Genomic DNA, 144,179 nt, shown 5'->3' on the forward strand with positions numbered 1-144,179 from the left:
ATTAAAAAGAAGTAAACTACCTAAAATCATTTAAAACAAAAGAAAACAAACAATGCCATACATTACCTCGGGCGAACCGAAACGATCAGTCTCCTTCCCTGACTGTTCACCCAATTAAACACCAATAACACAAAAGAAAGGATAAAAGCATTTAAAAACAGGGGGGACCAGCACACAAATAAACAAAGCTGGTGAAAAAGAGAGATCTTTATCTTACCATTCACAGCAGCAGCAGGGAGACCAAAAAGAGTAAATCATGTGATGCATCTGCCTGAGTTAACCTATTTCACACACACACACATATATATATATATATATATATATATATATATATATATATATATATATATATATATATATATGTATATATATATATAATATAGATATATATATATATATATATAAAATGATGTTTGCAGTCCTTCTGAGTCATTCATTTTTCTATTTGTTTGTCAATTTATATTGCCAATAATAATGGCAAATGTCAGATGAAAAATAACACTAAAAATAAACGACAAACTATACAATAAAATAAAGCAGTACTACCGTGCTTATTACTATAAACGTCAACATATTATTTATTTTTTCACCTGTAATTTTAAATCAGCAAATCTGTGTTTTTGTTTTCATGCTACATAAAGATGGGAACCCAGTGAATACATACATTCACAATACATTACTTATTTTCATAACAACTGTTATGTTACAATGGTACCAAAAGTACAGAGCCATTGCATTGTCATTGTGTCAATGGATCAGAATTTCAACCTAGTTACATGCTATCTCTTGCTGTCCCTCCGATCCAAAACAGTTTCTGTACAGTATGTTGGTGCAACTTAATAAATATTTTTTTTTATGATTAAAAAAAAGTTAAATATTAAAATCAATACATTGTTCAAAAATAAGGACAGCTTTGGGTGGATTTTTATGTGGGGGAAAAAGATTCTGTCTCATTGTTCCTTTTGCACAAAACATTATGGCATATTAAACAAGTCAGTCCATTATAAATCTCCTTGTGCTTCGCTCATATGTAACAGTCATGGTTCAACCTTACACATTATAAAGTTTCTATGGGTTCTTTATGTGGAGTTGGTAAAAACCAGGCTACATTCCGGATCCCAAACAGAGCTTAAATAAATCACCAGCAGTTGTGTTTTAAACTTGGTGACTGTTGATAGGCTGTCCTTGAGTTTCATTATTAACTTCAATAATTCATTCACTCCACCTATAGTTGACACAGTTCAGTTCTGCACAGAACTGAAGTTTATTTTCTCAAGCCTACTGCCTCTTTTTCTTTAGCTATTAAAAGAAACTCAAAATCTGAAGCGATACATTTTAGAGATGAAGGATAAATAGTACAACTGTTGTATTACACAATTTGTCCAGTTAGCAGCATTTTAAGTCAGCCATTAAATGGACATACTGAAATAAACAAAAAATAATGGCATGCATATTATAATTCACTAGTGGCCGTACATGTATATTGCCAAGATAAGTATGCTACTACATTGTGAGAATCAAGGCAGGGATGAATTCAGGACGAGGGCCGCAAGGTCAAAGCTGAATTACAGGCTGAGAGCCTCTAATTCAAGCTAAAAGTCAAGAACAAAATGTAAGTTTAGGTTTGGAACTTAGTGCCTTTTACAAGAAATCAGTGACACAGAGGCTATATGCACATATTTGTTCCGTCTTTTTTCATTACCCAATTTAACTGAAGAAAACTGAAACATTTTTAGTTCCTGGGCAGGTGGTGCCAGAACAGGGACACAGACCTACAGCTTCAAGACACTCCTGTCCAAAGCTTAAAAGCACACCTACCAAAACAAAATACCTGCAATAACACACAAATGTTGTTTATCACACAGTCTGGCAACACAAGACTGGCATAAATATAGGGGGTTAAATAAAAATAGTTGGACAGTTCTTTGGACAGGCAGGATAGTTTAGTTGGTCATCATTGAGATATAAAATATAAATAAAAAACAGAAGGAATAACCACTTCTAACATGAACACTTGGGATCAGCAAGCAGTAGACTAGTCTGTGTGTCACTCCGGAATTATTTTTTTTTTTCAGTATTATAGCGGTTAAAAAAAAAAAAAAAAGTAAAATAAAACACTACAAGTTATTTTCAATACCATCAAAATTTAACGCCCCCGGTGCTGATTTACAATATTTGACAGTAGCCCTGGCGCCTATTGGAGACCGGTGACTATTTGAGACTGCATTTATTATGTAAGATTACTAACATCTGCAAATACTTCAGATGCAATCATGAAAAAGCTGCCTGCACACAACCTTCTAGAAACAACATAAGTAAATTACAACATTCCAGCAACATCATTAAAGGTTGTGTCAGTGGGTAATAACAGTTTGTATAATAATAATAATAATAATAATAATAACAGTAAAATCCACTAAAGGCAGCCCTGTAAATATCAGAACACAAGCGTATATTAAGGTAGGCTTGCAGCACAATACAAAAAAACAAACATGGTTTTAAAATTAATAAAAGCAATACGTAACTGTGACAGGGTCTTCCTCGAGTCACGGGTGTGGGTCGCCGCTGTTCAAGCATACAGAGAGACAGAGGCGGTGTTGAAACGCCGGCACAGGCGCGCAGGATTTATTAACAAAAACAGAAAACGAAAGTAAAATAAAGGCGGTCATGTGACGTTACCAGCGATGGTAACGCACAGAGGACAAATACAGCAAACTGTACAAAAAGTGCAAAATAAAACATAATACACCAAACTATAACTCAAAAGGTGCCGTGAAAACGGCAGGCCTTGCAGCAGCTCCGCCAGTGCGTCGCGGTCCACCCCGGATCTGACACCACGTGTGGCAAAGTGGTTGGTAAGGGGAACAGATGTCGCGGTGATGCGGTGAAGGAGTGATGAACAGACAACAGTGATTCAGTGAAAGAAAAGTGCTTTTATTTGTAATCCAGGTCTGGTGACCGTTAAATAATAAATCCCCGGCTATACACAACGATGTGTAAAGCGCGGGGATAACAAAGCAGGGCACAGTCCCGAACAAAAACGAACGCACGGTCACCAGTCCTGGGTGAGTGCAGACGTGCTTGTGGTGCGTGACTGTTCTGTTTCAGTGGTGATCCGGATTGTGCTGACCCTGGTCGACAGCTCCGGATAGGTGAGTTAACTGTCTGGTGGTGCAAAACGCAGACAATCACAAAACAGACAAAACCCAAAACACAATACGCTCCTCTCTCGGTCCTTCTCTCTGCTGAGCTTTTACCCAAACGAAGGGAAAGATCACCGTTACCCTGGCCCCTATATGTAATCCCGCATGATAGCTAGGTAAACGGTTGCAGCTGCCTTATTACTTGCAGCTGCCTCTCGTTTACCTTTCAAATCAATAGGGTCTTACAACAGAGTCGCGCTTCTTTCCAGGCTGACCCACTTCCCTGACCCGGAAACGAACTGTCAGGCCAGCCCTTCCAGATACTTCTCCTCTCGTTTTTTAGCGCCCTCACGATCTGGAGGAAGATTCATCACCAGAACTCATCTTTCCATCACAGTAACACATTATATTTATTGTTCACCCTCAAACAATGTACATTGGTAAGCTTGGACAATTGATGAAAAATTAACCAGCAACGAATCTTCATTACAAAACAACCACATGAAATACTGTGTTAATACAAAAAATAAGTTCATACTGTTGGCCCACAACACACTCAAAAATGCTTCAAACTGTTTAAAGATTTAAAATCAAATCAATACAAGCACCAGTTTTATCACAAAAAAATAACCAAAAAATGGTTATCACAAAACTAAAACTAATTTGTTTTTATAACGTGTGCATTGATAAATAAGAACACTGGAAAAGGAGCAAAATATGAATATTCATTGCAAGACTCAAATGCAAGAAATACTGTTAATACAAGAAAAAAAACAACAAAAAATACACTAAAAGGCAACCCTGTTCAGAAAACAAGTTTGTATTTGACTTACTCTCAGCACGCTCAAAAAAGCTTCACAACTGGTTTTAAAATGAATAACGTCACAAAAAACTGTTTGCATTACGTGTACTTTTTAAAATAAATCAAATTCAGTTTTCTTATCCTTCATCCTGAGCCTCAAATTGGTAAGCTCGCTGTACAGCCATGTGTGTGTATTGGCTGGAACATTCAGTATGACGCGTATTATATTATTATTCATAACCCAGAGTTTAAAAGAGACCCAGCATCTATTGATCATATTTCCTAGCAGCCCCGGCGCTTATTAGAGACCCGGCGAGTATTGGAGACTGGCGATTATTTGCAGTTATACGGTAATTTGCGGCCCACATTTGCACTGACAATTTATGTTATGGAGTCTGCATTTTTTTTAATTCTGGCCTGCATGCAGACCAGTGAACCACTTATTTTAATCCTTTTCTATATACACATCAACTGCAGTGGAACACATGCAACAACAACTATCTCAAAGCCATGGCTAAACTAAGAAGATTTGCAGACTTGTCAAATGTGAGCCTCAAAGTTTACCTCTTGGTCCAAAGTGCCTCCAAGATTTCAAATTGTAATGTGATTGACTGTCCCTCAGTAGTTAGATCAAAAGGCAAGATTCTGACAAAAGCTGCCAAGAGCCAATAAACAAATATGTTTTGTGGGAATATAGATGGTAAACATAAATGGACCACTGGGGAACGCTACAGGTGATGAAAACTCACAGATGGCAACATGGCACACCCTTTCTGTGAGAAAAGATTTAAACAAAGTAAACGTTGTTTGCTGCAAAATAATTAAATGGCTGCCAGAATGAAATGAAGCACTGCTATCACTATAGAGGACAGTTTGTTCTCATTGGTTTCATCTTGTCAAGTAAAGAGTTTGAAGTGAAATGATAGGTGGGGGTGATCAGAAGTGAACACTATGGGGCTAGGTTTGTAGGGAGATCTGCCACCTTAAAATACGACAATGTCCTTTCAACTTGAATCAAATACCTGTATCTGTGTACTGTATACCGGAAAAACATGGTTCTTTTAAGCTAAATGCAAGGATTCTGCATCTTCTGAAATCTCTCTTGATAAGCTGATTAGTTTGGCTAACACCCAAGTTATTACTGATTTTGTTGTTACAAAATTTGGTTTTTCATCAGGCTTGGTACCAAAGCTATGTGATTAAAATTGGTTCTGGCACACCTATTCAGACAGATTTGGAGCAATTATTCCATATGGAGTCCACCTGCGGCTCAATCCCAGTGTTGGGTAGGCAATTGAAACTGATTGATCTTTTGTTACCATAGAAACAGTGGAAGTTGGAAGAAACTAGCAGTAACTAGCAGTCTAGGGCTTTTCATCTGCAGAGGGTGCTGCAATGTTACTTGTTAATGAATCACCAAAACTCAATGTCTAATAATTCAAAACTAGAGTAACAGAAGTTTCCTCATGTGTTGTAGGTAAAATTGGAAAAATAAATAAATAAAAACAATTGAACCTACTGATGTCAGTTAAGTACTCTTGTCTTAAACTTTTTCTTCTGCAAAGAAATATCCAAGTGCTAAGTTAATAACTTCCCCATGTGGCCTCTACTCACATCTATTCACTTCCCATTAATCTCCTGAAGATCATACTATATGGTTTGGAACAACTGTGTCTTGACAACTGACCCTCTGAAAAATCTGATTAAAAGACTTGCCTAAAATGATTTCACCGTTTTGCTGCTTTATTTTTTTTAGATGCAGCCCCATATGAAAAATTACATTGGTGCTGCCAAATATTTTATTTGAACGTTAAATGATGGATGATTTTTACTCAGTTTATCCAGTGTATTTGGCAGTAATGTACAGTAGAGAATTTTTTTAATTTGTTCATATGAGAGATTACATTTCAAGGTTTCACTGCTCATACTTCAGAATATTAATTTAAGTCATTTTTTTTAAACTACAAAAAAAAAAAAAAAAAATGGCATTGCATATTGAAGATAAAGTTATCTAAATAGCTTTGACAATTTCTATTGATTTCCAAATATTTGCAAAAAGTTAGCTACAAAATACTTTAATTCCCCACCCAAAACAATAAATATCTCTACTAATGAACGTATTACAAAATACCTTGAATACCCCAGAATATAAACCTGAACATGAAAAATGACAACCTAATGTCCCTACAGAAAAATAACACATTTTAATGTGGTAATGAATATTTGTTTTGCAAATTGCATATTTGGCTTCAACAATCTGGATTCAAACATGAAACAAATACTAATACACTCAGGACATGTTCTAAAAAATCTAGATAAATGTCATGTCAGTGACAGCTGAACAAACAACAGGATTGCTTTATATTTAAAGTAGCTTCAAAATGTATTTGTTGTCCCCTTACCTTTTTATGATGTGTTTAATCATATAGAGTGGTTTTTATTGCAAATACTGAAATTTATATTCTGTGTTAGGTGCTTTTCACCTGAGTTCAGGAGCTGTTCATCAGTAACGTAGCCAATGCCAGTGCCATCCAGTGATCTGCAACTTTGGTTCAAGTCTTTTGTTATGCTGGGAATACACAGCTTTTCACTAGATGGGTCTGGCACTTATTTCTATAAAAACCCATTAGCTGATCTAGTTTATGAAACATGTCTATGGCAGGCAACTAGAATTGAAGAGTGAAACTTTAAACACCTTAACATAGGCATAAAATAAATTACATTTACAGAAGGTCTTCTCATAATGATCATACAAACAGGAGAGCATAAAAATGTAATTAGAGTCTGCTTTCACTTTAAATATGCACAGTTCCACTTTTGATTTAATAACTTACATTTCATTGTGCCGTGCCTGACAGGACACAAAATCATCTTTAACATTTTTTTTTTTTTTATAATTATTAAAGTATATTTACACATTTTCTTACAAAGTTTTGAACATCAGCTCCAGGGATGTTCCACAAAACACCGGCCCCTTGCATCCACCAATCGATGGAATCAAACAGAGATCTCCAGGTATTAATTGTTACCCTTGACTCTTCAGGTTTGTCAAACTGAAAATAGGGAAGGCTTTGGTATTTGTTTTAATCCTGATCTCAACATCCTTGTATGAATGCTGGTAATTGGTTACAGAGCAGCTTGTTCTGCACAGTACAGGAGACCCTAAGCTATATACACTGGAAGCTCTTGAATTGCCCAAAATGTCTGGTTCTCTTAACAACTACCTCCAACCTAAGGCTTTTTAAAATTCCGCCTGAATTTGTATAACTCCCCTGAGGTGGTAAATAGAGAAATACTGTGATTTTCCAATAAGCATGCCTTGTAGGTTTCATAATGTAGTGGCCATCATCCAACGGCTGAGCACCAACAGCTGAGCTGCTATTTGCTTTTTGCTCTGCTCTGCAGCACCTGGAAGACCCGGGGCGAATGAATTATTGGACAGAAACTCAGACTCTCTCACCTGCATAAAAGATTAAAACATCATTATAACGCTTCAAGGCTTTAATTACTGGGACAAGATACCAGGCATCATTGTTTTAACAAATCTTTCATCTCATGCAAATCTTTTATCAGGGTCGTTTTAATGCTTATTTTATAAATGCTTGTATTTATCTGTCTGTAATTTACAGTTTTTGTGTTCTTAATAAAACAGCAAGTGTGCTGTAAATGTTTGCTCACATATTGTCAATTTATCATTTTGTTGTTTGTAGCATTCGTTTTATGTTCTGTTCCAAAATTAAATTAATTAACTACCAAATATCTATGCTACCTTAGAAGATAAACTGCCTTGAAGGTACATTACTTGAATCAGGATGAAACAAAAAAGCTAGTATGAATAGTAATTTAATTGCTAAAGCCCAGTAGCTGTTTTACTCAAGTGAACCGTACTGCCTGGGTGATGTGCTATCGGTAGGAAATTATACTTGACCCTCCCCACCCTCGATCAGCCTCATTCCAAAATGTTAGTCTTATTTAAAAACTCATCACTGTTTTTCTGGCTTAAGGCAGGTTTTCACAACTGCCAGACATAACACTATATATATATATTATATATATATATATATATATATATATATATATATATATATATAGTTATATATATATATATATTATGTATACATTGTACTGTTCTGACAACAACTAAATGAATAACTTCTTAGTCACTTTACAACACAGAAACTAAAATATATTTTATCAGCTCTATCATGTGTTCTAGTATTTTATCAGAAAAACAAACAAACAAACATTTAATGGCATATCATCTATTCAATCAACAATTAAGGCAATGACTGGTGAGCTGGTGACCAAATATTTATTGGCCTCTAACTAGGCACCTATCAGTAGTGCCCGGATAATTTCACGGGAGATTTCATAACAAGTAACTTTCCTCCAAATAAGGGATCCACTTAAACTGATCTAAAGAAAAATTATGTTATTAACACTTTAACAATTAGATAATGAGTAATTATTGCTATAGAAATCAAGGTTATTAAATAAAGTGTGCATTCAAGGCTTTCAGTTTTAGGAAAAATAGTGTGTGACAAATTGCTTACCATACATTAGTACCCACCAGGTTAGAGAATGTACACTGATGTTATAACGCACCCAGGAGTCTGTGAGATATGTTGTACTGCACGCCTAACGTGGGGTTATTGCTTACTTGTAACATACAAGTTAATTAAACCACTCTTTCACAAACATTGCAACATTTGAAGTGCAAATTGGTTTATATTATATGGGGTTTTATTCGATAGTATTGCAAACTTATACCATGTTCATAAATGTATATTCTGGAAAGTGCCAGTAACCTTCTTTAACAATAATATTTCCCAAAAAAATAATAGTTAACATGTTTGGGGCAATAACAAAACACATGACTTTCGCCATTATGTTTATAAATACATATAAATAAATCATAATAATAATAACAACCAAAAACATATATACAAGCAGGGCTTTGCCCTGCCCCTTTTAAATAATGTTCAGGGATCTCTCCTGCTGCCCTGCTCCACCTGGGAATAAACTATCGTACCATTTAGTCCAGGGTACCCTTTACACCAAGAATCAAAAAATGTGGTCTGTTCTCATACAGCATTGGAATGGCCTCTTTATGTTCTATGAGGATTTCATTTCAGCACCACTTTATCTAGCTTTAATTACGGACGCTTCTTTTATGGGATTTGGAGGTCTTTTAAACAATCAACGATTTTCTAGTGCATGGCCAGTAGAAATCGAAAACCAATCACTGCATCTATAATCCACAGCTCTTCTTGAAATGTATCCAATTGTCACAGCAGCACATGCATGGGGTCATCTTTGGTGAAAGGTATCAATATTTTTATTTTGCGATAACAAATCTACAGTTCATATTATCAATAAAGTCCGTTCCAATTCGCCTTTTATTATCTGATTACTGCGGCAGTTAATATGGATTTCAGTATCAAATATTTTTCTAATCCTAGTATGCCATCTACTGGGCATTTATAATAATGCAGCTGCCACTCTTTCTTTTTTATAGATTTCCATATTTCAGTCTGGTCCCTACAGCTCTGCTAACTCCAGCAGTGACACCCCAGTTCAAACAGCTAATTTTTTAACTGAACCCAATTATCAGCGGACTCCTCAATACAGCACAGACATACATGGATGCAGCACTCACTCTTTCCACCGGATCCTCTTATTCCACCGGCTGGACCACCTATTTGACTTTCTGCTCCCAAAACAGCATTAATCCGACCCCACTCAACCAGGACTGGATTATGGCTTTTATAGTACAAGCAAAGGACCCTTTACATCTTGCACCAGTAACAATCAAATCCTATCTGTCAGGAATACAATACCAATTTCTCTTGTTGTCCATTACCTCCCCAACTCTCCTATCAATACCAGCTGCCCGTCTCCTCCTGCGCGAAACCTCTAAGAGCTCTCCAACTGCTTCTCCTTCCTGCCTGCCTATCTCTACAGATATTCTGAGCAATTTGATTTAAATTCTCTATCAAGGCTGCTTCTCTACATTTGATGACCTAACAATGGAAACTATATGCCTAACTGCATTTATTTGTTTTTTAAAGATGCTCAGAATATGCAGTTCCTTTTATTGCCAGCTTTCCTATGCTGGGTATTCACTGCAGTGATCTCATGCTTATCTTAAGATTCCCACTTTATCCTCTTCCTGAGCATTTCCAAAATGAATCAGCTTTGGCAAGGTCAATTTATTCAGCTATAAAAAAATTGACTCTCCTCTATGCCCATATGCTTCCATGCAGGAATAGATCGCACAACGCAAACCTATTTCAAATTCTGACCCCCTTTTCATCGATTCAAACCAGACTGCTATATCCAGAAATTGGTTCACATCTCATTTGTCTACGTTGGTTTCCAGAGCAGAACTTCCCTCCTCATTCATTCAAAATCGGGGTAGCCACACAGCAGCAAGAGCAAAGATTAACCAGCATCTAATAAAAAAAAATATATGGGGCACTGGCCCTCATCAGCAGGGATCACACATACATTCTTCTCAATCTGAGATATGTTATTCACATCAGCCTATTGCTTGTATATCCGGACTGGGGAACATCCTTCTGCTGGGGCCACCAAAGGTTTCCCCCCAAAAAGAAAGGAGTTTTTCCTTTCCACTGAGAAGAGGGTCTTCACACAGTCAGTAGGGAACCAGTTACTAACCTTCTTTGTTGTGTTAAATGTTTTCTTGCTGTCTTTGTTTGTGTATGCATTGGCAGTTCTCGTTTGTCTGTACATAGAAGAGTCTTTAGTGGGGAGCTGTGGCTCCATTCTTTGGGGGGTTAGTGATCTCACTTTCTCCAACCCTTGGTTAAGCTCTGCTTCCTTTACCTCAGCGGGAGGTTTTTCCATGAGTCAGAGGGGACCCCTGGCCAAACCTAACCTTTTAGCATCTCATAATCTATCACTACCCTTGCAATCTGAGAGGCTAAGCTTATTCTTGCTAAACATCGCTGTAGGAGCTCTCCCTTTGTAACCGAAGACTCGCTTCCCATTTCAGGTTCTTTGGGGGTGCTTCTCCAGCCCAGCTTTGGAAGTCTATAATTTGCTTCATTGAGGGCAGCCCTCCAAGGCAGAATTTACGTTTTCTTCCTTCCTTTCAGGTTCTTGAGCCTCTATTTATGTAAGTGGCCCCCCTAGAGATGGGGACCCCTCTTTCATATGTCGAATCCCCCAAGAGATGGGGACCCCTCTTTCATATGTCGAATCCCCCAAGAGATGGGGATCCCTTGTGCATGTCGGGTCCCCTAAGAGACGGGGAACCCTTTTCTGCGTGTATTCAATCTTTACTAACTCTATGTCCCTGAGGCTGCCATGTGCCCAGCCTTGGAGGTTGCCTCATCATGACGCGGTCTCACTTAACTGTGGCGGTGACTATAAGTAACCTGACTCCCGCCCTGTGAATTGCAAAATTGTAACTACATATATACGCTGGTGTCTATTTCCTTAGAGTTACTTTTCATTGAAATATTCTGCCAATATAAATAAAACCATTAATTCCTTGTCCCATAATATAAAATGTATAGATGACATAGACTGCGGTGCCAAAGAACGAGCACACCCCTGTGGTCATCACTAGAATCTTGTTAGGACACCTCCTGCAGCTACAACAGCTTGCACACGCTTCGGTTTTGAGTTTAAAAGATGTTGGAAGGTCTCTTGGGTACTGAGAACCATTCATCTTACAAAGCCTTAAAAAGAATCTGCAGTGTTCTATGTTGGGGTTGTCCTGCCTGTAGATGACGGTCAAGTTTATCCCATAGGGCCTCATTTGGACTAAGATCAGATGATTTGGCAAGCCAAGATATGTATCATTGCTTTCCTGAGGGGATGGGTATTATCAAGATGACAATGACCCTACCCATTGATCTAGAGAGGACTGGAATTGATTTTTGAAAAGCACAGTTGAAAGTTGTATTTCACCTTTCACCTGCCCAATTCCCTGAACTAGAATTTTATCCAAGGCGACTTATAGGTGTTACAGTATAATTTACAATAAGTGCAAACACTACTGGAATACAATATGAGATAAGAAGCAACAAGTTAAGATTATCACAATTTGTATCTACAATGACATAACAGTAGTGTAACATTGCATGAATATTTAATGAAAACAAATATTGTAGCCTACTTCACTAAAGTGAAAACTGGCTTCTGTTCATTTTACAGGAACAACAGGAAAAACATTTTATTTAGGGTTAGTGTTGAACTGAAACGCGTTCATGCCTGCCTGTACCCCTACCCCCACGCAGGAACATTGCCTGCTAACTTCCCCTATTAAAAAAAAAAAAAAAACTACTAATAATGGTCTGGTTCTCTTTCCTTTTTTCTATGAATAGAATTTAATTAATAGAGAATAAAAACAAACCAAGCTAACAACTACCTAGCCTAAACAGACATTTATTTATTTATTTATGTATGTATGTATTTATTATTTACATTCAATCTCCACAGACTACGGGGTCTTGTTGCATTCATATGTGGACTATGGGTCAAACCAATGTTTGTGTAGGATGCGTGTAGCAGGGTTTTTTTTTTAAAAAAAATCTTTATCAGTGCCGGTCTTCTGGAGTCATCTGAATGCCTTTCCACTTTTTATTTCATTTTAAACCATTTAAATGCCAAATCATAAATATATTTGTCCTGCATTTGCCTTTTTATTCTTCTGCACATACTACTGCTTTGCATATATGATTAGAATACGTGATTATAAAATCTAACACTAGTAAATACTCTTTCAAATAAACTTGTTATAATTTTGAATGTGAGCTTCTTAAGAACGGTATTATTGTCATTCCGTGTGCCCCAGCACCTCTTTCTTTACAAATTAAGCACTGGTAATTAGTACCGTTTAAAATAAGCCACAAATAAATGAAATGTTTGAGTTGGAAATAAACCAAAATGTTATTATGTTTAATCAAAGTATAAATCTACTAAGGATTTCTTCAGTAGACAAGCCAAAGAGTGTTATATGTTGTCGGTATATTCTGCCCGCACAATATTGTCTCTTTTTCTGTTGCTCTGCTAGCATTTGCATATATAGCTGTCTGAAAGCCATGTTCACTCTTTAACTAGAAACAGATACTTCCTGTGAAACAATTAAGAGGCGTGTAACCAGTCTTAAGTGATTTCCATGCAACATAGTGATTTGCAAGCAAATTAACTTTTGAATTTAGCTTGTGGTGGTGAACTTGCGGGATTATTCATGTTACCTCCCCCAAATTTGAAGGAAAAGCACTTGCGAGAGAACAACTCGCAAACCCTTTTTTTTTTCCAACGCAGCATCTATTTTGAATCTCACTCAAAAGCATAACTTTTTTTCATCAAAAAGGACTTGCGGAAAGAAATCTCTACAACTCGGCTTGAGACACACACAAGGCGTTTGAATATTTGGCCCACGGTACTTAGGTCTGGAAAGTCCAGTGTATAATAGGAGGGGTAGATCAAGACATCTACAAGTGCAGTCTAAACAGGTGGGTCTTGAGGAGGCGGTGAAAGGCAGTGAGAGACAGAGCAGTTGTGAAGTTCTCTGGATGCTGTTTCCACCATAGCGGGGCTAGGGAAGAGAAGAAGCAGGTACGGGAGAATGGAAAGAAGGCATGACCCGTCAGCCTGTAGAGGATGAGAGATGGAAAGAAGGGGTGTAGAGAGACATGAGGGATTTGAGGTATGAGGGGGCAGAGTGGTGAAGAGAATCTGAGGTGATATAGGTAGCCAGTGGAGAATGCAAAGCAAAAGGGTAGCATGAGTATTGAGGTTTGGAGAAAAAAAGATGAGCAGCAGAATTTTGAATGAGTTGAAGGGGGTGGATAGCTGAATCAAGGAGACCACCAATGAGAGAGTTACAGCAGTCCAATCTCGACAGTACATGAGCTTGTACAAGAGCTTGGACCAAGAGTTGACTAGAATAAGCAATGAGAAAGGGACCGAATCTGTAGAAGTTGCTAAAAAAAAAAAAAAAAAAAAAGCAGCAAGTGTGTGACAGGGAGGAGATGTGTTGAGAGGAAGGGGTCAAAAGTAACACCTAGGTTTTTAGCAGAAGGAGATGGAGAAAGAGTGATGGAGGGGTATTAAATTTGGCCTTGCGTTACTGATGTCGTGCAGCTTTCTTAAACTCGGTTTACAAGAAGTTTAAAAAAAAAAAGCCAAGAAAACAAAACCCAGACATATCGTTACACAGGTACCAAAAAAATAAAATAATAAAATACCAACACTCCGTAAAAGAGCGTGGAGGGTAGCTTCAGTAATTGTGGTCCTTATGATAGTTTACGAACAGAGCTAACATCCAGCACGTTAGGTTAATCATACAGAAAATATTCAGTCAAAATGTTTAGTACAGTATATTTTCTAAATACTTGTAGTAAATTTACAAAAGGCTGCTCACTTGCCCACATTACACACTACATAATAATAATAATAATAATAATAATAATAATAATAATAATAATAATAATAATAATAATAATAAAATACCTGAATCCAAATTCCGTTGGGGCAGTGCAAGGCTTTTTTATATGTTATTAAGGATCAAGTACACTGGTAGTCCATCTACTGTAGGTAGTAGATGCAAATCCATTCAGGTATTTAATTCTCCATTACTCATGTTTTTGTTCTGAAACAAATCTTGCTCTATAAATCAGGTTTCAGAGATTTTACTTCAACTCTGTACATGGTCACTAAAGCCTGGTGCTAAGGTTGGTAGCCTGCAGCAGTAATATAGGAGCCAACTAGCACAAATGATCAGCTACGCTAATTTAATATTTTGGTGTCACATACAAAAAATCAAGAGGTCTCCAAAACCCCTCATACTGTATGGTTATTTTTTTCTATTTGGCCAAAGAAGCTTGCCTTGGTCACTTTTAGCAGATCTCTCAATTGTTAAATAAGAATTGCTTGGTACTGCCTTTAGTTATAGTAGAAAGTTGTGTTTCCATGCAAAAAAATAAGCTTAGTTTTTGGTCAATTTGCACAGCTTTTTAGCGTGAGAAGGTGATTTACCTATTCTCATGATACTGGAAAGAGAATTCAGAGTTTCTAAACTCCATGTAAACCATGTCAGTGTTTGCTCAATAACTGTTTATTTTATTTATTCATGACTGGTCTGAGTTTTATGTTTGGAATGTTTTCAGTGTCTTAAAATATTTCTTCAATGGCATGTCTGAGTAGAAAACTTACTGGCTAGCTTCTGAACAGTTTATTAAGCAGAACAAGGGTCCTGGAGTATTTGGCAACAATAATAAAAAAAAAAAAATTAAAAAAAATTAGATGAAAAAGAAAATCCTGAATAAAACTACAGGTACATATCATTGCTTACTTAGTGTATGTCTATAAAAGCTCTTGAGCCATATATCTTTCTCAATGAACCTTCTAGCCTGCTTCCTGGATGCTGTTCTGGAATCTGTAAATAAACACCAGCCTCAGGCTATGGTTAATTTCTAATAACCAAGACACTGTTCAGTAGTTACACTTACTTTACCATTTAGCAGGTTTCACATAGGAACAGAATTAATCTTGGATATCACCTAGTACAAATAATTACTACATGAATGAATGAGTAATAGCCATTATAACTAGATATTGTAAATGTAATATTACTTTCATAGTTAATTTCAATTGTCTTTAAAGGAAATGTGAAATCTGGATGCATGCACAGCCCTAACAGCACACACAACCTTCTTAAAATAAAGATACAAATGAGGGTTGTCCAGAAAAACTTGATGATCCACAATTGAATTTTCTTTAGAATATCTTCTGCTTCTTATTAAAAACCAAATACATCTTTCTGAAAACTGAATAGTTGTGGGCTATCAAGTTTTTCCACCACATCCTTTTGTGAAATTGTGGGTTTTGCTTAACCATTCTATGATTGTAGGATATCCCAAAATTATATATATATGTCTTGGATGTATTGGTATTGGATGGAATAATGCTGTTTTTGTTATATATTATATTACTTTTAAAGACAACCTGACATTTTCTTTTGAGCTGTGCTGCCCATTGCAAGGAAGTTGGTTTACCAAATGCCTTATCTAAAATGAAAACATAATATATATATATATATATATATATATATATATATATATATATATATTATATATATATATATATCGATATATATATATTGTCTATATAATAACGATTGTGTAATATTGATGCTAACACATCAATGCTAACAGTCAACACTGTATTCATGTTAAAAAGTTATACCTCCCTGAAGGGCTCGTCCACTGTTAGATGAGACAGGCAAATGTTTTCCTCCCACAATAAAGTCCAATAGCCCCCTCTAGTGTAGGTATATTATTTTGTCAGTTTATATTTTTTCCAAAATACTGTATGAGATACTTCATGCTTCTTTACTTATTTGTACATATACTCTGTCTCCAAAAGTTATACATTGAGAAATATAAAAGCACTCTGGATCCAGGTTTTGGTCTGCAGTATTGTTTTTGGTATTCAGTAGTGTATGTGAAGTGATAAGGAATGCAAATGAAGGTCATAGTCTGTCAATAGGTCAGTATCAAAAAAGCATTTATACAACAAGATTTGTTTAGTTATGGTTTTGCATTTAAATGGTTTAAAAAAAAAAAAAAATTAAAAGGCATTCAGAGGACATACAGAAGGACGACATTGATTAAATGGATAAAGCCTGTGATAACTGTTTACATTAACATTTGATAGAAAATCTTATAAGCTCCCATACTTAAAAGAAAACTGACTGGTCATTGATTGATTAGAAACAGAGGGTATAATATAGTAAGCTTTTAATCCATCATATAATTTGGATTTTTTTTTTCTGAAAATAATTTTAAAACTACTAAGCAACAGTTTAACAGAACCTCAATTACCAATTTTTGTATGGAGATAGTGTAAACTGAGTTGTTGACTGCCTATTACTACCATATGTATCATATGTAACAATTGCACTACATATATATATATATATATATATATATATATATATATATATATATATATATATATATATATATATATATATATAAAGAGAGAGAGCGAGAGAGATAGAGCAAGAGAGGGAGTCTGAACTTGAAAAATGGTTGTGATTGTGTATCAGAAGACAAAAAGTCTTCAAGTGTTAAGTATTCAAATCTATAGTATTTAGGTTTGGTCCATCAACATTTTTAGATTCAAATAGTATGTCAGAAACATTGCTCAAAATGGCAGAAATTAAGGCTGCTACACACCAGACGCAATGCGATTTTTCATCGGGCAACGAGATAATTTCGCAGCGACTTGACCATACACACCTGAAGCGACACAAACACGATGCAACAGATTTGAAAACTGCCAGATCTGTAAAGCTATTCAAATTGATCTTGACAAATCTATGACCAAGTATATCCAGTTCCTTCTAAATGGACTACCAGATATTACCTTTCATTTCTATCCTTATATTTGTGACGATCTGTCATAAAGCTCTGGGTATATTTTTCTACAGCAAGTATTATTTTTTCCTCTGCCATTCTGGATACTGTTTCAACCTTGTGGACAACACACACTGAAGCTGTTCTCTGATTGCTTAATTCCCTAGTTGTGGCACGACACAGTGCCAAAAATAGTATTCTATCCTATTTAGTTCACTTTGCTCTCGCGCTGCCTGTTGTTTAAAATATACTTATCAAAAGTATTGTTTCCATTAATTTTGTCACATCGTGTCTGGTGTGTAGCGGGCTTTACTGTTATTATACTGACAATAATAGCCTTTTCACACTTGCACACCCGAGCCGAGCCAAGCCAAGCCGGAACCAAGCCGAGCCCACCCAGTGTGACTCGGGTGTGTTCGCACTACTGTTCAAAGTAGAAGCTGCACTGTGGAACGTCAAATTCAGTGCACACAGGCTCACAGAGGAGTGGTGTGGATTTATTTTGAGAATGGATCACAAGGTCGTACTGTCTGAAACGATAAAGTCTACCAAAAGATTTCACAGAAATTGAGAAATATGGGACTAAACCGCAGAGCCAGTGTTTAATTTGTAAAGCAAGTTGTGCCGAGGCTCAAGCAATGACAATAATAACACTCTAAGAACCACACATTTAAAATCATAACACGTTTATTTGAAAGAGTATTGTAGGTACTAGTGTTAGATGTTTACATTCACGTATTCTACATCATATACAAAGTAGTAGTACGTACAGAAAAATGCATTAAAGGCAACCGCAGGAAAAATAATAAATACATTAAAAATAAAATGTTTTGTTAAGTTTTGCATTTAAATGGTTTTTAAAAAAAAAAAAATAATAATAATTAAAAGGCATTCAGAGGTCATACAGAAGGATGACATTGATTTAAAAAAAAAAAAAAAAAAAAAAAGCACCCCAACACAAACACTAGTTTCCACAGTCTGCACTATCATCAGCGATGTGTATGCAAGAGAACACACTGGTAGATTACAAAAACGATTCAGTAAACTTAGGCTAGGTAGTTGTTATCTTAGTATGTTTTTATTCTATGTTAATTAAATTATATTCACTGAAAAAGGCAAGACAGAATCAGATAGTATTTTTTTTTTTTTTTTATTGTTTTGGTGTAATATAATATAGCAGGCTAATGTTCCTTTTTTTCATCAAAAAGTTGTCGTTGTTCTTTATTGAAAGATTTTTTAACTAGAGGTACCGGTAATATGACTCTGCATGTCCAGGGGCAGTGCTCTCAATCACATTTAGAAACACTGCTATGCAGTTATCAAACATAAAAATTTAATAACAGAAATAATTCCCTACCTTATCTAATGTTTAGATCCCCAAGTCCACCCTCCTGTTTTTCATTGCAAACTTGTCAAGTACTTATAGGTCTCGGTTTTGCAACAGCTGTTTAAAGCATGATTTGCAGGGGACTAAAAAACAGGCGTCCTCAGAGTTGGTCAAAAGCAGAGGCCAACTAGTAACCTCCCAGATATGGATTCATTTTTATCAAGAAAAGTCTGTAATTTCAAAATGAAATGCAATGTTGTGGCCAGAGAAGGCACTTTTGTACATGATTTGTAAACAGTGACCCAGGTTTATATAAAGGCTACAATAACCATTTTGCCCTTTGAGTGATATGTTTCCATAAATATTTTTAGATGCACGTTAAAAGCATTCATTTTTTGAGTCGGCAATTATGTTTTGTATTTTCTCCCTGTCCCCAATTTCCTTATGCCCAATCGTTGTGTTTTGTAGAACATCAGGACAGATCGTACCCATTTTAATATTATAGTATGGTTTACTGCAAAGGGCTGTATTGCTTTAAGGTGAATACCTCGGAAATTGGAACATAACACTGATATGGACGGTTAGCACAGGACTAAATTTCACCAATGCTGGTAAAAATTCTGTTTATGTGGTGATTTTTATTTTGGGCTTTAGATTGCACATAGCAGTTACTGGTACACCTGGTGGTCCCTGCTAGAAACACTAATCCTTGAGATGAAAAGGTTGAAAAAAAAACACTGGTTTAACCCTTTGCGCTCCATTTATTCAGCGCCTGTCAGGCGCATCAGTTCCAATTTACTTTCACACGAGCTGTTTATTTTACATGTGCTGTTTAAAAGTAATTTTATTCAAAGTAAAACAGGTTTAAAAGGCACTGCATATCAACAGAACACTCAGTACTGCATTTCTAGCCCTGCCCCACTCCTTGTTCACTGTATTTATCACATATCTCTTCATAGTAGTGCATACTGATAAACCATCTCCTGGTCACTCGTTTTATCACCAAACTCCTCAATAATGCGATCCAAGTCATTATTTTATTACTATAACATCTCAAAAAGCTTGGCAAATGTCCACGACTTTCTGTGAGCGCTGGATGCCTGTTTGTTTATGTCCATGGTGAAGGGACTATGCGTATTGTTCAGATCCACCTCCTTTTTTTGGCTTCTCTCAGTTTCTATCGGCCTCAATCGGCCTTTGAAAACTTCTGGAGAAAAAAACAACTAGAAACCTGTGCTTGACGTCTTTTTGCGACACAGGACCGCAAAGGGTTGAAGGTAGTAGGCCAAATGAAAAAACTGCAGATTTCTTTTTTCTTTTTTCCTTTTCCTGTAATGCTAGTTTTAGCTGAGGCCATAATTTTTACATTAATCTTTAACTTCGATGTCTCATCGCACATGGGTTTGAACAGTACATGCCCACTTGTTCTCCAATCAAAGGAGTCAAAGGTTGAATCTGGTGTCAAAATGAAAGGACTGCCCAATCATTAGATAGGTATTTTTTTTTAGGTTTGCTTAGGCGGCAGCGAAACAAACAGCACATGGGTTAGAGCTTACATTGATTGAAACAGGGCTTTACAGTGTCGCAGGTGGCTGACATTTTTTTCTCTCCCATGTCGTTGAATAATGAATTCAACCCTTAAAACCATGCATCTAGCTATGCCACTGGCCAGGGTACATGTTACATAACATATGTTGTTTTTTTCTGACTTTATGTGAACGAAAAGACACACATTTGCACGTTTTCCCATTGGAAATAGTGATATTTTGAAATATCACTGTCCTGGTCACAAAAGCAAAGTTTGTGGGGAATAATAGCCATTTTCTATACTTTTGAGGCATAAGCAATTAGGAAATAACACTTACTACCCAGAAACAAAAAAAATAATAATAATTGTTACACGGTGTAATCACACACTGCCAACATCCCGGTCTGTGCACACAGGATGCCACCTCCACAGTGAAGTCAACTCTTTTGTCTTAATAAAAGAAATGCACGCTGTCTATCTATACCTTTGAAACAAAAATAATTTTATATTGCAACAAAGCTGGAAATTATATAGATCTTTTGATAAAAAAAACACTTTTTTGGCTTGTTAAGCAACCATGTGGCAAAGCAATACTGATTTAAAAAAATAATAATAATAATAATGCATGACATAGCACGCACTACAGCACGTATACTCGTAATTACGTTTTTAAAGAAATATTTGCTTGATATTTTAAAATGATGGTCTTATAAAGGATATTTTATCTACACACAAAAAAAACAAGTCTTAATTTAACCTGGTATCTATTATAGCTTACATTCTTCTGTGAATGTCCTAAATATATTGTTTTGTATTGTGCATCGTAGCACTCATTCTATTAAAACAGGGTTTTGGACTATAACCTGAGAAGAGGATTTAAAAAAAAGGCACATTCACTTAAAGTTGTAGACCATGTTAACTGAGTCCGTGATAGCATATCTAGCTGTAAGATTGATCAATTCTTGCTGTGGATGCTTCCAGAAGTGTACATGGAGCAGTTTTGTACATGCAGTCATTTGTATTGCCATACCATATTTCCATAGTGCTTTCTGATATGTTTTGGCACATGGACATTACAAATAAAGTACTTATAACAGGCACCTGAAGGAGTTGAGAATGACTATGAATACTGCTGTACCGAATACAATTTATGAGGCTTGTTGCAAAATGGTGGATCATTGAGTGATGTGAAATGCCAAAATCAAGGCACATTTATATCAGGAGCGATGAAATCTGACAGGGAGAACTTCAGAGTTCAAGATGAAATGCACACATTATGATGAAAAGTACCTTGTGTTTTTCAGAAACAAAGCCATAACGTTCATTCTGATCTGGCCCCTCCCATGTTTGAGCTACTTTTTACAGAGGGCTGCACGTGAAAGCCTTATTTGTTTTAAAACATTTTATCCTTAAACAAGATACAAGCTTATCTCAGATTCATTAGTGAAACTGTAAAATCTATGTATTTTACAGTACCTTTAGTATATAATCATAATGATTTGTTCACCACGCAGGGAATTTTACAAGTGGGTTTGCAGACAGACACTACTTTCTTTGTTATCGGTATTGTAACAGGGGTCTTGCTACCCGTGATGTAAGGAGTACTTGCAAATGAATGACTGAGTGAATTTTCTGGATGACGTGCATGCATGTTCGCTGCTGGAGTGATAGGAGATGGAGACAGAAGGTTCATATTGACATACCCCATACCAGCAATGGTAGCTCATGTGGGACATATGGCCCAGCATACAAAAACCAAAAAAAATGGTGCGCTACTCCGCTAACAAAATGGAGGTCCCGCTTCCACACCTGTCTGCTATACAGGGTGGGATCCGCTATCCCGAAACTAACTCCCTCTTGCTTGGGCAATTCACCCATCTCCAACCTTGTATATATGCTTGACCTCCGTTAGAGCGGGTTGCTTCGTTTCCGGAACCCAGTCATTTCAGCTGCACAGACGGAGCGATGTTTCGGTAGGAGCAGCGCTCTGATCCCTATGGCTTACAGCAGCCCCGATCTGTATAATTGGGATCTTTTTAGTCCTGGCGCACTGCTGCACCACGCCGACCTGCTGATTAGGAGCTTGCAGCTGGTAATCACACACACGCTGCTCGTTCCTGCAACTAAACACAGCAGGCAGGGTGTTAACACACAGTGCCAGGTTCCCCATTAAAAAACAATCCCACTATTATTTCTACCATCACAACACTCAATAAACAATCCCAGAAGCCCCCTCTTTATGTGCACGGCACCAGCTCTGCTACAGTATAGATACATAATTATTGCTAATTACACTACAGTATAATATAGTAAACTGAATATATATATATATATATATATATATATTATATATATATATATATATATATATATATATTACCTACACTGTACATCAAGGTTTTTTCTGGTCCTCTTACCTAAAAATACATACCGACAGAAACCATTTCTACAATAATGTACAAGTTACAGGGAAAGTTATTTTTAACCTGTGTCGCAGTAATACTATTGCATGCTGAACTCAATGCCCTCATTGCTAACTGCACAACTATGAAACACAGAATTATCTACAGTTACCAATAAAGTCAAAGTGGCCACAAATTATGGACTGGAATTCCAGTGATAATTAGATGGACTAAGAAGAATTTTAAACTAAATCATGTGCCGTTTTGCAGTAGTATAAGTCTAGTATATGCAGTTCATTTATTGAAGGAATTACGGTTATTTAGAGACCAGAAAAGAAACGGAAGGAATTGTACTGTGCAATAGTGTATTTCCCACAATCTCAACACTACCTTGGCATTCATGAATAGTGAGCTTATTTAAAGGTTACAAAATTGAAATGTACGTGTTGCTTCACTCTGGGTTTGAAATTTCTTAGTTATATTTTAAATAAAAAGCAATGAAATAGGTGTTAATTTAGTACAACAACCCTTCATTATGCTTTAGAAAAGTGCCTTATGTTTCTGAAAGTAGTATAATATCCTGTTAATGGATATTCTGAAGTTTTCATCCAGAAGTGAGGTATTATGCAATCCCAAACCACCCATCTGATTGCTTACAGTCTCAGCTGCAAAATATCGCTCACCTATCGATTTCTTGTCATTCTAAAATTCTGCCGCTGGGATAATTTTCCGCTACGGTAATTTTTCGTCAATGTGAGTTAATTCTCATAAAAAATAAATGGTGAGCGATATGTGCTACAAAAGGGATGTTTTTTTTTTTCCACACAATACTGCGCAGCTCATGAGTATCCCAGGATTAACCCTTTCAGATGATTCCATCTTGTTTATAAAGGTGTCCTGGCGAAATACATTTTACAATCAATGTAATTTTAAACAGTTCTCTGCCTGGCCTACACATTATAATAATCTCATAGTGCTTGAACATACTGTAAAAACATTATACATTTATCATATATAATATAGTATATATTATATTTTGTCTTGAATAATAATATATAATAATAATAATAATAATAATAATAAAAATAATAATAATAATAATAATAATAATAATAATAATATAATAATAATGTATGACATAGCACGCACTACAGCACCTATACTCGTAATTACGTTTTTAAAGAAATATTTGCCTGATATTTTAAAATGATGGTCTTATAAAGGATATTTTATCTACACACAAAAAAAAAAACAAGTCTTAATTTAACCTGGTATCTATTATAGCTTACATTCTTCTGTGAATGTCCTAAATATATTGTTTTGTATTGTGCATGGTAGCACTCATTCTATTAAAACAGGGTTTTGGACTATAACCTGAGAAGAGGATTTAAAAAAAAGGCACATTCACTTAAAGTTGTAGACCATGTTAACTGAGTCCGTGATAGCATATCTAGCTGTAAGATTGACCAATTCTTGCTGTGGATGCTTCCGGAAGTGTAGATGGAACAGTTTTGTACATGCAGTCATTTGTATTGCCATACCATATTTCCTTTAGTGGGCAATGTACTGACACGAAAGCTGGGGACACGGTAAGAGTTTTGATTGCATTTTTACACAAAGATATAATCAGCTCTCTGAGTCTCTTCAGACCTGCTGTCGCGTGACTAACTGAAAACAAAATCCTTCTAAGAGCATATATTTTCAGTTAAAGATTAAACTCTTCGAAACTGCTAATATATTTTTTTAATGCACACCCAAAATCCACCATGGTATTATTAAGTTTTGTTTTCATCAGTAGCCTACTTAAAACAATTGTCATTCCAAGTCTGAACATTGTGCAGAATCATACTTTACACAAGTAAATACAAACCAATATGTCGTGCACCACAATACATCTGAATAAAAATAAAATAAAAAGCAACACGTGTGATGAAAAGAAAACGAAACGTCTCTTAGCAGCGGTTCAATGGCTTCAATCTCTGAAACCCCACGCAGGTCCTCCGCCCAGTCCTCGTTGTCATGGTTTCTTGCATGCCTCTTCCCTGACCTTCTTTTCAAGCTTGTTTGAGATACAGTGACCAGCACAGGCTGTTATTGCTCTTGATGCCGCTATTGCTGGTGATGTCTGTTGAGGGTCGAATTTCACAGCGCCGTATCATTCAACCATTCCGTGTGCCGTTAGCTGGGATATAAAAACAACGGAACTAGAGACAAGCAGGGCTGCAACACTTGAGGTAAGGATTTAGACTGATTCTGTTCCTTTTAAATCCGCTGTTGAATACTAAAACAAATGGCTATTGTGAACCAGAGCTCAGTTTTAAAGCTGTACGTTTTTTTTGTTTGTTTTAGCTGGTTTGTTGGAAACAATAGCAGCGTAAGTAGTGCATTTCATCCACTGTAAACGGATGTTTTTTTTTTCTTTTTTTTTTAATGTATATGGGAGTAGGTTACATACAGGTGTTTCGTTACTTTTTTTAAACACATAATTTATTTCTAATTTTATTAGCGAGTTGCCGGTAGACTTATGCCTGCTTCTAAATAATGCAGGCAGCGTGTAGAGTCAGTCATCTGTGAGGGGGTGAGGAAAAGCAGATTGCATTCCAACCCTGCCTTGAGGGCCATGGGCGGGTGAAATAGGCGTATTTTAGTTCGAACGAATGTGCGTTTTTCTTAGGTTGCATGGTGACAAACTGTTGATCATATCTTTAGTGGGAGGTGGGAAGACACTATCGCTACATCTTTACAATCAGCCCCCCTCCAGAGATGCAGATGACAGGAAACGTTTTCAAAACAGTTGAGTCTGATGAGATAGATACGGCAGTCAAGTATTTTAAACGTAATTTTACAAATCTTTTAAACTTTAAATACAGAAAAAAAAAAAAAAAAAAAAAAAAAAAAAAAAAAAAAAAACAAGACCAGGTGTTATTTAGGATTATGTGAAATATTAATAGTGTTATTTGTAATTACAGTGTATCAGTTGCAAGATACTGCGAGAAATACTTTTTATGTTTTAACAGTGGGGTGTCATCTAGGTTCTTGGCCCATAACCCAGACTCTCTCCAGTTGTGTAAAATTCAATCGATTGTTTCTGGAATAGGTTGGCGTTGCTGAATAGAAGACATTTGAATTTGTATTAGATCGAAACCCAGCAACAAGTAGGTCAACAAGAACACATTTCTTTGTGATACTAACAAAGATATATGGTTGTATACTGAAACAACTGTTATGTGCTGTTATTGCCTTCCAGTGTATTATACTTTCAAGAGAGAACTACACTGAAAGTGACGATGATGCAAATCACACTATCAGTCCTGCTTTTAACAACTTTGTAAAATTGCCTGATATTTTAAAATTATGGTCTTATAAAGGATAATTTATCTATTAAAAAAAAAAAGTCTTAATTTAACCTGGTATCAATTATAGCCAAAATTCTTCTGTGAATGTCCTAAATATATTGTGTTTTGTATTGTGTATCGTAGCATTCATTCTATTAGAACAGGGTTTTGCACTATAACCTGAGAAGAGGATTTTAAAAAAGGCACATTCATTTAAAGTTGTTGAATATGTTAACTGGGTCCCTGATATCATATGTAGCTACTATAAGATTTATCAGTTCTTGCTGTGGATGCTTCCAGAAGTGTCGAAGCCGAGGTTCTTATGTATTTTTATTTATTTATTTATTTATTTTAGCTGTTAATCCACCCAGTCATAGTTAGGAAGAGAATTAAGGCAGTAGTAAACATGAATCCTCACCCGAATTCTGAAGCCCTGGGACACAGGTTCCAATAAGGCTTTGTATATACGTTATAATTGTTGACATACCGTAAACATTCCAGATATTTGTAAACAAATGATAGATATACTTTAGAACATGACACTGCAGTGTATTTATAACAAGTTGCATTGCAGTAGCAGGGTTCTGAACAATACACAGCAATAATTAGGGGTGAAATGATTCGTACGAGCCTGTCGTGTCGTGATAAAGACATCTATTGTTATGCATTCCAAAAGCGCTAGACTACATAGTAACTTTAGTGTCTTGTTACATCCCTTATGTAACTGTAATCCGCAATTGGCTGTTTCATTAAAAAAAAAAAAAAAAAAAAAAAAAAAAAAAAAAAAGTAGACTTATTAACAGTCTTGTTAAAAGCTAGGGAAAGCAAGTTTTCCCAACTGATTGTTGTGTTTGTTGAAAAAACACACGGATTAAAACCTGTTAAGTTCATTAGGCACATTTTGGAACGTACCTCTTTGTTTCCAAACTTCTCAAGCAAACCAGGTTTCCACAATGGCACTTTTGCTGATTACTTGATTACATTATTTATAAATGAAAAACATACAACACATTTTATTGTAAGGTACAGTGTCATCAGGTTTATCAGGTACTTTTTGATTTTAGTTTTGTAAACATGAAAATAACTATGCTTGTTATATAATATAATATATAATATATATAATGTAAGTGCTGGCACATTTTTTTAAATTTTGCTAACCTACTAGTTGCTTGCAAAGCCAATTAATGAGGCTTCTATATATGGCCATTTTCAAATGGTAATCCAAAGTTAAGAGCATTAACAGGCTCTAGCCTTGTTCTGAGTCTTCATTTACAACTGATTTGTGTTGCTGCCGCTGCCATCTTGTTATTTTTCTGCATGCACATTGTCTGAGGCAATAGCTCTAGAAACATGCACTCTTCTAGTAGCATCTACACATAAAGGTGATAGTTTTCAGCTGAATGTTTAATGATATCAAATACACAAAAACACTCAACATATAGTTGAAGGGCGTCTAAGGATTGCAGACTGGTGATTTTACTTTGATAAATCTACTGTATTATGAAATGGTGATGGGTTTGTTAGTATTTATGTTAGTTTAATACAGGAAAAAGTTCTGACTTAAATCATAGTGTTTTCCATTCCCATTTTCAAGAAATACAAATGAGTTGCCATTTTCTTATATAAAACCAGGGTTATATTCAATTGGCCCTGTTCACAAAGCTTGAATTAAAAATACTGATTTTTGACCTTTCATTGCTTGTGTGTTGTTGGTATCTTAACAGCAGAGCTAAGTTTCATGAATAACTAATCGCAATTCTACAAACTGACTTTTAAAAAAGACTTTAAATTCCTTAATTCGTAAGTTAAAGCTTTGAGAAAAGAGCTAGCTACTGTACGTGCAATTTTCTGAATTTGTTGTATAAAAGTCACTTTTCTGTATCCACTTAAAATAACTGTATTCAGGATGCTTTGACATGCTTGACATGTCTTTCCTTTTTGCAGGATCTAGAAAGAAAGAAAAACATTGTAACTGATTCCCTGAGCACTATTTGTTTCAATTTCCTCAAGCAAAAATGATCGAAACAGTAGGTAAGCTATAAACTAATTGAATATAAAGTATAAAGGGGGTAAACTTTTTTTTTTTTTTGCTGAACATTTATTGTCTGTCTTCTGACTCAGAATTCAATTAAATGATTTCAACATAAAAAAATAAATAAAAATAAAATGAGGCACTGGTCTACACCCAGTCTTCTGCATCTATTTTGAGTTCATGTAAGTTTATGGAGTGCTTATATAATTAGTTGGCCTTTATTTTCAGGTTATCATGCTTTGTGATTAACAGTGGGTTTTTTTTGTTTTTGTTTTGTTGTGAAAGTTTATTTATTTATTTATTTTTGTTTATCCACAGCAACATTGCAAGGTTCATATTTGCAGATTATATAAACACTGCACGTTAAACGAGTTATTGACCATGACATTGAATTCTGACCTAATATTGTTGCTGAGCAGGTGCGGCTTTTAATTTAAATTTAAATCTAGTGGTGGTGCTCCCTCATTACAAGGCGGGCCTTTATTCCTCAGAACAGGTTATAGGGCAAAATGATCATGGCTCCCATTTGCCCTATAATGCCTACACAAGCAGTTATATTCTCTTTATATGATTTTCTCACTTAAATTCCATTACCAGTTTTACCAAGAAAAACAAGATAGTGTTTCACTGCCACATTTAAAAAAAAAAAAAAAGATTCTGACCACACTTGGGGCAATAGCTTTAGTTTGCACACAGCTGTGTTCCATAATTAATTTAGTCAAGTTCCACTGAAACTATTGTTCAGTAAACATTAAATGTTACACTGCCACATTGTTTTAACCACTGGTCATATCAGTGCTACAGATATTTTTTCACATATCCTTTTTACACTGTGTTTTCAAAGTATTCCATCAGAGATGCCATTCCCCATAAGTTATTTCTCCATGAATGTTTTTTTTTTTTTTTTTTTTTGGTCAGAAAATCTAATTACATTTACATTTTTTCTCACTGTACATTATGTATGGATATCTCCCATTTCAAGTGACACAGCTCCTGATCATATTACCCTTCCTTAAGTTGCTGTTCTGTTACCAACAATGCATTAAATCAATCACATTTGCAGATACCCAGCGTGCATTGCAGGCAGTGGAGCGTCTTCAGACCAAGTTAAAGGAACGTGGCGATGCATTCAACGAGGAGAAGCTGAGTTTGTTGAAGACAGTGCTGCAGAGCTCACTGTTTCACCAGATTATCAACCTGCAGAGCTCTGTCCAGCAACTTAAAGACCAGGTAGGATTAAAAAGGGTATTTATCACATAAGATTTAAGACAATGGCATGGCTTGGTCTACAGAAGGAATGTAATACATTCCAGATAATCTGTTTCTAATTCAGTTTCTTCCTTTTAAATACCAATCACTATACAGCCACGAGTCCTTTTCTTCTGTATAATGTTTTTTTGCTTGTATTGTATTTGGAAAATGCTTACAGTAAGTGTTGCTTCCTATCTACTTGCAATCAGACCATGACCAAAAGACCAAGGATGCAGCACTGTTTTCTAGTGTATATGCATTCCCTAAAGATTCTTAGCAGTAATACTTATAAAGCTTAGTATTTATTTTAACATAGCTGAACTACAAAATTCGACCTCCAGGTAGCACAAAGCTCAAAGGTACAATGCCATTGGACTCAAAAGTAAACAATAACAGCTTCAAGATGGTAACTTTAACCACACAACTATTTTAGTGACCCCCTCATTTTTTATTTATTTTTGTACAGCAGTGTTTCAAAATACCCTTAAATAACTTAAATGTGGCAATTCTTAATTTAATCATATTTAAATTACAGTACAATACCAACTAGTAAACATATAGTAAATAAGCTTTCCCCCACCATTTTAAATTCTTTGCTGCACAGATTACAAGCAGCCTCAGGAATGTGTGACCAAGATTGCTGAGAGAGCACAACAGGCTGTGCAATTAGCTATGGAACATTCTCAAAGTAGGCCAGCAGTGATCTCTGTGGTCTCCTCTTCTTAAGTTGTGCTTTTCAACCCTGTTTATTTGGGACTTGATCCTAGTAAAACCTATATTAAAAAAAAAAAAAAAAGTTATAATTTAAACTTCAATTAAAATGGAATTTAGCTATCAGATGTTATGTGTTCTACAAAAATATTGTTAAAGTAATACTGACTTCATCCCTAACTATCCCAAATGACTGCATTTGCCTAATTCAGAGCCATGTTGAAATTTGAGCTAGGTTTTATGGGCATTTGACATGGTTTCAGGTTCATTTTTATTGTAATCTAAGATGGATTTAAATTGAGGTAACCATTGGCACTTATTATTTCTCCAAAAGAACACAGATTTGTTACCATTATTTTAACTTCAGGGTGAGTGTCAATATAATTGCACCAAGCAAGCTTAAAATTAGCTTAATAGCACCTTGTCTTGAATGAGCCGACGTCATGATGTCCAAGGCTGACCATTGCATCTGTCCTGGATAATCATCAGGAACAAAATATCTAGAAACATACAATCAAATAACTAAATTATAACATTAAATAGAATGCTTAAGACAACAGCAACGTCATTCTATTATTTCTACGCACCTAATATAACAAATACATTTAGTTCCTGAAGTGAAAATATGTCACAATGTTGTAGAAGTAGGATGTACTGTTAACAGTGTCCAGGGACAGGAGGAATTTAGTGTGCTGTCCAAATATGCTTGTTATTAAATAACAAGGGAACTAGTCTACTCGGAGAAAAGATCCTCGAGCAGGTTCGGAAGCATTTAAACTAGAAAGGAAGGGGGGAGAAATCAACAAAAAAACAGAAGGGAGACCGCATCAAAACAAGAACAACAACTCAGGTAAGACAACAATTAAATGTATTTATCTAAATGCTAGAAGTATCAGAAACAAAATTCTAGAACTTGAAGCTACTGCACTAACAGGTAACTATGATGTGATAGGTGTTACAGAAACGTGGTTATCTGAGAGTGATGGGGACGAATATAATATTTGTGGGTATACACTGTATAGGAAAGACAGGCAGGACAGAAGAAGAGGAGGGGTAGCGCTATACATAAGAAACAGTCTTGAAGCCCAGGTGTTAAACCTGGACAAAGAAAATAAAACCGAATCAATATGGGTCAGAATAACAGACAAAAATTCAAAAGGCATAATAATAGGAGCATGCTATAGACCGCCAGATTCAGGCGGTGAGCACAATAATCTGTTATACAATGACATTAGAAATGTGTGTAGCAAAGGAGAAGCCATACTAATGGGGGATTTCAACTTCCCCCAAATAAAATGGGAAAACCCGGTGGGTAGCGCGAAGGATGAAATAGAAATGGTGGAAATGACAAATGACTGCTTCCTAACACAATTTGTGAAGGCACCCACTAGAGGGGAGGCATGCCTTGATTTAGTCTTTTCAAATAACGAAGATAGAATAACTAAAACAGAGGTCAGAGAACCACTGGCAAACTCAGACCACAACATGGTCTCATTTGAAGTGTTTTTTAAATCCCCAAAAGTAAAGACTAAAGCTAAGGTTTACAATTTTAGAAAAGCAAACTATGAAGGTATGAAACAGAGACTAACAGAAGTAGATTGGAGTAAAATAGAGAAAACACCCACAGAAGAAGGATGGTTGTTCTTCAAAAATGTAGTACTAGAGGCGCAAAACAATTATATCCCTAAAGTAGACAAATCTAAATGTAAAACTAAATTGCCAAAATGGTTTAATAGATCAATTAAAAAAAATATTCAGCGAAAAAAGGCACTTTACAGAGCATTAAAAAAGGACCAAAAAGAAAGTACGCAGAAAGAGTACACAGAACTGCAAACGCAAGTCAAAAAGGAAGTTAGAAAGGCCAAGAGAGAAATAGAAATAAACATTGCTAAGGGAGCTAAAACCAATTCCAAAATGTTTTTCCAATATTACAACAGCAAGAGAACATTCAAAGAGGAGATTAAATGTTTAAGAGATACAAATGGCAAAATCGTAGAGGAAGAAAAAAAAATAGCAAATATGTTAAATGATTACTTTTCACAAGTTTTTACAAAGGAAGATACTGACAACATGCCCCACATGTCATCCAGTTCCTATCCAGTTTTAAATAACTTTAGCATAACTGAGGCAGAAGTGTTAAAGGGACTAGGAGCTCTTAAAATAAACAAATCCCCTGGGCCGGATGAGATCCTCCCAGTAGTACTCAAAGAAATGAAAGAAGTAATTTACAAACCGCTAACCAAGATCATGCAGCAGTCTCTTGACACAGGGGTGGTACCGACAGACTGGAAAATTGCAAACGTAATACCGATCCACAAAAAGGGAAACAAAACTGAACCAGGTAACTACAGACCAGTAAGCCTGACTTCTATTATATGCAAACTTATGGAAACTATAATAAGATCCAAAATGGAAAATTACCTATATGGTAACAGGGTACTGGGAGACAGTCAACATGGTTTTAGGAAAGGGAGATCGTGCCTAACTAACTTGCTTGATTTTTTTGAGGATGCAACATCGATAATGGATAATTGCAAAGCATATGACATGGTTTATTTAGATTTCCAGAAAGCTTTTGACAAAGTCCCGCACAAAAGATTAATTCTCAAACTGAACGCAGTTGGGATTCAAGGAAACACATGTACATGGATTAGGGAGTGGTTAACATGTAGAAAACAGAAAGTACTGATTAGAGGAAAAACCTCAGAATGGAGTGTGGTAACCAGCGGTGTACCACAGGGATCAGTATTAGGTCCTCTGCTATTCCTAATCTACATTAATGATTTAGATTCTGGTATAGTAAGCAAACTTGTTAAATTTGCAGACGACACAAAAGTAGGAGGAGTGGCAAACACTGTTGCAGCTGCAAATGTCATTCAAAATGATCTAGACAAGATTCAGAACTGGGCAGACACATGGCAAATGACATTTAATAGAGAAAAGTGTAAGGTACTGCACGCAGGAAATAAAAATGTACATTATAAATATCATATGGGAGATATTGAAATTGGAGAAGGAATCTATGAAAAAGACCTAGGAGTTTTTGTTGACTCAGAAATGTCTTCATCTAGACAATGTGGGGAAGCTATAAAAAAGGCTAACAAAATGCTTGGATACATTGTGAAAAGTGTTGAATTTAAATCAAGAGAAGTAATGTTAAAACTGTACAATGAATTAGTAAGACCTCATGTTGAATATTGTGTGCAGTTCTGGTCACCTCGCTATAAAAAAGATATTGCTGCTCTAGAAAGAGTGCAAAGAAGAGCGACCAGAATTATTCCGGGCTTAAAAGGCATGTCATATGCAGACAGGCTAAAAGAATTGAATCTGTTCAGTCTTGAACAAAGAAGACTACGTGGCGACCTAATTCAAGCATTCAAAATTCTAAAAGGTATTGACAGTGTCGACCCAAGGGACTTTTTCAGCCTGAAAAAAGAAACAAGGACCAGGGGTCACAAATGGAGTTTAGAAAAAGGGGCATTCAGAACAGAAAATAGGAGACCCTTTTTTACACAGAGAATTGTGAGGGTCTGGAATCAACTCCCCAGTAATGTTGTTGAAGCTGACACCCTGGGATCCTTCAAGAAGCTGCTTGATGAGATTTTGGGATCAATAAGCTACTAACAACCAAACGAGCAAGATGGGCCGAATGGCCTCCTCTCGTTTGTAAACTTTCTTATGTTCTTATGTTCTAATATAATTCTTTAAGCTCCATGTAGATAACATGAACTTCTGTTGAAAGGTTAACAGATTAGCCCCTTTACTGATAATAGTTTGAAAAGAAAAGTAGGACCAGTAGTTACAGCTGAAATTTCTTAAACCCCTGTAAAAGATGCAAATAGTCAGTTTTAATTGAAAATGAACCTGCTTTTAATTGCTGTGAATAAAATTACAAAGAAGGTGCTTGCCATTTTAATAAAATTTTACTACTATTAATATCTATTTGGATATTCGGAATTTAAAAAGAGACTTGCATTATATAAGGAAACAAAACAAAAATGAAAAAACAAACAAACAGATTTTCTGTTTTACTTCCGGTGGTCTACTTAGGAGGCATGCTGTTTACAGTAAATGGGCCAGTTCAACAAATCCACTCCACACATTGTCATGGCAACAAGCTTCAGAAGGTTGGGAAAGAAGAGGCAGCACTGTGTGCAGTGGAGCAGAGATAATTCACTAATGTGCAATGCAGAAACACTATCTATAATCCACTTAAACCCAAGCTGACCAATACAGCTTTTGTATATGACAAACCTCAAGTACTATATTTCACACTTGACATTGCTGCTTGACATTGCTGTCTTCTCTGGTTACCACAGTTGTAGTGTGAAGCCTTTTAAAAAGTAAATACATTGATTTTCCATGCAGGCTAAGTTCTGGAACCACATGCGGTTTGTAAGATAACTGCCATAAAAGTGTCATTAAGTTTTAGCTGGTACTTTTTCGAATGTTGGTGGCCTGGGATTGATTTTAAAAGAATGTTTGTTTATTTAAAGGATCCCATCTCAGGCTGTTTATAGTAGGTTGAGTGATTACCCAGACGTAAGTGCCAAAATAACACAATCAAGATACTGAGCTAATGAGTTGCCTTTAGGAATTTGAAAAATGTAGCACTTAAGGTTTTTTTTTTTCTTTTTTATGAGCAGTGTTTACAGTTACATTTTTTTTTCTATAAAAGGATATGACTTCTATAGTTCATAGGAACACAGTTACAAAACATATTATATTCAAACTTATTCATCAAAATTTAGATTTTTGAATGAAGTCTATAAACTGAGGTTCGGGATACGGGACAACCCTCAAAACACATTGCTAACCTGATAATCAGGAAGGTTAGCAAGTTTAACAACAAATATTTATTTTTCAGTTCTTCAATAATAAAAAAAAACAAACAAAAAAAAAAACTGTTCTACTAATTTAAGTTTAGGATGTTGTCCTGACTTGCTGAGGTTTTCAGAAATACAACATATTCCTTAAATTAGGTTCAAAAAAGTTTTTTGAGGTACCGTCACTACCATCTGCAATCTGTACTGTAATATACTGTACTGTATAAATTTTGCACTCACTCTGAAAGTCAATAAACCTACTATTTGGATTTATTATCCTACACCAGGAGTGGTCCTCATTTGAACAAACACTAATCCATACACGTACACATCCTTGTGTAAAAACTCATTTTTTCCAAAACCTCTTGGAGCCCTGTAATTTATCATAAACAGAATTTGTCTTCTCCTTCTTCACCTTCATCATGCATTTCTGCTCAAATATTTCTTGGGTCAAGTGGAAATCCAGCGTCGCTGTGCAATTATAGTGCGCTGATGGAGGATGGCAGTGTGCTGATCGAGCGATAATCTTGTGGCAACCGGCTGTCACCAGGTCTTTAGTCGAGTCTTTACACAGTCCACTAGCGTTCCATTGGAAAGCAGCCTCGTCACAACAACTGTATTTATTCAGATATTCTCAAAATGAACCAACGAATGACCTATTGACCTGATTAAGATCGTGATAAGTTATTTGGCAGCTTTGGTGCCAGTCATTTTTAAACCAATCGGACTGTTTCATTTTGGCATGCACCACAAATCTCTGCCCATTTTGCTTTGTGTCAGCGCTCATTGGTTGATCAACAATAAAAGCAATGTGAAAACAGTGGTGTTGATTAATATTTTCTTTAGTGTGGAGAAACAAGCTGAATAAGCCAAAAATCCATGTATGTGTCCCCACCATAACTAGTTGATAGATATTAGAAATACGTATTACAACATTTGTGTGACGCATAAACACAGGATTTGGCACGCAAGTCAGAATCGGGATATAGATACAGGTGATTCTCAGAAAGTGTGAGCTAAGAAAATCACGATATGATTAAAAATACATTTAAGAAGGTGTACAGTATATCTAAAACATAATTCCACCACATTTCCTCTTATTCAGCTTTGAGAAGCCTGTTCATAAATTTTTATTTCTCAAATAGTTTATGGTAATTAGAAAAGCAGACAGACTAAATTATTGTAGATAAGTAATACGTAAAAAAATAAAAATAAATAAATAACAGGGATATATTCTAAATCAAGGCTATCAATGTGGTCTGTTGTAGGTCTACCCAGGGTCTGGAAAGTATCATTTCAGAGAATACTATGGAAATTAAAATGGTCAAGTCAAGTACATAATTTTTTTTAAGAGTAGTGTCTGTTCATTAAAACAATAGAAGGGTATTTCAGCCCCTATTGTCCATTGTTTAACTTGGACCTTTTTGTAGAATATGTTCATAGCACAGTTATTTTTTAATACAATTCTTTTATAACATCACCCCTTTTTCTAGGATATCTTGAAAATGAATTCTCTGTCTACAGCCGTTACTGCATAGTGTAATGTTTCTTAATGCTTGTCATTTAAGAATTAACTTAATAGAATAGGCAAAATGGTAAGATTATGTGACAAGGGTTTGATGGTTGTTTCCATAAGTTTGAAGGGTGGTGAAAATAGTGGGCTGGGGTGACCCTCCCAAAAGTTTGGGGGAATTTTGCTAGGCAGCCAAAACAAAGAAGAAGAGAAGTCACAGGAAGGTTTTTTTGGTGTCTAATGAGGAATCTATTTACTTCATAAAAAACCTTAGATAAGTGTTAGAACTTTAAGTTTGTTTATTTAGAATTTTCAATGGTTGGTTTTACATATTTTCCAACTGAATTGTTATTGTTTTTAGTATTTTTTTCTTTTTACAGTTTCTCTAACGTTCAAAAATATTCTCATCATCATTTAGGTCTTAAGACTCTGTGCCTTCATCTGAGTCTCCATTCTCAGTAGATGGGAGTTTTTCCTGCAGGACAATGTTGCTTAGGCTGTTTGGGAGAGCTGGTTTGCTGTAATGGAGCGGCCGACATTTTCCTTCTGTGAGAATCCAGCCATGGCCCACTGGCGTTGGTGGAGCATCAGACTTATGATAGTTCAGCAGTATCTACGCCTGGTAGTTTACTCTTGTCATGTCCAAGTCATGTGAATCGTGCTTAGGAGGGAGCCTAAGGGTTGACTTAGTCTTCATTTTGTTCCACTTAGAAGCTCAAGCTTGGGATAGTGTCTTGCTTATTTTATCTTGATAAATGTGACAAATTGTGAACAGTTCTGTACTTTCCAATGCCCTTTTTGTTACTGGCATGTCCCAAGCATTGTTAATAAGCTACGTGCCTCATCTGATGTTGTTGCATTTTCAAACACAGCCTTCTTTCCATGCCTAAAAAAGCCTGATATTGCATCAGCTCCAGTGTGTATGTGAAGAGGTATTATAACTTATACAGGTATACAGTATGGGTCTTGAATGTCTACCACGTATCCAGCTGTTGAAGAAGTCACCACTTGTTACGACCAGGCTTCATGCACCACATTGAGAAATTCTGGCATGGTCAACAGCAGGTATTAGCTTTTCTTTTTTAACTTGTTTTCCTTTTCTGTGTATAGCTTGCTGCAGCATCATTGCACTTGCTAATTCAGCCTTGCACAATTTGTGAAAAAATACATCAGTGGGACCCCCATCCCAATTCACTTTCTTGTACACAGTTCCATATCTATCCAATCCCCTGCATTGCACTGCTAGACTATTAATTTGATTCCATAACTCCGTGGGGTAGGCACTTCTGTTTTCGTCACACTGTTCGCCACATAATATACACAGGTCAGGAACCAAGTCTTCCCCTTTCCTCTTTCTTCCTGTCTCCTCAGGAACTTCTCTCAGCACTGGTGTCGACATTGTTTGATGAAAGCCTTTGATTAATGGTGTTGAAAATGGTCTATTGTCAGCATGTAGGCATTCCTACGATTCTGGCGAAGTGAATTCTTGTCTTCTTTAGTTACGTGGAAAAAAGAAACAAGGACCAGGGGTCACAAATGGAGTTTAGACAAAGGGGCATTCAGAACAGAAAATAGGAGGCACTTTTTTACACACAGAATTGTGAGGGTCTGGAATCAACTCCTCAGTAATGTTGTTGAAGCTGACACCCTGGGGTCCTTCAAGAAGCTTCTTGATGAGATTTGGGGATCAATAAGCTACTAACAACCAAACGAGCAAGATGGGCCGAATGGCCTCCTCTCGTTTGTAAACTTTCTTATGTTCTTATGTTCTTATGTTCTAACTGTAAAAAGAAAAAAAAAAATACACCAAAAAAAAAGATTTGGGCTGCCTAGCAAAGGTCCCTCCTGCCTTTTGGGAGGGTCACCCCAGCCCAATGTTTTCACCACCCTTCAAACTTGTAGAAACAATTATCAAACCTTTATCCTCGTGAAGTGGTCAAGGAATCCTACTATTTTGCCTATACTATAAGTGTTATATTACAGTACATGACTGTGATACCTGCAGGGGGTACAAGACTTTCAGTATTTGCAGCTTCCTTGTTTATGGTGAATTGGTTGTAATTTATCAGTTATTTTTTAAGGCTGATTTTGTATTAAAAAATGTATCGTTTACTGATATCTATACATTTTAGAAGTATTTATTAATTGTCACTCAAATTGTCTTTAATGTTTATGTCTAGAAAAAAAAAAACACAGGTCTACTTCTCTGGGGTTGGAGGCACTCAACTTCGTGCCGCACAACCTCCGAGGTGCCCGTATATTCAACATATATATATATATATATATATATATATATATATATATATATATATATATATATATATATATATATATATATATATATATACGGACACCCTGTCAGGCCTTATTGCATATATAACCGCCTGTCCAGTAAAACTTGATAAAACTTGCTTAGCGGTAGGATATTGTAAGTATCAAAATCTGGGGGTGTATAACTTATATTTTAACATGTGACATATAAGGATTGCTGAGAATTGTTTGACTTTTGTCCTTTATATCATGTGTGATTCTGCATTAAACAGATTTGATATTATTTTGGCAGAATGGTTACAACACTTGTTCATATATTTTAACTACTGTTTTTTATTTTTATTTTATTTTAGGTGAATGCAGTTCCAACATCACTATCTTTAAACAATGAGATCTCTCAAGCAGCCAACTCTGGCTTGTCTTGTTCATTTCCTCTGAGTGAGTCATATGTGATAGCGCAGCAAAATGGCAATCATGATAACCAGCTGGAGTCACCAGTTATTGCATTCTCACCACAGATGAATGGCAAGCCAACCACTGATGAGTTTGAACAGATAATCAGATCTATGGCACAGGTAAGAGATATGCCATACCGGCATGATTATAATTAAGACTTGAACATTTTTAGCAACTTATTTAATTAAAACATCCTGAACCCTATTTACTGAAATGTCATGAATAATAATTTCAGTATAACAGGCATGTCATAAATAAAATACTTAAAATTTGTATTTTTTGTTAAAAAACTAACAAAACAAAACTATAAAACTTGTTCCTGAGGTTTTATTTTTTCAGTCATTTTAAACATATAGCTTATGATCTTGGACTACCTTACCTAATTAGGGTCTGTGAAACCACCCGGAAACGTAAAATAACTTAATGTGCTACATTCTACAAGACAGCACTCATAGACGTGGCTGCCAACTGTCTAATCCCTTATAAAAGTGTACCATAGTAAAAGCATAGGAAAGTGTAATAAAGCATAGTGAAAGCATAGTAAAGCATAGGTAAGCATTGTAAAGCCCAGAGAGGTATGGTAAAGCAAATTAAAAAAATAAATAAAAGCAAAGTATAACCGTGCACATTTACCATGGTAAACTTTTATATAAGCAGAACTTCTAATTTAGTCTTGATCTAAACATCATTGTTCACTGATAGAGTAGAAGTGTGTAATGTAAAGACGGTTTTCTCATCATCTTGTTCTCTCTACAGGGCCGGCATGTGGAGTACATTGAGCTGGTAAAGCCGTGCAGTGGGCTGGGGTTCAGTGTGGTTGGTCTGAAGAGTGAAAACAGAGGAGAACTGGGGATCTTTGTGCAGGAAATTCAGGAGGGCAGTGTGGCACATGGGTAAAAAGTTAAAAACTAGAAATGTAGAGACACTGGGTTTTGAGTTTTTTGTAAGTTAAAACAGAGTGATTATTTTAGCTGATTTACTTTTGTCTGTGGCATTATTTTTACAGAGACGGAAAGCTGCAAGAGGCAGATCAAATCTTAGCCATCAATAGACAAGCGCTTGATAAGACCATCACACATCAGCAAGCTATCAGCATCCTCCAGAAAGCCTCAGAGAAGGTCCAGCTAGTTATAGCGAGAGGCCCCATCCCTCAGCTCGTCGGTCCTATGGTCTCCCAAACACCGTCTGCAGCAAGCACAGTCTCTACTCACTCCAGCACAGTAAGCACTCAACAATGATCTGTTTAAACACAATTTCGGAGTAACGATCAGTTTGACCTGTAGCGGGTAGGCATGTTGTGGTAGGGTAAATCAATTTATTATTATTATTATTATTATTATTATTATTATTATGTTTTAGGCACAGATTTCCGCATTGTGTGTTTCATAGATAGTGAAGGTTAGATGGTACAGTATTAACAAGATGCAATGCGTGATGCTGCAGCTGTCACTGAATAAAAAAAGATGTTTTTCATAAACTCGTGTCTAGAGTTGACCAGACACCCTGCAGAACTAAGTACGAACCCCTCAGCACTCAGGTAAGAAAAAAAAGGGGTAGCCCTTCCTCAAGGCTCTAAGATGATTATCCCCTGCTTTGGCCTCACTGCGACTGACTGAGAAGCCATAACAAACGAAGCAACATGAATGAAAGTCACATGGCGTTTCTATGGCGCTTGGTGACGACTTGTTGGTTAGGGGTGGATTTTCCTTTCCAGAAACGCCACCAAGTTTTCGAGGATTGCATTATTTCAACCGTATTTTTCTGTAACCCGGTTTTTCCCACCTATTCAATATTTTCTAAAACTGCGGAAAACACAGTCTATCCGCTAGTTTGGTTCATTAGTTATTCCGACAGTTTCTTTTTGTGGAATACTAATAATCTAAGAATCTGTGTCCATTTTCTAAAGACGAAAGTGGTGGATAATGTAAACTTCCACCAGTTAGCTCGGTCAATATGACTAACCACCGGCAAAAAACAGAGTGGCAGCAAGTCAGACTGAGTCTCGCAAGGAATTCAACGTGGATCCTATGTTAGAAGCAGCTGTGTGTGTGTGTGTGTGTGTGTGTGTGTGTGTGTGTGTGTGTGTGTGATCACAAGTTGAAATACAATCCCAATGCAATGCATGCAGTTCACTTTACCTCAAGCGAGAGTCCTGCATCGGGTTGGGTTCGGGTCAGAATGTGAACGTTTTTGCGGTTTGCGGTTCGGTTGCGGGTCAAAAAAATTACATTTTGGGGTCTGAGTTTGAATCACCAAAATTGTTTTCTGTCCTTTCAGAGTACTCGTCTGTAATCCTTTCTCAAATAACTTATTAGATGATAAATGTACCAGTATCTCCGGCACTGAAGCAGGAGGCGATTAGGAAGGAATCATCCTTATCACATCTGCTTGGTGATATTAAAAATGTCTGTGGATGAGGTGAAACAAAAGCAGTGTATAATAGTTTTAGAGGTAAATCAAAAGTGTGGAATTCTTTTGGAATCATAGCGAAGGAAAATAATAAACATGTGACTGGATTTGTTGCTTGTAAAACCTGACATTATGCTTTTGTGAATGACAGCCACAAAACTGGTACATCTCTGCGAAAGCACAAGCTTAGCTCTCTTTTAACTGGTGGCACGACAGGTATTTTATAGTAAAGTAAGTAGAGATTTGGATTGCGAGATGAAAAGCCTGAACTGTCCCAAACTGTCCCGCTGAACATGGAGCCACATGGTCACCTTAGAATAAGGATGTTTGCCACCAGTGATATTCTGTGCTTGCCACACAAAACTTGTTTGAGTCATTAAATCAGCTCATTTAGTGAACGCCGAAAGCAGCATCTGCCTTAATTGTGATCCAGGAGGATATTCAGATGAAAATGTGTTGTAATTTGTATAATAAGTACATATACACCCACCCCTTGTTATATCGCCCCTTGCTATACTGCGGATTCGGATCAATCCTGGAGTTGGTTCCCAATTTTTTGTGTTTAATTGCATATGCCTTAGCTGCAATATACATAGGCACTTACATTTACTGTTTGTTTTATTTTGTACTGTATATCACAAACAAAAATACACAAAGCAATTAAAAACAAAGCATTACCATCGTACTGTTATCATATACACACGTATTTCACAATAACACAAAGCAAATTAAATATCTACTTGCTGAAGCCGTTTTTATTTTAGCCAACAAGGTGCTCACGTGTGGCACTAGCAAAAGCCACAAGGCAATGATGTCAGTTGCCTAGCAACAAGCCTCCTATGTTGTTGCTGGGAATTGATTAATTTCAATGTAGCAGGTTTGTGCATTTGAGAAAGGAGAGGAAGACTTGGAGGAGAAATTAATTGGAGACTGAAGTTGATGAGAAGCAATTACCCTCCACTGTACGAATTAAAACAGTGTGCTGCTTTTTATACGAAAAATTAGCTGATTTATTTTGGACCCCGACACCCGCAATATATTAAGTGGGTGGTGTATTTTAATCAAATCTAATCACGAAAAGTAAACCTTTCTCCAGTTAACCTTAAAACTACACATTTCCAATTATTTATGTCTAGTCACACTGTCGGCTAGGTTCCCCACAAAAAGTTAATAAAGCATTACAAATATTACTGTCTCACCTTAAGATGTCTTGACAGCAACTGGATTAGAGAAGAAAAAAAAAAACTCCCAACAGGGAACACAAGAATAACTATTTACAACGTAACAAAGTCTGTGCTCTCGACAGAGATTATTTTCTGTTTTTATTCAGAAATATTATGGCATTCACATTGTCTGGTTTGAAAGAAGAAGGGAGTTTGTTCACAAGCATCCCTGCTTTGCTGAACACACGCTTACTCTGGACCGATGTTGCAGGGATACTTAACACATTACTTTGTATTGCCACAGAGGCTCATTAAAACTCCAAAACAGCGCATTTTACCTTTCCATTTTGTTCTTTTGTAAAAAAAAAAAAAAAAAAAAAAAAAACATCCAAACATCTGACGGCATTATTTACCATCGATGGTTATCCCAGCGATTCGACGCATCGATGCATTGTCCCAGCCCTAAAGCAAACTCTTTCTCCCAGTCTGGTTTAAAGCCTTATACTTTCGTTTATTACTCATGGATGGTTTGCTCACTGCCATTTTCTCCATGAAACACAGGCACTTAATTCAAAATTATGAATTTTACTTTCAACTGCACATCCGGCTTTCACTCAGTGATCGAAATACATGTGTGCCAGCGACCAGTGTCAAAAATCAATAAGTGACGAAATATCCTTGAGTGAACATGCAGGCTCAAAGAAACAGGAGAGAGACAAGGGGAAAGAAGAAAGAACAATTAACACGAATGAATACAGAGAACACATACATTAAACTCTTGGTTATTTTTACTTTCTCCCTTTTCATTTTTGTTTATTATTCAGTTTATTTGAGCCGCAAGTGTGCATCACCCAGCATTTCACCGGGAGCCACACTTGAACTGCCCAAGAGCTGCATGCGGATTGGTCACCTCTGTATTATAACAATAACAATAATTATAATACATACATGTTTTAAATATACAAATACATACATCGAAAAATGAAATGTCCATTCTTTCAGCAAGGATTACTTAAAACTGCATATTCTAATATTCACTGCTGTCCAACTTTAAAATCATTAAATATATTGACTGTTGTACAAGAAGTCTGCTAACCATTTGCCTCACTCTGTAATCAGCCTCTGCAGATTCATTGGCAACATGTGGAGACAATAGAGTTGGTGAATGATGGCACTGGTTTGGGATTTGGAATTGTGGGAGGAAAAACAACAGGTGTCATTGTGAAAACAATATTGCCGGGAGGAGTAGCTGATCAGGTAAGGTTATATTATAGAAGATAAAACCATGAGCATGTGATTGGAAACAAGTAGCATAGCTGATATGCTTTATGGAATTGTATTTAAATAAATGAAGTAATGAAATCGATTAAATAAATGGTTTTACAGTATGTGGCAGGGCAGAGCCCTCTGTGTAAATAGGGGGGCAGGACAAAGCCCTGCTGATAACTGTATTATGATTTAAAAGTAATGGTTTATTGTTATTATTGTTGTAGTTGGATGATTTAAAAGGAAATGTATTGTTTGGGAATGGGTGCTGTTATTATTGTATGATTTAAATGTATTGTTTTATGTTTATTTAAAGCCTGCCTCCTAATTGATTGATTTGTTGTTAATTCGGGGATGGCCGTGTGTATATAAACATGTGTATTTGGGTGGGTGTTGAAGGGGAGAGAGCGAGAGAGATGGGAGAAAGAGAAACTAAAACAATGGAAAAAAAAGTAAAATAAGTGATTCTCATGCTGGAAGAACGAGCTCGATAGTATTATAGGATCAGGGAAGGCGACTGTCCAGCCTGACCTAAGTATTATTTGTTTTTATGGGTTCAAGATTGTTTTTGTACAGCCTTTTGATTTATTTTTCTGTGTAAATAAATACGCATACCAGTGCTTTCACCCATAGTACCTGTCTGTGTCACTTGTCAGCTTCCTGGTCATGTAATGTAAATGATTGTTTCTGAAACAGGATGGCCGGCTACACAGTGGAGACCACATTCTAAAGATTGCCAGCACTGATCTCCAGGGGATGGGCAGTGAGCAGGTCGCGCAGGTCCTCAGACAGTGTGGGAACAGAGTGAAGCTGGTCATTGCGAGGGGAGCTGTGGAGGACTCCATATCAGCCCCACCACCACCTTCTCTACCCCCTGTAGCAGAACACCTGGTAAGCTATCTGAAAGTCAAATGTATTATATTAGAATGCCACAGTGGGGAATCTAATCTTTTGTTTAATGATTGCAGCTGAATCAGTTACATGAATATCAAATAGAAAATCATTTAAGTGACAACTATGGGCCTGTTTAATGACGGGGCAAATCTCTATCGTTGGGTGAAATTTGATGAAAAAAATTTAAGCAAACAGGAGCAAATTGCCTTTGCCATCTAATTCAATTTTGTTGACATGCTTTGGTTCTTTTTCCATTGTGTTACTGCCACTGGTCATTATAACTTTTGGGGTGTGGTCTCATTTACAAGTGCAGCTTTTGCAAGGGCGGAGGGAGCAAGAGAGAGAGTCACTCATACTTCATAATTACTACAAGAAGTTTATGTCAAAGTGTTTTACATTTGAATATGCACGTAATCATTTGCTGTGTGGGATCTTTTGGAATTTGCATATGTTTCAAACCTGACACAAAAAAGGAAAGGTTCTCTAAATGCATGATCTGTGAAAAGTTATACAAACTAAAACAATGCAGTCTCTGGAATTAACAACCCTTGGTCAGAAGAAATAAAAAATTATACAAAAACACATACACACAAACAAACTAAACAAAATAAATGTAAATTACAATTACATTACACATACAGTATATGGTAGATAGACAATCAATATATATATAATGATTACATAAAAGCAATTTCCAAGATCATTCTAAATATTTTTGTGTGGCTACCAGTAATGTATTTTCAGTTTATAGGGCATATCAAGTGGGGGTAGCTTTAGCTAACCTATCTGTCATATTGAAACACAATAATTGAATGAAATAAAACAGATGAAAACTGATCGATAACCTCTCACAGATGTGGTTGAAAGACCTACAATACTGTATTTTTACTGACAATCTGAAATGAGTACCAGGTTAATATTGAAAATAAAATAAAAAAATTTGTAACACATTTTGCTGTGGTACAGGGGTTACTTTTGTTTCTATTGTTTTGTTGGTTATTTTTTGCAGATATTTAGTTTTTAAAATATTTTTTCGGACATTCATTGAAAGTGTTAAGCAGTTTAGGCAGATTGCAAGATGGGGTGTTTTTAGCAGAGCTCATTTAGACTTGTGGATTAGATCACTCTGATACCCTAGTGTGGAATTCTATTCATGTATTGATGTGGAAATACCAGGTCCCACCAGGGAACTCGTCTCTCCATTCTGGATTTAGTTTTGTTTGGTAAAGAAGCTTTTAAGCATACTTATGAGAAACTGTGATTTTTGGCTATTGTAGGCAGAACCTATAGACAGTGAAGAGGATGATGTAGATGCATTCGATGTGGAACTAACAAAAAATGCACAGGGTCTGGGAATAACCATTGCTGGTTATGTTGGAGACCAAAACTCAGGTAAGCTTGCATGCTTGTCATCCACATTACAAAAACACAACACTCTTTAATAGCTCCTACTCTTTATTACATATAGTTAGACTTTGTTTCCTGTGATTCCACATATTATGTTGATGAAAAGGCTGTGTGTGGTATGAAAGTAGAGCACTGAATGCTTGCAACACCTCATTGCTTGGTTTGTAATGTAAAACATTAGAAGGAAATGGCACTTTTTATTTGTATTTCCTTACCTTATCTCTATTATAGAAAAGGTACTATGTTCTTTATTGGTATTTTATTTATTTAGTTGTATTGTTTAATTGTTTATAGAGCCTTCAGGTATTTTTGTTAAGAGCATTACAAAAGACAGTGCAGTTGAGCAGGATGGACGGATCCATGTTGGGGACCAGATTATAGCTGTAAGTGTATATTTAAAATCTGTTGGTTTGTTTGTTTTTTTAAATTTTATTCATGTTATATGTAATCTATTTTTGATACAGTAATTTATAAACGTGTTATGAATGCAAAAAGGAACATGGTATTTTTTTTCTACAGAATACATTTCAAGCAGTATTCATTTCAAGCACATTTGAATATTCTAATATTTGTCTCATCGCTACAAATTGTGATAAGCACCATTTTCCTGAAAGAAAAAAAAAAGCAATTTGAGACCTAAATTTGTTATTTATTTCTGGTTAGTATCAATTCCTTTCTGGAAAAAAAAAGAAATGTTCTAATGCTTTGAGAATTAAATCAAAAGGTAAGATACAGCAATTAAGCTATTCCTAACTGTTTGTCCTTTGTTGCAGTAGCATGAACTAGAACTTGAAAGCATGTCAACAAGTTGTCATTAATGAGGTTATTTATTGTATTGAAGGTTGATGGGATAAACATACAGGGGTTCACTAACCAGCAAGCTGTGGAAGTGCTACGGCACACAAGACAGACAGTGCACCTTACACTCATGAGGAGGGGATTCAGACCTTTGGAGCAGCTCCCTACAGAACACAAATCAGAGGAAAAGCAGGAGAAAGAGTTAACTGTGGACACAATGGATTGTGATGTAGCAAGAGGTATTTTTCTTGCATATGTAAATTGAATCTTGTGTGTAATACAATTCTTATTCAGTTGGTTATTTTCCTTGCAGTAGATTACAGTTATGTCAAAATAAGATGTACATACTGGAGCTTTCATGAAGTGGATGAGAGTTGTGGTGTTTAATTTATTATTTATTTTTATTATTATTATTTATTTCTTAGCAGACGCCCTTACCCAGGACGGCATTTGCACCCTGGAAAAATATTTAAAGCAAATCTAGCAATGTACAAAACCCTAGTAGTACATTGTATGTTTAACTCTATCAATATTGGCAAGATTCTCAAAGTGTTTTACAATAGGTTAACCTTAAAAGGATAAATGAAATGTGTGAGTCGTTTATTAATGTCCTGATAACTGTATTATATATAGCTGTATTATGAGAAAAAAAAAATGTGTACGATTTTGGAGCAAACAGCTGTGAGAACATAGACTTATGTGTATACAGGTATGTAAATAAATGTCTGCAACATTAATTTGCAGAGGATCCACAGACATTGGATGAACTTGTGCCACCAATATGTGGTACAACCAGTGTGGCTCCTACAGAAGAACAACTGCCTTCTCAAGCAGGTCAGGAGAGAAGAAACCTGAGCTATTAAGAGCAGTGGGTTAGGGCCCTTGTACAATAAAGTATAGCACATGACTACGTAGACGATTTACTGTCAGTATGGCCAAATCATGCATTTCCTAAATGATCAAATTGTGACATAAAAAGGGAGCACCGTGCTGTATATTTGTGCCGTACTTTAACCAACTACAATTGGGATTCATCCTGTTTGGAATAAGTATTGCCAGGCTGCGGCATGTGCAATGAGCCTGCATTCTATTCTCAAAAACTAGACTATTCAAATGTGTTTTCGTAGGTGATGGCAGATAGCTAGCACTGCACTCAATGCTGACCCTCCAAACTCCTTACACTGATTCCATGGTCAGGAAAGTTGTTATTAAATTAATCAATTGGTTGAAGGAAAAAAAACAAAAAAAAAGCACTGTTAAACTAATACATATACATGTTGTGGTGTGGACCAAGTATTTTAGATGACTGGCTTTTTACACACAGTGGAGATTACTTAAGATTACATAAGCATTTACTCAGAAACAATGTGAGAAGTTGCCATTAGTCATCAGAAGTTCCACACCAAGAAAAACTTATTCAATCGAGGGTCAGTAACATAATGTACACTGCATACATTAATATTTCAAGAACTGCACCTCATCACTCCATTTAAGGCAAAGTGATTATATTCAGGTTTCCGACTGGCTGGGTTTAAACCTGTGATCATCCAAAGGAGTTTACAATGTTGTTATAATAATCCACATTTTAAATGTTGATTAAATCACAAATATCTATTTTCTAAACTCTTTTTAGGATCACAGCTGAGTTTTCAAGAAGAGGAAGAACTAAAGGGAAAATGGCAGTCCGTTCTAGGTCCCAACAACGAAATAGTGGTATGGTAAAGCCTTTGTGTGTAGTTCTGTTCTATATCCGAATTTGTGTATCGTATATTGCCTATACATGTTCTGTGTGTATTAAAAAAGAGGATTAAAAATATATATATATATATATATATATCCTATGCTGAAACTGCCAGATATTGCAGAAAAAACATCAGTTACCTCTATGACAGTTTTAGTTTGTTTTGTTATTTTAAACTTCTTTATAGCCTTAGAAGATTAGTAGCACCATAATTAAAACACAATCCCAGCCTGAGTCATTCCATGGAATTGATTAACTCTAGAAATTAAAACTAATCAGACACTGATTACCGTGTTTATTTACTGTACTCTCATTGGAATTATTCTGATGTAATTTTTTTTCCCATATTACTAATAAAACAAAGCACACAAATTTGTCACATTGCATAACAGAAATTGTAGAAATAGTATAGTAATTAAATCTATACATTTTAATTACATTTGTGTTTTAAAGCTGTCTATTCTACTCAAAAAAAAAAACCCACATGCTCACCAAGCACCTCGGGTCACTGCCAGGGTAGAGCTGCCCTTTGTGCTTAAATTTACTGATCCACCCGCCCCAAAAATTATTTCAATGGTACCCAACTTTCACCGAAAAAAACGCAAGTAGTGTATGTAATTTTTGGATATATTAACCTCCTGTATCCAATTAACTACTGTGGGTGCTTCCATCTAATTGCTATGCAGTGCTTAGCAGTTACAGTGGCTCACAAAAGTATTCACCCCCCCTTGGATTTTTCCACATTTTATTGTCTTACAACATGGAATCAAAATGGATTTAATTAGCAATTTTTGCCACTGATCAACACAAAAAAGTCCATAATGTCAAAGTGAAAAATAAAATCTACAAATTGTTCTAAGTTAATTACAAATATAAAACAGAAAATAATTGATTGCATAAGTATTCACCCCCTTGAGTCAATATTTGGTAGAGGCACCTTTGGCAGCAATTACAACCATAAGTCTATTTGGATAAGTCTCTGCCAGCTTTGCACATCTGGGCACTGCAATTTTTGCCCGTTCTTGTTTGCAAAATTGCTCAAGCTCCGTCAAGTTGGATGAGGACCTTTGGTGAACAGCAATTTGCAATTCTTTCCACATATTCTCAATTAGATTGAGGTCCGGGCTTTGACTCCAGTGTGGCTTTGGCTGTATGTTTGGGGTCATTGTCCTGCTGGAAGATGAATCTTCTCCCATGTCCCAGGTCTCTTGCGGACTTCAGCAGGTTTTCCTCCAGGATTTCTCTGTACTTTGCTGCATCCATGTTGTCATCTATCTTCACAAGCTTTCCAGGCCCTGATGCAGAGAAGCATCTCCATAACATGATGCTGTCACCACCATGCTTCACGGTAGGGATGGTGTTCTCAGGATGATGTGCAGTGTTAGGCTTGCACCAAGCATAGCGCTTAGCGATGAGGTCAACAAGCTGTATTTTGGACTCATCAGACCATAGAATCTTCTTCCACTTGGTCTCAGAGTCTCCCACATGCCTTCTGGCAAACTCTAGCCGAGATTTGATGTGCGTTTTTTTCAACAATGGCTTTCTTTTTGCCACTCTCCCATAAAGGCCAGTTTTCTGAAGCACCCAGGCTATTGTTGCCGTATACACAGTATCACTCAGCTCAGCTGTAGAAGACTGTAACTCCTTTAGAGTTGCCATAGGCCTCTTGGTGGCCTCTCAGACTGGTGCCCTTCTCGCCCGGATACTCAGTTTTTGAGGTCGGCCAGATTCATAGTTGTGCCATATTCTCATCATTTCTTAATAGTGAACTTTACTGTGCTCCTTGCAAATGTTCTTATATCCTACCCCTGATTGGTGCTTTTGAAGAACCTTATTCCAGATTTGCTTTGAATGTTCCTTCGTCTTCATGATGTAGTTTTTGTTAGGAAATGTACTAACCAACTGTGGGACCTCCCAGAGACAGGTGTATTTAACCTGAAATCGTGTGAAACACCTTAATTGCACACAGGTGGACTCAATTCAACTAAAGACAAGTGGTTGCACCAGAGCTTATTTAGGTGTGTTATAGCAAAGAGGGCGAATACTTATGCGATCAGTTATTTTCTGTTTTATATTTGTAATTGATTTAGAACAATTTATAGATTTTATTTTTCACATTATGGACCTTTTTTGTGTTGACCAGTGGCAAAAACGCCTGAGAGTTTTGAGAAAAACTTTTGAGAGCCACTGTATTAAGACCATTTCAAGAAAGCCGTTGGGAATACCCCCAAACTCAGTATAGTTTATTAAGCAGCTGTCTTATGGTTGTAAATATTTTTGGTAATGCTTACATGTAACACAGAAATGACATGTGTCAAGTTTTGCATAGTAAACACATATTATGAAGTAATGAAATATCTCCTTTGTTATTATAATGCAATATAATAAATACATAAATGTTTAATCCTCATACTCTACTGAGCTTAACTTAAGTATACTCTAATGATACAGCATATACTTATGTTTGGACTGGTATAAACCTGACCATTGTCATTGGACCAGTACTGGCAGTTTTTTATAATGCTTATCAAAGCATTCAAATTGTAAATAAACTATACTCTTGTAATGATCATATCCACAGGTGGCCCAGGTTGAGAAATTTAGTGAAAGTAGTGGTCTTGGCATCAGCTTGGAGGCTTCTACTGGGCATCATTATATTCGATCCATTCTACCAGAAGGGCCGGTGGGACGCAGTGGCAAACTGTACAGTGGAGATGAGCTGTTGGAGGTAATAATAAAACTGGAAATAGCTGGTCTCTATGGACCATATTGTCATATACAGAGTACACTGTATATAGTTGGATAATAAATACTTTAAAATGTAATATATCAATTTTGAGATGGAACTAAAGTAACCTTCTGCTTCAAAAAATCATCCTGCTTTAGTTTATCAGTTCCATTTCAATAACACACCCTATCACTAACCAGGTGACACGGACCATATCTAAATAGTGCACAAGAGAGATCCAGAGACTTCCCATATCTGTACAATCCATATCTGTACAATCCCAGCCTAACAGGCGGAGCAGAAAATTCAACACAAAGGACCTACTGATGTCGGTGCAGACAAAGGCACATTTTCAGAGAACACAGTAATTTTAATGCTGTACCAGGGGTGTGCAATTTTTGAAAAAAAATCTTGTCCAAGGAATATACTGTACAACATACACAAAAGGTTTCCTGTGAGCCGACCTCACCTCAACAAATGTAAAACTGCTGCTTTGTGGAATTCAGATTTTTCTTGACGTTCTTTCAGTTTTGTAACTGCTGAACCCCAGCTTTTTAAAAGACGTGTATAACCCGTCAAGTTTCTCTGCATTTTTTTAATTGTTTTTCTACCAAAATGCATGCAATATTTACAGTAGGCTCCATCAAATTCTGCAAAGACAAAATATGTTTTTCTTTTATTATTTCTATTGTATACTTTTTTTTTAAACAGTGTACAACCCTTCGCTTTTTTTTTTTGGGGGGGGGGGGGGGGGGGGGGTGGGGGGGGGGGGGGGGGGGGGGCAGTTGTCATAAGAGATCTGACGTGTTAGAAACTCTTCTATCATTCTAAACATATTTGTCAATCTTCATGTTTTAATAGTTTCACAAACTGATGGATTGTGTACGTCCAGTAAATAACTAATATCGCTTCTGTTCAAATCTAGTAAAAAAAAAAAAAGTATAGAATTTTTAATACAGCATTTAAAAAAAAAAAAAAAAAAAAAGGAAATATATGTGAAGAGGCTTTCTGGTGGTGACGTCAGTCCAGGAAGTAGACAGATGGGACTGGTGAGTGAGTGCGCTGTTGCGCTGGTTTATATAAATAAACAAAGTAAAACAAACAAAACAAAACACTTTTGTAAAACAAAAGGCACATTGGCCAAAACAAACAGACAAAAAAAAACAGTGCACACAACCCCCAAAAAAAGTATAAAGCACAAATTGCAATTGTTTTGACTTTTTAATGTTCTACCTCCTTCTCTTTCCCGTTCTCCACTCTGAACTCACAACCCAGAGTGAGTGGTTCATGCATCTATATATACAGCTGTTCAATTACCAATTAATCATTCACTTGAATCCCAGCACGTGAACTAATTTATGCAATCCCCATGCCTAATACGTAGCCCACATGATACCCCTGTGCCTAAATACATAGCCCACCTTATATCCTGTGCACCAATACAAACGCACAAACAATATCACCCCACATAAAAATAAGCACAGGTGTGGGGCACCCCGCCACATTTCTCCCCCCTTGTGCACAGCACACGTGGCCTCAAAGGCCACCTTCCCCTTTAAAATCCCAAAAGTCATTGGGGTACTCCTGGTGTTAACTTTTTTATAACTTGCATACATTTCAGTATTCTAGAGAAAATAACTAAAAGATAGTAACTTGACAGAAATCTCAGTGAAACCAGTGACATGCATTTTACTTTAAGCATCCTGTTCAAAAAGTACTTTTTTTCTTCATAAAGATAATAATGTCCTAACAACAGTTTTTTTTTTTTTTTTTTTTTAATGAATTTAGGGCATGTTTGTGTCATTCATAAAAACATAAAAAGTGGCATGTAAAATAACTTTGCATTAAAACAGAATTCTTTCCAAAAAAAACTTTAGGTTAATGGCACATCCCTGCTTGGTGAAAACCACAAGGATGTTGTGAGCATTTTGCAGGAGCTGCCAGTCAATGTGACCATGGTGTGCTGTCGCCCAGCTCTTCACTCTTCACAGAGTGACAGCGATGTCAGTAACCTTAGCCAACCAGAGCAATCTGTTCAGCTGACTGAAAAGGTATTTCAGTGAGTGCATGTTAGCATGGATTATAATGCTTTTTAAATTTTTTTATTATGCATACACATAGTCTACCAGCATGTTTTTCACCCTTCATAACATCTATAATTTAAATCTTCAAATCATTTTTGTAAAAGTTGCCTGTTTAAACAAAATTTTTAAGATGAATAAATCAATTCTGAACACACATGCATGTGTGCTGTAAAATAATTTTATTCAGTGTATGTTCCAGTCTACGCACTATAGATATGGTAGGTTTGTGGATCTTGTGCATTTCCTTTTTTTGTAATGTGGCATGCTAGCTTCTGTAGAGAAGAAAAAAAATTCACTTCAGAGTTAACACAGAAGGGAATTCATACCACCTGCCAGCAGTTCCATGTGATTTTCAGCAGAAATTGCCAATGGTGACAGCACATTAAGGGGCTTGTGTAAGGGCAGGCGCAGTGCAAACAATTGCGTCTGCAAAATGCAGATTGCCTAACGGTCAGGCAATTATTTACACTGTGGCCTATGTAAGCTTAAGAACAATGCAAATTACTCAACACACAAATAATGAGCTGCAATCATGATAATGAGAGTCGCAACGAACAACACCTGTGCATCAGGGTATTTAGCGGCTACACTTATAGCCCAGAGGTGAGGTGAGTTAGGAGTACAGAGAGCAGTAGGAGCTATATAAAATTTGTGGAGCACGAAAATCAAACCAAACAGAAACATATCAGAGGAAGGGCAGTAATAACCTCTTGGTGCATGGAAAAGAAAAGAAAAGATTTCTGAGGAGGATCTGAGAGTTCTTACGGCTGAAGTCGTTTAGCATGAAATTCAGTTTCGGTATTTGGAAAAGTCTCAACCAACATCAGTTATGCTACAAAAGAGGCCATATGGTCCTCTATATTGGAGAAAGTAAATGCTATCGGTGTTACCAGGAGGACAGTCAACCAGGTGATGAAAAGGTGAATTTGAGCTATTAGGTCTGGGATGACCAGTGGAGTGAGACAATAACGCCTTACCACTGCAACCTTCGGCATCCCAAACAAAGTGACCCTGGATTTGAATATGCTGGGTCTTCTGTGTCTTGCCCTTCTCCTCCGAAGTTTTTTCTGCCTGTCCTCAACAAGAGCCAAGTGTTGCCGCATCAGGAAGTGAACCACAGCAGTCACCCTGAGGCCAATGACAGGTCTCTGAAGGCATGTGGTTTCATACAGCTGTAAATTACTTGCTTCTACAATGGTTTGCACCTTGTAGAGGAGGTGCAAAGTTTTTGGAGACTCAGCAATTGCCCAAATGCAAGACAAAATCATTACATCTCATTATAAAGTTTGCGCCCGCTTAGTATTTCCTGATCCTCACCCAATTCCATGCTATGTTCTATATTTGAATACATTTCAATATCATTTGAATGGATTCATGATGGCAAAGTGCTAATTTGATGGCGGGTGTAGAATGTCAAATAAAAACCATTCTTTACACACGCCGCATTTTTTATGGCTGCGAAAGACACAGTCTGCACATGCAAAAAGCAGATTTTGGCCGCAATATGGGTGTTTTGCAGCCGGAAATCACAATGCATGTATCCTTACATCAGTCCCTAAATGTCTTCCACTGAATTAAGACAATTGTATAACTCAGAACCTTTTATTATACAGCATATTGCAAAAGTCTTTTGGTTTTGTGGTTGTATTTCTTTTTCTTCAGGAACACATAGATCTTGGTGGTTATATTGGGTCCTCTGAGACGGATGACATGGCTATAGACAAAACTAAGGTGGAGGCTCTCACCGAGGGGACTCTGGGATCTCCTTTGGCCATGTGGGAAACAGAAATACAAGATATTGAACTGGAAAAAGGCGACACTGGGCTTGGCTTCAGCATCTTAGACTATCAGGTCAATACAATATCCACAAACTGCGTGCTATGAAGTAATAACAACCAAAAAAAATCCTAGCAGGCAGCGAAAAGTTGAAATTTGTGATAATTAAGAATGATTTCATTCCTGCATTGACAAAGAAAGTGGATGAAAAATGGTTTCCCACGCTTACATTATATTATTCATTTGCTGTAGTTTTTTGTTTGTACAGTGGTTTACTGCAGTACACTATTATAAGAGAATCACCAAAGAGCTGGGGTTATCAACCTTACACATTAAGGCATCCTAAACACTTACAAAAGATACTCCAGTTAATACAACATATCCAAATACTGTATTCCGCTGGGCTGACGATAGGTGGTGTGTATCCAGGTATCATTATTAGCGTGTTCTGATCTAGTAGTCTTCAATTATATGAAAATTAATTCATTTTAGTAAGCTGTTAAATAATGATACAATGCTTTGCTTGAACTTGTATTAGGATCCTGTTGACCCATCGAAAACCGTGATTGTAATCCGTTCCCTTGTGCCTGATGGTGTGGCGGAAGTGGATGGACGTCTTCTCCCTGGAGACCGACTCATGTTTGTCAACGTCACCAATTTGGAAGATGCAACCCTAGAGGACGCTGTGCAGGCACTGAAGGGGGCACCACTAGGAAAAGTCAGAATTGGAGTGGCCAAGCCTTTACCTGTAAGGTCATATGTGGTGTGAGCTAGAGTATTACCTGGAGTAGTATTAAAAAAAATGTAAAATGATAATCCATTTCCTTAGTTGTCTTTTCTTTGTAACGCTGTTCATCTGCAAGGTTGTTCTACTTCAGTGTCAAATGCAGCCGTTTGTGTTGGAACCAAAAATGATTGGGCTGCATATAAAAGCAATATAAAATGTTAGCTTGCATTTTGGTAAATAGATTTCTTTTAAACTCCATTATATATGTGTCCAACAAACACCTGCCTATTCCTCCACGGTCAGGCCTGGCCAGAAACTAATTTACATTTAATCTAGTAGATCTGTAGTTTTGTGATTAACTCCTAAACGTTCACAAGGAATTGTGCGATTGATCAAAAGGTTTCATCTTAAAAGACATTTGAGAGTGACCCAAGTATCACAAGGAAACTGACCATTTGGATGAGCAGCTCCAGCCTGTCAGTACATTTTAAACACTGTTTTGTACATCTCATTCCAGAAATAATAAAGTTAGCTACATTATGATTGTGGGCCACATGTGCCCTTTGTACCTTAAAGGGTTAAATATTATATTTTTAACCTTATGTGTAATTTCAAAATGAAAATGTTGAAAAGTTGTCATCACTAATTACTGTAATTACAGTTTGTACCTGTTTTGAAAGGAGAAAAAACATGTATTTTGAAATAAATGGTGCAACGTATACTTTATTTATAGCTATTTATAGTGTTACTAAACACACTTACTAATAAGCACTGCATCTGTCCAGATGCTAACAGACACTAAAAAATGTGAATACTAAAACTGACTCTTAGTATTGCATGGTTCACCCTCACGTCACTGTCTCTGCAGCTTTCCCCAGAGGAGGGCTATATGTCTACAAAGGATGATTCCATCTTCTACACTGCTCAGCAGTTTGAAGAGGAGGAGCCAGCCGATGCTGCTTTTTTCCATGCAGAGCTAGCACTGGTTAGTTATTCTTTCCTGGGTTCGGAAACCTGCAAAGTTAGCTGCACATTCTGGACTGTAATTCATGATTTTCAGTATTATACCTGTGCTGTGTATTCAATTATTTTAGAAGGTGTGAGCAAAATACAATTCAAATGAATAAGAACAATAAAGATCATTATTATTGCCTCATTTGTGCCATAATAGACTTCTTCTTTCATGTCGATCCTACCTTGCTTTACTTGTAGTTTTTTTAAAAAAAGCTGGTTGTCGCCTTGTTTTTAGGTGGACTCTAATGAGGCAGATCTGACAGATGAGAAAGCGAGCAAGGATGATGCTGACACGTTTCATGCGTCCATGATAGCTTTGCATGGCAGCACTTGCAGCGCCGACCTGGAATATAGACTGTCCGTTCAGTCTTCTACTCCCAAGGTAATACTCGGTTTGGCTGGGTTTCCACAGTAAGGTATTTATTTTTATAATGTTTATATGTTGCAGTTGCTGGTTTACAGCTTATTCCACATAAGAAAAATAAGAGTTGATTAAAGAAGCTTTTTTTTACATCCAGTGTGATCTTTTTAGCTATATCAAAATAAACACAAGTGTGCCTTGTGTTTAATATAAGATCTGATCTAAAACCTTGTTTTAGTCATTGTTGGTTTTTGAGGATTCCTTCATTTGTAAGTTGCGCAGAAGTTTTCAAATATTGTGACATTTTGTTATTACAGAGGTTGAATCAGAACAATTTTGTAAATACCAGATTATTCAACATCTCATTCTGAAAAAGGAATGACTAGTGTAAAAAACTAAATCGGTAAATCATCTTCCTATGGTTGTGTCCCCTGTCTCTGCTCCCTATGATATTTTTTTCTACCTTTCCCAAATCCCAGCTCTTTAATATCCCAGTGTCATGAATACATTCTCAGGTGTGCCTGTCAGTCATAAAAACTAAGGGGTTAGAGAGTTAACAAAGGTTGTGCAGAACTGGCTAAAATTCTAAGTACTTTGGGAGCTAGTGTTCATGATACCAGTGTATATATTTCAAGTATGTTTGAAAAAATAAAACAAATTGGAAAGGAGAAATGCTTCACCGGCTGTGTAATCCACAGAAGTGTTAAGTGAACAATGAAAAGAACAAGATCAACAGAATGGTCATGATCTTGACCCCTAACAGCTGATGACAGTTGCTATGGCTGGAAGACCAGAGTTTGTTTCCATAACTTATCCTGGAGAGAAGGGGGAAGTTGACTCAATGAAACTGCGCATGTGAATGCCCAATAAGTATTATTACTAAGTGTGTGTTTGAGAAATGCACATTTTATGTAGTTCTTTCCAACATGGTTTGTTTTATTTACTAGAATTTCAACGAAGGAGCATTTGCAAAGCTTTCCTTTTCATCAGTGTCAGAATTCTTAGATGAAGAGGAACCTTCTTTTCCTGAAGAAAAAGCAATCTCTCATTCTGAACCCTGGAGGTCCTCGAGTCCAACACTGAGGTATGGAGTTTCTGGCAGATACTCTGCTGAGCCTCCAAAAAGCTCAAAGGACACAGGGAAGGTTATACCAGAGATTGGGCCTTCAGAATCCAGCACATGTGTGAAAGAAGACAACAAGCTTGTTGAGACTTTTGAGAAACAACTTGAATTGCAAAAGGCAGACGTTTTCTGTGCGGAATATCTATTCAGCCGTGGAGCTAATACAGCATCAGATGTGTTCAGTGGTGTCACAGAAGACAGATCAAAGCGAGAAGCTTGTTCAGTTAAGGTAATGATCTACATTTGGGCTGATTTTCATTTATCATTTGATAAGAATGCTTTCTTTCAACTTGTTTACCGGACAATAACGTTTAATTATCTACAAAGTCTTACTTAGGAAAGCATGTCAGTGAATCATTTTTATATCAGGATCTAAGGAAACATGAGGATTTAGTATGTGTGTCTAGTCCCATTGTGAACCATTAGTTTATTGTACAAGAAGATTCACCACACTATAGGATTTTGTGTATAAAGCTAAAAGTAACAATGGGAACAGTGAAAAGCAAACCCTGAAGCCTTAGGTTGTAAAATGCATTATGATTCCAAGGACGCCCTATTCCTCTTTATGGCTTTTATTATTTTTAGCCAGGGAATGTTATGGAGTTTTGGCAAAACACCAGACCAGTAATGACTTGGGACCCGAATGCCCAAGAATAGACAGGATACATTGGACAAGCCAGTTCCCTCTAGCACGATGCAATGTATTGGTTGAGATCTGGTCTTCATCTGGAGTGCCCCTACTGAGCCAGCACCATTGGAGGTCTCCAGTCCTAGCAATGAGTCAAATTTGTCTCATCTGTCAAATTTGTCTCATCTAGCTCACATACATATAGCTTTTTTGCATTAAGAACAGTACTGTTGAACTGCATTTCTCATTTGAACCTCTAATAGTCTGATTGTATAATTCCCTAGAATTTTGTCCACCCATCGAACATTCCCTGATACCTCACATTGCCTGATTCTTCATCCATTATTTTGAGTTAGGTATTGGGGGGTACATTTCAAAGCTTTCAACTGTGTTTCTTTTAAAGGTAAAAACAGAAAGCTTTTCCTGCTTGAAATAACCTGGTTTTACCTAAAAAGTGTGTTTACTTCTAGTTTTGTACCAATATATTTTTCTAATTTTTAAGCAACTGAGGGGGAGATGTACTAAAGTGTTGCAGCAGTCGCAATAGTCGCAAACCAGTTGCAAATAAGTCGGAAGTCTAGGGTGAAATGTAGTAAACAAGCGCAATGCTGTTAGTGAATTTTTAGGGAATGCTTTGCGGCCTTAGATGAATATTTAGTTATGGGCGTTCCTTTATAAATTCGCAAAAATGGGGTGGAAGTAATGCAAATGAGGGATCTCAAATATTATAATGAGATGTGCTAAAGCTACCAGCAATTGCAACACTTACAATTGCATTAATCTGTTACAAACTTTTGAAAGCACGTTTTAAACGTTCACAATTAGCAGACCTTTAAAAGGCAGTATGATAAACTCTATACCCTAACCATGGCCGCTGTGATTGCAGCAAGAAGGAGTGATTTGTGGATGAGAAGAGAAAGGTTATTTCGTACCCGCATTACCATCATCAATTTAAATGAAGACCAAATGAAGCACAGGTACAGGTTTGGCAGCCACATAATTCTTAAACTGCTGTCTGATTTAAAAGATGACCTGGAGCCTGTCACCCACAGAAGCAATGCTATCCTTGCCAGTGGTCAAACTATTGTCCACTGTGCATTATCTTGCCTCTGGTCCCTTTCAGGGGACTGTGGCAGCTGTTGCTGGCATTTCCCAGTCTGCGTTTTCTTGTGCGTTGCCAGTTGTGCTCAATGCATTTTTGAGACAAACAGTCAAATACCTATTTTTCCCTAAAAGCAGGGTGTACTTACAAGCCTTGAAAACAAATTTCTATGACATTTCTGGTTTCCCCACATGTGCCACTAACCCCTCCAGCTGAGCATATAGGAATAGGAAACACAGCTATTCTATTAATGTGCAGGTGGTTTGTAATTGTGCACAATTTAGCACTGCACCACTGAACTTAAATAAAAACTGACAGTATACATTTGGCTTATAGGCGACTCATGATAATACAAATTAGTGGTATAATGCAAAATTTGTTGCTGTTCTCTTGAAATTTGTATTAACGAGAATTCGCTGTCCTCTTGTAAGTATTATAACATTTTTGGGTGTGCGGACTCCTTCTGAACCTCCAAAAATTTTGTGGCCATGTATTACTATCATAGTGACACACAGCCGCTATACAAGGAAATTCAATTCATTTTGCTTTCCACTATAGTCCGGCAATTGATAACGGTGCCATATGGGAAATTGATTAACTTACCTAATGATGGATGGTGCTGTTTCAGTGATGTCACAGCATGAATGTTAGGTTGGAGTGGTGATAGTTTTAGCTTTAAATTTAGTTCCACATCCCATCTAGTTCCGCATCCACATCCTACTCTGATACTTTAAATTCAACGCAACAAGCCCAGAAAATCCACTTTCACAAGCGTATATGGTGGCGAACGTGTAACCAGGTGCCAGTCAGATGCTGTCACATGAAAGCTCTGTTAGGCTGTCTTACTCCTTTGATTCAAGTTCATGTGCATGTCACTATAAATGCTCATAACATTGAATGCACACAGTGGTCGCGGATCCTCTTCGCTACATGTTCCAGGTAAATCCCATTTCCAAATATGTATCGATGTATTCCTGTTGCAGGGTTTCAGTAGATACTTCACCAGTGGCTGCTCATTAATTTTTTGACGAGGCACAAATCACTAAATAGTTATTATCCCCCCCCCCCCCATTCAATGGCTAATGCACTAAAAATAAATGCACTTTGTTCAGCTGATTTCATATATGCCTCCAGTAAGAGCATTTGAATGCATTCAAATAATAGACTGCAGTCATTGTGTAAAATATACCCCTGTCAATTAAAAAAGGCAACATTAGCACTGTAAACAACACACAACTTACAGAATTTTGGATACAAGTTTTTATAATCAATTCCTTAATCAGAAACTTAAAACCACATAGTATTTAATTCTATAAGTCATTGACACCAGCGTGGAACATAACATTCACTATAAAGACACAAATACAATATCACAAAATCATTAATTCAAAATGAACAAGACGGCTTGTCATGTTGTGGCAAGGAATTAACAATTGAACGTCCATTAAAAGAGATGTAACCTTGTTATTTGGTTGAAAGAAGACAGCATTGCCAACAATAGTTTGTTCACAGTGCTTTCTGCAATTTTATTGACTCCTTGCCGTGTTTGTTTACCATCTTTCTTTAGAATCTCCAATGCTAGCATTATTCTGCCATCCTTAGCAATTGAATGTCTCTCTTTTTGGAATCTTACTCTAAAACTTATTTTCCTCAGGTCGCATATAATATCAGATTCAACTAAAGCCATTATTAAAAAAATTTACATTGCACAAATTCAAACTGCTCCAAATCCAGTAGGTGCCTCACCAAGATGTGGTTATCATAGCAACGCCTTCAGAAATTGACTGCTCATGTTTTAAGTTGACTTGGTAACAAGCAGCTTTGTGAGGCTCTCAAGGTTTGTGTGTTACGCAGCAGTGCGGCAGCACTACATTGTTCCAGCTTTCTGGAACAAAGGCCTTTAATGTATTTAATATGCTTAACTGTCCTTAAATGTGTTTCTCAATTAAATAAAAAGAATATGCAAAATGTTTTTTTAGCCTTTGGGAATTATTGGTGAGGCCATGCCTCACTTGCCTTGGCTGACAAGCCACGTCTGTACTCCACTCCAACTTACTTCATTTTCACTCACTTTCCTGTTCAAAGACCCTGTTTTTATTTAGCGACCCATTACTGATACCTCCCACAGCGGGACGAACCATGTGGGGTTGCTTCTAACATGCGGCAAGTTGCAGCATGTGACTTGATTTACTCACCAGGCTACACACGTCACACCCTGCAACTAGGTTAATAGAGCAGCAGGTGCTATGTTCTGCCGAAGATGATTTGCCTTGTGAAATTGGGCTTGCCAGTGCGAGGAGGCAATTTTTATTTTGTTTGCCAGCGCACCCCACGCGGACCCACAGATTGGGAACCACTGGTCTAGGCTACTATGTAGGGCAAGTTAATAATAATAATAATAATATTAATAATAATAATAATAATAATAATAATAATAATAATAATATATAAAAAAAACAAAGCTAAAATCATTTAGTTGGAATTTAAAATAATCTTTTATTCATATTATTTCACCAATATGTAGAGTGATTTATTTTGTGTTACCGGTAGCCTACAGGCTAAAGTAGAACCAAAGTGTGCTAGGTATCCATTTTATTTTAGTACTGTACTGTATTCTGTATAGGCCTATGACACAAAGACGGCTGCAGTGGGTGACGTCAGACCGATTGTTCTCGCTCAGTATTGATTAACGAAACAGACAGAAAATAAAAGGTTGAAAGACAAACAAGACACAGGACACGACACTCGTAGCCAAAACAAAAAAGACAAACAAAATGGACTATACAGACAAAACACGGTGAGCTTGTATTTTAACTTATTATTATTATTGTTACCTCCGTCTCCAATCCTGTTCTCCACTCATCAAATACACAACCCAGAGTGAGTGAAAACATGCAGCTTTTATGCAGCTGTACCGAGACTCGATTGCTAATCAATCATTCAGTTGGAGTCTCGGTACAACTGCACGTGATTTAATAAAGCGCAATTCCCTGTGCTCACATAATACTGCATTTTACCTGCACGTGAAGTGTTGTGCAATCCTTGTGCCTAAATACAAATATACATTTTAAACAACTCGTGTTCCACAGACCCATTTATATCCTGTATACCAATGACTATACACCAACAGTAGCACACAACACGTAATATACAACACAAAATACACACAGGGGCGGGCAACATTGCCACAGCCTACTTTAGAGATTTATATTTTTACATAATGTAATGTGTAGCCTCCCAAAATACATTAATGTTATTTCAGTGCAATGATTTATACATCTAAAATACATTGAGCATATAAATGTATGTGTGTGCGATTTTATTGTATTTTTTTTAAACCTCACACCTCCGTATGTCGGACAAACATGTCCGGTCTAGCGAGGGGCTACTGTGTTGTTATGAAAAGTTTTTTTTTACTGAAACACATTTTTTTATTTGGGGGTGAAGGTGGGGGCCCCAGTATAGAATCTGATGGGATTAAAGTGCCTTTCATTATTTATTCAAAATAATGTTGCAGTGCTAGAGATGTTGCTAAGACACAACAAATATTTAAATTAGTATAGTATGGCTCTCTTCATTAACATATTTTCCCTTCATACATACAACAAAATGTGTACTTTGCAAACTATCGCAAGGAAAATGCAAATTGCAGTGTGTTTGCACTGCGCCTATCTTAGTACATCTACCCCTCAGTCATTTACACTTTTTTAAATCCCCATCTTTTGTTTTAAAGAAATTGCTTTTCCCTAACTATATTAAGGCTAGGGCTTTCGGTTTTTATTTTTTGTTCAGTTCGGGGGTGTTTTCGGTGATTATCGGTTAAAACCAAAAACATCAAGCCCTAATTTTGGCACTAAATATCATTTAAAAATGCATTAAGAAATTGTTTATGCACCTACTTTAATTAAATTAGTGATTTTTTAAAATTCTAATAATATGTTATCTTTTATACTTTCTGTTTTTGTGGTATGTTTGTATAACAACAAAGTTTAATGTATCCACTCTGTAGGATGAAGAACTATCTCTGGACCAAAGCCCGGTGGACAAGACTGATAAAGAAATGTTTACACCTGGAAGTAGTTTTGAAAGAACAATCACTGTTGTCAAGGGCAACTCTAGTCTTGGTAAGTTTTACAGCCTACACTTTTTTTGTACTGTGATATACAGAAATATTAAGGTGCCATAATCGAGTACCGTAAATTAATACCCTGGTTACCTATGGAACAAAGATAGATGACTTGTAATTGAAAAAAGGTCCCTAGCATGAAGGATTTTGTTGTGGCAGAACAAAAATAAATATATTTTTTTAATATAACACAAATCGTACATAAAACAATCACTATGTGCATAATGTGCATGACAGAGCAGTTCTGCGTCACATCCTTTCTATAATACATATCTCTGTTGTATAATGTGTAGAATACTACGGCACAAGTATGCTGTGCACCTCTGTATGTAACACAGTTTCTCCCAATATTTGTAAAAAGGGTGAGTGTTACAGTTTGAAATTTGTGGGACAAACAAAAATGATAGGATCAACATATCACGTTACTTTTTTACCATTGAAGCAAGACATCTGAAAATACACAAACATGGAAGAAAGTGCAGAGGGATGCTAATTATGTTGCTCATATATGTTCATCGGCCAGCATAACCATTTTATTAGCACATTTTAGTTATCTAAAGACATTTGTCTTTAACAGGAATGACTGTGAGCGCTGTGAAGGATGGCTCGGGAATGATTGTTCGCAGTATCATTCATGGTGGGTCCATTAGCCGGGATGGTCGTGTTTGTGTTGGAGACTGCATCTTGGCTATTAATGGGGAGCCAACCACTAACCTCACTAATGCACAGGCCCGTGCTATGTTGAGAAGACACTCTCTCATTGGGCCTGATATAAGGTAAGGAGTGGGGAGGCACAAGGGAGAAATTCAATTAACGTTTTATCTGGGGAAAAGGTGCAGTCGACCGAGAGAATAAACAACGGATGAACAATAATCAGTGCTGTCTTAATCCAAAAAATATTACAATAAATAAACAGTAATCTTGGATACTAAAACCCACTGCTCAAGAATAATTTACTGATATGTATGAACATATTAAATAGTATGTCAAGCGTTTACAATGTGTTAAACCCTGAGTGTTGGCAACTTTCCACATAGATTTTCTTTCTCATTAATATTTGCTTCTTGGTTTTAGACAGGTACAACTAACCTATGTACAATTTGTGTTATGTTGTCTAGTTGGCCAAAAGCTCTTTCACGTGATATTTTTTACTGAATGGTTGATAATATACGTCTGCTACAAAGGTACGCCCTTATATATTTATAAGGGGAATGCACACTAATGTTAAGACCAATGTACAGTAGTCTGACTTGTGAATTGCTTCCTTAGTCTGAGCTGTTCAAACTAGCAGCAGAATAATTGCAACTAAATAGTCTGAATTGCATACACCAATGGTGTTGTTAACCAGCTTATCTGCCATTAGGTCAATAAGTCTCAAACCCTTTATTTTCCTAATTGTGTGCCCCTACAGTATATGCTTTTGGGTTAATAGACTGTTGCATCTGTGCATGGCACATATTTGTGGATACAAACAGTTCATATTTTTCTTAAAATAATAATTACAATGTTTCCGTGGATGTACTGACATTATACTTATTAACAAGCACAGTTTTGGGGCATTGAATTAATCACTGTCTCTAACTTGTACTGCCTTATCAAAAGACTTCTTTAGTTTAACATACAGTAGTGTTCAGAAAACCAAATGTTTCCCCAACAGTTCTCTGATTGGTTCTGACCCCTCACATGACAAATCACTATATAAACCTCTTAGTATTTGTAACCAATGCAAAGAAAAAAGCATGCATGCTTTCTGCCTTTAAATGGAGCACCTTGAAATGTAACTCACAAACACAAAATAACTGGTCAACCTCTTCTTTACATGTCTCAAGTACCACACATAATATGTATCAAGTATATTAACTTTCATGGGATATATACATTTTTACTGTTATGCAGGCAATTCCCAATGCTTTTTGTATTTATGGCAAGAATAAAAACAATTTTTTTTTTGGCAATGGATTAGCAATAAAGGGGCCCAGTGAACAGCTTTTCCAAAGGATATATATATACAGCTCTGGAAAAAATTAAGAGACCACTGCAAAATTATCAGTTTCTCTGGTTTTACTATTTATAGGTAAGTGTTTGGGTAAAATGAACATTTTTGTTTTATTCTATAAACTACTGACAACATTTCTCCCAAATTCCAAATAAAAATATTGTCATTTAGAGCATTTATTTGCAGAAAATGACAACTGGTCAAAATAACAAAAAAGATGCAGTGTTGTCAGACCTCGAATAATGCAAAGAAAATAAGTTCATATTCATTTTTAAACAACACAATACTAATGTTTTAACTTAGGAAGAGTTCAGAAATCAATATTTGATGGAATAACCTGGATTTTCAAGCACAGCTTTCATGCGTCTTGGCATGCTCTCCACCAGTCTTTCACATTGATGTTGGGTGACTTTATGCCACTCCTGGCACAAAAATTCAAGCAGCTTGGCTTCGTTTGATGGCTAGTGACCATCCATCTTCCTCTTGATCACATTCCAGAGGTTTTCAATGGGGTTCAGGTCTGGAGATTGGGCTGGCCATGACAGGGTCTTGATCTGGTGGTCCTCCATCCACACCTTGATTGACTTGGCTGTGTGGCATGGAGCACTGTCCTGCTGAAAAAAACAATCCTCAGAGTTGGGGAACATTGTCAGAGCAAAGCAAGTTTTCTTCCTGGACAACCTTGTACTTGGCTTGATTCATGCGCCCTTCACAAAGACAAATCTGCCCGATTCCAGCCTTGCTGAAGCACCCCCAGATGAGTCCAATTTTCAGCTTTGCCCAACACCTGGTCGTCTAATGGTTAGACGGAGACCTGGAGAGGCCTACAAGCCACAGTGTCTCGCACCCACTGTGAAATGTGGTGGAGGATCGGTGATGATCTGGGGGTGCTTCAGCAAGGCTGGAATCGGGCAGCTTTGGCATGAATCAAGCCAAGTACAAGGTTTTCCTGGAAGAAAACTTGCTTCCTTCTGCTCTGACAATGTTCTCCAACTCTGAGGATTGGTTTTTCCAGCAGGACAATGCTCCATGCCACACAGCCAGGTCAATCAAGGTGTGGATGGAGGACCACCAGATCAAGACCCTGTCATGGCCAGCCCAATCTCCAGACCTGAACCCCATTGAAAACCTCTGGAATGTGATCAAGAGGAAGATGGATGGTCACAAGCCATCAAACAAAGCCGAGCTGCTTGAATTTTTGTGCCAGGAGTGGCATAAAGTCACCCAACATCAATGTGAAAGACTGGTGGAGAGCATGCCAAGACGCATGAAAGCTGTGCTTGAAAATCAGGGTTATTCCACCAAATATTGATTTCTGAACTCTTCCTAAGTTAAAACATTAGTATTGTGTTGTTTAAAAATGAATATGAACTTATTTTCTTTGCATTATTCGAGGTCTGACAACACTGCATCTTTTTTGTTATTTTGACCAGTTGTCATTTTCTGCAAATAAATGCTCTAAATGACAATATTTTTATTTGGAATTTGGGAGAAATGTTGTCAGTAGTTTATAGAATAAAACAAAAATGTTCATTTTACCCAAACACATACCTATAAATAGTAAAACCAGAGAAACTGATAATTTTGCAGTGGTCTCTTAATTTTTTCCAGAGCTCTGTGTGTGTGTGTGTGTGTGTGTGTGTGTGTGTGTGTGTGTGTGTGTGTGTGTGTGTGTGTGTGTGTGTGTGTGTGTGTGTGTGTGTGTGTGTGTGTGTGTGTGTGTGTGTGTGTGTGTGTGTGTGTGTGTGTGTGTGTGTGTGTGTGTGTGTGTGTGTGTGTGTGTGTGTGTGTGTGTGTGTGTGTGTGTGTGTGTGTGTGTAAAGGCTGTTTTAATTTATATAACAAAACCTTGTTATTAAAACTGATCTAGGCTATTGTTAAAAAAAAGCCTTTGTTCTGAAAAAACAAAACAAAACAAACAAAAAAAACTCTTTATCCAAACTGCTCCAGGAACTTGGGAATACAACTCCCTTCAAGGCGGAGTTTATGCCCAGCAGAATTAATATGATTAAATAAACCGGTTTCTCTGAACAAATTATTTGAGGAAGACCTATATTTCATGTATCTGACAGAGATTTCAGTAAGGACTTTACAACAATTCATTTTTATAAAAGAAAAATAACGTATAAGTCATGAAATGAATATGTTTCACTTTTTTTTTTTTTTTATCCTTGAGAAACATAGGGGCGACATTTGGTTTCTGTTGGTGAATGCTGCATCTCACTCTCAGTACAAAGCATGTCAGTTTCAGAACACCAGTATAAAAGATGCTGCGTCATATGCTTTTCACATTCTAGATCTTCTTGCGCACCTGCTGATGATCAGTCCCCCTTTTATGTGTGAGTATTGGTAGTTGAAAAACAATGGTGTTGTTGGGCTTACCTTTGACTACTGTATGTCATATGTGTCCATACGTACATAAAGGCATGAGTAATTAATTTTGTCTTAGACTGAAGAGGTTTTATCCAGATAACAAAACACATTTACTGTATACATGAATGTCTATTTCTGGTACCAACCTTTAACTTACAAAAATAATAATAATAATAATAATTAAATACAAAATAAATTAAACTACTGCTTCACATACATTTCTTTTTATTGTTTTGGGGGGTTTTTTTTGGGCGGGGGGAGGGGGTGGTGGTGCTTGTGAGGTCTATAGGCTTTCTGTACATCCTTAGTAAAACTTCAATTCCTATAGACCTTTTCTGCAAAAGAATATGTGGAATTAACGTAGTAAACCATTAAAGAAAACTATATTTACATAGAAACTATGTATTTGTTAAATCCCTTTCTTGTTCTGCCTAGTTCATTATGCAAATTCCTTAGGGAGGGCACTGTGCTAAAAATAAATAAATAAATAAAAAATAATAGCAAACCAAACACTAGCTTGTTCAAGGTTAAGGATCTTAAGCAACCAATTCAAATGTTTATAGGGAAATTACAAAAAATATGTCTGGATAAATCTCGGATGTCACATCCCCTACAACACTAACCAAAAACCCCTGTCATTTTCAATTAACAAGATTTCTGGGTTTCTTTGTGTGAAGGTGGCGGTTTCTTTGGTGGTACAATTGATAAATCTTGAGCGTCTGACACATTCCATTACTCACCACTGTATATTTTTGTTTACTCAATTCGTATGGGTGTTATATGGTGAAGCATGTTGTTGGTTAACTGCAGTGTTGTTTTCTTCTATGAGTTAATAACTGTTCATGCTATACTATTACATTGAGGTTGGAGTTATTTTTTATTGTTTATTTCAGCCATTAGATCTGTCATGCTTGTCTGCTTCAATGAACAGCATTTTAGTCTAACCCATGTCTTGAGCTTCTTGTTTTCTTTCAACCACTGGTATTTCTGTAGTCAGCATTGAGAAAACATCACCATGTTTGAGCAGTGTGAATAATTACAAAATGTGTGGTTCACAGCTTGCTGCTTTTGAGACTATGATTTATAATGAATTACATAACTGTATCACCCCACTCTGATGTACCCATGAGACATTGCATGCTACAAAAGAAGCCTCAGAAGAAAGCTTTAAGAGCAGCAGCTTCTATCCTTTCAACAGTAACAGGTCTTTGTTATCTTAACATTATTGTTCAATCCATTATTTGTATCCCCTCTCTTCTGAAAATCTCAATATTCTCATATCCCAGTTCTAGCAAAGAAATACATTTTAAATGCTTTTAGGAATTTAAATGATCTAAATGTCCACTTTCCTTTCTTGATTTCACTTCTCCTCGCCTTCTTACTAAGTTGTATACAATGTGTGATACTCTCCTGTCAGCCCTGCTTGCTGTCACTGACACACAACCAACCTGAGAAGCTTTTAATTCTCATGTTTCTGTCAAGTGGAGTGTAGGAGAAAAACATACCACTAATAAACTGAAAAGATTACATTAGATTTTAAAATATCAAAGCCTTGTTATTGTGTGTGTGTGTGTGTGTGTGTGTGTGTATGTGTATATATATAGATAGATAGATAGATATATAGATATAGATATATATATATATATATATATATATATATATATATATATTATATATATATTATATATTTATATATTTATTGCCAGCATAGAGGGATCATCATGACAGATCTAACGGCTTAAGTATCCTGAGTGTAATTATTGGATGACTTTATATGTTGTGTAAGCTGGCTTAGACTTACTTGTTGCTTTATTCCAGTATCACCTATGTACCAGCTGAATACCTGGAGGAATACAGGACCAGCTTGGGTGAGCAGACAGAAGAAACCTGTGATGGTGCCCATTCAACCTGGTAATTAATACTAACATCTCAGTCATAGCTTTGTATAACTCAAGGAACTGGGCCACTCCATTCTAATGTCTAATGTCTAATTCCAGGACCATGGTTGGAACAACGACCTGGATGTTGCCAAACCCTAGTATAACGGATAAAAAAAAGGTTATTAAAGTTGTACTTATTGGTACCGTACAGTAAGATTCATAGAGAATGGCCTCTGTTTCAGGATAGTAAACTATAGCTATATTCACAAAACATTTTCCACCATTTTTCTAAAAAGAAGAGAAGCTGATGTTAAAAAGCTGACCGCGGCCAAGAGTTCCCAAGGGGCGACGCCTTGGCCGAGCGTCGCACGGGTGGGTGTCCTTGGCTCACCGCGCACCCGCAACCCCTGTAGACTGGCCGGGGACCTGCAGGCTTGTCAGTAAGCTGCCCAGAGCTGTGTTGTCCTCCAACGCTGTAGCTCTGAGGTGGCTGCATGGTTGGCCTGCACAGTGAAAAGAAGCGGTCGTTGATGGCACACGTTAATGGGGACAGCGTGTGGTCGTCTTCGCCGTTCCTGATGTAGGAGGAAAGAATTCACACCAGTCCGTTGTCTTTGTAGTAGGGTAAAGCTTTTAATCACGAGCCCGGGACGTTACCCAAGCGGTACAACACAAGGTAAGCTCACTGATCCACAGGTTACAACTCCTTTTATACCCATTACAATTACAAATTTAGTCCTGGCCCCCCCTTCCCGTTACTGGGTAAGTTCTGCCGCATAGCCGTGCAGTCCCAGTTACCATCCGTTGATTGGTACCATTCTGCTGCAAAGGGCTGGTCTTCACCGGCTGTGGGGATGAGCTGTTCTAAGAAGTTCTTTCTTGTCCTTGGAGTAGTCTCACCCTGTTTCTTAGTGCAGCTTGTCATGTACACAGTTTGTGGTTTCATCCTATTCTGCTCTATGCAGACAGCATGTGCTTAAGCTAGGCTTCTTGTTAGTGCTAAATAGGTCTGTGCAGACAGTTAAGCACACAATATTTAACCCCTTTTCTACTACAGCTGTTAACATAAAAACTTTAGAAGTACTTATGCATTCTCAACTATACATTAACATTTGGCTGACCTAAAATCCTACTTCAGCTCCCAAGTCAGCGTGGGGGTGGTAGCAGTGCCTAAAATAATACAATTGGGTATTTCAAATTGGGAGAAAAAATTGGGTAAAAAGCAGTTGCCAAAAAAAAAAAAAAGCTTCAAATAAATAACTGGTTTAATTTTAGATCTCCCACATGCACATAATTGTTTCTTGTTTTTTCGCATCAGAGAAAAACGATGCAAATTTAGCATGGTGTTAAATGCTGAATATGGCCCTATAACTACAGTTACAATGCATTTACAGTGTTGGTAAAATAGTTACAGAGCAGCTTACATTTTTGCAACTTAAATTCATGTGGGAAGCATATGAGCCCAGCTTTGTGATTTAGATTGGTTTTATTAAAACTTTTTTATACCCCCTTGCAAAACCAATACTGTGGCATATAAAACAGCTTGGAAAATTACAGAAATCTGATTGACTAGCAACATCCAGTTGTATTATGACTTCTATAAGAATGTTCAGCAGGGTTACTGGTTACTGCAGTTTCTATATCTATATGACCCTGTGGCAAAGTGGTTGGTAAGGGGAACAGATGTCGCGGTGATGCGGTGCAGGAGTGATGAACAGACAACAGTGATTCAGTGAATAAGTGCTTTATTGCTCTTTTCCAGGTCTGGCGACCGTCAAAAATAATAAATCAACGGCAATACACAACAATGTTTAAAGCACAGGGATAATGAAACCAAGGGCACAGTCCTGAACAAAAACAACGGTACGGTCACCAGTCCTGGGTGATCGAAAACGTGCAGGTGCTCAGTGCAGTGGTGCTCCGGATAGCGCTCTCCTTTCGACAGCTCCGGAGATGTGCGTTAACTGTCTAGTGCTGAATACAAAAACAGACAGTTACACGGACAGACACAACAATACCAAACACTAACACAATCCACTCTGAGAGCTCCTCTCCAGTCCTTCTCTCTCTCCACTCGTTTAACCCAAACGAAGGAGAAGATCAGCGTTACCCTGGCCCCTATATGTAATCCCGCATGATATCGAGATAAACGGTTGCAGCTGCCTTATTACTTGCAGCTGCCTCTCGTTTACCTTTCAAATCAATACGGTCTTACAACAGAGTCGTGCTTCCCTCCAGGCTGACCCACTTCCCTGACCCGGAAACGAACTGTCAGGCCAGCCCTTCCAGATACTTCTCCTCTCGTTCTTTAGCGCCCTCACAGGTTGGGAGGAAGATTCATCACCAGAACTCATCTTTCCGTCACAGACCCAAAGCCCTGGAGTGTGTTTTCGCGCTTAATGAATGCCTTTGCCACATGGCTCACAACACACCAAGGCATCTCTATATTTTATAACTCTGTTGTGTGTTATTGGTTACATTTACAACAACTGAAACATTTGCCCTCAACTGAAATATTGCAGTCACATTTCATATTAGTAGGGTGTCATGCAGTGAGAATATACCAGTGGTATCAATTCCCAACACTTTTTTTTAAAAAAACAGGTTTAATGACATACAGTGCCTATAGAAAGTCTACACCCCCTTTCAAATTTGTCAGATTTTGTTGCCTTATAGCCTGGAATTATAATGCATTATTTTTATTTATTTTTTCTACACATCCTACCCCACAACTTCCAAGTGAAAAAAATATTCTAGAAATTTGTAGAAAATGAATTAAAAATAAAAGCTGAAATAGCTTGGTTGGATAATGTTCACCCCTCTTGTAATAGCAATCCTAAATTAGCTCAGGTGTAACCAGTCACCTTCAAAATCACAAACCATGTTAAGTGGCTTCCACCTGTGTTATATTACAGTGATTCACATGATTTCAGAAAACATTCAGCAGTTCCTGTAGGTTCCCTGTGATGGGTAGTGCATTTCAAAGCAAAGACTCAACCATGAGCACCAAGACACTTTCAGAAGAACTCCAGGACAAAGTTGTTGAAAGGCACAGATCAGGGGATGGGTATAAAATAAATAAATAAATAAATAAATAAATAAATAAATAAAATCAAAGGCCTGAATATCCCATGGAGCAGTCGTGACGATTTTTAAGAAGTCAAAGGTGAATGGCACCACCAAGACCCTGCCTAGATCAGGCCGTCCCTCCAGACTGGATGACCGAGCAAGAAGGAGACTAATCAGAGAGGCTACCAAGAGGCCAGTGGCAACTTTGCAAGAGCTACAGGCTTTTATGGCCAAGTCTGGTCAAAGTTCACCTTTCAGCATGACAACGACTCCAAGCACACAGCCAAAGCTACACTGGAGTGGCTAAGGAACAAAAAGGTTAATGTCCTAGAATGGCCCAGTCAGAGTCCCGACCTAAATCCAATCACAAATTTGTGGCATGACTTGAAGATTGCTGCCCATCAACGTTCCCCAAGTAACTTGATAGAGCTTGAACAGTTTTGTAAAGAAGAATGGTCAAATATTGCCAAATCTAGGTGTGCAAAGTTGGTAGAGAGCTATCCCAACAGACTCACAGCTGTAATTGCTGCCAAAGATGCTTCCACCAAGTATTAAATCAGAGGGGTGGAGACTTATCCAATTATGATCTTTCAGTTTTGTATTTATAATATATAATTTTTTTCTCAATATTTTTTTTTTCCCTTCAACAGTGTGAAGTATGGTGTGTAGATAAGTGAAAAAAAATCCTCATTTAAATGCATGAAAGTCTGAGGCACTGACACAACAAAATGTGACCACCCCACCCCTGCGCTGACTCCAGAGCAGCGAAGATGATCACATGCTGTCCTCCAAAGTGTGTGCCATCAGCCGACCGCTTCTTTTCACACTGCAGACTCACCATGCAGCCACCTCGGAGTTACAGCGTTGGAGGACAGTGTTGTGTTTAAGAAGTCAACTCTTTTGACCATGTCTGTTTGACGGGGGTCGGAGCGAGAAGAGTAAAGGAGGCCCAAACTGCTAACGACTCTGTGTATAACCAGGGTCTGGGTTTTAATTGTTACCGAGGAAGCTGTAACCACCAACAATGCGTGTGTGTATCCAGGGTCGGGTTTGTTGAATTGTATAAGGCATTAGGAATTTAGGGATTTTAGATCATATATGAAAGTATAGGAGCGAGGTGTGTAAGTGGGACCTCCATTGATTATCGTAGTAGTGCACACTCTTCACAGCTTCTAATTTTATTTCCAGTGTTTTATTTAGCTTTTTGTACATTAGCTGTATGTCCCTGTGAGTTTCCACTGCCATGGTTCTTGGTGTTTACCTTAGATAAAAACTACACGTCTGAGCGGCTTTATCAACACCTCCGTGTCTACATGTCTGTCAGCGGATACCACATATGCGTTATCACAAATACAAAAATAGACTTTTGTAAAACAAATATATGGTTTAAACTGTGTTATGAATAAAGTTGAAATTTATAGTGTTTTTATTATTGAATGCACAGATTTATACATCACAGTAGATTCTTAGAGGAATTCCTAAACAGGCACAGCAGTGCAGTTTCAGATAAAGGAAAATGTGGTTAAAGAAGCTTGTTTTCTGAGAAATCTTTCAAGCACACGGTAAAAGAGAACAGCCTATATATAAAGAAAAAAGAGAACTGAAAACAAAGATTAGCAGATAAAAAAAGTTCACTTCACAAGTTACTTTGCTTTGACAGTACAGTCTGTGTGTATCCATTTCAAATGCATTAGCATTGGGGACCAGACTTACATTAATGTTACCTCCTAGGTGGCACAGGAATGTGGCTGAGTGGATAGTAGACAATAAGCTAAGGTATTGGAGTTGATTGTTATAATGAAAGAATGAATAACAACAAGTAAAATATATATTTTTAAAATTTAAACTGTTCAGCTTTAGTGAAAACGATTTGTATAATCACAAAGTTATTCTAGTATGTAATATATTGGTTATTTCTGATATGGAAATGACTTCTTGTTGAGGCTGTATTTTCTTAGTCTTGTTTTTTTTTTCTTTAGTGGAGAGATTCCTGAACTTCCAGAACGAGAAGATGGGGAAGGGGAAGAAAGCGAACTACAGAATGCTGCTTACAACAACTGGAACCAACCAAGAAGGTAATTAATCCTTCTTTTAGTCATTTTATTGGTATTATTAATGTATCTTTTTTTTTGTCTTAAGAATTTAAAGTAATGTGTAATGGGACATATTAACTCAGAACAATCAAAAGCTTACTTGTGAAAGAAAGAACAAGGGATGGAGTAACAGGTAGTCGACTTTGAGAAGGCTGTTTTGGATTGTTGTTGGTTTATGAAAATGTAGTTGTTCAGAAAGTGTTATGCATTGGTGTTTTGATCGTCTGGTAGAAATGTACCTGGGATCGTAATCTTTCTGTCTGTTTTCCTGGGAAATGAATGTTAACTTAAGCCTGGTACTTTCGAGTCAATGGGTGGGTGGTCAATACAAGACCAAGAGCTGCAAAATGTTTACTAGACTTCACCCACAATCACTAGGACGTAGGCTCGGATCTTTTTCTGCCTTTTGTTCATGAAAAACAGGACTTCAGTAGACGTATTCAATGAAAATGGATGTACTGAAGCTCTAGCAGGTGTTTACTAGCTCAGTAATTCTACAGTATCTCTATCTCACACATCCTGTTTCCTGATCAGCAGCAAGGTCTATAAAGATAGTGGAACAAGTGCTATTGAGATAATGACATAATATCAGTGGATGATGTATGGCTTGTAGCTTTCTCGAGGACTACAGTTTATAAAATAACTTCTGAGCAGATCGACCCCATTTAAAAAATGCAATACATGCAATACATTTTTTAAAACGTGAAAAGCATTTGCCTGGATATACCGTAATTAATTTCTATTTTAAACCATGTTGTCACTAAAAAAAGCTTCCCTATCAAGATATGCAACTGTTTTGGGAAAATAAAAATTATGCAGGGATAAAAATTCGATCATGACATAAATTTCATATTTCAGATAACATTATACAATTTTCATATTTTTCATATTTCAAATAATGGGCAGAGGTAAATAAGAGCATCTAGTTTACGTATGTTATATGCTTGTTCATGTACTCTAGCCTATATTTTGCACAGTTGATCCTACACTTTTTGAAGTATTGTTGATTTTCAATACAGTTGTAAACTTGTAAATCTCACCCCAGAGTAGAGCTGTACCGTGAGCCGGGTAAATCCCTGGGAATCAGCATCGTCGGGGGCAGAGGGATGGGGAGCCGGCTCAGTAACGGGGAAGTGATGAGGGGAATCTTTATCAAGCATATTCTTGAGGACAGCCCAGCAGGAAGAAATGGAACCTTGAAAACAGGGGACATGGTAGTTCAGGTATGAAACAAAAAATAATTGAGTGTTTTTCTTTATTTGAATAAAGAGGGGGGGGGGGGAATCCCTACACACCCCTGCAAAGACGAAGTTGTTGATAAATAAACAAAACATTTCTTAATTTATATAAAATAAAATAAATGTCTCAGTATAGGTGTCTCACCTATAAGTGGGCTGAGACACACTTGAGGCGCAGTTTTCATTGCAGCTGCCCATACATTTTCACAAGCATTAGAATTAACACTAATTTGATTTTTCAACAACGTTGATGTCTTTATTCCAATTCACCACTCTGCACTGCAGGCCACTAACGAGTAGTGCTTAGCTAAGAAAGGCATCCCGATTCTTTTCCTACGTTGACAGGTGGATGAAAATGATCTTCGGGACGCCAGTCATGAGCAGGCAGTTGAAGCTATCCGCAGGGCAGGAAATCCTGTTGTCTTCCTGGTACAGAGCATTGTGCACAGACCAAGGGTAAGTAACAAGGAAAAGAATGAAAGGCAAAAGTAGTCAGCACATTCTGCAACATTGCTCATGCAAAACAAACTGTTTTCTGCAAGTTAATCTTGTTGCCCAAAAATACTGTTTATTATGATTTTACAGTATATACTTTATACACACACACACACACACACACACACACACACACACACCTGGTTAAGTCACTGAAATAAAATACTGTATCTCGAAATGTGGTCCTTGTTTAAAGTGACATGCATGTTGTTTTATAGGTGCATAATTAAAATTTTAATTAAGTTAAATGAATATGCAATCCTTTTATCAAATTTAAATTGCATATCAATGATTTGCTTACTACAATAGAAACAAATATCTAAAATGTATTGCCTTTTTTAACTCAATGTTTTCTTGCTTCTTAAAGCTTTATCAGATTCCTCATGCATGAGCTCTCTAATTTCAGTACCATGCATGCATACTGTGACTAACATCACCTAAGTATCCATTGTGCTAATTATACACCAATCTTTACATCATATCATTCTTTTCATTTCCCAGCCTGACTCTTTCTGTAGCCCTTCATCATCTCCTCTTATAGGTTCAAATCCTTCAGCTACATACTCTTTAATCCATCATCCATCTAAGGTAATCATTTATTTAGTAGTCATTCTATATTATACTGTACTAACAGCTACTTGAAATGTAAGTATAGGGGGGCATACTGTACTTATATAGGATAGTAAAATTCCATTTAAGTTTGCTCTGGGAAGGTCTACACATTTCAGTACATTTTGGTTTGGATTGCTGGAGATGATGGGAATACAAACAGTTGCTGGAAGTTTAATTCCACTGAAGTGCAGGCTAATCCTGTCTGAGGGTATTAGATCACTCAAATGTCTCAAAACATCAGCCTCAGCAAAGATATTCCTTAGTTGGCATTGACAGTGAGTGCTTTAAGTTTAATTTAATCTTGTTACAGCAGTCGATTCAATATTACCACTTTAGAATCACACAAAGTGTTACTTGCAGTATTTTATTTCCTGTCTGAAGTTTCTTTCTACAACCAGCTTACTCTGTGTGTTCGTTATCTGTGGTTGTAACTTAAAACGTTTCAGATTGTAATCCTGTATTGCTTTTAGAAACCGCCATTGCCTTTCCTGCAGTTAAATCCTTTGCGTGAACCAGCCTTCAGTGTTACTAATCCGTTTGCTGCCTCCTTTCAGACACCCTTTTTTCAGGTTAGATTGTGTGTCACCGTGATGTGTGCTTGCATGTATTCATTTGTTACTGATTTTCACCCACAGTTCCACACTATAGAACTACACCACAATGACTGCATTGAAGCCAGTAGTGTAGGAAGTTAGTGTTTGTGTTTAGTATGTTTGTACATGTTATGTGACAGACCACAGAGTATTTAGATTGCAGATTATTTTTCAAGTTTCTTGTCTCTGAAATTCCTTGTTTTCCCTGCTTTAAGTAATGTCCAAATACCATGAGACTTGAGTAGCCACAGTGCATCCTAGTGTCTTCGCCTGAGCGGCAACACAATTGTTCATAATGATTATGTATTTACTGATAATAAAAAAAAAAGTTGACAGAAATGTATAGCTAAACACATACACGAAGGTAAGACTTTTCCAGATACAGGCAATGCAACTAATATTATAAATACATTGTTACAAGTAACAGAAAGCAATGAAAATACACCTAAAAAGTTATGTTTAATTATGAGATGTTTTTACAAAGAAACAGAGAAAGGATATGTCACTTCAAGGTAATAATAAAAAAAAAACAATCACCTAATATATGCTTGTCATTAATTTATTTTTATGTTTAATACTTTCCACTGCATTTGCTTATCATAATGCATGTTACAGACTGTGACGGATCAATCACATGATGAGAAGACATTGCCAATACCAAAATTAATGACCAAAAATCCCTTTAATGAAAATAAAGGAAAGGTTAGTAATCCTGAATAGCTTATTATGCTATTTTTACATTTACTAAACACTTATAAATAAATACAAAGTATGTGTAATATACATACACATTTTTAATAAATGTTTGTACTTTTATACTGTAGATTATGAAACACTGTAACAGCGTCCCAGAGTCTTAAAATGTATTGAACTTTCTCTGTTGCTGTAGGGATCTGAGAGTCACAGTAGACTTTTCCTCCGCCTCTCCCCAACTAACCCTTTTGCTCCTACTCCGTTTAAGGTTTGTAGGATTGTGTATGTTGTAGTGGCACCAGTTTCCTTCTAATATACAATATGTGTTTGTAAATGTGTAAGTCTGACAAGTATACAAAACAGACTTCTGCACCCCCTAAAAGTTGATAGAATAATATGGTCCTTTAATATATGATAAACATGAAAACAGAAATATTAAAGTACTATGTATCTTATTTATGTTGTACATATTTGTATTTAAGTTATTGTTGTGTTTTATATATATGATTTGTTAGCTGGTAAATTTGTGAAGTGTACTCAAATCCTTCCTGTCTTACTTGACATGCACACCACAGGCACCAAATCGTTTGGATTTAGAGACAGAAAAAGTTTCCCCCTCCAGTAGTTCACTCCCTCCCCTGCCAGTGGTGCTCCCTGTTGGTGAAACAGACACAAACACCCTGCCAGAGAGACCAGAGCTGTTTGCGGAGAGTCCAGAGGAAAAGGAGGATGAATTTGGTTATAGCTGCAGTAAGTATCTCATGTTTAAAATACATTTATGATTTGGAGCAGTTTATTTTTAAGGGAGCTTGTACGTCCCCTGCATGTTCTCCAATACAACCATCACTAATCTTGTTTTAAACTACTGTCGTAATGTAGTTCTATTTAGATCACCTTAACCGTGGTAAATATGTATTCAATCTCTAGCTTTAACTACTTATGTGTAACAGCTGGCGACTGCTGCATGATTTAAATTAACATAAAATTGATCGATTCTGTTTAGAGAAGATTGTACAACGCTATGGAAGTCTGGATGGGGAGCTACACGTGATAGAGCTAGAAAAAGGGAAGACCGGTCTAGGCCTAAGCCTTGCAGGAAACAAAGACAGATCCAGAATGAGCGTCTTTGTGGTTGGAATTGATCCATGTGGAGCCGCTGGAAAAGATGGCAGGATCATTGTTGGAGATGAATTATTGGAGGTCAGTAGAGCTTCGAAAAGAACAGAAACAAGTCAATACAGATTAACCCATTTTATATCACATTTTTCACTTAGCATATATATATTTTTTCCAGTCTCTTTTCTCATGTCCCATAGTTATATTTCTGTACATATTGAAACAATACCTTTATTGCACAAATATTCTTCTTCATCATATTCTTTTGATAGCTTTGATTTAAATAATTTTATGTTTACAGATAAATGGACAGATTTTATATGGCCGCACTCATCAGAATGCCTCCTCTATCATCAAATGTGCACCGTCAAAAGTCAAGATTATTTTCATCAGGTGAGTACATGGAACTTTACAGAGTTATTCCAAAAGTTTTATATTCAAAATGTGCAGCTTGTGCACTTTTAACAGATCGTTTTGTTTAGAATTTGGTGTCAAAACAGAACACAGAACACAAGTGACAGAACACTTCCAGTTTTGTCCTAAGGCCTGTTAAAACTCTGGCATCTTATTTCCAGTGAGCGAGCAAGTTGATTGATATTGGATGAGTTTCAACAGTTTTTAACAAGCAGACCTCTTTTTAAAACATGTTTGTTTATCGGTTAATGTTAATGTCTCTGTGTTGGCTTCTGAAGTAAATTATGCGTGGTGTCTAACAGGAATACAGATGCACTCAACCAGATGGCTGCAGGACCTGTGAAAGAATCAGCGCCTGGCAGCTCAAAATCCCACACAGAGGTAAAGAGCATTTTGGCACAGTCAGTTACAGTGGGTGGAATTGGTGCATTCATCATCAGCAGGAGCTCTATGAAAAGTTTGTCACTCACAATACTTTTTGTTTTATTGTGGACTGAACCACTAAAATAATCCTTAGACAAGCTTGAACTGTCTATTCATTCATTCAGAAAAGACACATTTTCTTTTTTTCTCACTGTTGTGTACTGTCACTGTGCAGAAGTAAGTGCAGTTAGACCTTGAGCTTTAATCGCAGAAGATGTAATCACAGTGGAGGTTTCAATTTAGGTCTTCAGAGAATGGGTGATTTGTTATTAAAAAAAAAAAGAAAACAAAAAAAAAACTGATCTGCTGGTTCATAAGAGCCTTTTTCGCATGTGCATTTTTCCTGGAAATATTAATACTTTTTTGGTTGTTTATTTAGCTGGAACTTTATACTGAAGTATCATCAGCATTGAATGTTGATTTGAATAAATCCATCCAACATGTCATACTCCCCAAGGCAAGTATAAATAAAGATGTTCTCTGTAATGGAATATGTATTTCAATGACAAACTATAGTGTAAAGTTAAGTGCCATAATACCATCTTTCATATTTTGCATGTGAATGTGTAGGTTCATTGAGATGTTGTGCTCTCAAAATTTTGACAACATCCAGAGCTTCCTTATAAAAATATCCCTGGCTTTGATTAAAGGAGGAACATATTTCAATAGCTAAGGTTTTCTTTTTAGAAACAACCTAAAGTCAGAATTAATTTAAAGTATTTTACAATGCAACTCACTCTTTTTTTTTGTTACAAAAACAGGATCAAGGGAGCTTAGGAATCGCAATCAGTGAGGAAGATACAAAGAATGGTGTGATGATAAAGAGTTTAACAGAGCATGGTGCAGCAGCAAAAGTAAGCTATTTATTTCAAGTTTAATTAAATCTGCATTCAGCCTGTAGTACCAAATCATGTATGTCTCTCATTTTTTCCCCATTCTCTGTAGGATGGAAAGATCAAAGTAGGAGACAAAATCTTGGCAGTAGACGATGAAACTGTTGTTGGCCATCCTGTGGAAAAGGTTAGTTTAATTTATTGTTGAACAACATCAGTACTAAAATATCCCTCTGGAGAAATGTGATATGACAATACATTTTAAATAATAATAATATATTAATAATAATAATAAAAAACGCTTCGCGCCCCCCCTGTTGAGAATCACTGGGTAAATGTGATGGTTTAGCTACTACAACACTTGATATTAGCTGCTCATGTATAGTTTACTTAGAGTTGTTGTGATCACAAGTTATTGAAGATTCTGATCAATGTGAATTAAAGATTGCTAAATGACAAGCTTGGTTTCTTCTCACTCAAACTAAGCTGTATTAATAAAGTCAAAGTTGTTATAATAGTGGAAAACACTAGTGGAGGCTTTGAGTAAATTGTTGATGATCATAATATCGATCTATTGCAGAAGACTTTTGCAGAGCAGTGTGTGTGTGTGTGTGTATATATATATATATATATATATATATATATATATATATATATATATATATATATATATATATATATATATATATATATATATAATGTCTCCCACCTCAAAATACTTACTGTAATGATTGTCAACTCAGCTCATAATGAGTGAGCCAGTTTAACCAAGGTGCTCTCAGATGGGTCATTATGTTATGTTGGATGTTCTTTCTTCAGGTAATCACTTTGCTTAAAAAGGCAAAGAGTACTGTGAAGTTGACGATAAGTTCAGATGATCCAGCCTCACAGTCACCCTCTGGAATGTCAACTGCCAGTGCCTCTGATATGAAGAGCACCAAGCCCTCTGCAGTGACATCAGCTGCAGTGGGTATACCAGAATCTGACACACTCAGAAGTAAGTTTTACTGGGGTAGAATTCTTAACATAAACATCTTTTTTCCAGTATCATAAATTAGCAAATAATATCCACCCTAACATTTCAGTGGATCTATGGTGGACAAAATCTGAAATTGAATTTCTAGATACCCTGGTTAAACTTGATCAAGGATATATTAAAACAGACCTTTACTCGAAATCTAATATGCATCAGTACCTAAATATGTCCTCTACACATCCTACCCATAAAATAGTTTGGAACACGTATTTACGTATCTGTGTATTTATACGTAATGTGTATTTTGGGGGGCTACAGCCCTGAAAAGACTCAGCAGAGAACAAAACTGGTCAGTTCACGCTAATTTGCAATCTTCACTCGCCTCCGATTCAGCATCTACAACCCCTCAGCTTTCAATTTCATCTGATCCTTCCTCCCATTTGCGTTTTCAGATTTATAATGATATGAACCAACTCATTCATCCAAAAGATTGGCAAATTGGCTCCTTTGACCTATATGTAGTTATAAAGTACAGTCTTTTTCTATGTGCTGTTCCTGTAGCTCTTTAGTAGTCATTTGAAGGTATTCCGTGTTCTGTTTTTTTTTTTTTTTCTTCACCCCCTGGCAGCAAACCAAGTTCAGTGACTTAGGGTGTAAGCAGCAGTAAAATGTAAGCATTGTTAGGAACACTGGGAGTACACTTCTGATAACTCATTGTAATATTATTCCAAATATGTTCATTTTTATTTGTAATAAATAACAATGTTGATGTTGTAAGCCAGTATACTTTTTGCCACAGTCATTGTTAGTCCGCTCCAAAGCTACAGTTTTGGCATGCACAGTAAAGTGTTTCTGGCTTAGTTTATGCAGGTGGCAAGTTTGATTTCCCTCCCAGATATTTACCTCTGTTTTCTTCATAATTAAGCAGAAAAGTAGTACAATCTAGCATCGCTTTATGTCTTTAACAAATGAGCTATCACAAGGCCAAAAAAAAACCCAAAGCCAATGGTGATTATACAGGAGCTGTTGCTAGTCATAAAGGTGCCTATTCTAAGCTAATAAGGTGTGTACTATATTGTATTACATTTTATTTCTCAGTGAATTAATTAAGTGAGAATGTCATTTCTGTTGCTTGTCCTTAAGTAGTCATTTAATCTCTCCTAAAGCTGGGGTGATGCATCAATGCATTGATCCATTGTATCATTTGATCACCATCGATGGTCAAGCATGTGCATTGTGTTTTTTTGTTACTTTTGATGCCGTTTTTACTATGCGCATTCACACCCTGTTCAGAAAAGTAAGGCAATTGTGTTTGGCTTAATTGTGTTAATTTTATACCACTACACATAAATGAATGATGGAAAAACAACAAAGATTGCTTTCCAAAAGTAACCTGCTTGGCCAGAACTAAGAAGCATGTTAAACATCCTGGCAACGTTAGTCCCCAGCAAACAGGTCTTCAGTGGGTTTGGCAGATTGTAAACAAGCTCTGTTGCTTTTTAAAGCATGTGAGTGCGTGCTATCCTGTTTCTTAACAGAAACTACATATAAGAAATGGAAAGTACATACAGGACTGTTTTTTGTAAATAGGTTATGTTGATGTTGCTGAAAATGAGCCATCCTTTACTTGGCTTTACTTGTTTAATTTTTTTGAGGAGTTATACATAATCTAATGTCATTTAGTAGAACCTTGGTGTATTTTGGAGACTCAGAGGAGATCAAAACTAGTCAGTTCACGCACCGCCCCTGATATTTACAAGCTTCACTCGCCTCTGATTCCGCATCTTCAACCCCTCAGCTTTCAATTGCATCTGTTCCTTCCTCCCATTTGTGTTATCAGATTTGTAATGATATCAACCAACTCATCCATCCTCTGTCCACCTCCATTGCTATAGGCAGCCATTACACCCTCATCAGTAGAGCACCAGCTGCAGCGCTCGCCTCTCCTGCTGCTTCAGCCACGCCCACACATGTTCTCGAGCAGCCAATCTCAAAGCACAAGCTTTTTCAGCCAAAGCAGCTTCTCGGTCAGCATTGGACAATACACTGATTACTGGTTTCAGCCCAATCCTGATCTTTAATAGATTCCTCAGTACTCTCTATGCTAACTGTTGTGGTTTATGCTTCCACCGCCATTTCTACCTCTGATGAGAAGACTGAAATGGAGGCTGCTTTTGGACACAGCCTCAATTTTTCTTTCTCTGCTCTCGACAACATTTTTATTTATTTATTTATTTATTTTAGGAATCGTGTGTCTACAGTTTCTTCTATTCATTCTTCAGCTCCGCCTGCTTTTTTCAACAAGCAAAGATTCTCATGGAAGATCCATCAAACATTCCGGCAGCAGACAGCTATGCAATAATTTAAATTCCTCATTCTGCATTTCCAAAGGATACTGTTTTTTACATATGTGCAGTTTTGTGGCGACGCTTATTCAGGTTTCATCTTCCCTCTTTCATCTAAATGACATTCACTTTCTCGTTATATCTCCTCCATCAGCCTCTCCAGCTGAAGCACTCTTAGAACTCATGTCTCTCTTCTTAGCAGTCGGTATCCCCCTCTCACTGGGGAAAACCATCAGTCCAGTTCACACTCTTGAGTTCATAGGAATAATTTTGGATACTTTTCAATTTGAAGCCCGACTGCCTCCCGATAAATTGGAACGTATTCGCTCTCTCATTCAATCCTTTCAGATCTTTCTCCAAAAGCACTGGAACAGCCTTTCTCTGTTTTACGATGACTTCATATGTTCATATTAATAAAAGCTATTCCTCTTCCCCTATAATTATACAACTTCTTTGCCAACTAGTCTAGATTTCAGTTATTAATAATTTTATTTTGAAGACCAGGTATCGCTAATAAAACTGCTGATGCTTTTTCTTGTTTACAGATCGTGCAATTCAGACATCCAGCTCCCTCAACTCAACAATTTCCTCCACCCATTGCTCCATTCGAAGAAATGGTTTTCAGCAAATTCATACATCTGAATCTTCTCTCAGCTCATTTTAAAGCCGTTCTTCCTCCCCAATTGTATTCTCCCATTCATTCCTATAGGTGCAGCAACATCAGCAGCCAAAGTTAAAATCAACCAGTCCTACCCCAGCAGTGGATTCATACATTCGTTCTTCTCTCCTTGATAGTATTTCCGCTCATCAAGTATTGTTAGCATACCTGGGAGTGGGGGCCTTCTCTCTGCCAGGGGTTTCCTTCCACAAAGGCAGGGTTTTTCTTCTCCACCAAGCGGTTAGATTAATTAATTTAAATAGTTAAATTAATTTAAATAATAAATATATATATATATAATGTATATATATATATATATATATATATATATATATATATATATATATATATATATATATATATATATATATATATAATTAAATAAAACATAAAGAGAGCTAGGGGGGATCCCTAGCTCTCTTTATGTGTTTATTTATTATTCTCTTTTCCAGCGCTTTTTTTCTCCATGCGTAGATCACAATGCTCTCCATGCAGCCTCGGAGCGTCAGCCGAGTCTGATCTCTCTCGACTATTTGCCATTCTGTTATTGAGTAATAACCGTTGACTTCCGTAGAGAACAAAGGGAGAACAGTGGGATTTGTGACAAACATTAACTTTAGAAAACGTTGGCCATGTCAGTAAAAAAAATACACTGAAAAATAATTTGTCAGGAGCTATAAAATGTTTATAATGATGAAATGCTGTACAGAAATAGTTCATTGCTGAGTCTCTTGATATGTTTCATTTGAAATAAAGGCCCTCATGTGGTTTTAAAAACTGATAAAACTAGACAGTAGAAATCAGCAGAATTTTAATGAAGTTAATAAATTTGTTATGTGGGAGTAGGGGGTGTTGTTCTACCTTGTGAGTTTTGATGATATGGTGTTCTGTGTGTTTTTCAGATGCAAGCAGATCCTCTACTCCTGCCACTCTAGTATCAGACCCTGCCACCTGTCCCATTATCCCAGGATGTGAAACCACCATTGATATTTCTAAGGGGCGAACAGGCCTTGGGTTGAGCATTGTAGGAGGAGCTGACACACTACTGGTATAATTATTTATTTATATGTTTATGTAAGGGAGTGAACAGAAAATGTGTTTTCCTATCTTTTTTATCACTCACTTTGAATAACTACAGCATTTTTGCATTGTTGTTACCCAGACTATTTCAAGGGGAAAAACTGCATAATTGAATGAGCAACCCTGAATGGTTGGTTATTTTGTCATGTAGGGAGCAGAAAGTCCCCTGGTGTTAAACAAAATTTGATAAGGGTTATTCCCCATCTAATCAGTTTGCCACTTGTGCAATGAAATTGCAAATCCAGTGTTCAGCCACTAGGTGGAAATATGTGCTTGATCATAAATTGGAAGTAGAGCTATATTGTGACATTGTAAAATTGGCAATAGTGAGATTTTTTAAACATCCCTATATTTATGAATATAGGCTATTACAATTCTTCATTTAAAATACTACTTGGCCACAAAGGTTTATGAAGAACTCAACGTGGATGAATTTAAACTTGGTTTGGATTTAGTTTTAACATTTGTTTTGCAGGGAGCAATTATTATTCATGAAGTATATGAAGAAGGAGCAGCATCCAAAGATGGTAGACTCTGGGCTGGGGATCAGGTATTAGAGGTACAGTATAATATATGTGTATTCTTAACAAATTGATAAATGATATTACCATACAAGTTCAATAACGTACAGAAAATTTATTTGCATAGTTGCATTGAATATTGCACATAAGGCTGAATCAACTAATTTGGAGATTCTGCATGTAATAATGACTGTAAACAGGGTTCTAGATAGTAGTTTATTTTGTTGTGAAATAATATTGTAAGAATCCACTTAAATTTTGAGTAACATATTTGTTTTGAGCAGACCAGGTTCTAGAAACAGGTTTCAATGAAGAGCCTAAGTACAATATAAGTTACTGTAAAAGGTGAATGATTTATTTTGGTTTCTGTTTGCTCTCCTAAATACTGAAAATAAAGTCATAAATATAGACAACCTTGCTGATAAAACCTGTGGGTGACCGAAGCCTGAATTAAACCAGTAAATTAAAATACCTTTCTGTACAGCATTACACCTACTTATCAACTAATATCCAATTTTCTTTTAAATTATATTAGATGGAATTATTTTACATTAACACATTTTCAGTTTTAATATTATAATTTTTTAAATGTGTAGCAAAGTACCAAATATGGTCCTGTTAAGAATTTAAGTGATGCTTGCTGTACCAGAGTATGCTTCATGAATAGATTCTTTTTTTTTGTTTTGTCTGCAGGTTAATGGAATTGATTTAAGAAGTGCCACTCACGATGAAGCAATACATGTCCTGCGTCAGACCCCACAGAAAGTGCGTCTGATGGTATACAGAGATGAGGCCCAGTACAAAGAAGATGAAATGTGGGACGTGTTCTCTGTGGAGCTGGAGAAGAAACCAGGCGAAGGTTTAGGCCTGAGCATTGTTGGAAAGAGGTAAAAGCTGTGGTAATGGTTGAGCTGCTGTGCTCACTCTTGCTTTCACAATCTGACCTCTCTGTGACTTCCACAGAGGGTCCAGTCGATGAGTCGCTTGGCTGGCAAGCCACAGGCTCATGTGGTACTTTCAGTTTCACATCCAAAACCAAAGTTAAGAAGTAATTCTGGCAAACGCAGATGCTGTTGACTCAAGCTCTTTAGAGTGGTAGATTGTTTACCTTTTGGTTCCGTAAGGTCAAGGGATTAGACCCTCTCACCTCATTCAGCTTTGAGTCACTGTTTATCTGTGGAAAGATTTTAAAAGTTGATTCCAGTAAGAATATAGGAACTACATATGTATTTTTCTCAGTCCTGTCTTCTCCCAGAATTACTTGTGTGATTTGAAATTAATGGTGAATTGTTTTTCTATAAGTGACATGATCAGAATGATTGTTTTTTTTTTAATCACGTGGTGGATGCAATTAAAGATTGATTTAATTTTTGTTTTTTTTAACAGGAATGACACTGGTGTCTTTGTGTCAGACATTGTGAAAGGAGGAATCGCTGAAACAGATGGTAGACTAATGCAGGGAGACCAGATACTATCTGTGAATGGGGAAGATGTTCGAACCACAACACAAGAAGCTGTTGCTGCATTGCTAAAGGTGTGAAAACACACACTTTTAATATCTTCTGTGCAGACATATTAACACTGGAAATAGTTACATTTTTCTAAGATTTGCTTGGCATACCGTCTACGGAACTTTTACTGAAAAAAACATTCTGTTATAATTGTTATTAAAGTATTGTATTTCTAACAATTATTGCATTCATTTAAAAGTTAAAAAAAAAAAAAAAACCTGCCTTAATTGTGTATCAGCCCTGCCTCTGTTGTGGATTTCCCTTCATTTTCAGTGTTCTGTTGGAACGATAAAGCTGGAAGTTGGCAGGTTTAAAGCAGGACCATTCCATTCAGAAAGACGATCATCACAGAGCAGTGAGGTGTGCATTCCCTTCTGTACCTGTATCTCATCATTGCATACCAACCACAAAGCACTAAACAAGTACCTTAGTCAAAACAAAACACAACTGATAAAACTGGAATGTTAGTGACATTGTTATATGGAGAGGTTTTTTTGTTTTTGTTTTTGTTTTGTTTTTTACCATGAAACAGATCGGGAAGACTCAAAAGTAATGAGAACTATTTTAAAGCATTTTATTCTTGTTTTTCTGATTATGTGGTATGTTGGACATTTTGCATTGTGAAACTTGGCAGGTGGAGACACCAAAGCATTATTTAATTTTAAGACTATAACCACATATCATAAAGGGCCTATATCTGAGTCCTGCAGAATTTGTGTTATTTTATTAACTGATCAAGTCAACAAGGGCATCGTTTGACTCAAAAAAGGGTTTGTTGAGTTTAGACAGTATCAGCTACATTTCTTGGTATGGAATGTTTTTTTCCAAAGTAGCAATGGAAAGTGGTCTACTGACTTCATCATCACCTTGTATTTTCAATTAATGTTAATAGACCTAAACCAAATGTCTTATGCTGACCTGCTTTGGAACATACAGGTTAGTGACACTGGCATCTATGGACTGACTTCGTTTAGCATGCCTGTATCTCTCTTGGCTGATTCTGATAATGGACAGAAGAGCCACACTTGTAAGTAAAGTTTATCCCTCTAACTATAGTTACATTGCATCTATGGAACCAGGTAAGGAACATTGTACTTAATATAGACATCATATAAAGAACTTATTGACTTAAGATAGCTTAACATTTCTGATTAAAAGTCAAATAACCTATATTAATACTTAATAAAATAAAAATGCAACAATTCTAGGAACGTGTTATCGTTGTAGGTTCAATAGTGTACCAGTATGTGTATTAGTATATATTTGCAATAATTTTTTTTTTTCTTTTGTATTTTTGTAGCATCTGAGCTAGAAGTCCTGAGGACTGTTGAGTTTACAAAGGTATGTTTTATGTGTTAAAAATTATATGGAAAACAAATACAGTAGATTAATTGGTGTGTATGTATATATATATATATATATATATATATATATATATATATATATATATATATATATATATATATATATATATACACACACACACACACACACACACACACCATATATAGAGCTGTATATAGAGCTGTATATATGTATATATACAGCTCTGGAAAAAAATAAGAGACCACTGCAAAAATCAATTATCACCTTAATGAATGAGTGGCCCATTTTAATATACACAGTGGCAGGTCTTAATACGGCCACCTTAGCATGTTTTTTTGATTCGCAAAACCTCATTTCACTGTCATTTTTTGTAGGCTTGTACATGGATGTCAAGTCTCAAGGTTTACCTGTGAAACTCACAGTTTTTCACAATTTTGAGTCTCTTGGCTGTGCAGTGGATTCTCACGTTTGTGCATAAGTTTGTTTGCGAGGCTGTGAAACCTTTTATACATGATACAGCGGTAAATCCAATACAGCTGACCAAGCGTATTATTTCATTTTGGGGGAGAAGAGGTGTACATTACCATTCTGTATTCCTGTAGCTGCTACGCATTCACCTCCCTTACTCTAAAGATTGCCTTGTCTCAAACTGACGGTTTGTCTGCGCAAGCCTTCTATGTTTCTGTACACAACATGTCATTACTCGGACAAAGTCGAAGGAGAGGCTGTCAGACTTTCACTGTCTCATTCTTGTAGAAATTACCACGGAAATAAGAGAAATGGACATCAATGAGAATTTCACTATTAAAGTAAAAAAATGTTGGGTTTTTTTATAACCATTGACATTGGCATCATAAAGACAATAAAAAGAAAGACGCCATGTGGTAAGAAATAGCAGAACAATTGATGGTATGTCGATCTTGCTTTATTTCACCTTAATTTTATTCAGTCACAGGGAGCGCTGCACCACACTGGTTTTGTATTTCTGTAAAATGATGCTTCTTTGTTTTAATAATGTTGACCAATAATAATAATCACATTCGCACACTAACTGAGAAGATTTTATTAAAACTGAAAATCAATAAAATTGTATTGTATTAAACTAATTTTCTGTATTTATAATGAAATATGTGTAGATGTATTCTTTATGAATACTGTACATGTTAAACCAGTTCGAATATAAACATTCAGTGGTAAATGTCATTTCTTTTAGTGTGTGGTGTACCCAGACTATTTCTTTGTTTTGTTTATTTTATTTTGTCTCCTCAAAGGCGCAAAAGCAGAGAGTGTTTTCTTTTCATGACTAGCTACAGTTGTGTGTTTTTCTTTTTTTCATGTACATGCTGTATTCATGTCATTTGCATAGCTGTCAGAAAAAATCTAGTGGTGTAGCTTAAGGGTTTTCATTAATCCCAAGGTATTTCAGCATGGGTCTCACTGGTATAAACACTTAGGGGTTGACATGTCTGCTTGTAGATCTATAAATCAGCCCTGGGGGAAACACCAGCTTGATTAATTTAACGTTACATAGAGACGTATTTTGTGCCAACATAGTTTAAATCATTAACATAGACCCCTGTAAGTGAGTGTGTATTGGTTGTTTTAACAGGGGCCCACAGACTCTCTGGGAATCAGCATTGCGGGGGGAGTAGGAAGTCCCCTTGGTGACGTCCCTATATTCATTGCCATGATGCATCCCACTGGGGTCGCAGCCCAGACTCAAAAACTCAAAGTAAGTTGGGAAGGGAACAAATACAATATATTAAGTTTACATTTGTGCATCCCAGTCCTACTCATGAACCATGGCGTGTTAAGGACATCATTAATTTGCATGGAGCAGAGAGCCTCCCCAGTTCTCATTGTTTGCTAGAAGAAAAGATTATGTGCAGACAGGAAGAGCCATCTGCGATATGTCTATTCTAGTGTTAGCTATTAAGCTGTTGGAGTACTAATGGAACAGTAAGTTGTAAAAATTTGACTTATAATAAAGAGATTATACCAAGAATGTTGTTAGGGAAAACAAAATGCCAGTATGGTCTGTGGCTGTTATTTTGTTTAAGTATCTTTTATAATAATATTGTAATAAAATAAATTGCCCATAAAAACTAAATTGCAGTTAAACTTTAGGTGCTGTACTGGATTTTGTAGATACTGTATAAGGTGAATAATAAAGCAGCTTAACTCTTTCTTCAGACTGTAACAAAACCTTGTGACTTATGACATTTTAAATAGTTTATTGCTTTGAGATAAAATCTTGTTCTTAAAAAAGGGGGAAAGAAAAGAAGAAAGCCTAGCAGCATCCGACTGATTAAACACATGGTTTTGTGTGTTCTGCTCTGTAGGTTGGAGATAGGATTGTTAGCATTTGTGGAACGTCAACTGAAAACATGAGTCATTCCCAGGCTGTGACCTTATTGAAAAATGCCTCGGGTACGATTGAGTTACAGGTAAGGTGCTATTTTGATTTTTTAAAAATAGTTTAGTTAAAAAAAAAAAAAAAAAGACCTAGAAAATATTCCCTATATACTAAATTAACAATCAGAGGTAATGCAGTATGTCTTATTTACCTGTCTATTCAGGTGGTTGTTGGAGGAGAAGTGAGCGTAATATCAGATCAACCACAGGATCAGACAGGGGCCAGCTTTTCAGTCTCAGGCCTGACTGCAAGCAGCATCTTCCATGATGACCTGGGGTAGGTTTGCAGACTGCATTAAACAGGGAGGAAGGTTAAGAGTTCATAAGGTTTCATTGGCAGCCCTTGAAGTGGCAATTATCATATACTGTCCAGAAAAAGTCAAACTGTTACTTATGTGGAATTATGAACATTTGATGGATTATTTGTCAAAAATATTTATCCTTATTTGTAATATTATTAAAATGAATACAACACTGTGTCAAAAAAGCTTTTTATTTATTGATTTTTTATTATTGAAAGGCACAACTTTATTATGTTATTGTGTCTTCACAAATTGTCCTCTTAACAAAAGTATTAGTTAAATATTGGAAAGATAAAAACATATCAAATATTAATATATGATGGAATATAATGATGGATAACATTAATCTTGATTTTTATCTGTACAACTATAAGAAAAAGCCTTTTGAATATACAGATTTGGATCCAAGTAGTCATGCATCGACAGGAACACCATACTGATATGAATTACTATTTTAACTATGACAACCACATCATAGATAAGACTTGTATGATGCTACAATGTAGCAACTTCTAATCTATGTGTAACACTTTAAATATTTAATTGTACATCATTATTTATTTGTGTTTGAACCAAAAGTTTATAAAAAAAACTAACATAAACAAACAAGTTTAGTGGAGACGTCTGTAGAGAACCAATTATGAAATAGTGATAAAACTTGGTTACTCTGTTAGAAACTGGGGATATACTGTATGGTGAAACCTGACAGCCTGTCTGTTCGTCCTTACTTGTATCACATACATTTTAAAATGTGTGGTGGATGTAGATCGTGGTGATGTACTTTTTCATGATACTGTTAGCTTTAAATGTATGAGAAATGTATCTATGTTAGTAATACCCTTATTCAATGTGGTCTTACTTTTTCCTGATGTAGTTTAGATTTACAACATACTGTAATCTAGAATATGTTTTGTCATGTTTTTATTGAACATTCATTCTTGTTTTAGGCCTCCCCAGTACAAGACAATTACACTAGACAGAGGGCCTGATGGACTGGGATTCAGCATTGTTGGAGGGTTTGGAAGCCCACATGGAGACTTACCCATTTATGTAAAGACTGTGTTTGTAAAGGTAGAGGCTTGTAATTTATTCACTGATGCTGAGGTGTCAGTATTGCAGTTTAAACCATTCTGTGGTCTATTGTCATGCTCTAAACAGTGTCTGATCTTGATACTGCTGATATTTTGTGATCCACACTCAATAGTGTTAGTGTATTTACTGATGTCAATAAATAGGCCAATACACCTCACTTGTGGGGAAAAATTAGGAATAACACTGAGTTTAATAAAAATGGTATTTAAAAACAGGAATAATACTGAGTTGAAGCAGGGTGGTATTTAAAAACAGGACTAATACTGAGTTAAAGGAGGATGGTATTTAAAAACAGGGCTAATACTGAGTTAAAGGAGGATGGTATTTAAAAACAGGACTAATACTGAGTTAAATGAGGGTGTTATTTAAAAACAGGAATAATACTGAGATAAAGGAGGATGGTATTTAAAAACAGGACTAATACTGAGTTAAAGGAGGATGGTATTTAAAAACTGGAATAATACTGAGTTAAAGCAGGGTGGTGGTACTTAGATCCACCACTTTTTAGATCATTAATATTGACCTCTCTGGCTTTACAAATATTTGTTTCTAATATACTATGCTTTGCGTTTACCTCAAGCACATTATCTTAAGTGCTTAATGTGTATTTTGTGACAAGTAAAATCTGTTCCATTCAAAGTACTCAGTATGGCACGGTTTGGATAAACGAGCATCATAAAGAATCCATTGACATCAAAGTAACAGCAGCCTATTGCCAAGCCAAATAACTGATTTGGTTGGAGTCAGGCCCAGAGCAGAAGTGGCACGTACCTCACTTTTTAAAATTAAAAAAATAGACCTTAAAACAAGGAAAGAACAAACATGTGTCATATAAAAGCCATAACTACAAAGGCATTCAGATGTTGGAATACATCTCATATTATCCTGGTATTGCTTGGTAGTTTAACAGCAAAATACAATACCGTGTAAGTACAAATGCACAACGTACTAAAAAATGAATCTGTATTTAAGCCATTTCGGTATCTTTTAACACAATGAATCAACATGAGAAACCAAGTAACCTACTGGGTAGCAACAAATGTTCCAATAGATCCTAATAAAGGGTTACTGTACATTCCATATATTCCATAAGTCAAAATTGCTTGAACAAGATGTCTGATTGGCCAAGACCCATCAGTCATTTTAGCCATTTTATAAACAAGATTACACTCTCCACACTGCAAGAATTACACAGCGACCACACACACTGTTGAGTATTCTAGCTGGCAGACTGTCTGCCTGTGTACTGCATCCTTTTATGGATAAAAAGCTTTATTTCAAATGTGCATCTTTGTTTTATTAAATCGTTACTATGCTATTAAACTGATGATATATATATATATATATATATATATATATATATATACATACACACACACACACACACACACACACACACACACTGTATGTGTATATATATATATATATATATATATATATAGAGAGAGAGAGAGAGAGAGAGAGAGAGAGAGAGAGAGAGAGAGAGAGAGAGAGATGTTACATTTTGTAAAGATTTTTCTAATTTTCTGGAAAATTTCTATATATATATATATATATATATATATATATATATATATATATATATATATATATATAGTACCAGTCAAAAGTTGAGTATACTTGCTGGAAACTAGTTTTTTTTTTCATAATTGACAATGTTTTACGTTGTATACGTTTCTGTAAATACTTGAAAATGAAAACACATATTACAATATACAAAACAAAACATAAGGAGTATCAGAGCAATGTTCAAGAAAATTGAAAATAGTCTCTAAATCTTGGATTCCTCAAAATAGCCACCTTTTGCCTTAATAACGCATTCGGTTAACACGTTCCAGCAGGAAATCACCCGACATGTCTTCCCAGCTCTTCTGCAGCAGTTCCCAGAGATGTAGGGAACTTGGGGGTAGCTTTGCTTTGACTCTTCTGTCCAGTTCGTCCCATACAAGTTCTATGGGGTTGAGGTCTGGAGACTGGGCAGGCCAGGTCAAGATTGAGTTGTCATTCACTTTCCTTCTTCACCAGATAGTTCTTGCACAACTTTGAGGTGTGTTTCAGGTCATTATCTTGATGAAGAATGAAGTTTGCAGTTATAGACTTGCAAAGTTCTTGCGATTTGTCTTAAAGACCTTCATTTCTTAAAGTAATTAAGAAATGAAATGAAACTTTTTTTCTTTGCTTAACTGAGAGTATTTTGCCATTTTCTGCTCCCTTACATTCAGGAATGACAAACTTGTGCCTATGCTACCTATATTTATAGTAAAATCATGGACCCTCACCTGTTAACAATAATTGTCGACAAAAGGTTTATTAGGTAACATGCTAGTTAACTCAGAGAACATCTAACAAAGACACTTTTATACTTAGGTCAGTGTTCTAACACCCTGTTATACACATTTCAGACTTTTAACTGACTTGGGCTTCAGACTGAAATCCCCTTGATTTGGGTGACCATTTCATTGAAATTGACAAGATTTACATTTTCATTTAAAAATTTAATTTTTGAGTGCAATTAATTTATGATTATCAGCTTATATAAGTACACGTATCATATAATTAAATATTAAGTGTTTATAGACAAGTTTATACAGTTAAAAGCATAGATAATCATGAAAAAACAGGTTTCAAGCAGGTGTACTCAAACTTTTGACTGGTACTGTATATATAATTGAAAAGGTTTAAAATATTAAAAAAATCTTTTATTTTCAGGACGTTTCAGTTAAAAGCCCTTCAGCTGTTTAAAAAGAAAAGTAATCACAGTGCAGTAAACTTGTTATTTAAGAATTGTAATTATATACAAATTCTGAGGATGGCGTCAGGATTATTAGAATAGAATGTTCATTCCCAGAGATTCCAAAGTTCCTAGTTTGAAGATAAACTCGTGTTCCTTTTGTTTCCGAGCAACATTTGTTCCATAGCACAGATTGTGATGTCTTTAGCAGTGTGCACTGTTGAAGTGATGGGCTACTGGAAATGCAGTGGTGTTAATGCGAATGCTTCTTAAGTCTTCTACAAACCGGTCTAAATGCTTTTTAGTTTCCCCAATATACAGTTTGTTGCATTTCTTGCAGATAATGCTGTAGGCTATTCCTTTAGAGGTACATGTAAATTGTTCATGAATGTTGAATGAAGATTAATTGCCTCAAATCTCTGTTTCAGAATGAATGCATTTGCAGGTATTACATTGTGGTCTATTACCTGGATATGTGCCCTTCAAAGGTTGTCCAGAAGGACGAATAGCACTGTGTACCACATATTCTCTTATATTCTTGTCTCTTCTATATGACATCAAGGAGGGAGTCTTGAAAATATGCGCTGTAGATGGGACTTCTTGTAAAATTTTCTTTGCACAATTGTCTGTATCTTTCTGTTGGTAGTGTGGTAAGTGAGGACCAAAGGGATTGTATATTGTTATTATAGAAAGTATTTTTTCTGTTTATGTTTGAAATGCAGGATTTAGCTTTAGTGATGATCTTGTCCGGAAAGCCTCAGTTTTGCAAAGAAATCTTGGATCGTCACTGCAAATACGTCTGAGTCTTTACAGTTGTGATTAGGGAATCGAGTTATGGCAGTCCTTAGGGTGTGAGAAGTCATACTGCAGATACGAATGCGAATCAGTTGGTTTGTAGTAGGCAGTGGTGTTAATGGTGGAATTCAAAACAGCGATGGAAATGTCTAAGAAAGATATATGCTTGTCTGTTTTGGTATGTTCCATGTGAAATCCAGGGCTGGGTGGAAATTTGTTACTGACTGAAGGAACTGTTTTAAATCCTCACTGGAGTTGATGGAAATTCCAAAGATGTAGTCAGTGTACCTAGGATATAGTTTAGGTGTGTTTCCATAGTACTGCAGTAAAAATGTGTGTTCAACTGATCCCAGAAAAAGGCAAGCATATATATGGTGGCCCCATTTTAGTTCCCATGCTAACACCCCTTACTTGAGTGTATAAATCACCATCAAAAGAAAAACAATTCAAGGTAAGCACAAGTTCAGCCAGTCTTAGAAGGGTATCTGTTGGAGGTTCTTCCACTATCCATTTAAGTGCTTTATTGCGATTAACCCTTCATTATTTGGTACAACAATGTAGAGTTTTTAATGTCCATTGTAAAAAAATAACATTATCAGGAGGGTGCTGTTGTTTGAAAATATCCAATTGATCAGTTCTTTGGGAAATATGTATATAAAGATATACAGTGCTCCCTCGCTATAAGGCTCTCGGTTATAACGTGCCTCGGATATAACGCTCCTACAGCATGTCCCCCAATTCCCTGTACTAGTGAGTCATGCAATATTTCTACAGTAAATACAGCACCGGTGTTGTTCAAACTATAAACAACTTCTCAGGCTAACTTGTGTTTCTGTCTCTCCTTTTCATACAATATCTGAACTGAAGAAAAGCTGCACTGGCACGTTATAACACATGCATCATATTCAGAATTAATTTATAAACAAATATTAGGCCTATTATGTGGTTATCTTTCCTAATGTATTTACTTGTTTGCTGTGAGAGGAGCTGCAGCTTTTTCCGGGAGACGAGACGCTTCAGCTTTGCTTCTGCTCCGATCCGGCAGCCGAGCCTATGGAGAGCCTATTCCCTGTTCCACTCTCCCGACCCGCTCTCCTTCTCGCTCTTGGTTTACTTGTCTGTTGCAAGGTTTGCCAGTCTATTTATAGGTTAAAAACTGCTAATTAAAATGATCATTATAGAGAGGTAGTTATTTTATTTAGTATTTCAGTCAGATGTGTGTTGTTATATGTCCCGCCGCGCCCCCACTCCCTCCCATGTTTATAATGCTCTTTGGTGTGTGTCTATATATATATATATATATATATATATATATATATATATATATTATATATATATATATATATATAACACCACACAGTTGTTTTTTGTAAATAGCTATAAATAGCTGATACAGTTAGAGGTAAAGTACAATTTGTGTTTCAGGGAGCTGCCTCTGAAGATGGTCGTTTAAAACGTGGTGATCAAATGATAGCTGTGAATGGACAAAGCCTGGAAGGGGTGACCCATGAAGAAGCAGTTGGTATTCTGAAGCGGACCAAAGGCAATGTGACTCTTACTATACTCTCATAATAACATGCTCACTAGAGGTCAATGGTTGAATGTTTTTTGTTTTTTTTGTAGCAATAACCACTGTAATCATCTAACTTAACACTGCTAAAGTATGTGCTATATCTGACTAGTCACTATTGTAGAAAGGTAAAAAATATTGTGTTCACTTTTAGCTGCCACTTTCCAGAAGCGACTTGCACTTCAGTGTTTGTTCAATGATTCCATTGTACAGTGTTTGTAAAGTATATGGCTGAAAGGCGCTACATAAAAGCAAGTTACATTTGGATTCATTGTATTTACAGAAGTTAGCAAGAGAAGTTATAGGCACCCATAAAAATGTTAGTGACCAGCTGACTTTCTCAGAAGCTAGTTCAGACTTGTGATGTTACCCAGTGGCCTTTATTCGACAGCTAGTAATAAAAATACAACTTTGTAGATAACGAAACCCTTTTAAAACACATTAAGGAGATTAATACAATACTAATATGACCCAATATATAATATGTCTGTGTGGAACACTGCTCTTTTGTTCTGTAGGCATGTATTGCATGAGTTTTGATAACTGTAACGAAGAAAGAGAACAATAATGCGAGTAAAACAATCTATGGAATGAGGAAGATAGAAAACAATGTAACCGAGAAAGTCAATTGAAAGGAGTAAAAATAGTGTATTAATATTAATAATAAGGAAAATTAAGCAAAAAACAGAAAGTGTAAAGGTTTAATAGCACTGCGGTAAAGCTGTCTGTAGGTTTACTAATTTAAAACGATGGCTTCAGGTAAGGCAGTTGTGTTTGTTTGAACATATTTCCAGCTGTCATGGGGCCAGAAAAATATTAAGAAACAAATAACTTCATTAACATACGCACCCTAATCCTGATGTAAATCAGACTGAAAACTGTGTCTGCAGTGAGAATGTTAAAACACCACTGTTAAATACTGTTCATTTTAGCAAATAGCCAATTCTGGTTGCAAGTGTTCATCAGGTCACATTCTCCATCCACTGCTATGCTCCTAAACTTGAGTATTTAAAGTAAAATTCTAATGTAAACTATATTGGTAGTGTACAGATATTGTATTGTGTGTTTTGCTACTAAAAACCATAGATGAAAATTTTGCTTAACAATGTGCAAACTACACTGTGTCGTTGGAATATAAATAAAGTTTGAAATGATCTCACAAGTCTGGTGTCCTTTTTCATATCCTGGAAGTTAAGATACATAAAATAGCAGTATGTACATATGCTTGAAATCAAAAGGAACAGATAATTCCCAACCCTTATTTCTATGAACTGTCAATATTTCTATTGGCCAACCACTTTAAGGACTGTTGAATGAATGTACAAACTTACTCATCCAGCTATTATTAGATTTGAGGTTGCTACTACTGTACATCCAAACGGTCCATAATGCCCGGCAAATGCCTTGTGTGGAGGGTCTTCTTGTTTTTATACTTCAGTGTTACAGCACAATTAATTATAATTTGTATTTATGTTAACTATTTTTTTGATGTATCCTTCCACATGAGCACTCTAAAGGGAATGTTATGCCTATGAGCTTCTCTATGAGTGTACAAAACAACTTTTTTAAAACGGTATGCTTTTATTTAAATAAACTGAGAACAAAGATCAGAATAAAACAATTGTTCAAGTGTTAATAATAATAATAATAATAATAATAATAATAATAATAATAATAATAATCTTTTTCCTTGGTAATTGATTTTAATATTTCCAGTAAGCAGTTATTAAAAATGTTCCTGGGAAACCTGCCTTGTAACTGCGCAGTAGAAGGAGTGTGATTTTGTTGAAGACGGTGATTGAACATCTCCTGCAGCAGGCAGAGTGCGTAACCATGTTTTATTGATTGATGGTCCAGTAACTTTCACATCAATGACCAGTCACGGACATTATTTCCCTGCTTTGTAAACCAATAACTGGATTGTTGTGGGCCTAATTGAATGATATGTCTAGCAATGGCTCAAACTTGCAGCAATACTAATTTTTGCCATCATGCCATCATATTTTTTCCTAATGGCCTACAAGATATTTGTATCACTCACATTAGTTAGATCTAGTCCAGTTCATGGATAAAGATAGCAAGCTGGCGGCTTTTTTTGTCATTTCACTGTATATTTCCCAAGTGCCTTGATGGGGCAGTGTGGCAAAGTGGCTAGTGGAGGGGAACAGGTATAGCGGTGATGCGATGCAGGAGTGACAGGCAGACAACAGTTTCCAGTGAAAAGGTGCTTTTATTTATAATCCAGGTCTGGTGACCGTAAAATAATAAATCCCCGGCGATACACAACCATGTGTAAAGCGCGGAGATAACAAAACAGGGCACAGTCCAGAACAAAAATGAACCCACGGTCACCAGTCCTGGGTGAGTGCAGACGTGAGGGTGCGTGGTGAATACACAGATACGGTGGTGTGCAGGGGTGCTCCGGACAGTGCTGACCCTTTTCGACAGCTCCGGAGTAGTGCTCTAACTGTCTACAGTGAAATAAACATAGACAGTTAATAAACAAACACAACATGTAATCACAAAAACACTGTGAGTTCCACTCTCGCTCCTTCTTCCTCCAAACGTTCTACCCAAACGAAGGAAGGATCAGCGTTACCCTGGCCCCTATATGTAATCCTGCATGATCTCTAGTAAACGGTTGCAGCTGCCTTATTACTTGCAGCTGCCTCTCGTTTACCTTTCAAATCAATAGGGTCTTACAACAGAGTCGCGCTTCTCTCCAGGCTGACCCACTTCCCTGACCCGGAAACGAACTGTCATGCCAGCCCTTCCAGATACTTCTCCTCTCGTTCTTTAGCGCCCTCACAGGTCGGGAGGAAGATTGATCACCAGAACTCATCTTTCCGTCACATATCCCACTGCTCAGAGTGGAGCCGAAGGAACACTTGGCTAAATCTACCTTCCCCATTACTCCCCCCTCCCGGGGAAAAATAATCCGCATTTTGGTGGTCTTTCCCCGCACGGTGTACCATGTGGTACATGAAGGGCTGCAATGCCAGATACCACCGAGTTATCCGGGCATTGCTGTCCTTCATTGTGCTTAACCACTTGAGTGGGGCGTGGTCTGTGACCAGATCAAATGAGTGTCCCAGCAGGTAGTATCGTAAAGAGTGAGTAGCCCATTTAATGGCTAAACACTCTTTTTCGACTACGGAGTAGTTGCGTTCCCGAGGTAACATTTTTTTACTCAGGTACAATATCGGGTGCTCTACTCCAGCTACTTTTTGGGACAAGACTGCACCCAAACCTACATCCGATGCATCGGTGTGGAGGATGAATCTCTTGGTGAAATCCGGTGTGATAAGAGTGGGGGCCTGGCAAAGTGTATTGCAATAGTATCAAATGCCCCCTGACACTCAGCTGACCATTTAATTAAATTTGGAGCACTCTTTTTGGTGAGGTCGACTAACAGGTTAACCACTGTGGCGTACTCGGGGATGAAGCGGCGGTAATAACCGGCTAAGCCCAGTAGTGACCTCACCTGAGTCTTGGTTTTGGGGATCGCTGCATCAACCAAAGCCTGGATTTTGGTGACTACAGGTCTCACCCTTCCATTCCCCATTAAAAATCCCAAATATTGAGTCTCTGTTTTGGCAAACGCACATTTCCTCAAGTTACCTGTCAGCCGGGCTGCCCTTAGAGACTGAAGAACGGCTGTAACCCTAGCCAAATTTTCTCGCCAGGTGGAGCTGTAAATCACACATCATCAATATACGCTGCTGCATATTCATGATGTGGGCGTAAAACCTGGTCCATCAGTCTCTGAAAGGCAGCGGGCGCACCATGTAGCCCAAACGGCATGGTTTTAAAGTGGAACAGCCCTTCTGGTGTTGAAAATGCGGTTTTCTCTCTGGAGCTGTGGGTTAAAGGGATTTGCCAGTATCCCTTCGTCAGGTCCAGAGTGGAAATAAACCTCGCTTTTCCCAGTCTGTCTAAAAGTTCGTCGACCCGAGGCATGGGATATGCATCGAACTTAGCAATAGCGTTCACCTTTCTGAAATCCACACAGAACTATGACGATCGGACTGCACCACTCACTCCTGGAAGGCTCAATCACCCCAAGCTCGAGCATATCCCATACCTCTTTGCGAACGCCACTTCGTCGACTTTCCGGGATCCGGTACGGTCTCTCTCGCACTGTGACACCTGGTGGAGAGATAATGTCATATACAACTAAGTTTGTTCTGCCGGGCACGTCAGAAAAAACATCGCTGAACTCCTCAATAAGCTTACACAGCTCTCTTTGCTGATCCGGAACCAATTGTTCCCCCATAGAAATCGCTCTTGTGCTCGGGGTCTCTGGACAGGGACCTAAATCATCCTCCATATTGCCTGGGGCTATAAATAAGACCTCCCTTGCCTGCCAGGGCTTTAACAAATTGACATGATAAATTTCACGTTCATTTCGGCGATCGGGCTGTCTAATTTCATAATTTACTTTCCCTATAGCCCGAATCACCTCATACAGCCCCTGCCATTTAGCACACAGTTTTGATTCTGAGGAGGGAAGTAGCAGCATTACCTTGTCCCCTGGTCGAAAGGTTCGAATCCGTGCATTTTTGTTGTAATGCTGCTGTTGTCGGTGCTGAGCCGATCTGACGTTGTCTTGGGCCAAACGACCGACCAAATCCAGGCGATCTCGTAGTAGGAGCACATACTTCACTACATTTTTGGACCCCGTTGAACTCTGCGGCACTTCTCTCACCGCAAAAAGGAGGTAGGGAAGAAGCGATGCCCAATGTTTCTGCTCCTGTGTTACGAATCACCTCAGCATCGACTTTACGGTCTGATTAAAGCGTTCAACCAAACCGTCCGATTGTGGATGTTAAACGGACGTCCTGATGGGACGTATTTTTAATATTTTGTACACCTGCTGTAACGTATTGGACAAAAAATTGGTTCCGTGATCAGTCAAAATCTCCTTGGGGATCCCTACTCTAGCCATAATCTGCGCTAACTCGGTGGCTATTGCAGCTGCACTAGTGGACCTCAATGGAACTGCTTCCTGGTATCACGTTGCATAATCCACCACTACTAATATATGCGTATACCCAGAGTCAGAAGGTAGCAAAGGGCCCATTATGTCCATTGCAATGCGCTCGAAAGGAGTGGAAATAATCGGCAGTGGGACCAAAGGGGCGGGGCGCACTCGACCCGGCGCTACTCGCTGGCAGTCTGGGCATGTGGCTACATATTTCGACACATCAGTATGAAGACTGAGCCAATAGAATCGAGCCAATATTCGCTTCCTCGTCTTCTCGGCTCCAAGGTGCCCCACAAAAGGGATATCATGCGCCAGCCTCATGACCTCAGTCCAACAAGACGGGGGAACCAACAATTGTGTTACAGGCTGTCCTGTGCCCGCGGCTAGGTTTACTCTATACAGTAATTGCCCCTTTATACTGAAATGTGGATATACTAGCGCCCCAGCGTCATCAACATCCTTACCTTTAATGGACCGGACCTGCCCCCAAGCGTGCACCAGTGACGGGTCGTTCTGTTGGCCCCACACTAGGTCCGCGCTTGAGTACCACGGGTCCGGTACATTGAGGGGGCTGGAATAACCTCTGCCCTAGTCGGTCCAGTAACCTCGCCCTATCGGTCGCACTGCGTTCCCACTCCCTTCGACTGGCGTTTGTTACCATTGCAGCACTCTCCCACCAGACCCCAGCCTTGTCTCAAAGACGCTCCCTCCCATTTCGCGGTCCGTCTCTTCTTATTTGTTTTTCTAGGACGGAAAAGATGGGAAAACATTTCGGGGTGAAAAGGAAACACATCACCAATCTGTTCCTTTTTTTTCTGCCACGTTTACGTGTGTGGCTGAGACTGCCATTATTTGCACAAATTCTTTGAATTTTGGCCAGTCTCTGCCCAGAATAACTGGGTGCAGCAACCTTTCCGCCACCCCGACTACAAGGTGACGTTTTATCGGTCCTACCAATAAATATACTTTTAGTGTGGGGTATGCCGCTGTGTCTCCATGGATACAGGAGATGGCCACCTGACCTTGTGGCCCCCACTACACACCGCCCAAGAGAGCTGTCCTAATCAAGGTTTGCTCACACCCTGTGTCCACTAACGCGTGGGTTTTCACATTTCCCAAAACAACGTCAATCAGACAAGGCCCCTCCCGACCATTTTCCCCATGCTTACCCGCTTCAGGTGCCCAATTGCATGTGACCACGTCACACTCCATGGCAGCGGGGCATGACCTGGCCAGATGTCCCAGCTGGTTGCACCTGAAACAGATAGGAGGGACAGAGGGGGCACAGGTCAGAAATCTGTCCCGCTGCTGGTATGGCAACGGGGCAGGGGCAGCACCTCTACCGCAGCTGGTGGCCAACCTTGGTCTCCATGGGGGGAAGGCAAGGGGGCCCAATGGGGTCGGTGCTCTAGGAGGTCTGGGTCCTGGGAACGAGGGGGGTGGTGGTGTTGGAGGAGAGGGAGGGAGAGGTCGGCTGCTCTGAAGTGCAGGGACGGACAGGATTCCAACCCTGGCAGAAGTCAGGGAGTCCTAGAAGTCTTCCACCAGTTTGACAGCCTCCTCCAGGGTGTCGGGGTTGTGGCGCTGTATCCACGCCTGGGTTTCGGCACCGACCACATGGTAGAACTGCTCTATCACAATGGCTTCCCCCATCTGCTGGGCGGTCTTCTTCCCGGTGGTCAGCCAATGCACCATGTGGTCGCACAACCGCTCAGCAACCACCCTGTGGCGTGTTTCTGGGGCCCTCTGGTACTCCCTAAACCACGCCCGGTGGGTCTCGGTAGTGATGTTTAGGAGGCGGAGGATAGCCTGCTTGACCAGGTCGTAATCGGTGGCGTGATGGTCACTCAGGGCTTGGTAGGCTGCCTGAGCCTCCCCGATCAGGCAGGATTCCAACTGGCTGGCCCAGAACTCCCGCGGCCAAGCCGCTGCGGTAGCCAGCCGCTTGAGCGCCACCAAATATGCCTCCGGATCATCCTCCACTGACATCTTCATCGTCCGTGCCTTCGGGGGCGACATCAGTGGTGTTGTGGTCGGGGTCGTCGCTGCAGCAACAGCCAGCCCTACCCATTCAATGAGCGCCTCCTTCTCTCCTCTTCGTCGCGTCTGCTCTCCAGCGCCTGCAGCAGCTCCGCCAGCGCGTTGCGGTCCATAGTCCCGTGTTCTGACACCACGTGTGGCAAAGTGGCTAGTGGAGGGGAACAGGTATAGCGGTGATGCGATGCAGGAGTGACAGGCAGAACTTTAAACTATTTTCATCAGTTTCTATTATGAGGTAATTCTCTTGAGCCTTCTCTGCTTCTCTGTCCAAAATGTATTAGTATGTCAAACCACACTTTGTACAACAGGCAGTGTAGACCTTTCATATTTCAAACCTTGGAAGACTTTTGTTTTGCCAGGTCTGATCCAGTCATTGCAGGGTGATTTATCCTGAGCTGTTTTATTATCGAGAAAAAGGTATTACTGGCAGATGTAAAACTTTCTAATTATATTTATTTGCTTGCAGTACAGAGGGTTTGTGTACACACACAAATGTCTGTGTATTCCAGCTCTCAAAGAAATACACCATACTGTTGTCCTTTATTATTGACTGTTGTATAAAATTAACAGAGATATTCACTTAAAGTCTGTCAGTGTTTTCCTCAAAATTTTTTTATTATTTTCAGTCTCGAAAAACATTAACTGCCCAATCTGTTTGTTTTAAAAAATAAAATAAATAAATCATTTCTAATAAATCAAGTAGCTGTTTGGTAACACTCCCATGTCTACCACTAGTAGTACAGTAGATTTTTCAGTTTGTCGAAGTACTCCTCTGTGTAATACCTACAGCATCTGTAGAAATCCTTTTAACAAAACTGGAAATTTACTTGAAATTACATTTTGTCTGATTAGCTTTTTTGTTCTAAGGGCATATACTAGTACTTGTATCCCTCTAGCTCAGCCAATTAATGCAGGGAATCTTTCCTATAGAAGTACGCGTGATGTTTTAGAAGATTTGGAATGTGTCCAATATAGATGTTGTCTCTCATCTCTTGTGGTTAAATTTAAATAGACATTTCTATAAATGCCAAATGGTACAAGAGTCATGAACTGCTGGTTAGTGCCCCCTTCAAATAATTAACATTTCCCCAAAAAGCTATTTATCCAATTCATATTCATTATTTTGTACATTTAATATTGTGAGAATATTTGTATCCTTTGTAACGGTGACTTTTTTATTTAATAAAGTTCCAGTGTGCAATTGTCACGTTCAGTACTAGTCTAAAGTATGTTTCCAAGGTAACGATTACTGCATTTTTTTCATATGCCCCCTTGTATGTGCTCTACTTCACAAAAAAAAGACCTTGTTGGTGTGAGTTGACAGTTTGCTTACAATCCTGGAAAACCTTTGCAGAAACTGAACACAAGCAACTTGTCACTCAGTCTCCTAACAACCCATGCATAGCAGACGACAGTACATCATACAACAGTGCCTATTACACATATCTCCAGTAGCCTAGGAAACCAAAACAAGAAGTGTAAACGGGATTGCTTCTTACAAACCATATCAAACTTGGATTTTTAACATGGGCACTAAACAAGATGTTAATCTTCAACGGTGACTTGTTCTGCACTTCTAATCACTAGGTCTCACATTAACAGTTGTGAAAGAAGCACATGTACAGCAAAACTTTTTATTAAAAGAAAATGATATCTGGTACAGTACCATATTACTGTAGGTTAAAGAAAGTGCTCAATGTGCATGCATTCATTCCGGGTAGTCTGTTACACTGTTACGTAGTATTAAAATGAGGACATTTGCAGATTTTGAGATGTGTGTTTTTTTCCCCATTGCATTACATTTTGGAGATGATTCCCAATGTTGTTGTTCGTGTTGAATGAATGGCATGTGCAAGCTGAAATTCCTACCCATGTGAATCAGATTTTTAATTTTAGAACTCAGTGATGTTTATGCTATGGAATGTTTTCATAGAATGAACTGTAGAAAACGTGCATACAGCAGACAGGTTAATTAACTGAAAGATATGAACAGCTAAAAAAAGATTCTGTTTTTGTTAAAATCATGGAATCATATGACTTGTTCAAACCTAAGTATTAGACATTTTGTTAGTTATGCTTTTGAAATGAATAGGGCTGTTTTGTTAGACTGTTTATACAGGGTTACTCCAACACATTTTAATTTAATTGGACGACTTTTGATGAGCATGGGTTTCTTCCTTTAGCTTGGCAATGTAGTCAAATTTAATTTAGGACTGTTACAGTGCTCTTTGAAAACTTTTAAAATTTACTATTCAGTTATTTTTGATGGATATTTACCTTTGTGTCTTATAAGCAACTTGTAAATGTTTTGTTCTGTTCATGGATTTGTTGTAACTACACATTTTAACAATAAACTGTCAGGTAACTCTATCATAATTGTATATTGAGGTTTCTTTTTTTGTTTTGCAATGAATTCATAATCTGGGGTATTAAAGTATATTTTATATTTATAAACACCACCAAAAAGTTGAATTGAACAAAAAACAAACAAACAAGCAAACAAATAAATAAATCCATGGATGACAGCCTGTTAAGACTCAGTTAGGTGTCATTATTTTCAGATCCTCTCCTACCAAGAAGCTTTGGGATAGCTTGATAGATTATAGTAGCTTTGGTACATGAAACTCAGTCTTGTTGTAAAAGGAGACAGTTCTGTTGCAAACCAGCCCATCTAGATACACAAGTCTAATGAATAGACTTTTAAGGAGCTGTTACTTACACAAAAGGATACACCCCATTCTCACACACTGCTGCACTACCATCGTTTATTGCATTGTTTTCCCCATAGCCACAGTCTCCAGAGTAACTTTGTAGCACAAGACAGCCTTTACAGGTCATTTGTTAAAATTTGTAGTCTTGGGTACCCGTTGATACTATATCAATGGAATCCCCTGTACTTAAACTAATACAATGCTTTATACTGTATTATGTTTATTTCTAGGGCTGTTGTTGCACTTCATTGGTTATTACTAATTTACCAAACCATTAGGTGACCTGATAAACAGTCATTTTAAACCAATCTATGTATTACATATTCTATACTTCATGTTGTGTGGTGCAGTGGGATTTTTTTTTTTTCATTCATTAACGATTTAGGTTTTGTGAGGTGTTCAACACCTGCAGAAGCAGCAGCTTAATTACTGTGATTTTAGAAATAAACTTTTCCAAATTTACCCTTTTTTTCTGAAAACTAATTTTGATCTGTTGCAAAAATGTACAACATTATACAGGCTCTTTTTTTTGTGTTCCAAAACAAATTGGGTTTTGCTTAAAATAATTAAAGACCACAAGATGGCGCTAGAAATACCAATTTATTTTTTTAAAATTCAACAGTGTATCTTTTCTTATGTATACTGTGCTGTTTGATTCAAGGCCAGAACAGGCAAGATCAAATCATGGAGCCTTTGAGGCCAAGGCTGTTGTGCTGAGGTAAATGTCAGGAAAGCCACTGTGAAACAAGTAACAAATTGTGTGTGTATATATATATGTATATATATATATATATATATATATATATATATATATATATATATATATATAAGAGAGAGAGAGAGAGAGAGAGAGAGAGAGAGAGAGAGAGAGAGAGAGAGAGAGAGAGCAGTTGGCTCTTTGAGCTTATATATATATAGTGTGTGTGTGTGTGTGTATATATATATATATATATATAAAGCCTTGACACAATCGAGACATGGATTGTGTATGTGTGCCATTCAGAGGGTAAATGGGCAAGACAAAAGATTTAAGTGCCTTTGAACGGGGTATTGTGCCAGGCGCGCCGGTTTGAGTGTGTCAAGAACTGCAATGCTGCTGGGTTTTTCATGCTCAACAGTTTCCTGTGTGTATCAAGGATGGTCCACCACCCAAAGGACATCCAGCCAACGGCAGACCAGTGGTTGAAAACGGCTCATTGATGAAAGAGGCCAAAGGAGGCTGACATGAATTGTGAAGAGCAACAGGCGGGCTACAGTTAGTCAACTGACAGTCCAGTATAACACTGATGCTGAAAGACCTATAAAAGAATGCACAACTCGTCGTACCTTGACTTGATTAGAGTATGGCAGCCGATGACCTAACAGAGTTCCACTTCTTTCAGCAAAACCCAAGAAACTGCTAAGGAACGAAAACACTGGACACTGGAGAACTGGAAAAAACATTGCCTGGTCTGATGAATCCCAGTTCCTGCTGTTTCACGCTGATGGGAAGACTAGGGTATGGATAAAACCACATGAGTACATGCATCCATCATGCCGAGTGTCAACATTGCTTGCTGGTGGTGCTGGTGTGATGGCGTGGGATGTGTTTTCATGGCTCACATTGGGCCCCTTGATAAAAGTGGAGCAACGTTTGAATGCCACAGGATATCTGAACAACATTGCCAATAAGGGGCATCCCTTCATGGCAGCAGTGCATCCATCTGCTAATGGATTTTTTCAGCAGGATAATGCCCCATGCCACAAGACTAGGATTGTCCAGGAATGGTTCCACGAACATGACAGATAATTCAGCTTACTGCAGTGGCCTGCACAGTCACCAGATCTCAATCCAATTGAGCATCTGTGGGATGAGATGGAACAAGCTATTCAGAGTAGAGATCCTCTACTAGCCAACTTGACACAATTGTGGGAAGCATTGGAGTCAACATGGGCCAGCATCCCTGTGAAACACTTTCAATACCTTGTAGAGTCCATGCCCTGACGAATTGAAGCTGTTCTGAGGGCAAAAGTGGGTGCAACTCAATATTAGGAACGTGTTCCTAATGTTTTGTACACTCAGTGTATATATAAAGACATAAAGTACACCCAAAGTAAAGCTCACCAAAATAAATAAATAAATAAAACAAAATAATTAAATATCACTGATAGTACAGTACTATAACACTGTACACTTTATATATCATTTGTGTCTGAAAACAAACATATGATAAGTAAAATGAACAGGAACAGCAGCAGCAGCACAAGGGAATGAAGACTGCCTGTAACTATCATCCTAGTGAGTGAAGTTAGGAGGCACAGGTTTTGGAAAATGTAAATACCATATGCTTAGTAGTCAGGCTTATATTATAAGGTAATGGAAAAATGAAGGAGTTCTTAAACAGAACTTTCCAGTGGAAATTAAATACCTAATAAATACAGAGGAAATGTTATATCTGCATTGACACAATAAGAACTTGGTAAGATTAAAGCTTTTCATTTCAGTTGGCTGGCTAGGGGGTTTGACAGAAAAGATGACAAGTAAGATGTAGGGTCAAGGGCAGGGCAGGTTAGTCTGCATTCCAGAAGGAGATCTAAATAAAGACATTTCCCTGCTAACAAGGAAAGGATTATTAGCTATCACCTGTCACTAATAGACACAAGATACTGAAAGCCAGTTCCTCCTTATCAGTTTGATATTAATTTACTTCAGTTATGACAGAGGCATTTATATAATATAGCTATTTTAAGAAAGTGGTTTGCATAGCTGTGTTAATGAAGAGCCCTGCTTAATTTGTGTTGGGGGGCAGTTTAGCTACCTCTGGGCTTGCCAGGGCGTAACCTTTTTACTTATGAAAGTAAAAAATCTCATACTGTATTTTACTCTCAAATGCATGCTGTCTGGAATTCAGTCAAGCTTCAAACAATGTTACTGGTAAAATTATGGTTTATTTTGTAATCAAAAGTCACTTGACAAAAGTATATAAGAAAGTTAACGGCCAATGCACAGCGATACATATTTCTCAGTGAAACCACGGGGTTCAGTCCCGAAATAATAAACACAGTCCTTAATACACACACGCTCACAAGTCCAAAGTGAGTGCTGTAGTGCTCGTGGTGCAAACACAATTTATCGTGAACCAAGTGTAGTAATGTCCAATTTTGTGCTGGCCTGTAGCAAGCAACAGCTCCTGATCATGTTAGCTGTCTAATAACAACAAACAAGTATATAATTAGACACCACAAAACAAACAAACATATATAACACGGTTCTCCTTTCGGGTTATTGTTAACCATAACAAAGTAACAGATCATCTCGCTATGTCCCCTTATATACTTCAATCACGCCCCCTTGGTTAATGATTGCAACCGCTCCTCCAATCCATGGCTGCCACATCGTTTCCCTTCCGGGTCGATGATTTAGTGTACCATAGCTCCGCCCCCTATATAGATGGCCGACTTCCACCTAACCCTGGAAATGAATTGTTTGGCCATCCAATCCAGGGCACTCTGTTTCCTTTACACAGCGCCTTTACATTTACCACCAAGAAGCATTCTGTCACAAAGGCACATTTTCTTAAAATTATCAACACAGTTTTATCCCCTGCAAGTTCTTGTGTGAGCTAAGGATAAAGATGGTCTGAATAAACGTGGTCTCAAATTACTGTCATATTTTTCTTTCTTTTTTTTCCTGCAGTTGCTTTTAATTTCTTTTTCTGCGCACACGACTACTTCATATATGATGTGGAATACGTGATTTTAAACTTGTATCAGTAATACGGTACTCTTTCAAATACATTTATGATTTTGAATGTGCGGTTCTTAAGTTAAGAATGGTATTAATGTCACTGTTTGTGCAAATTAGGAGGCTATGTGGCCCAGTAGTTAAAGAAAAGGGGCTTATAACGAGGAGGTCCCTGGTTCAAATCCCAGCTCACTCATTGACTCATTGTGTGACCCTGAGCAAGTCACTTAACCACCTCTCTCTTTTGGGTGAGATGTTGTTGTAAGTGACTCTGCAGCTGATGCATAGTTCACACACTATGTTCACACACCACTCCTGTTGTGAAAATGACCTATCTTCTATTGAGCAGGCTTGTTAGTGTTCAAAAGAAAAGTACATTTATTGCTGTACTATACTATTGCCTATGCCATACCAAAAAAATTGGCAAACATTTTTATACATAAAAAAAAGCTTTATAAAAACTATATCCCCAAAAGCTTTTGAAAATGCTAGCCAACTTTGATCTGAGTCAAATTAAACTCAATTGTTTTGCAAATCTAGCAGACCGATTTGCTTGTTTTCCCTATATACTAATACTGAGCTGCCTTTCATGTTGTGAAAATTAACTGCTTTTATATTTGTAAAGCAGTTCTAAAATTTCGGATAAAAAAAAAATTATTCCTATCATTATTCCTTCACGCCTTTAATGAAGTCAATAAGATGCATTTGCAGTATGCATGCCTGCCATGGAACAACAAAGCAACAGTAAAATATTTTAAATGTCCTCAATTAACTAGTAGGCATTTATTGTCAAATAAGAACTTCTGAAATCTAGGAAAGCTCTAAGAAACCACATACAGAACCACGTATTGCAGCGGCCAACTAATACAATAGAGATGGGCATCGCTAAAGTGAAATAGCATCAGATAGCGAGGACACTGATACTTCATTTTTACACTGAAATAGAATCACACATACCTGCAGAGAAAACAAGGACACTCTGATACTTCATTTATACACTGAAATAGAATCACACATACCTGCAGACAGCGAGGACACTCTGATACTTCATTTTTACACTGAAATAGAATCACACATACCTGCAGACAGCGAGGACACTCTTATACTTCATTTTTACACTGAAATAGAATCACACATACCTGCAGAGACAACGAGGGCACTCTGATACTTCATTTTTACACTGAAATAGAATCACACATACCTGTAGACAACGAGGACACACTGATACTTCATTTTTACACTCACTGCTCATACTCCAGATGTTTGTACTGTGTGTATAGCTCAATATGGGTGAGCTACAGTATGAGGCACACAGCTACAGTTCGTAAGATGTACTGTATATAGTCAATTTGTCCTTGAACATCTACAGTGTCCTAATATAGTACTGTAGCTGGGTGGGGGGAATCATCTGTGCATCTCTCTGTCTACCCCACAAGGTTTTACTCCAACAAGTTGTCCTATTAATTCAGTGACCGGACAATGTGGAAGGTTGATAAACCACGACAGACCCTAACAAGTGTAGACCTCACATGACAATTTTATATATACCTATACAATATATATATATATATAATAAGATATATATATATAGATATATATAATTTCCTAATCACATTTATATAAAGTGTTCAACACTTGTGGGATCAACCAACAAAGTTAATTTGTTGTCAATTAAATAACAGTCAGAATGACTCTTAAAACACATTTTGTAACCATCCACTTATATATATATATATATATATATATATATATATATATATATCAATATAGATATATATATAATATTAACAGTCCATGGTAATTGACTAAACCTAGGCACTATATATATATATATATATATATATATATATATATATATATATATATATATATATATATATATATATATATAGTGCCTAGCAAAAGTATTTAGACCCCTGACCAATTCTCTCATATTACCGAATTACAAATGGTACACTGAAATTTTGTTCTGTTTGATATTTTATTTTTAAACACTGAAACTCAGAATCAGTTATTGTAAGGTGACATTGGTTTTATGTTGGGAAATATTTTTTAGAAAAATAAAAAACTGAAATATATTGCTTGCATAAGTATTCAACCCCTGTGCTGTGGAAGCTCCCAGTTTGCACAGATGAAAGAAAATGCTCTAACGAGGACACAATTACTTTATCATTGGCCTCCACCTATGAACCATTAAAGTTTCTGTCACATTTTCTGGCTAAAAACCCCACTGTTGAAGGATCATTGGTAAGGCTGTGAATCTGAAGGAAAATGAAGACCAAAGAGCATTCTACAGAAGTTAGAGATAAAGTAATACAAATGCATAGATTAGGGAAAGGGTACAAAATAATATCCAAGTGTTTGGATATCCGAGTGAGCACAGTTGGATCAATAATCAGGAAGTGGAAGCTACATCACACCACCCAGGCACTGCCAAGAAAAGGCTGTCCCTCAAAACTCAACGCTCAGACAAGAAGTAGACTTCTGAGAGAAGCCAAAGAAAGGCCAACAATCACTTTGAAGGAGCTACAGAGTTCAATGGCTGGGAGTGGAGTAATGGTGCACCAGTCAACCATATCAAGAGCTCTGCATAACACTGGCCTGTATGGGAGGGTGGCAAGAAAGAAGTCGTTACTCAAAAAGTACCATCTGAAAGCACGTCTGGAGTTTGCCAGAAAGCATGAGAGTGACCCAACTGCGATGTGGGAAAAGGTTTTGTGGTCAGATGAGACCAAGATAGAGCTTATTGGCCAAAACTCAAAGCGCTACGTGTGGCGCAAACCTAACACTGCCCATGACTCAAGACACACCATCCCTACAGTGAAGTATGGTGGTGGCAGCATCATGCTGTGGGGATGCTTCTCATCAGCAGGGACTGGGCATCTTGTTACAATTGAAGGAAGAATGGATGGAGCAAAATACAGGAAAATACTGCAAGAGAATCTGCTTCAGTCCGCTGCAAAAAACTGAAGCTGGGGAGGAAATTTACCTTTCAGCAGGACAATGATCCCAAGCACAAGGTAAAGCAACATTGTAGTGGCTCAAGAACAAAAAGGTGAATGTCCTACAGTGGCCCAGTCAGTCCTGATCTCAATCCCATTGAGAATCTGTGGCACTATTTGAAAATTGCACTCCACAAGCGTCGTCCAACCAACCTGAACAACCTGGAGCAAATCTACCAAGAAGAATGGGCCAAAATCACTCCAACACTGTGTGCAAAGCTGGTACATACTTACCCCAAAAGACTTAAAGCTGTTATTGCAGCGAAAGGTGGCTCTACCAAATATTAATGTGTGAGGGTTGAATACTTATGCAAGCAAGATATTTCAGTTTTTTATTTTTCTTAAAAATATTTCCCAACATAAAACTAATGTCACCTTACAATAATTGATTTTGACTTTAATTGCTTTAAAATAAACTATAAAACAGAACGAAATTTCAATGTACCATTTGTAATTCTGTAATATGAGAGAATTGGTCAGGGGTCTGAATACTTTTGCAAGGCACTGTGAAAGTGTTATCTATATGCAGGAGGGTTTTTTATTAACTGAAAAAGAGAACGAAAATAAGACTGAAAATAGTTTGATAGCAGCCCTACTTGAACATTCCAGCCCAGAGAACAGTCATGTTTAAATGATGACTCACCGACCAACCGGTCTTAAGCACCTCTAAATGTTAACATCTGCTACTATGCACATACTTTGCTTGAAACCAGGACGCTGCGCGCATATTGTTTTTGTTCTCATCTTATATAATGTTATAGGACAGAGAGAATGACTGTGTCAGACAGTTATGACTTTGCACAGGCTACAGTAATTTATTTATCATAGCCACAGCCAGACTTCAGCTGCAGGAAAAGCATTCAAACAGCATGTTTTCTATTTCCTGGTTCCCCCAGTCTAGCAATAAACAGAACAGTAACCCTGTTCCTAAAACAATGATTCTACAGTCCTAACATGACAATATTTCAAGATTAGCTATAAAACTGACTTGTAACTGTGAAGAATCAACGGGAAAATATTCATTGACAATTAATTACATTCATGTGGGGAAAATGAATTGATCTCATTGCACATTCTTGTCGTATAACACATTCAAATCAGCAATTCAACTCTTCTAACAAACCATCCATGCTGAAAAGAAGTAATATTATACAACACATTTTTTTCAGGTTAAGCTTGTATAAGGAAAATAGTTATCACTGAATTTCCTTTCAATAATTCTTCATGTAATACTTTAATTTGACCTTGAACTAAACTAAAATGTGAGGTGCAGTGATTATCAAGCAGTTTCTGGGACTCATCTTACTACCTGCTTCAGGACTTCACCTTGTAAGCAATGTGGGGGCCATTTTGTTTTACATTCCACTAAACCCTTAATTTAACTAAAAAGCAGCTTAATTAGGCCTCCTTAATTGTTCTCAGCTCCTAAAAAGTTGCAGATTTCAAGTTACTTATACAATTTTATAGTTAAGCTGAAATCTCCAACTGTTTAAGCGCAGAAAACAAGTAAAAAGACACAGGTCTTGTGAAGAAGGGCCTGTGTGATTTAAAGGCAAAGTCATTTGTACTGTGTCATGATGAAAATGGCCAGTAATATTTTATTTTAAAATGTAATAAGCAAACCCAGGATTAGAAGTTTTGTAGATGTTCAATTAAACACCTACAAAATGCTTTTTATTTTTGTAGTTAGTTGTATGGAACTCATTTTTTTAGCTCAGTTTGAGGCAAAAGGATATTTAACAAATATTAAAAAATGTTTAAACTTTTTTTCCAATTTCGTTATTTAACCCATTTTATAAGCACAATAAGACACTTCAGGGTGTGTGCTATACTCTAATATCACCATGCCCCAGGTGCGTTGCAAGTAGCGAAGCGAAGCTAAGTAGCTTCAGCTGCCCAGGGAGTGGTGATATTAGAGTATATCACACACCCTGTCGTGCCTTATTGCTTACAGATAACATAGCCGAAGAACATAACGTGATTACAAAAATAGCAATATGAAGATGTTCTGGTCAAACAGGAATTTATTTTATTTTTATATATTTTCTACCTAAAGTGAACTACTGCAACTCAGAAACACGTGTTTATTAAGAGTTTTCTTAATGTTGTATGTTATTTCAGGGTATTAAGGATTAAAATAATCTAATACTGGGAAAAGATAGATAAAAAAAAAAAAAAGTTAGGATTTTGCCCTTTAAGAAATGTTTGAATTTATAACATGGCGTTAATAACTGTTGCAATGTTGAAAATTGTTTGCCTGCAGAAATGAACAATATAGCAATTTGAGTGCAGCAGCAGTATGTGGTGCCTGCACTGTGGTCCGCAAAAATAACTGACACATTTCTTTTCTTTCCTGACATTTGTTTTTGTGGTCATACTACATATTTGTACTACTAAATGTAATTAACTGATTTATAATTGTGGATTTTGTAATTTGGATGAATAAGCAACATATTTTGTTTTACATTCAACTCCTGCTGCATGTCTGAACTGTCTCAGCTCTTGATCTTTTAGAAAATACATTTGTGACCACTTTCAAGTCAGAGTCCTGCACGGGTCTGATATATACGAATACTATAACCTGACTCCGAACGTTGTTTATATCATAAAATGAAACACTTTTCTGCAGTTTTCCAACAAGTGGAATTGGAGCAATTTACATAAAAGTGACAGAAAAACTATTCAGTATTTAAATGAGAAACCTATATGTTAATGACACAAATTACATTTTTTATGTCATTTCAGGATTTCAATCAATGGACAAGTGAGATTGAAAGGTAGTAAATGTGGAGAAAAACAAAACAAGCATGTGTTTCAGGAGAAACACAATAATAATCAAGTACATCAGGACAAAGAGAAAAAAAGAGTTCCTATTTTAATATTTTTTTTTTTTAAAACACACAAACTAAAAGGTTCACACAGTACCTTTAAGTTAAACTGTCAAGGTTTCTTCTCGGTGACAGCCTCGCTTCACACAGACTGGAGACTGTCTCGAACAAACATTTTGGCTCCTTAATATAATCTGCTAATCCCAGGCACGTGATATTCTGGGGGATGTAGTTCGTTAGCCCCTCTTGAGCTACATGTATTTCTCTTCCTCCCCGAGTATATATATATATATATATATATATATATATATATATATATATATATATATATATATTGAGCTCCTCCATCACAAAGTAGTCAGTAGTCAGTCACTGCACCCAGATCAGACCCTTTTTCAGACAGAGCCTGTTTTAAATAGGTTCCCATCTGCATTAGGACTTTCTGAAACAGGCGGAACCACTTTAGACAGAAAACACTCAATCTGTTTTCTGAACTGTTGTAATATAATGTATCTATTCCTGTTTATTTTTATGCCAGCAATGAGCCAAGTGATGTTTATAAACATTACAACGTATGTGTGTTCAGGTGCTTTACTTAGTATTACAGCTACAAGTTTAATCATTTTAACTGTCAACATTATATTTATGTTCAAATTACATATTTAACTATCAATACATTGATAAAAAGTGTGTAAAAAAAAAAAAAAACGGAATTGGTCATTTTTGAAAAATAGAATTTGCTATTACCCAGAATGGAAAATCAGTAGACCTATGTAAGTCTAAATTTCTCACTCACACTTGGATAATCACGCATTTTAATACATGGTTTAGAGCTAGAATGACTACTAAATTGAGTCAAATTGTTGAAATAAAAATATCTGAATAGATTGACTAATTTACATATAAACAAGCACTAGTCCTACAGTTCTACATCCGCATAAAACATTAGAAAGACCACAATAATCACGGAGCAAAAAATAAGTCAATCTAAACTCATCACAGCCACGATCAGTCAGTAGTTCAAAACAAGGACAACAAAACGCAAATACAGTGGCTCTCAAAAGTATTCACCACCCCCCCCCCCCCCCCCTCCCCTGGACTTTTCCACATTTTATTGTGTTACAACACAGAATCAAAATGGATTTAATTAGGAGTTTTTGCCACTGATCAACACAAAAAAGTCCATAATGTCAAAGTGAAAAATAAAATCTACAAATTGTTCTAAATTAATTACAAATATAAAACAGAAAATAATTGATTGCATAAGTATTCTCCCCCTTTGCTATGACACAACTAAATAAGCTCTGGTGCAACCAATTGTCTTTAGAAGTCACATAATTAGTTGAATGGAGTCCACCTGTGTGCAATTAAGTTGTTTCACATGATTTCAGGTTAAATACACCTGTCTCTGGGAGGTCCCACAGTTGGTTAGTACGTTACCTAACAAAATCTACATCATGAAGACAAAGGAACATTTCATAAGGTTCTTCAAAAGCACCAATCAAGGGTAGGATATAAGAACATTTCCAAGGCATTGAATATCCCCTGGAGCACAGTAAAGTCCATTATTAAGAAATGGAGAGAATATGGCACAACTATGAATCTGTCTAGAACAGGCCGTCCTCAAAAACTGAGTATCCGGGCGAGCAGGGCACTAGTCAGGGAGGCCACCAAGAGGCCTATGGCAACTCTAAAGGAGTTACAGTCTTCAACGGCTGAGCTGGGAGACTGTGCATACGGCAACAATAGCCCGGGTGCTTCATAAAACTGACCTTTATGGGACAGTGGCAAAAAGAAAGCCATTGTTGAAAAAAACTCACATCAAATCTCGACTAGAGTTTGCCAGAGGCATGTGGGAGACTCTGAGACCAAGTGGAAGAAGATTCTATGGTCTGATTAGACCAAAATAGAGCTTTTTGGCCTCAACGCTAAGCGATATGTTTGGCGAAAGCCTAACACCGCATATTGTCCTGAGAACACCATCCCTACCATGAAGCATGGTGGTGGCAGCATCATGCTATAGGGATACTTCTCTGTGTCAGGGCCTGGAAAGCTTGTGAAGTTGGAGGGCAAAATGGATGCAGCAAAGTACAGAGAAATCCTGGAGGAAAGCCTGCTGAAGTCTTCAAGAGACCTGCGACTTGATTCATCTTCCAGTAGGACAATGACCACAAACATACAGCCAAAGCCACACTGGAGTGGCTTAAAAACAAAACGGTCAATGTCCTGGAGTGGCCCATTCAAAGCCTGGACCTCAATCTAATTGAGAATATGTGGAAAGAGTTGAAAATTGTTGTTCACCAAAGGTCCCCATCCAACTTGACGGAGCTTGAGCAATTTTGCAAAGAAGAGTGGGCAAAAATTGCAAAGTCCAGATGTGCAAAGCTGGTAGAGACTTATCCAAATAGACTGTAATTGCTGCCAAAGGTGTCTTTACCAAATATTGACTCAAGGGGGTGAATACGTATGCAATCAATTATTTTCTGTTTTATATTTGTAATTAATTTAGAACAATTTGTAGATCTTATTTTCCACTTTGACATTATAGACTTTTTTTTGTGTTGATCAGTGGCAAAAACTCCTAATTAAATCAATTTTGATTCCATACAATAAAATATGGAAAAGTCCAGGGGGGGTGAATACTTTTTGAGAGCCACTGTATATAGTCTAATTAAGTGAGTATAAGTGTGAACATGTCAATTATAGTTGTCAAATGTATTTTTGGCAGAAATTTTAAGTATTTGATTATTTTAATGGTTTAATGTTTTTTTTTTTTTTTTTTTTTTAATAATCAGCTTTATTAAAAACATAATAGTACTCACTGGAACCAGATCACTGATATCCAGTTTGTCAGTTCCAAAGCAGGAACGGGATACCACATCTCTAATAGAAAGTTAGTCATATAACAGCATTATGGAGCAAAGTACTAAAAGTGAAGGATTTGTTGTGAATGGGTAGTTAATTTAAAAAAAAAAAAAAAAACTTTTTGACATTAAATTAAATCTTTCAGTTAACAAATGTAGACTACGTCTAATCTGAAGTACCACCTGTGTGACAAACACATTTCTCAAAATACACTTTCTTGCAACAACACAATAGTAAATGAAACTCGTAAATGAATCAAGCTAAGTATGATAATATAACGTATCACTATTTATTGAGTGTTTTCATAAAACAGTCACTATTCTTTTTCATTAAAACACATTCTACAAAACATTTTAAAAACTTAAGTTTCCTTCTCATTTGAAACAGCCGAATAATAGCGTACACAGATTATAAAAAAAAACTGCAATACAATACAAGTGTCTCTAATGACTAACAGCATAAGCATAAAATACAAATACCCTGATTGTATTACAGATGTATTGCATACTGCAAGTAATGGGCAAACTGTTGAGAACAGTGGGCCCTGAAGTAAAGTAATGAGATTTACAGACTACCATGTCCAACTTTACAACTAAACTGGAAAACTAAAAGACTGCTTGGAACTATTATACAGGACAAGAAAACCTGTTACAGTGAACTGCCACCAAAGATTAACAATTGAAGCAAACAAAAGAGATGGATACAAGTATTACAGCAATCTTCATGGGTTATTTTCAAACCTTGGTAACTTCTGTTGAACCAATCTCTGTAAATAAAGTTCTGCAACTGAAAAAGCTAACTTACTTTGACAACAATAACAAGCCGAGGAAAACATAACATAAATGTAACTTATATTGCCAAAGCAAAGTAGAGGTATGCTTCTAGAAATGAAAAAAGTCACAAATGGTATTCAAAATGAACCATCTTAAAAACAACCTTGTAGAGTAAATGACTTCAATTTATGTATTGCAACTGCAAGACTGCATCATCTTCAAATTACCAAGTGATAATTGACCTTTTATTTATTATTAAATATTATTTTATTTTGACTAATTGTTAGACATTTTGGTTTAACTAATATATTGGTATCTATAATATATAACTAACCCCCTTCAAATATACTGTATGATAACATATTGTAACGAACAAGCAATGTGTCCCCCCATCCCAGTGTGCTGCTGTCCTCTGGCGGCAGCCTGGAATCTTCATTAGCATGCCGCGGGAACTGCATGCTGGGACCTAATTAGCATATGGCCAGAGCAGGGCATGCTGGGACCGAGCGATTAGACATTTATTGGCTCCGAAGGAGAAGTGGACTGTTCTGTTCCCTTTTTCAGATGTTAACCCTTGAGTTATTGTTTCCCTTGTGTGTACCACGGTCCTGTCCTGTCTGGGGTAACTGATGTGTTACTATATAGTGTGTGAGCTGTTTGGTGTGACCACCGTCTCTTCCCACTGAGTGTGAAATTCCTGAGCTTTGCAGCTGTATAGGTTGGATGAATAAAACTTGGTTGATTTAACTCTGTCATCACTTCCGGGTAGAAAGCACATGTGCCTGAAATGTTGCTATATTAAGGAACAATCTTGTCCTGGTACCCCAATTAGTACTCACTGCAAATGCAAAGCGATTAGGTGGAACATGTGTTCTTAATTTTACACCCAAAATGAGTTTCAACAATGGTACTAGACTTGTGCAACATTCAAATGGGGCTCTATCCACAGAACTTTAGGACCTGGTTTTTGAAAAGTGTTTATAAACCTTTGTTTAGGTTATAGTGTACATAGCTTTGAAAACTAGCTACAAACTGCATCTAATTAATTAAGAATGACCATAACAAAACATTCTTGAAAATGGTCCTTGTGAAGTTTTGCATTTAACTTAATATATTCTATATAAAGATTAAAAAAAAAAAAAAAAAAACATTATTTGGAATCTATTTCCGAACTTCATATTTTTAATAATGTTCTTAGCCTAGACATGTTGTGTTTGAAACTGCCCGGGCCAATAACATTGTGTTTCATCTGGTTTAATTCATTCACCTGTAATTACAGACGCCCTTGTATTGACACCACAATCATGTATCAGCTTTATAATAGAGGCTGCCCTCGAATAAACGCTGCTATCAATAAAGAAACATTTAAGGTATTATTTTCTCCCCCTACTAAAACACACACACAGTAAACAAATAAACACGCAACACTGACTATGTGCATGTAACACCCCTGAAGAGACAGGAGCCTCAATCTAGCACGTAAATAACAAACTAATGTACACACATTGTAAAAACATTAAATTTTATGGTAGTACAATTCTGGAAAAAAATACAAGATAAACTACATACAGAACAGTAGTCCTTCTGAAGTTCTTATAGGTGATTTTGTTGTTTTGTTTTTAGTTCATGTAATTGCTGTACTCAATCCCGTACAAATAAAAACATTGTGCTTATTATCTATGAGAAGATTTAGTTTCGGTTTCTCTTACAGAGAAATTACAAACAAGCAAGTTACAGTGAGAAAAAAATAACCAAGTAGGATATATTGTAGTTTTTACAGAAATCAGACTGATATTCTGAGGTAAATTTTGGTGCAGAAAAAACATCTACATCACACTCTTGGATTTAATTGTCACATCAGCATTGTCCCACCCCTTAACAACCAATACACGCTCCTGATTCGCTGGTACAGTACTCCCCTGACCTTCCAACTCCCACCTAATAGGCTCTCAGTAACTGTCACTGATAAATGTGCCGTAGTCAAAGTAGATTAGCCACACACGCTGCTACATACAGGTAGGCTACCGTATTACAGAAAATTAGTAACCGCTCTACTTCTAAAATGTCATAAATCATGTAATAAAACATTACAGTGTTTGTAAGTCATAGTGCTATTAATAAAGGCCGTCCTCTTTTAAGCACCGCTGCCATTTTAAATTTGATCAATTTAAAATAAATGTTGCAGGGCCAAATTGAAGTAATATAGTATATTGACACATTAAGGAAATGAGCTAGTTTTATAATGACTAGTTTGAGGTGATTTTAGTTGAGTATATCATGGTACACTACATTTTTTTTTTTTTAATTGTATCTCACAAAATCCAATAAGCCCTGTTGCGGACATCTAATTATTTAAATGTCTTGTAAATTGTTGAGCCCAGTAACATCCAGAACTACTAAACACTCAATGGTAAGATATGTAGTAGTCTTTTTCAATGTCTTATCATATAGTAATATACAGCTTATATGCTAAACTATAGTAGTTTTAAAAACATATTTTCCTGTTATTATTATTATCAAAACCACACCCAAGCTACGGCCACTCGGTGCGTTAACCGGGCGCACAACCTGCTGCTCCCAGTCCTCTCTCTAAACTCTTACCCTGTTCGAGCTTGGCAAGCTCCTTCACTGAACTCTCACTCTCTGCTGCTGCCCCACAAACAAACATTGTTTTTGTCTTTATAACATGTGGCCAGGGATTAATTCACAATTAATAAAGCAAATACCACCTGGCCACATCCCACACTTTTCTAATTATGGCAGATGGTGGCCATCTTGACGCAAGACTGTTCGCCCATTTTTGCCAAGATGGCTGCCAGCCACAAAAAAAAAAAAAAAAAAAACAACATATTTCTAACTGTGCAAGGCCTCTGCCCTGCCACATTTGTCAAAACTGGAAACAAATTCTACTGCCATCGGGTAATCTTAAAAGGCTGCAAATGTGATAAGTTAAGGCATACCAATTAAATTACTGATGAACAGGAAAATGCCATAGCATGGGTAATATGCCAAAATGGTATAACAAAAATGTTCTATGCTCATCATTCACCCTTATTGTCTGTAGCTCCAAGCATCGCCCCTGCCAAACCACATTAAACTATACTAGCCAATACAATATAATACAATACAACAAATAGTAACAATACAACCCCACAAACCATTCTTATAAATAGACCGAAATTTATACATTTTTAGCAGGGCCCTGCCCTGCCCCATGTTCACATGCAAGGCTCTTCTGCCCTGCTACACACATCAATCACATGTCTGCTCTGTTTCGCTATACAGCTGTACACTTTGGCCTTTGGTTCCAGGTTTTCAGGTGTCCAAGCATTGTGGGTGCTAAACCCACTTTATGGGTTACAATACTGTGTACTTGCTACTGTACAAAGAAAGTACCACCTGGATAACATATATAACTAGCTTTCATTTATGATTTTTTCAACCAACCCACATATAATTCTAGCTGTAATACAAACATGTTAACATTTATCCTAAATGGGACCAAAACCCCAAACCCATTGTACTGCAATATATTTTTGTTGCATTGAAATAGCTGAGGCACTGCTGTAAGCTTTAGTTGTTCTGAGCATTAAGAGATTACAAAAATCTAATTTATTCTAACACACAGTTTTACGAATATTACACAGTTTTGTAGTATTTACGTGATAGTATTCATTGAATTGGCTTTGTGCAGTAGTAGTGGTAATTCAATAAAGCCACAGGCAAGTTATCGAATTCTCTGGTTAAGCTACAGATTTAGATGGCCATTGCAATACCAGGTCAATGGATATACACCAATTGATGGGTTTATTCATCATGAGGCCAATGCAAGCTTTTATCTGGGTTAATTATCAACAATCATGACATACATTTTTAGTCACTGGTTTTATTTCCAACCAAGGAAGTTAAGGGTTTTATGTATCAAATAACAAATTGCATTTTTTGTACAATTTGGGTTTACATGTATTATGTTTTCTTTTTTTTAAATTTATTTTAGGGAGGGAAATTCTCCTTAAAAATTCAAATGACCCAACACATAATAAACAGGGAGGGTATATGTAAATGTATCTGTCATTGTTCCAATGTGGTGTTGCACGACTACTGATATCTTTCAGCTTTCTCAAACTGGGTTCATAAGAAGATTTCCCATTTTGTTAAAGAACCACAAGTGCAGCCATTCTCATTTGGGCAGCCAAAAAAAAGTTGATAAAAATTAATTTAAAATTAATTTAAAAACCCTGCATAGTTATATGGGGTCTGCAGGTTGCTACATTTCAAAACAAAAGCCCAGTGTTACACAAATATACTTAAAGTGGATAAAACATTGCTCAAAAAGCATACCAACATTACATAAGACGGCACTTTGTACTATCTGTAGGCTACCCAACTCTCACACATTATCTAGCTTGGTACTGAGGTCAGTATTAAGACTGGTGTAACACAATTGCTGTGCCCATGGTTTGTTAATTTTATTTTAATTTTTTGCAAGCAATTTGTAGTACCATTATTTTATTATAACCTTACTTACAAAACAACCAAGTTATCAATAAAGAAGCTTGCCAGGAATACTTTTAACTGATCCATGTTGTTAGTACCAAGAATTGCTGAAATCTCGTGAACATATAGTACTGCTTTCAAACTTGTTGCCATTGAAAAAAAAAAAAAATCTTAGTTTTAAGTCAATTTTCACAAATTTTCAGCCATGTTTTGGCTAAGCATTTCCTATTGTGCGAGGAATGTGCATGATAGGTGAATCCTATTTCACATTTTTATAAAAATGGGGATTGAATTTTGAGTTTCTAGACTGCATACATACCGTCTTTCAAGAAATTCATGAAACCAACACTTTGTATTTTTCTTTTTCATTTGCATTTTGTTTTTTAAACATATTGCATGTCTTGTGAAACAAATCTTGCCCTGTGAATAAGGTTTGAGAGATTTCATTTCAACTCTATACATAATCTAGCCTGGTGCTGTGGTCGGTAGCCAGCAGACCACTGGCATGAATTCCCTGCTAAGCTTGTAATTTCATATATTTATGTTGCTGTACAAACATACAAAGACTTGTTTTGTTCTTGGCACACAGTGTAGTGTAGTGTAGCAGGCATTAGATCTTATCGTAATGTTAAAGAGACAGTATTAAATACTAATATAAAATCAGTATTGGACCTAGCATCTTCAGTCTTTCCAGCACAGTGCATCCTTATAAAAGTCTATAGATGTACCTATTATTCTCACTCGAGTTGCCCCGAGCTACCTTTAATAGACATTAGCTTCTCAGGTTGTTAGGGTATGGTGTGCCTGGCACAGTGCTGCAGTGTCATTTTGGATAAATGCAGTCAGTGGCCTATTGGTTTCAGACACTTTTTGAATTTTTAGACAGCATTAAAATGTCATTTAAAATGGCATTGTTGTTAAATACCTATTGCATCAGTAATTGTATAGTAAAATAAATACAGGACTGCTATGGTTGTGAGCTCAGATCAGAACCAGTGTTCGATTTTCATCTCGTGCCCTGTTCCTACCCAGAGCCTGGTCATTACCAATCTGTCATTTCAGCATTTTGTGCAGGTTATTTTTTCATTCACACATTAATTTTGTATTTTACGGTAACATTATTGTAATAAAACAAACAAAAAAAAGATTGCAAATATATGTCTAAATTATTAAAATAGTAACCAACTCTGAGAAACATCCCTAAAAGTATATTTCTGTATATTATGGTGACACAAAATAAAACAGAACAGCATTTCACATTTTTTTCTAAATGTGTACGGTTATTATTATTAATAAGTTACCAAACACCTCAGTTTGAATGGGACAGTCCCACTTTCAAAAAGGCTGTCCTGGTGTTGATTTTCATCCCGGGCACTGGCTAGGCTGATTGAACTATTATCCCAGCAGAGGAATGTTGTTTTTGCTGCTCTGGACTGCCTTGTGACCACATGCTTCTACCAGCCTTAAGTATATTTCGGTGGTTTAACACCAGCTGACTGGCACAGGAGCAGACACATAGTCTACACGTGGAAAGAGCAACGGAAATTGCGCTGTCCAAACGCAAGTGTGTGTTTTGTGAAACCCAAACAGCCAGTCACAGATGAAGCTTCAACTTGCACAGATAAATAGTAGAGCAGCAGCAGCAGGAACAAGACAATTAAAATAATTTCTTGAAAATGTAAATTCACATTGCATAAAATATAGAACAGATACAAGTAGCCTACTAAATTACTAAAATTAAGAATATAAACATATAAACTCATACTCTAAAGAGTTTAACACAACTGAGATCGATCGGCTGGAAATGGACAAGACGCAATCAGAAATACTGCTGGACTCCAGTGGTTCGAAACGCAAGATGTGGACCTACAGTAGTTAAAACTGAATTTGAAGTCTTTAATTGCTTTTGTAAAATAAGTCTTCTCACACCAACATAAAACCAAAATAGCAGATAGGAGCCACGTGCAATGTTCTATGTAAATTTAAAAATGATTTATTTCTGTAATCTGTGAGCAGTATATTTAAGGTACTGCATAGCCAGTATTGTAGCGTACCAGCTACTTGGTGAAAAAGGAATAGAGGAGAGGAGAAGAGATGAGACGAGACGAGATTCAGTTCCAAACGGCAGTTATTTTATTCTGTAAGCAGCACAGTAGTCATCTCTCGGACAGCTGTTCAATAGGACCATCAGACTCCTTCCTAACACCCACACTGAGGAGTTTTCAGGCTCTCTTTATATAGCCCTTACCAGCTAACGTTGTAATAACCCAGATCAGTCACAGCCCTCCTTCCCTTGTTTCTGTCCAGGTGCACCCCCCTGTTCCCTGAATCCCTCGCACTCCTTAAATCCCCTTGCCTCGCAGATGACAGGTCACTGTCGGTACAAAGTTGCACCAATGTTAATCTATGCAGCACGCAACCCCTGCAAGCTCCAGCTCCCATGGGAGACACACGGGAGAGATCACAGGGTAGTCCTAACCTGGGCATCATTCTCCTCGGCTATCATGGTGGCAGTATTTGAATGACAGGTTACATCTATTGCAGTGAGCAGGTAAATCTTGATTCATGCAGTCTTTTGAAAACAAGTTGTTTTTATTTTTAACCGGCCCTTTGATGACTGGAATTTTATTTCCATGATGTAAATCGAAAATGCACAAAGCATTCGCTCAAGTAACTCACCAGGAGATGGTCTCTTCGAAATTGGAAAACAAAAGAATGGTACAACACAGCATGAAAACCTTTCCAGGCAAGGTAAAATTGTTTATAGCTGAAAAAAAAGTATGAGCAACACTGTGATGGTTAAACTATGATACTGGATCTTTAAGGTACGGAATCATCTAAGCTGAAAAGCAGTACTATCCGATCACCAAACTTGAAAATAAATTGTTATGGACAAAAATATCTTTCTATAGTTTGCAAAGGGTTGCATTTTATATATATATATATATATATATATATATATATATATATATATATATATATATATATATATGGGGACATTTTAGAAAAATCTGAAATTTATAGTGAGTGTCAGAGGTTGGAGTGTTAACGTTAAAAATAACTATCAAAGTGTTTAGATAATTGAAAAGAGGCTAGCACTGTAGCATTTTTTCCAAATCCAATAAATCACAGAGTGAAATTGGCTTTAAGCTATGTACAGTATACGGTTCTGCTTTGGTGATTCCAAAAGGGTCTTGATATATCATTGAACAGTGCAACACGTTACATATTAGGAGTTTGTACTCCGTGAATAGTATGAACAGAGTGCTGAACAGTGCATTATTGCAGTCATTGTTACAACATATAAGAGACCTTGAAGTTTTGTAACTTTAATGGGTGCTTTTCTCCATTCAAAATAAAAAAATAAGTTAATGACACTTTAGAGTAAATGCATTTGTTCCCTCCATTACCTTTTTTCCTGAATGTCTTGACAAGTATAATCTTGATTCTGCATTTGTTACAAAACAGAAATATTATCAAATTACTTAGCACTCTTTTCAGGGTTCACTTAGTGTTCAAATTAGCTTCATATTTGATTTGATTTGTTATGCACACAAGGAATGCAAAAACACACTTTATTACCTGGGTCTGGTGTAAAAATACTGATTTATTGCTTTTGTCTCCAGAAAACAACCTGGGAAATAAAAATGTCAGAATTAAATGTAAACACTGTATAATACGTGATGGAAAAATCTTGGGTACTAATGCACATTTAAGGTGTTCGGAACCAGGCCGAATATACAGCTTTACTAGAAATAGTTAAGATTTTCTACCACTGTTTTAACTAAATGATAGATTTCCTAGTGCAAATACCTTTCTCTCTGTTGCAAGTTGTAAGAATTTGGTAATCTATAAAAATAAAAATAAATTCATTCAAAACATCGTCATTTTCTTGTTGTTTATTTATTTTGCAACATTCCTGGCAGACTATACTTACATGTTGGGATATACTAGCCTGCAAATACAAATAATGCTAATACATAGCCTCTATTTATTCTTTTAAAGTATTTTAGCACTTGGTAGGGGTGCATGCAGTATCTGTTATTGTCAGCTCTAGAAATGCACCACACACATTAACATATATTATCTCAGTGTTGCACTGTGACATTTATGGAAATGTAATCCTATAAAAAGGTTATATCACTCATGTCCTACGAGCTGGACACATAGTTAAATGTGGAAATATACACTCATAACACATTTATGCTTGGAAATAAGGTTCCAGTTAGATGTCAAAAGCAGCCAAAACTCAGATTATAACAAATGTTTACAAGTGTTAAAACACATCAGAAAATCATCACAAATAAACAAATGTTAATCACTTAATCAAATACACTTGTATGCAGTCGCAGACCGCTGTTGTGTTTTCCTAGCCTTTAAATTTGAATGAACGAAATGATAAGGCGCAAACTCACCAACTGTTTTTATGTTGCAAATATTCTAGTAACCTATCTATCTGATAATAATTTGTTCATCATATAAATGTTCTGTCCTGTCCTTTCTCAACTGCAAAGCATGTAAAGGTTCTCCATTGTATTTAAAATTCAACTTAAGGTAAATAATCAATTAGTTCTTATTTTTCTTATGGGTTAGAATCACAGTGGGTGTTTTTTGGCTTTTAGCCTCGACTTTTTTATATATGTTTGCCCCAATTGTCTTGTTTAACTTAGTTTACATTACACCTTTAAAGACCCTTTTTTGTATGTAGCGTTTGTAGATTTCAGATACTAAAATTACAAATGTTAGGTAAATCACAATGTTAATATATTAATGTATGTTATTTTTGTTACCACTAGAATACAGTATGCTAATACATAGATAAACCCAAAAGCCCTTGAATAGGCTGCTAACCTACAGTTTTGACAAGTGTTCTGCTCAAAGCAAGGCATGGGAAAAAAAGCATTATTAAATAAGGAGAAATCCTAATTTAAATATGAATGCACTACCTTCAGTCGGACTATTCACAGGAAGCTCACTTACATATCTAACAGATGCAAATCCAATGCTTATTAAAAAAAGATTAAAATGATGCAAAACTGAGTAGAACATGTTTAGCTAAGGAGGCCCTACAGTAAGTTTTATTGATCTTTCCTTTCAGGTGGCTGTCTGCAGTTGAACATGTACTGCTCAGACACCAGCATTATTCTGAATGGTCTTATTTTTTATTTTTATGGAATGATGGATTTATATTTATAAGAAAAAGAAAAAAAAAAACAAGCAAAACCAATTAAAAAAAGTAACTGTTAAAACACACACATTAAAAACAAACATGTTTAAATCGTATGCATCATTGTATGTACAGTTATACTCTGTAAGAAGACAAGAGGACTAGCAACAACTCCATAAGGAATCCAACATTGCTGCATTTGCTAAACAATGCTTAATCAAACTTAATCAATTAAATGCAAAACATACAACAGTGACCATAGGTTGCAACACCAAAACTATTTCTTTTTCAGACACTCAAATATCATGCAAATTGTGCTTGACTGTAAATTAGCACATGTGGCTGCTGTGCTGATTGTCATAATGTGCTAGTCAGATAAATGTTTTTATGTATGTTTTATGTATGGATTAGAGCCTGAAACACACTAACAAAATAAAAAGCACTAAGGGGAGGGGTGGGGGATGAGGGTGTGTAACCGCAGAAGGTTCATTAATCTGTCTGACCCCTTTGTACTGTTTTGAAAACTGGACAACCTCCACCATTTCCTATGAAGATGTTATTCTATATTAATATGAATATGTATTTATTTATTTTTTGTTATTTTGCTTGATGCTATAAAAAACATTGCATAAATAGTATTTTGGGGTAAATCAGCATGTCGTTCCATTACACAAATGCTTGCTGAATGTAAAATGTATTTAAGTAAAATTGAAAAATGAAGTGGTCAATTTCCAGAATAATTCTTTCATTATTTTAATGTCCCATTATTTTTCTTGTTTTGGTTCTCTGAATGACCCCCCTTTCCCCCAATTCCAGATTTTGGATGACACAACTCTTCTAATTTCTGAACACTCACTTTAAAGATACCTGTAGTTCTCGGGGTGTGTACCAGTTTATATTTTCACATGTACAAAGCATAAGCCTTGGGTAATTATGGTATCTTCTGCTATCCCAACTTCCTGCATGCTTTGTGATGTCACTGCCTCAAGAGGTAATGTTACCTGCACACCCATATATACCATTCATGAAGTAAGACATCAATAACCGGTTTAACCAATTATGACACACAAATATGCTGTCTTGCTAGAAATGACTGAATTCTAAATTTGTCCCAAACTCTGATTCATGCCAGTCATCCTTTTGTGTTCTGGCCCTTCCTTCCAATTAAACAGGCAAGTGGTTTATGTAAGGACATTCCTGAGGGGAACGCCAGATCATTGAGATATTCTATTTATATCACAATTATTTAAAATAAATAGCAATAAAATGTGTACATTTTTTATATTAATTCAATTAATTTAGGGAATAATTTTGAACCCTGTTTATGGCTTCTTTGCAGCTGTCGTTTTAGATAGAACCTTGAGCTCTGTCTGTCCATTTGCAGGCTCTCTGTTGTTTCCTACCGTTACCGGTGTTAATGAAGGGGCTACAGTATGTTTTCTGTACTGTTTTTTTCCTTGTCTTTAAGGAAACATTACATTTCAACAATATCTACTGATTTAAATTGTTCATTTTCATTCGGCACATCTCTGTTGTTTCCTCTGTTGTATGAATAAGTCAGAAGTAGGCAAACCAGTAACTGGCATTTCTTGATTAAACTCGTTCACAAGGAAACTGGGGTCCAAATCAAAACAATAGAAATCTGAAATGATTTCAGACATTTGAAAGTTGTGCAAAAGTTGTATAAAACATGTATCGGTGGCAGTATTGTTTGAACTACCGAAGCGCAGCTCTGTCCTGAATTTCAGCAGCACACCACTGGATAGGAACATTGTAAACTAGCCTCAGTAAGCATGTTATCCCACAACGAAAAAATATCCCATGCTAGATATACCCACGCTTGTGGTATAAATATAGTTACCATTTACTAATATTTACAACAAACTAGTAGCACCCTATTCTGGGATTGTGAGAATGGAGTTCATGTTTCAGACACAGCATCTTTCAACAACAAAGCAAGACACGGACAGTTCAGTTATATTGTTCCTTTCAGATATCATTGTTCAGATAAACTATAAGCAACTCTGACCAATAAAAAAGTTACTTGTTTAATAAAGTTTTTTTTTTTTTTTTTTTCTAATTATGTATGTGATCCTTTATGAACCTTTTTGGGACTATTTTCCTTAAACTTTTCTCAGCGGAAGGGTACCCGAAGTTCAGGGTAAATGTAGGTTTTTTGTGTGTTTGTTTTTTAAAAACAAGAAAATAATGAGGGGGAAAAAAACATTTTCTAATAGCAATAGTGCTCTCTCGATGAAGGCTCTACCGTGTATTAGTTGAGCTTGGTTTCGTTAGAGACGTTTTACTTTTTTTTTTTCTTTTTCAGAAAAGTAATATATTTAAGCTGCAGTACAATTATTTCAGCAGTAATAGTTCTAGCCAAAATAGTTCTTCAAGCCAACTAGTAGCCCTCTACAGAAAGTGTAGGGACTATTTTGCATTGACAAAGGGGTACATTCAATCAAACATAATTTTAAATTAAAATTCTAGTGTTTTTTTTTTATGTTGTAATAATTATATTAAGCCATTTTATAAGCATGATAGCACACTTGAAGGAATGGGTGATATTGATACAACCCACTTCTCAGGTGGCTGAAGGTACGATGAGGCACCTTTGTGCCTCACAACACACCTGAGATATGAGTTGTATCAGTACATGTATTTAAACGTATTTTCACAGTCATATACTTTTGGTTCTCAATTCACTAATATAACAGATACATTGTAGATACAGTATAGTTAATGTACCTATATTTAAAGTATATCCAAAATATACTAAATAAAAGTGATAATGAAGTTAACCTCTTTTTCTGATGTTCATATGCAAAACTGCTGAGCAAATTAAACAATATACTGCACAGCAGTTATTATTTCCTTATTTGCGTCTTATTTTGCAGTAAGTCAATACAAAATAAAACTAGGAGTATTCACAAGGGTTGAGTGGGATAGGATTGGTAGTGATGCCTGATATGTGACGCTGTTAAAGGAGATGGGAGTTTAGGAGGTAGAAATGCTGGTGCTGCAGTGGAGTGCAGAATATTGACATGGTAAATACATATAAGGAAGTAGGTTCTAGCTTTGTTTGGTTTGTTAAGCCCATTACCTCTTCACTTGGATTAACAAGACTATTAAGTGCTATTGCAGTCAGAAAGTGAGGGTCCACAAATAGAAACAGTTGATGAATGCTGTATTATACATGTACCGTATATGTATATCTTTACTAATTTACCAGCACATTCAGAATACGCTTTAGGTCAAATACTTACAATAGAACTCAGCACAATACAATTGTTTTGCATTACATTAGACTTTCCCTTGATGAAATGTACACCCCCCCTCATCAAATAACAAGTAACTAAAAACGTTGACAGTGAGTTTACCTAGCACCTCCAAGTATCCAACCAATTCATCTTCATTCAATAATTTTGGAATTAAGTAAAATAATATCTCACTGTATAGTATTACCTTATAGCTGCCAAATAATTCTTGGATGGTTCTTAGGGAAAACACAAATAGCAAAATAAAGGTTTAAAATATTAGTTGATGTATTGCCTGTGGAAAGATCTTGTTAGATTTTGTTGGCAGACACTTTCCTAATTGTTCCTAATGAAAGATGATATGAAAAGGTATGTGTGGCAGAGCAAAGCTCTGCCCTTTTTAAATTGGCAGGGATGGGGTTAATTTCCCCTACCTGCCTGGGTTTATTATGTTCAGGTGGCTGGGGTTGATTAGTTGATTAGGTTGATTAACGATCAATCAGCGCCCAGCCACCTGATATAAAAGGAGGCCTCAGCTTCTCATTTGGGAGGAGGGAGCTGAGGAAGCAGGTTGGTTTGTTTTGGTTGTGTAGAAAACTTGAATCCAGTGAAGGCATTGCCCAGCCTGGAAACTGTTATTTTTGTGAGTTTTGTTTTTGCTTTATTTGTGTTTGAGTATCTGTTATTTTGCCCTTGTGCACTTTTATTTTTGTTTATTTATAATAAAATAGTTATTTTTTTTGAACTGCAGTCTGTCTCTGGGCCTCTATCCACTCGCCAGCCTGCCACATTGGGTGTCAGACGTGGGATAGCGCCACCTAGAGGCTCAGAGCAGTATTTATTTTTTTTTTTTTTTGAGAAAAAAAAAATGGGAAAGAAGAGCAGACAGTGGAAAAGGCAGGGGCAGATGGGTAAGCTGGGGGGCTGGAGGACCCGGACAGCCTCTTACCTTGGTGTTCCTGGTGCGGGAGAGCCAGAACCATCATTGGCGGTCCTGCCCAGAGAGTGCCACCAGCAAACGTGGTGTGGTGAGCCGCTGTGAGGAGGACGGCCACAACTGGGCAGGATGCCCCTACAACCAGGACCCAGGAAGAGGTGCAGTGTTCACCCCGGGCATCAGGGGCCACCCCACTACCTCCAGCACCACCACCTTCACACCGTCCCAGGAGATCTGGGACTGGTGATGCACCCTGAGGCAGACCTCGTCCACAACTCCCCAATAGTTATCAACACGCTGTGGCGTCGAGATGGGGAGAGATGGGTGGGAGGAACAGCACCACCCGGCGTCCTTCCCCGAGATTGCCCTCATGGTGGTTAATTACATGGGGTAGACATGGGAGATGCCCCGGTCACTCCAATAAAGAGCGGTGAGCCGCATTCCCGAGAGCCAGAGAGGGGACCGTGTACGCATCCCGGAGCCAGTGAGGGAGGAGGATCTGCCGGCGAGAGCCAGAGAGGGGCGAGGAGCTGCCATCGCCCCCAGAGCCAGAGAGAGAGGAGCCGCCGCCCCCAGAGCCAGAGAGGGGTGAGGAGCTGACAATCCCGTCGCTCCCAGAGCCAGAGAGGGGGGAGGAGCTGCCGTCGTCCCCAGAGCCAGAGAGGGGTGAGGAGCTGCCGTCGCTCCCAGAGCCAGAGAGGGGTGAGGAGCACGCCGTCGTCCCCAGAGCCAGAGAGGGAGGAGCATCCGCCGCCGCCCCCAGAGCCAGATGGCAGCTGCCGTCGCCCCCACTGAGAGGGGTGAGGAGCTGCCGTCCCCAGAGCCGCCTCCGTCACTCCCAGAGCCAAAGAGGAGTGAGGATGAGGAGCAGTGTCGCTCCCAGAGCAAGAGGTGAAAAGAGAGTGTGTGGGTTTCCCCTCTCTCTGAGCGGCTGAGAGGCGGGCCTTGGGGGATTGCTTGGCCCATAAATACTGTGCTTGGTTGTGCATTCGGGTGGCTGTGATTAAGAGCACCACTGGTGAAGGCCAGTGGTTGGAACGACTGACCAAAAACAGGCAAGCACGGCTGAAGAAGACAACCTGCCTTAAACAAATAAAATAAGAATTTAGATAAAATATTACGTACCCAAGGGGAAGTATGGAGATAGGGGAACCTTGGCCACCCCAGTGTATAGTGCACAGCGAAGCGTAGGACAGAGACCCGAGCTGACATAGCGGCAGTGGGGGCACTGCATAAGCAGCACTTTTGTTTTGTAGGTTTATTACTATGTTTTATTTTCCCTTTTTCTTTCACCTTTGGTTTTCATTATTCTTTTGAGCACCTGTGAGTGCAAAAGCATATGGGCTGTACCAGGAGTGGTATTACTGTGGACCTGATTACTGTTGTTGGTACTCAGGCCACGGACAACAGTGCCCTCTGCGGGATAAAATAAATCCTTGCAGAAAGAATACAAAAAGGAAACAAAATAAAACTGGGCATCTGATGTTTTCCAAATACACTTTTCTGTCTCCCGTGTCAGTGAATACCCACACCCTTAAGAACATAAGAACATAAGAAAGTTTACAAACAAGAGGAGGCCATTCGGCCCATCTTGCTCATTTGGTTGTTAGTAGCTTATTGATCCCAGAATCTCATCAAGCAGCTTCTTGAAGGATCCCAGGGTGTCAGCTTCAACATTACTGGGGAGTTGATTCCAGACCCTCACAATTCTCTGTGTAAAAAAGTGCCTCCTATTTTCTGTTCTGAATGCCCCTTTGTCTAATTTCCATTTGTGACCCCTGGTCCTTGTTTCTTTTTTCAGGTCGAAAAAGTCCCTTGGGTCGACACTGTCAATACCTTTTAGAATCTTGAATGCTTGAATTAGGTCACCGCATAGTCTTCTTTGTTCAAGACTGAACAGATTCAATTCTTTTAGCCTGTCTGCATATGACATGCCTTTTAAGCCCGGAATAATTCTGGTCGCTCTTCTTTGAACTCTTTCTAGAGCAGCAATATCTTTTCTATAGCGAAAAAATAATAATTCCAAACTATGAAAATCTTAATAAATAAAACAGGCCTCCATCCTTGCACATGTAAAAATCTTGCTGGGTCACTTGAATGTGTAGTCTTGCGTTTTCAAAGTCTTGTAAGTAAGGCATATATGGTAGGCTTAAACATTAGACTGATGTTTCATGTGCAAATGAATCAAATCCTTCCAAGCATTATTTATGGTAGCGTGTCAAAGTAAGAACCTGTTAAAAAACACTAAACAAGAGAAGGCAAAGAATTAGAATGAAACATTGAGAAAGAATATACTAATCCCTTTATCCAATCATGTCAATACTAGTAGTCGTCCACCCCCCCACCCCTATCCCCCCACCCAGTGATACATTTTGAGAAAGTGACACATTATATATGGAACAAAGCATGATTAAGAAACTTCAAAGGTGGTGATAAGTTCAGTTTACCATTATAATGTGATAGGTTTACTGCATTTGTCCCTATGGCACTTTACACTTTTAGAATTTGAAGGGAAAGAGGAGGGCTTTTCAAACAGAGTCCTGGCTACATTGAGAAGCTAAAATATCCCTTAACCTATAAGGATTAGATTTCAAGTAATTTAATTAGATTAACTCTCTTGTCAGTCAGTTGGCCTAAGTTTAGTGCTTTCACAAATGGGAGGTGGGTTTCTTTGTTCTAATATTAGTTTTTACAACCCATCTGATGCTCTTGAAGCTAAGCATTTCACCATCCTTACATTTGTTTAGTTCTAGTGTACTTCCAACTTCATTGTATCTATGAATTTATCAGACATTTTTTAAACAGTAAGTGAAAATAGCAAACATTAATGTCTGATTTGTTGTCTTCAGGGCACAGGCGCACATACATATACAAAGTCAAGTTGCGAAGCACTTTAGTCTGTTAGGAAAATATTATATAGTACTTGAAGACATTACGAGACACTTTAGTTATATAAGGTTTTAACTTGACCTTAAAAAAGCTGAGCTTCCTTTTGCAGAGCACTTTAATTTATGGTCAGGTACTGCTTGCCCATACTTACAAGGGTGCAAGCTCAGCCATAAATCTCCCTGCACTGCTTTCTCCAGGTATTTTCACTCTAATGTCTTCCCTTGAACACTGCCAAAAAGCATGCTCAACAACCAATCACAAGCCAAGCATGTCAGCTTCCTTGTGATGTATGCAAATGTTTAATGGATGTACGTGTGAGAGCAAAATTATGTTACTGTTTGTTCATTGTACAAATTGAGCAAAAATACAGTGTGCTGTTTGGAGTCTTTAGAACAACTGCTGCAGTTTCACCAAAAAGGCTAATTTAAAACCAAAATAAATAAATAAAGAAATAAACAGGTATTGTTTTTTTATGTAAGATATTTGTTATTTGAGGTTTAGGGGGAAATAATCAATGTCATCCAGCATTTATTTAGAGTTGTCTATATAGAACCAGTATTGGGCCTTGAGGAAAAAAAAAAAAGTGTGTGTTTCTACCCCTGCTGTTTTTAAATTCGCCCACTGGGGCTTTATCCTGTGTGTCTCCCTGGTTTATGCTACGCACTGACCAGGTGTGTGACTACACGTGGTCAGGGCAGGCACCACTGTTTTAGCTGCGCCCCGGTGTTTCGGTACCTCAGTATATGCTCAGCACTTGGTACTTCAGTGCCTCAGAGGGCATGGTGCTTGGTTCATGCAGTTCCGTAGTGCCCACGGTGCTCAGTGCACTCGGTGAGCATGGTACTTTGGTATGCGTAGCGCCTCAGTGCGGTGCTTAAGTTCTCCTGTGCCTTGCACTTTGTGCAGGCGTGTTGCACGGCGCTTGAGCCTCTTATACCAGGTGTTTTGAAGGAGTGACAGTGAGCATGTCCTGGTTTCATGCTTGCACGTACTGTAGGTTACTTTGGCCATCGGCGACCTTTTGTGACACCTGTGCAGCTTTTCAGCTCTGGGTGCTTCATAACAGGTTGGCTAGGGCCACGGGGACAGACGCTCTAGCCCCTGCAACCAAACCATCAGCAGCCCTTGGGGCCCCAGTCCACCAGCTCCTCCGATTGTCCCAGAGCCCTTTGCAGGCTATCCCCTGCGCGAAGGCTTGGGTGTCGTCTCCTCGTAGCCACTCCCCATCTCCACAAGTGAGACAAATTAATTGCTAGAAGCTTGCGAGGGACATAATGGACCTCAAGGCACAGGTGGCCGAGGTCCTAGACCTCTTGTCGAGGCAGCCACAGTCTACAGAGAGGGGTTACTCAAGATACTTTCTGGTACCAAAGAAGGACACCAGCTTCTGCCTCAATCTAGACCTGAGACTCCTCAATGAGTTTTTGAAGGAGAGGAGGTTCCAAATGCTGCCTCAACGTCACATTCTCCAGTCCGTCAGGCCGGATGACTGGTTTACCACGTGGACTTACGGGACACATACTTTCACGTTCCCATTCGTCCTGAGCACAGGAAGTACCTCCTGTGGTACACAGGAAGTACCACCAACCAGCGAGGTCCCAAATGTCACCTTCACAGGTTCGATGCAAAAAGAGAACGTGGCTTCCTTGGGATGACTATTTAATCCCTCAGTAGGCGGGATCAAGGAGGTCACTCCAGGAAGGGGCCAATTGGCAGCTCTGATATAAGAGCTCAGTAAATACCTACCAATAGGAGGCATATCCTTTAAGTAATGTTTTGGTGGTCATCTTCTCTTTCAGGGAACCAGGATTACGGTAAGCAACCTAACATTTTTATCTTTGTTGCATTGATATTGTCAGAAATAATTTAGCTGCGGCCCATTTTACAGTAGTTTTACAAATGAAATTCGACAGCCGTGTACAATCTTCTATAATAACATGTTGTACGATACCTCTGTGTGCTAATGAGTTAATTATGAGTTAATTATACACATTGAATGCACTGTGGTACTGTTCAAATTCAGTTCACATGGTGGAACAAATAGGGATTTCCCTCTCAGAAGAAAGAAGAACCCCCCTTTGAGCATTACATTTGAAATGGAGAGGGACCCCCAGACCACCTATTGTTTTCTCTTTAATACATCTTGACACTGTGGGGTCTTTGCTTCTCTCCAATCAGGATTTCATATGTGTGAGTGTGGCAGAGCACAGCTCTGCTCTTTAGAAATTGGCAGGGATGGGGTTAAATTCCCCTACCTGCCTTGGTTCATTGTGTTCAGGTGGCTGGGGTTGATTAGATGATTAGTTTAATTAACGATCAATCAGCCCCCAGCCACCTGACATAAAAGGAGGCCTCTGCTTTTCATTTAGGAGGAGGGAGCTGAGGAAGCAGGTTTGTGTTTTGGTGTTTATGATTTTTGAATGTTTTGAATCCAGTGAAGGCATTGCCCAGCCTGGAAACCTGTATTTTTGTGAGTGTATTTTTGCTTTATTTTGTTTATTTTGTGTTTAAATTGCTTTGTTTTGGCCCTTGTGCCCTTTCATTTTTGTGTAATAAAATAGTTATTTTTTTGAACTCCAGACTGTCTCTGGGCCTCTATCCACTCACCAGCCTGCCACAGTGAGACATACCTGCTTTTCTCACACATTGTTACATTATGCAAGCATGGACCACAGGCCCCTCTGGGTTACACTGTCATGTTCACATCATGACCCTCAAAAAAGATTTTAGAAAATAGTTTTGATGTGATCTTATAGCTTCAAAGTGGTAGCCTATAGGTATATTGTGAGGGATGAGTTCCTGGGCTTCACCCTGCTTTCCCTGTCAAACTTCTCCTATTTCCTATTTAAGTCTGAATCTCACACAGCTTGCAATTTAGCATTTTCAGTTTGTTTTCTCCCCCTCCTCCTTCCCACGTTGCCATTGCATCAAGGTCTCCTTTGGAAGGTAAGTGAGGCCCTCTTTCCTTTCCTATCCTATCCCCTGAGGCCACTCCTCAAACTACTTCTCCAAGTAACAACCTTTCACTCCACACTCAGCTCTCGCCCCGTGAAACTAGAATTAAACTAAATTATAAAATTAGATCAAAGAAACTATTTGAAAATACTGTGAAATACTAAGTACATTTAACATTATGAAGCTTATAAATTTAGGGCATATGTGAAACAGAAAATCAATTCCTGGTATTAACTAACTGGGACTTTTTCTTAACAGCTGGTATCTAATAACAGGTGAGGGTGCCAAGTTCTAAGTATCAAGTATCACTCTACCCTTATGAAACTAAATACCTTCAATCTGACGCAACAAGATGCTTTATTGCTTTCACTAAGTATCATTTTTCTATGTTACATTTCTAACAGAACAACTGTCACTGCAGCTCAGTTGGGTGGCAGTACGGTAATTGATAAAGATTACAGTTTAAGATCGGACAAACTGAAACATTGGTGTCGTTGCCTGAGATAGAGGGGCATGTTTGAACGTTTATTATGTATTCTGCCCCAGCTGCAGGGAAAAGCTCTGTAAGATGAAAATCGGTATGTGCAGGGATAGCCATGTGATAAAGGTATGGGTAAAAAGTTTGCATTCTTTATTATGTATATTTTTTTTTTTGGCAAATTACAATTTTGAAGAGATTAGCACTGGGGATTATAGGGATTACAATCTCAGCATTTATAAAGTGTTAATAAGGTATTTATAAATGGTGTCACTGGAAACTGGAAAACATAAATTTGTTTTCACTTTTTTCCTGTATTGACACTTAGCTCTCTTAGATAAATCAAAGCATTAAATAGACCCTATATTTTTTTATGGAAAGACATCTACTCTAGTTGTCATCAAATATTATGAAATGTGATTATTGTTGTTTGTGATGCATTGTTTCAGAACAGGTGTTTTATATAAATATTATATTAGGCAGACTAGGCAGACATTAGCATTCTTTTTTTTTTTTTTTTTTGGTTTGTACAATAACATGAAGAATGGCTAAAACTGAAAAAAAGGTTAATAAGGCTATTGGATTGTTTTTGTGGCTTCACTGGATGCAGTTTCTGGAAACTTTGAAGCCACAGGGTATGACTCATGTCTCCTTCTGGAGACCATAATACAGCTGGGTTTTCATAGTGTAAATTAATAGTCTATTCTTTTAAGAGGCAAAATAGGTGGTGCCTGTTCATTTCAAGAACCAGAGATTCTTATCTGATCTACAGGTCACTGGATTTTGAGATTGTGGTTTTGTTTGAAATTTTGACATTTTGTGCAACTGCTGTCCAATTCTCCTCACTGCAGCTAGCAGTACAGTTGTTGACATAAATCACTTTCACAGGTTATACACGATGCACGCATGTCTGACTGATGGGCGGACAACTGCAGATTGCACTACTGACAAACTAAGGCAGTGTAACTTTCTCTCACCATGCCTGGACTTCAGAACATTCTCCTGTTTCACACCATATCTCACAGATTGCTCAGTTAACACAATTCCATGTGTTACCAAATACATGGGGGCAGGGGCAGAATGATCACCCTTAACTCTTGAAGTGCCAACACTGCCTCTGCTTAGGAATAAAATCTTTGAACTTTAGTGAATCTTTTCCTTATTAAAGCTCTTGTTGCCAATTTTTTAAAGGAATGTTCTTACCTCTGCCATTTTCATCACTCCCCTTATCATTGAATGCTAACCTGCCCATCTCATCTCAGTGTCTATGATAAAAATCTAACCTGGATGCAGCTGTTATGAGTTGTATGGCATTTCCTGACTTATGTGGCTTCAAGCTGCACCATTGAAATTAAGTTGCAATTTTTTTTTGTAAAGACGTTCCTGACATTTATGGTTTTAAGCTTAAACCATAACTTTTTTTTTTTGTAATCAATTTTAAATATTGTTTGAAAGAAACATTAACTAGAAAGAAACTTCTCAATCAGGATGCTGGAAAACAAAAATGTTCTTGCAGTTTATATATATTGTGACAGGGTCTTCCTCGGGTCACACGCGTGGGTAGCCGCTGTTCAA

The 144,179-nt window shown here is 37.3% G+C and overlaps 1 protein-coding gene across 12 annotated transcripts; it reads left to right on the forward strand.

Moving 5' to 3' along the window:
• The first annotated feature begins 24,438 nt into the window (after positions 1-24,438).
• Positions 24,439-100,336, forward strand: LOC121295836 (multiple PDZ domain protein). 12 transcript variants are annotated; one of them, XM_041220937.1, is made up of 52 exons: positions 24,443-24,836; positions 25,700-25,757; positions 27,882-27,968; positions 29,033-29,199; positions 38,895-39,116; positions 39,754-39,890; positions 40,004-40,217; positions 43,689-43,826; positions 44,532-44,726; positions 46,007-46,121; positions 46,431-46,519; positions 46,978-47,173; positions 47,679-47,768; positions 48,568-48,647; positions 51,257-51,403; positions 53,281-53,454; positions 55,150-55,338; positions 55,802-56,011; positions 56,859-56,975; positions 57,240-57,386; positions 58,313-58,717; positions 64,228-64,342; positions 64,922-65,120; positions 68,638-68,679; positions 70,532-70,624; positions 75,642-75,737; positions 76,801-76,978; positions 77,339-77,449; positions 77,990-78,076; positions 78,571-78,669; positions 79,309-79,395; positions 79,583-79,654; positions 79,962-80,136; positions 80,390-80,586; positions 80,804-80,895; positions 81,219-81,297; positions 81,719-81,796; positions 82,101-82,193; positions 82,285-82,359; positions 82,992-83,169; positions 87,054-87,199; positions 87,707-87,790; positions 88,446-88,639; positions 89,139-89,286; positions 89,537-89,623; positions 90,200-90,290; positions 90,564-90,604; positions 92,199-92,321; positions 92,932-93,036; positions 93,169-93,281; positions 94,254-94,377; positions 99,350-100,336. In XM_041220937.1, the coding sequence occupies exons 3-52, from the start codon at positions 27,953-27,955 to the stop codon at positions 99,494-99,496; spliced, it is 6,597 nt and encodes a 2,198-aa protein (XP_041076871.1). In that variant the 5' UTR covers positions 24,443-24,836; positions 25,700-25,757; positions 27,882-27,952; the 3' UTR covers positions 99,497-100,336. The 12 variants fall into 12 exon arrangements, with proteins under 12 accessions (XP_041076889.1, XP_041076879.1, XP_041076936.1 ...); XM_041220929.1 differs by lacking the exon at positions 25,700-25,757; XM_041220955.1 differs by lacking the exons at positions 25,700-25,757; positions 79,583-79,654 and having other exon boundaries at positions 24,439-24,836.
• The last annotated feature ends 43,843 nt before the right edge of the window (positions 100,337-144,179 follow it).

This window comes from Polyodon spathula, chromosome 2, assembly GCF_017654505.1.
Source record: "Polyodon spathula isolate WHYD16114869_AA chromosome 2, ASM1765450v1, whole genome shotgun sequence".
NCBI classification, from domain to species: Eukaryota; Metazoa; Chordata; class Actinopteri; order Acipenseriformes; family Polyodontidae; genus Polyodon; species Polyodon spathula.

Excerpts from the sequence above, each read along its gene's own strand:
- LOC121295836 (XM_041220937.1), top strand. Across the intron at positions 47,174-47,678 it reads GGATTGTGATGTAGCAAGAG|AGGATCCACAGACATTGGAT; the intron begins GTATTTTTCTTG and ends ATTAATTTGCAG. Across the intron at positions 51,404-53,280 it reads GTGGAGATGAGCTGTTGGAG|GTTAATGGCACATCCCTGCT; the intron begins GTAATAATAAAA and ends AAAAAACTTTAG.